This window comes from Zosterops lateralis (assembly GCF_965231275.1).
Source record: "Zosterops lateralis genome assembly, chromosome: 1".
Lineage (NCBI taxonomy): Eukaryota > Metazoa > Chordata > Aves > Passeriformes > Zosteropidae > Zosterops > Zosterops lateralis.
Window position 1 is genome coordinate 147,240,156 of NC_139762.1, and position 121,896 is coordinate 147,362,051.

The 121,896-nt window shown below is 40.9% G+C and overlaps 2 protein-coding genes across 2 annotated transcripts; one reads left to right on the plus strand and one right to left on the minus strand.

Annotated features, from left to right (window-relative positions):
- Nucleotides 1-8,487: 8,487 nt before the first annotated feature.
- Nucleotides 8,488-14,550, plus strand: CCN3 (cellular communication network factor 3; the record flags this gene model as incomplete). Its single annotated transcript, XM_083870852.1, has 4 exons — nt 8,488-8,875; nt 9,080-9,331; nt 11,192-11,400; nt 13,406-14,550. 4 exons carry the CDS (start codon nt 8,488-8,490, stop codon nt 13,700-13,702), a joined length of 1,146 nt encoding a protein of 381 aa, XP_083726978.1. The 3' UTR covers nt 13,703-14,550.
- A 36,359-nt stretch (nt 14,551-50,909) lies between these two features.
- ENPP2 (ectonucleotide pyrophosphatase/phosphodiesterase 2) lies at nt 50,910-107,365 on the minus strand. The gene is given in 26 exon segments (XM_083860613.1): nt 50,910-51,512; nt 56,051-56,207; nt 56,768-56,900; nt 59,337-59,414; nt 60,179-60,314; nt 60,786-60,922; nt 63,326-63,377; nt 63,662-63,834; nt 64,778-64,865; nt 65,000-65,087; nt 67,026-67,153; nt 67,872-67,903; nt 71,407-71,532; nt 72,867-72,978; nt 81,174-81,246; nt 81,998-82,063; nt 84,243-84,298; nt 92,810-92,929; nt 94,173-94,252; nt 95,242-95,339; nt 96,602-96,662; nt 98,692-98,817; nt 100,842-100,997; nt 106,656-106,758; nt 107,061-107,159; nt 107,161-107,365. Coding segments are annotated over 26 exon segments (2,742 nt in total). The 5' UTR covers nt 107,254-107,365; the 3' UTR covers nt 50,910-51,341.
- Between the last annotated feature and the right edge of the window lie 14,531 nt (nt 107,366-121,896).

The window sequence follows — 121,896 nt, forward strand, 5'->3', positions numbered from 1 at the left end:
AAACAAAACTGCCACAGGATGTCCAGTAAAGTACTAGTCATGGATCTAAGATCCTCAACCAAATCCTGCCTGTTATAGATACATGAAGACATCAATTTACTGTCTTGTTAATATTTATTTGGAGATTTCCTCCTTTCTTTGTCTTTCATATTAGATTTCATGACAATCTAGGCACTAAACAGCCTGTAACTGAAATTCACAGTGAATTTCAGATCCCTGTTCTGCAGGTTGTGAAGCATTGTTTGCACATCACCACAGAAGTTTTATATTTCTGTATCTTGCAGGACTAATCAAGATACCTCTACAATGTGGCAGAAGGATACAATCATATTACAAATGCCCATGAGTACAGATGTATATGAATATTAATGCAGGGTGCTTCAGAAGCAGGAGGTAATATTAATGTCAGTAATGAAGTCATTTACTACACAATCAGGAATGCTTTTCAATCTACTTCCTCAGTTGTGTGGACTCTCAGAAGATAATGGCTGATCACACTTCCAGTACATTACAAAGTTTACCTCTATATCTACTAATAATCTAGAAAACTTAACATTCTTACTTGCTTAGTATTTGCTTTAATTTATAGCTTTGTGCTAACTCATTAAACAAATGGGGTGATGCCTAAATTCAGAAGAATTTTACTGCATGTTCCTCTGCAAAAATTCTGAGGTTGTATTGTTCCAAATGAGATTGTTAGTCTGTTGGGATATCAATTTCTAGAAGAAATAGTTTAATTTCACAGACCCAGCATTATGCAGCAAATCAGGGGGCTACTGCCTCTCCAGTCTTTTCACCTCGGTAAATTCCCTCCAATGCTCTCTCCAGCTTTGCCAGAAACATCAATTGCAGGTTAGAAACACTGCCCTGGAGTTTCTTGTCACACCACCTCTACAACTGAACTAATAATACAAGCAGCTGGATTGATTTTTTTTCCCTGCTAGCCCCACCATCCTCTTTGCATCTGCTCCCCAGCTGAACAAGCTGCAGTGGTGTATGGTGCACATTGTCAGGTTGAGCCATGCCCAGGTATAGTCTCCTTTCCCAATGGGGCAGGACCACTTTTATTCCAGGACAACCTGCATCCCTCCTAAATCTCTTCTTTGAAAGAAGGCTAAAAATTAATCTCAAATTTTACCCACAGATTTCTCTACCTTCTTCCCATTCCTGGTAATCACAGAGCAAGCATGTGCCATGCTAAGTTCAGTGAAGAGTTGCACTGAGTTTATTTTTGATTTAGAAGTACATGTATCATTTGTTATCAAGGAAAAAGTATAAGGGGGGGGAGGGGGGGGAAGTTGGTAGAATTAATATCCATCTTTCATTTCCACATAAGAGAAAACAGAGGGAGTCTGCCCTGGAAGCTTGTTAGAAGGACCAAAACAGGAACATGGGAAGAAGGAATGAACTGTGTTAAAGCATTCTCCCCTGAATTTGATTTAGAAAAAAATTATATGCTGTTCTTAAATAGACATTTTCTCCTATAGGGATATCAGTAGGAAAACCTGGATAGAATTTAGAGAAACACAGAAAAAGGCCTGAAGATAATTTACAAGGATTATTGAAAGTATTAAATTATTTGACCTTGGCTAAACAACGACACAATAATATTTTCAGTTCACAAGTATTTTTAAACTTTATTTTTAAATGCTGTTTTCATGATGAAGTGAAGCTAATATGTGGACCACTCCTTTTAATACAGTATCTCCCTGGCAACCAGACCAGCAAAAACAGAAAAAGAGATTAAATGGCCAATCATTCCTTCCATCTCTCATGTCTTCGATTTCTTTGCTGGATGGCTGATAAAGTGCTCGGACTCTGTGACTCCTGTGGGTGAAGCCCAGTGCAGTGTTTCCTTTGGCAAGACTCAGTGTGTGCAGCTAGATGTTATGCTGTGCTGGTATCACATGGCTGTCTGTAGGAGAGAAAACCTCTTTGGAGTGCCAGCAATAAAGGCTTGGCTATCACAGAGCCAAAATTGCAATATTTCCCTAGGAGTATTTTTAAGGCCTAACTTGCAGAAACATCAAGGAGATTGTGGGAAGATCAGACAACTGGTCCAGGAGCTATGGAAGGGAACAGTTCCCTAGAAGGGCATCTAGCTTGCCAGCCCAAAATAAGTTACTCAAAGCAATGCAGGAACTCAGATTATGGAGAAAACACAAGTGTGTTACTGACTGAGAAAAATGATAGAGCCTCAAAATCATGTATCTGAACTGAAATGTGTGGTCTTCAAAATTATTCCAGCTAAAAGAAGGAACACCTTCCGCCAGGCAGGTCCCTGATGCAACCCTCTTTGTGTGTACTCAGTGTCCCTGCCCTTCTCAGTCTGAGATGGGAGGTTGTCACTTCCAGATCCATCCCAGTGTGCAGCTGCCTCTGTAGGGAACCTTACACTTCTCTGTCTCTTCTGGCTACTCACTTGCTCTGTGAGCAGAAGCTAGTTTTAACCTTAAAAACTTAAATTATAGGAATTACTTCTGAGTCTGCCTCTACTCCTGCAGTGCAAAGGAACAACAGAGACCATAAAAAGTGCTCAATCTAAGAGGGTCCAGTTTATTTCTGTTTCATTTGTTTCCCTCATCTTGTGTTCTCAGAAGTTTAGAGTTTCTAATTCAGAGCTCTCCTAACTCAAAACCTCTGGAGCTGTTCATTCCCAGGACAAGTTCTTTCTTACTCAGTTATGACCCAAAAAAAAAATATGACTAAAGCATACTGTAAAATGAAATGAAAACTATAAAATACATTCTCAGTACTTATGGCCAGATTATTTCAGCAGTTGGCAGAGACCAATGAGGATATGAGAAACAGGCACAAAGAGCACCCCTTGGTTTGGTAACAATACTTACTTGAAAATGTTTGGAACTCTCAATTAGCTGAATTAGGATCTCATTAGCCATATTCCTTTATGTAACACATGCTCTGAAAAATGGCTGTTCTTTAGTGAAGGAACAAAAGACAGGGAAATCCCACTCAGCTGAACTAATTTTCTGATTGCAGAACACCCATTTTAGTACCATTAAGCTCTTGAGTTCACCAGCATTTTTTCCTGCCTGTGGTCACACAGATAAATCTTATTCTCAAAAGCAATCTGTGAGGGAACTCTTTTTAGCTGTTTCATCCAGGAAACCCCACACATGTATCTCTCTTACTGAGACTCTTGAAGGAGAAATTAGGTGACACATTCCTCAAGGACCTTGTTGGCCCTCTGAGATTAGTTTCACTTGATGAATAAAAAAAGGAAAACTTCACTGATTCTGTTTATTCAGTATGATCTCATGTGGTAAAATGGGCCCATCTTAGATTTCTCAGTAATGTTAATCTGGTAATCTGAGATAAAAATGTAATTATATGTTTAGGATAAATAAATTTTCAAATCAAAATAAATAAACAAAGACTATTTCATTTATTTTACGAGCAAGTATTAATGACCTTTTTCTGGCACAAATGTCATCCCTTTGGTTCCCAACAGAGTAGAAATTGTCACTACGGAAAGCAAGTACTTGTTCCTGAATATAAACACCTGCTGCCATGCTGAACAGGAGCAGGCATTCATACCAAAGCAGCACCTACTCTCAGGTTCCTTGTCTAAAAACACAGTTTTGGAGGGCTGCAGCACAGCCCTTATGTGACTTCAAGCACTTTGTTCAGTCATCCCACTCCGACTCAAATAATAATGGTTTCTGCTCCTTGTCTTCTAAAAATCTCAGCCTGCACAAAATCACAGCACTTGCCATCTGACTAAAAGGAGGAAAATTTCTTGCCATGGACCATAGCATTTTGACATTAGGACAAATTATAAATGAGCAAATAATAATATTTTAAAAAAAAAATCTACATCTCCTCATATATTCCCCAAAATAACAAAGCCATAACAAAGCCATGTGTAATAACTTCACTTGCTGACTATAAGTATTGTGCTATATATTGTGACTATAAGTATTATAAGTGCTATAAGTATTCCTGGCAGCCTTTATATGAAATAGGTGTGGAGGAAAGAAACTTTTTTGGTGGAACATGCATTTTAGAAGAAACAGGAACTTGTGAATTCCTTTTGAGCACATAGAATTGTCTGACTCAGTGATGCAACTCCCCATCCTCACACAAGTAACTCTGACATTTTCAAAATAACGTTTTGATTTTTAAATTCAATGTTATTTTATTCCAAAATTTTCTTCAACTGAATGTAAAATATTTAAAAATAATGCTCTGAAGTATTTTACTTTCAACATGTTTTTCCCCAAATTTCTTATTTGCTAAAGCTGTTCTTTCTTTTATGGATGACACAGAAGGCATAGCTCAAAAAAGTAAAATCCAAGTCACTGTCATTTGCGCAACTCTTACTTATTGCAAAACTCCCAGCACCATAGCATAATTTCAGTGGAATTGTAGACCACCACACAAAATACCTTAAAAAATAAAAACTAGTAGAATTCTTCCATTGGCAAAAGGATAATACATTTTTAATCTCAAAAGCACAACCACGATTAAGTCTGTGGGATTAATTTTATATAATAGAATAATTAGAACTTAAATCCTACTTAAAATAATGGTAGAGTTAGTAGAGGTAATCACTGAATAAACCAGAATATCTGTCTCTCAGCTGAAGCAGGATGTCTTTTGAAGAGGGAAGACACTGAGTTCAGCACATGCACTATGGGGAAAGTTCAGCACCTGGTTTACTCAGCAGGAACCTCCGTGCCCATACTGATCCCCAGTGCCAGCAGTAACTTTGCTGTCCCAGTACACACGACAGGATTACCAGTCTCTGCTTTTCCCAGGGCCGTGTCTGGGGCCCATCGCTGCTGTCCTTCAGCACCAGGAATTGGAGCCACAGCTCCAAGGAGGAGCAGAAGGACCGCTGGTGGTGGTGGGAGTGGGGCTGATCCCAACATCTTCCTGCAGGAAGGATGGGCAGGCCAGGTGCAGCAATTCCCGATCTTATCCTTGGCTTTTCCTGCCAAAGCACACCCCCACAATGACGGGAATGGTGTGGAATAAACAACTCAGTCACACCCACACACAGTGATAAAACTCGACTCCCTTTCTCTGTAACAAGGGCAGTTCCACACGTAGCTCATGTGCCATATTAATAACCCCAACAGATGTCAGGAATTTGGAGCCATTGGCTAGGCTGGAAAGGGAGAGCTAAAAATCAAAACCTGCAATATTTTCTAGAAAAATACTGCCATTTTTGAGGTAGACTACCAGAGAGGCCATTATTTATGAGACAGTGCAGGACAAATGCTGGATTATCCACCTTATATTTGTATCAGTGAAACATGGTAGGACAAAAGAGCAGAAGGAGAAAGAGAAGGAGATGATGTTCATGACAGTTTTACTTTAAAAATAGCATTGCTTGCCAGACATGAAGAATGGAATACAATTTTGTTGAGCTACATGTTGTGAAGCAGTGACTTTCACAGGCAGCTGGCTTTAAAAAGAGGGATAGCAACTATGAATGCTTGAATTTTTGTAATGCTTGATTTATATCTTGACACCTATGGGTAGTTATAGAACAACCACCAGAAACCCTCTAATAGTTGAGCAAGTTTTATTTGTAACTCTGTTTCCAGTCTTTCAGATACAGCTTTTTTCAGCATTTTGGTAGTGCAGAAAAACCTTTAAGTTTATATTCTTAATCCTGAGATTTTGCTGCTGGGCTCTGTTCCTGAACTTACACCTCTCAACACTGTTTTCCAACTGTGTTTCCCTGCAGAGCAAAGAACAGAGGTTAATTTCTTCACATCTTAGGAGGGATTACTCTTTGCAACAGCTACAGCCAAGGTGACAACCCAAATATTAACTCACTTAAGTATAGTTCTTTTAAAAAAGCAAACACGGAGAAACTAAAATATTTATTTGTACTTACTAATTTTGTACCATGAATAAATGTTATTCACTGCCAGCTGAGACAGCATGAAACCCCTCCACTGATCATTATTTTACTCTATGAGAAGTAATAAAGGCTTCTTTCATATGATAAGAACTGTATGACACACTTTAAAAAGTTGTAAGACAGGTACAAACAAAAAGATTCACAGTTAGGAAAATGAACAGCATCCAAGAACTGGTAGTTCAATGGACTCCAAATTATGTGTGGATTAACTGAAACATCCAGGAAAGGATATTTGGTCATATTGTACTAAAAAGTAGCATAATCTTATTTTCACAGCTGGTATTTCATTAAAAAATTGAGTTTTCATAAACAAATAGAGCCTTAATAAATTATTAAACACATGTAAATGAGGGAGTTTTTTTCCAAATTAAGTATGCTGGCAATTGTTTTTTTCATTTCTTTGACTTTTTCTGCATTTTTACGTGGTGAAACCTTTTTTTAGACACCAGAAGATATTTAAGAGTGATGTGAAGTAATCTCATTGAAAGGTAAGGAAACGTTCAGTGACTGTGAATGGTTATTGGCACTGAAAACCTCTGCAGATTCACAAACAAAGAGAGATGGGCAAAAACAAGTCTTGTGTGTGCCCTCTGGCTTACAGGCTTATTTCTGGGAAAACTACAGAAACAGCCTTTCTTCTTTTCAGTAAATCCTCATGCCTGGCCAAGAACACTGGTTATTATGTTCACCAGCAAGGTGCTGTACAAAGTGGGTGCACTGGCTGCCTAAGTCAGAGATGAAGAAAAGAAGCAAGGGGAGAAAAAAAGGAGACAAGGAAAGCAAAATGACCTGTTAGGCAGTGGGTGACTAAAATAACCTCAAACTCATACCCAAGCTAACAATAATGTCTGAATAATCCAATATTCCCCTTGGCTGGTCATGCTGTTTGTGACTGAGAAAAAGAAGGGCCAGTACATGTCCAGAGATTACACGTTCCTGCACCAATGAAGTCTGCTTTCCCCAGAATGCCAGGCTTTTCCAAAACCCTGCTGTTGCCACTCAGCCTCAAGAAAGGAATGGTCACTCTCGTCCAAACCAAAACTTCTGTCTTGCCATTTCTGGTGTTGTGTTGATTTTTGCTTTGATACAGAGCTACAGTAGCCTTGTAAATTCATGAGTACCACTGGTGTCATGTCTTAAACTTAAAAGACATCTTGTTTTCACTAGTCTGTCAACAAGTCTTATTTTTTCAAATATTTTCTCTTTAACAAGCCATAACAGAACCCAATGCATATTATCTGCCTCAGACAACTAAGGATAAATAATATCTGTATCTAGCAAGACCCAAGAAGGCCCTGCCTTAGGCAGAAGGCAATTCCTGATGAGTAAAACCCATTAACAGATTTAGTCTCCCTTACGCTTGGCCTTAAATCTGTCCTGCACATGCTAAAATAATAGCACGGAGCAGTGCAGTTCCTTCTACAAAGCATTCCTGAGGCCAGGCCTGCTGGCTCTGTATTCCCTGTGGTTGCACACACCATGTAGGCACTGAATAATCCGTGACCACTCCAACGTTGCACAGAGCAGGGAGGACTCTCTCTATGCAACATCTGTTTCCCATCAGCTGATACACCTGCACCTCTCTAGTAAAGAACAGCGCGCACAACTTAATATTGAAGAGTTTAGTGTCTGCCAAGCCCAAAATGCTTCACGGCTGGGCCCAGGAGCAGTATAGCAGTATAGCAGTATAGCAGTAGAGCCGTATAGCAGTATAGCAGTATAGCAGTATAGCAGTATAGCAGTATAGCAGTAGAGCAGCACAGCAGTAGAGCAGTATAGCCCCGTTTGGCAGGGCAGGGCAGGGCAGGGCAGGGCAGGGCAGGGCAGGGCAGAGGGCAGGGCAGGGCAGAGCAGGGCAGGGCAGGGCAGGGCAGGGCAGGGCAGGGCAGAGCCGGGCAGGGCAGGGCAGGGCAGGGCAGGGCAGGGCAGGGAAGGGCAGGGAAGGGCAGGGCAGGGCACAGGGCAGGGCAGGGCACAGGGCAGGGCAGGGCAGGGCAGGGAAGGGCAGGGCAGGGCACAGGGCAGGGCAGGGCACAGGGCAGGGCAGGGCAGGGCAGGGAAGGGCAGGGCAGGGCACAGGGCAGGGCAGGGCACAGGGCAGGGCAGGGCAGAGCAGGGCAGGGCACAGGGCAGGGCAGGGCAGAGCAGGGCAGGGCAGAGCCGGGCACAGGGCAGGGCAGGGCAGGGCACAGGGCAGGGCACAGGGCAGGGCAGGGCAGGGCACAGGGCAGGGCAGGGTAGGGTAGGGCAGGGCACAGGGCAGGGCAGGGCAGGGCAGGGCAGGGCTGGGCAGAGCCGAGCAGGGCAGGGCAGGGCAGGGCACAGGGCAGGGCACAGGGCAGGGCACAGGGCAGGGCAGGGCTCAGGGCAGGGCACAGGGCAGGGCAGGGCAGGGCAGGGCTCGGCGCCGCCGGGGCAGGTGGCGCAGGGAGCGGGGAGAGCGGGGGCCAGGCCCGGCTCCAGGTCCCCGCCCCCGGCCCGCGCTGCCCGCCGTGCGGGGGTGGCGGCGGAGGGGGCTCCCCGGGCGCCTCTATAAAAGCGGCTGCAATGGCTCTGCCGGCAGAGCCCAGCGGGCGGCGGGCAGGACCATGGCCATGGGCGGCGGGCACCACCTGCCCGCCCTGTTCCTGCTGCTGCTGCTCCTCCTCCGGCCGTGCGAGGGAAGCGGGGGGCCGGCGGCGGCCGGGGGGAACCGGCGGTCAGTCCGAGCCCGTGACGCGGCCCCCGAGGCCGCCGTGTCCCCGCAGGAGAGCGGCCGGGAGCCGCCGTGTCCCCGATCGTGCGACGGGCGCTGCCCGGCCGAGCCGCCCCGCTGCGCCCCGGGCGTGCCCGCCGTGCTGGACGGCTGCTCCTGCTGCCCCGTGTGCGCCCGGCAGCGCGGGGAGAGCTGCTCCGCCCTCCTGCCCTGCGACCACAGCAGCGGCCTCTACTGCCACCGCGGGCCCGGGGACAGCGCCGCCGCCGGCATCTGCATGGGTGAGTGACCACATCTGCATGGGTGAGTGACCACATCTGCATGGGTGAGTGACCACATCTGCACGGGGAGGTGGCCGCATCTGCATGGGGAGCCGCATCTGCATGGGGAGCCGCATCTCAGCACCCCCGGGGCCGCCCCTGGTGCCAGTGCGGCCGGGGAGTGTCCGAGTGCCCTGTGCGAAATGCCTCCCCTTTTCCCACCAGCGCCGGAGGGAGACAACTGCGTGTTCGACGGGATGATTTACCGCAGCGGGGAGACGTTCCAGCCCAGCTGCAGGTACCAGTGCACCTGCCGCGACGGCCAGATCGGCTGCCTGCCCCGCTGCAACCTGGACCTGCTGCTGCCCGGCCCCGACTGCCCCTTCCCCAGGAAAGTCCAAGTCCCCGGAGAGTGCTGTGAGAAGTGGGTCTGCGAGCCTGACGATGAAGTGATTTTGGGAGGTTTTGCTCTGGCTGGTGAGGAAACTAAAATTAGTTATTACAGTCGTTGTGAGCAGGAGGTGATATCATCGTGAAAATATCCACAGGATTGCCAGATCTAAGGCACACTGCTTGCATGGTCGGGGTTTTTTCTGGTCTTTTTTCTGACCTAGAGTGACTGCTATACCAGGGATTATGAATATGGGCAGAGCTCAACAGGTAGAAGAAAGATTCAGAGGGTGAATATGCATAGCAGCTTTAAAAGTTAATTTACTTCCCAGTTTTAAAATTTCTGTTTATCTGGTACACATTAGTGACCAGAAGAAAACAAGAGCAAGATCCTAATCCTCCAAACATTCCCACACCAAGAAAAAAAAAAAAAAATAAAAGAAGCTGCCCTCTTGCTAGTTGCTCTGCAAGAATAAGTTAAAACATATATACTATTATAACAGCTTAGTCTACAAGAGACTTTTTCCCCCCTGAATTCCACAGCTCTTACAAGTGGTCAGTGCGGTAGCTAAAATGTCAATGAATTCCAGCTTGTCTGTGCTAGAGTGCTCATGTTTATGATGGCATTAAAAACATTACAGAATACTTGTAGAGGCAGTGGTTATAAACACAGTGAATGGATTTGTGAGAAAACCCAACCCATTCCAAAGTACAGAACTCAGACTTTTAAAAAAGCTAGATAATATTTTCCCCTTTTTCAGTTTTTCCCTATTTTCATTTTTTTCTACTGAATTATATCTCCATCCCCTTTAAATTACACTATGAGTTCAACATGAATTTTCATAACTTTCTACTGAGAGTGGAGGGCACTGCATTCTCTTCCAGTCACTGCTCTCTGTGATCTTGGGCAGTTAGTTATGCCAAAACTCAGCTAATCCATTTAAAAACAAGTGAGAAAGGATTGAGGAGGAAAAGCTCGATTAGCTTTTCAGTGTGCTGTGAAGTGTTAGGTGCAAAGCACATAAGATAAAACCAGAAAGTTTGATACTTTTCTATTACCTTTCCTTTTCTTCCATTTGTCTGCAGCCGACAGGCTGATCTGTAAGACGCCTACAGATGAATTGTCTGCATTCTTTTAGCAATGACCATCCCTCTTGGGAGGCCACCTTATTTGGATCTTTGCAATTCAAAAGGCAGGAAGGCTCTTGTGGAGGAGTTTAACAGCAAGAGCTGTGACTGGTGGCTCAGTTGTGTTGTCTCCTGTTTGCTCCTGTGCTAACCAGTGAACCAAACCGTGCCTTAGCAATATTTGCAGAGTGCAGCTTCAGGAGGGCAGGACAGTGGTCAGACTTGACCATGGCTTTAAGTACCTGTGATAGCTCCTGGAAATGGCTTCCCTCCTGCCTCCACACATCTTCCTGGCTGTATTCTGTCAATAATTGACAAGATGGGATGACTTTATGACTCTCAGGTGTAAAAAGACTTTAGCTGTTTATTAGTGTAGATAAAAAATTCAGCCTCTCTCAAGACATACCAAATGTAAATATAAATATGAATATAAATATAAATACATAGCTTTAGAACAGATTTGTGACATTTTTTCCATTAGAAAGAGTGAAGAATAAAAATCTGTTAGTGTTTTAAACTGGTTTAAAAGTTGGCAGTAATTCTTCCAGTTGTGGACTTGAGTGAACAGAATCTAAATGCTTTGCTGATTGCACTAATATGCACCTTTCTAGTTTGGGGCTTTTCTTTTAGGTACAGGAAGTGGCTTCTCAGGATTCCTAAAAAGACAGCTTTTAAAATTTTTGAATCCTGTTAAAAGCATGGATTTTGAACCTTCTTCGATCTGACATGAACCTTCCCAGATATGATAGAGCTCAATTAGATATTGAGGTTTCATGTGAGTTTTTCTTGTAATAAAGTTCTGTGGTGTTTTATCTCCAGCCTACAGGCAAGAGGCCACGCTTGGGATTGATGTGTCAGATTCAAGTGCCAATTGTATTGAGCAGACAACAGAATGGAGCGCTTGTTCCAAGAGCTGTGGAATGGGCTTTTCCACCCGCGTCACCAACAGGAATCAACAGTGTGAAATGGTGAAGCAGACACGGCTTTGCATGATAAGACCTTGTGAAAATGAAGAGTCATCTGATAAGGTATGCTGTAGAGAGTGAGGCAAGGCAGCAGAATCTCTTCAGCTCTAATTTCAAGGTTGCAATATCACAGTCTACCGTGGTCCAGATGCAACTGTACATAAATACACCTTTTAGCACAAGTGCAGCAAGCTGAGTGTTTTTGGTAAAGCATTAGACTTGCTGTGTTTGCTCAGTAGCTTTGTGCTGCACCTCCCTTTGGAGGTGATTCTGCCTCTGCTCCCCCCTGGAGCACAGCTGATTCTGCTCCCTCTGCTGAGACCTCCCCAGAGCACTGTGTCCAGCTCTGGGGCCCTCAGGAAAGACATGGGTTTATTGGAGTCAATCCAGAGGAGGGCCACGAAGGACTGGAGCACCTCCTCTGTGAGGTAAAGCTGAGAGAGTTGTTCAGTTTGGAGGAGAGGAGGCTTTGGGGAGCCCCTGCAGCGCCTTCCAGTGCTTAAAGGATGCCTACAAGAAGGATGGGAACAGACTTCTAGTAGGGCCTGTTATGGCAGGACAAGGACTAATGGTTTTAAGCTAAAAGAGGTAGATTCAGATTAGATATAAGGAAGAAATTTTGTACCAAGAGGGTGGTGAGACATTGGAATACGTTGCCCAGGGAGGTGATTGATGCCCCATTCCAAAAAATGTTCAAGGTCAGACTGGACAATGTTCTCAACAACCTGAAGCAGTGGAAAGTATCCCTACTCATTGCAATGGGGGTTGGACTGGATAACCTTTAAAGGTCCTTTTCAACCCAAACTGGTCTATGATTCTATGATAATTTAAGTCATCCCAGAGAGATCACACATACTGCCTGTGCAGGTTGACAGTTCGCACAGTCTAACTTCTCCCACAAATGCAACTGTACCACCTGTACCCTGTACATCAGAGTTGCTTCAGTGATACAGAATGGATATATCAGATTTCTAGTCTGTTGAGCATCTGGAGTAGCAGAGAAATGTGTGAAATGTCTGCACAATAAATTAAACCTTATCTTAATCCTTAAGATGTTTGTTTGTTTGTTTGTTTTTCCAAAAGCAAACCCAACAGTGACATTTCTGATTCTAAAAAATTGCATCTAAAGGAGAAGACTTTCTTTACTTCTATATATTATGCAAGTGTTTCTATGAGAGAGAATAACAGGTAGCTAGGTAAGAGGCCCATCAATTTAGGTGATGTTCTTGAGTGTTGGAAAACATTTCTAAGGCCTTTCTAAGGCTGAACAGTCTCTGCAGTTTTAAATACCATGCTTTGCAAAGGAGAAGAAATGTGTGAGGAGTTGAGGAGATTAACAAGAATGATCAGAGGTCTAGAAAACATAGTCATCTAGGAAAAAAACAGATGGAACTGAACTTCATCTGAATGCAAAGGAAGAGAGATGTGTTCTCATAACTGTATTCAGATATTGCAGCCTGTTTTGAGTCCATGGAGGATATAACAAGAAATGGTGAGTTTAGACAGCATAAAAATTAAGACGTGAGTGAAAATGTTTCAGGCAGTAAGAACAGTGAACTCTTGGGGTTGTCTGGGGCAGATGTGGAGTCTCTATCATTGAAGGCTTCCAAGGACAGGTTAGTCAATCATTTGTTAAAAATAACATGGCTAGAGCTGGTTGTGCCTTGAGTCACAGGAATGGGTGATGACTTTTGTGGTTCATTTTACCCCCCTTTTTCCCCCCTGAATCTAGTCTTGTAACTTGCTCATTTGACTTGCTGATCCTCTGATGGAACTACACTAGCCTAAGAAGTTTTTCAGTAGACTGTAGTTTCTTAATGAGCATAAACTGGGCTTGTCTCAGATGGCAAGTATTTGTCTTTCATTACTGGTCCAGTATCACGCTGGTGCCAAAGAGCAGATCTTGCAGGTGTCACCTACAGGTAACTACTGGAACCATTTCAGAGTCGTCTTGCTGTTGAATAAATGAAGACAACAAACTTAAATTTTCAGAGTAGACCCATATCTTTGCATGTCAGTTGTTAAATGCTGTCTTATGCAATCTATGGCCTCTTCATGTTTCTCCTAGAAAGGGAAGAAGTGTATCCGGACTAAGAAGTCAGTGAGAGCCGTTCGCTACGAGTACAAGAACTGCACAAGCGTGCAGATGTACAGACCGCGGTACTGCGGCCTCTGCAGCGACGGGCGCTGCTGCACCCCACACAGCACCAAAACCATACAGGTCGAGTTCCGCTGCCCCCAGGGAAAAGCCCTGAAAAAGCCAATGATGCTCATCAACACCTGTGTCTGTCACAGCAACTGTCCTCAGAGTAACGTCGTTTTCTTCCAGCCCTCAGATCCCGCGTCTAGTGAAGCAAAAATATGAAAAGCATGAATTAGGTAGGGAGAAAAGTATAAGCAGTTAATACAAAACTTGACCCACAATCAGGTGAATGTAACAACTGCATATATGAAACTTCTAAAATATTTTTCAGAATGGCCTTTCAAACTAGGTGCTTTTTTCACCCCCCATAGTTTATTAAATACCTCATTTTACATTTGCCCCCTCCAAATGTCTTTATTCACTTGAAGGAAATTTTGAACCTTGGTCAGAACCCTTTTTTTCCTTGATGGTGGCATAAAGATTACAAAGCCAATAGCTAGACTTTCCCCTTGAGTTAAGGGGAGCATGCTGCAGTTTTCAGTGGGTGTAAGAATGGGCTTCTTGAGAGTAAATGTATTTCCTGAGGAATACATGATACTGCATTGCATCAGCTTCCAGGCTCTTAGCGTCTCTTTCCATACCACATATAAACACTCTGGCAGTGTTCTTTTTTTTCTTTTTAATGAAACTTTGTTTTTTGATGATGGTAAAAATCTTACTGATGGAAGTGTTATTACATTCTGTGGCTTATAAAGTACCTTCTGTCAATATCTCTGACTCTGAGGACTAAGATTGCACGTAGACCCTGAAATGACATAGGTAAGATCTCTTATCCTGAAGCACAGCAGCTTGATAGCTGACAGCAATTAAATTTCTTTTTGGTAACTTCACTAGCAGTCTAATCCAAAACCAGCTGAAGTCAGTGTTGTATAAGAATTTGGTTCTAATCCATGTGTGTCTGTAGATACAACTGTTTGGATGCAAAAATAATATATCTGTAAATTCCTCTAAAATACTAACTGTATCATATGGTGCTTCATTTCTTAGAAAGGTGTATATGTAAATAGAAATTGTACATACTGTAATATATCTTTATTAAGTAAATAAACTTTATGTGATTCAAAATACTGTTTCCTAAAGTTCTTTTTCTAAACTACCAACTTTTAACAGCTAAAAGCAATGGCAATGAAAAGGGTCAGACTCCTAAAAACAAAAGATGATTTCTTGTGTTATTCTTAATGTACCTGATCCTAATCACTGCAGTAAAAGTCATGCAGTGCCTCGCTACAGGGAAGGATGAATAATTTGTGGGTTGCATATTAGAAAGGATGTTTCTTTCAAAGTAAGGTAGCCTGGGAGTTAGGATAATGTAACTAAAGTTAGTGTGCCCTGAAATATAGTGGTGTTGGTGAAGGATAATTGCACAGTTCAGAGTTCACATTTGGATCTGAACAACTAACAGAGTGTTTCATTGGGTCATGCAACACTTCAGCCTCACAAAATCAGCCTGTTACCATAGTTGTGTTAGATACTCTGTGGGCAATACCCTTAAGAAATAAGAGCCTGGGAGAGGCAGTTTCATGTATATTAAATCATGTATGTAGCGGGATTGTGCCAATGGGTCATAAGTACAGTCATGGAGACATTCAGCTGCTTTGACTGTGAGATCAATTTTAGCTCAGTGTGTGTCTGTTAGTGACAGCAGAGTTGTACTTATGCCACAACTGTTCTATAACCATGTGTAGGAAACAACTCTGTCTTGAGAAAAAAAGGCAGAAAGCCAAATCTTAACGTATTTGGCCTAGTGTTCTACTCCTCTAAAGGAGCTATCAAACTCTGGTTTGGCAATTCCTGAGACACAGGGTGGAATTCAATTGAAGATTAAGACTCCTCATTTTAGCCAATGAAGCCTCAGGTAAAGATAACTATGAGCAAGCATCAACAGCTGATAGGTTTTTAGTAACTTTTAGGTTATCCTTGAAATTATGAGGCCCTGGTGCTGATTCAGTTAAAGTTTAGATACATCAGATCCTCACCTGGGCTCTTACATGTCTTTCTCCACTAATTACACCAATGATGAATTTCTCTGTAGTCATTGCTATTCTCAACACATTCCTGCCTCTCTTATGCTTTCCAAACAGCTGGAACAAGACTATGTTTGTGCATACATGCAACACTCCCTGCCCTTGCAGAGTTTAATTCCTAATCATAGAATCATGGAATAGTTTGGGTTGGAGGGGACCTTTAAGGGTCATCTGGTTCAGCCCCTCTCAAAGTGAGCAGGGGCATCTTCCACTGCTTCAGGTTGCTCAGAGTCCTGTAAACTGACATTGAATGTTTCCTGGGATAGGGAGCTACCACCTCCCTTGGCAACCTGTTCCAGTGTCTCACTACCCTCATTAAACAAAATTTCTTCCTTGTATCTAGTCTGAATCTATCTCTTTTAGCTTAAAACTTCTCTTTCAGCCTTTCCTCAGAGGAGAAGTACTCCATCCTTCTGACCAGTTTTGTGGCTCTCCTCTGGACCTGGTCCGAAAGCTCCATATCTTCTAATGCAACACGTTCTGTGCTAGGAAATGCTAAGATCTAGATGGGACATGGCCAGGACTCCTCAAAGCAGCTGAGAAGTGATTAAGGACTATTTCAGAATCCAGGAGAGATGGAAAAAGGTTTTTTTAAAAAAACATTTTCACCCCACATTTCCTCCTGCTTTCCTCCTCCACCCAAGGATCAGGCTGTTTTGTGCAATGCTTCTCTAATAAAATGCAAGCTATCAGGTATTTCTCAGGGTCATCTTGCAAATTATAGGCACCTTGGGTTTGCAAGAGATGCATCAACTGCTGAACAATGCAGGAATATCTGGACAAATTTGAACAGTTTTTGGATTAATAAAACCCAGCTAGTCCTGAGCCAGATGTAATTAGAGAGGATTGCAGTCAACTACTGTCTTCCTATGAAGTAAAATTGTTCACTCTATTTTGACAGTTTCTCTATTCCATTCACACCCAGAGTAATTTATAGATGTGCATCAGCTTCTCCTCTACCCTTTTGTTTTCTCTTCATGTTATTCAGATTTTTATGTCATTCTTTAAGTTTTACTTTTATTGGATCGTACAAACAAAGCACAGGCACCAGGGAGAAGCAGTTCAATAAGTATCTTCCACTTTGCAGGCAAGTTAAAAAGCTCATCTGGGATATGAACCCACCACCCTTTGTACATTAAGGTCATCTGCTTCTCTTAAGGTTGTGGGTTTTCTCCCTCTACAAAGGCAGGAGTGTTATTTCTGATGTTTTTGAAGATACATAAATGCAGCTTCCTGCTGGAACTCTTCTTGTGTTGTGAATTGTCCATCAATTCTTTGGAGAGTGGAATATGTGCACTATGGCACATGAGTTCAAGAGCAACTTGAGTAATTCCTTTTACCTATACTGTTTTTCCAGCACTTTAAACTACAGTCTGCACTTCAGTAAACCAGTGTCAAAATGCCCCCAATAACCTTTCTTAGTGCTGCTGTACCTGGTTTCTGCGTCTTTAACCCATTTTGTGAAAAGGCAATTGCATTGTTATGAGCACTGCAACCTCCACAAAAGAGAAGTGTTCTGGTGTTCAAATCCTTGTTAGCCTTCTCTATAGAACTATAGAACTACAGCAGTCTCGATGTCTTCTTGTGTTACTATAGCAGTTCAGCAGGGAAAAATATCTTTTAGAAGGAACTACAAATGTTTCCTTTGGAAAAAAAGAGACAAATATCTGATCCAGTTTTAGCTCAGCTGATACAGCTTTTCATCTGCTCTGTTTGGTTATAGGCATTTAGATTTGTTTTACTTTACTTTACTTTACTTTACTTTACTTTAATATGGACAGTTACTACCTTAATCTGTGGGCTAATTTCAGCCTGTTCCTCCTGAAAAAGCTCTTTACACTGATTTAATTAAAACACAACAGTTGTGTGTCAAACCTGTGAAATTGATATAGGGAAACTCCAATGATAAAATTCTGGTGTAGAACTGTGATTTTCCTAAAGCAGTTAAATAACTCAGATTGAGAAAAATTAAATTACTCGAACATCAGCAACTCATTTTCATATCTCCAAGGATTCGTATCTGAGCATTTCAGGGAATATCACTCAATGTTCTAAGGATGAGTCCATACAAAAATGTGCACTGAGTATGTGTTGATGAAACAAGCACAAAATATGCTGGTTGACTTACCCATCTCATGTTCTCTGAACAATGTACCTTTCTTTTGCTACTACCAGGAAGGACTGTCCCCAAAATAAGTCAACAGTTTTTAGTGTTAACAACTAAGGCTAAGTACACCAGATGCTGATGATACCCAGTGTTACATCCCATAGCACATATAGCCTGAGATGTTTATAGCCACTTCCAGGACTTCATCAAAGCAGCATACTTCTTGCATTTAATCTGCTTGGAATTTTTTCTATGGCAGCAAAGACATTGAAAATATGTCCTTTTTTTTTTTTTTTTTTTTTTTTTTTTGCCTTCACTAACTGTGTGAAGAGACCAGCTGACAGCCTGCTCACTGATGCCTGACATTGGAGTGAAAACCTCAAACTGAGTAGAATTCTACAGTTGATTTCACTAAGATCGTGACCTAGCCCTTTCTTTTATATATAGTTTTCCAGTATAACTCCAGGAATAGGATAATGTATAATGAAATCTTCAGGAAAAATAGAATAACTATTTTTTTCTTTCTAGTCCAAGCTATACTTTTCTTCCCTGTTTTCAATAATTTCTCAGTGTACAGGAAGATGGATGGAAAAATTTATTTACTGTTTCTAGTCCTAGTATTTACATATTATGACAAATGTGAACTTCATTAAATGATATTTTATTTCTCTCCTCTGAGAACTACTACACTGGAATTTATTTTCCTTTTTTTTTTTTAATAAAAAAATTATTTTGTACCAAAGCTTTCTGCATTGACTCTTGCTTTAAAAAATCATTCTATTATGTCCACAATGCTAGATTTGGTAATATGAGCTGTCTATTGAGGGCACGAAATTTAGTGTGTAATGAGAGAAAATTGTGTTCTGATTTTCCCTTTCTCAATCTTAGTTTGTGCATTAAAAATGTTCTATGAGCAGAGATACTATGCTGATATCAGTCAAGAGACTTATCATGCAACTGCAACAGGAAGAGTTTGGTTGCACGTATCTAGTAAATATTTTTAATATTAGTTTAAATCCCTGATGTTAAAATTTTTATTTCTATAAATGTGTAAAGTTAGAGCTAGGTCTGTTTCTTTATCATTAAACATGTGTTTAAAATCTCATATTCTCCATCTGTAGAGGGAGCCCAGCAGACTGCCTGCCAGCGAGCTTGCTGGAGAACATGAAATTAATTTCTCACTAAGCCTCTCCAATGAGAGAAACAGTACTGAGTAGCCATTGCTGGTCAATTGACTTAATTGAATGATTTTTAGGTCAGCAATCAGGCAAAAAACCCCATCTTATTTATATCCCAAGATATAGATTTATTCTGCCTTGGACATGCAAATGGTCACACTAAAATAATGAAGAAGAGTACCCCACTGATGTAAAACTCCTCAGTGTTCATGGATGTTAATTTGGTTGTCATTATTCTCAACGTCAGAAAAAAGTATTTCCCCCAAAGTACATTTCAGTACAGGGTCACCTGCTTCTCTGGTCTCATGTCTCTCTTCTTCCGTAGCCTCTCATGCTATCACCATGTGCTGAGACTGCTTCCACCCTCTTCCATGTTTTTTTCTATGCTTTCCTTATCCTGCTCCTTATTATTCACTTCCACTGTGCCCTCAAGTGGTAAATGAAGCATGTACATGCATATCCCATTGCCAGAGGCCTTCCCCATGCACCCATGCATCCTGCCTTCTCCCTTTCTCCATAAGACTTGCAGCCTTCAGGATACAAGCTGTGTCCATTGCAGTCCATTTGCTTGGAGCTAATTAGAACCTTTTATTAAAGCATGTCAAATCTATTTTTTCTGCTGGTAAAAGATAAAGGATATTTAGAAGGATATAATAAATTATTTTCTAAAGAGAATAAAGTGTGTTAACCGAGGGAGATTTGCTCTGCTACACTACTGGCTCAGTTAAGACCCAGGCTTGGCACCTCTAGTTGCTTGATTCATTCAAGCAGAAATTCGAGAAGAATCCATCCATTTTTAGGCCAAACAGAGGCTACACACACCCAGGATTGTGCTCTGATCACCGGGACAGAAGAATAAGTATGTTAGACCCTGTGGGAGGGTTGCTAGTTTGGGTTATTTTGACTTCCCTCTCCGTTTTTAATTAAAGAATTGCATTTTAATATAAAGTTGGGAGTTTGTGCAAAGAGGCAAAACCTAGAAATCCTTACCTAGATTGAGGCAGAATTAAATTCTTTGAACCGCCTTTGTATACAAGTATGATAATTAAAATATTTGAAAAGTTGGACCCTCATCACTTTGAAAAAACTGTATTTTCAGACTGTAACATGTTAGACTGCCTAGTTGAGAAATAAAATGCACTTCTTTAGTGAAGAGAATCCGAATTTTAATATAATGAAAGTATTCTGCAGCTTATATTCTCAGTCTGTGGGCTGTGAGTTTGCAATTGCACGCAAAACACTGTCACTCTCATAACAGGACCGTGCTAAGGGCTGCCTTTGGCACCGCTGCATTGCTTAGAGGAGCGATAGAAGAGCCCATCACTTGGGGCTGGAATTACAAGCAATATCCCACTTGGAATTTACAATACAAGCTGTTTCAGTGCCTGGCTCCGTTCTCCTGCAGCCCATGGAGAAGTGGGACACCTGCTGGCTGCGGGTCTTCCGACCTGTGCGGGAGAGCCTTGGGGTCTGAGAGCAGGGATGCATCCGGGCAGGATGAGGCCAGCTGATGTTGCTAATGAAAACTGCCACTGGTGAGGGAGTCAACAACAGAGAGGGAGGCCAGAAGCTCAATTTTTAAATGTACCTAAATTTTTGTTAGCATTATGGCAGGGCCCAGCCTCCTCCAGGACCTTGTTTGCTTTGTGTAGATATAAAATGCAGAGGAAAGTTTCTCACCCCAGGCTTTCCAGTTAAGTGGGAAAGACACAAAGGATGAAGGGAAGGCTCTTTTCTCTAGTTATCACACAAGGCACTAAAAGCTCAGAATATATGAGCAGCTTCCCCTCCACCATACACAATTTGTGGTAAACCCAGGAAATGAACCATTTCTCTTAAGTCACCATCTACAACCTAACCACAAAGGCTCTCCTCCTGCTTCTCCTCCTGCTCCTCTTAGCTTTAGCCTTTCAAGTCCTCTCTGCACTTCAGAGGATTATGTTGCAGAGGAAATGAAGCAATTTGCTTTCTTTTCAGAGAACAGGAAAACAGGCTCCACAGCAGAGAGGCCTTTAGAGAATAGGACAATAAGCTCAGGTTATTGTCCTTCAAAATGATGGTCTCAGGAATGGTGATTATTTGCTCCACAGAGAAGAAGTTGAGAAGTTGCTCTCTGTGTGTGATGCAGATATACATGACAGTCCTGCTTCATCTGCTCCCTTGCTCTGGATTATAGAGTGCCTGGTGGAATATGGCTTTGCATCTCTTCGTTGGGATGCTTGTGAAGGAAATAGCCATCCCTGACCTGCACTAACCATTGTTCAGTGTGGCTGCCAAATCTCTCCTCTTCCAAGCTGTAGTGAACATTTTAGTTTCCATATCCGAGTGAAAAAACCCAGAAAGGGATCAGTATCTGATAAGTATCTGCAGCCCATCCAAAGTGACAGAATTCCAACTCCATCAAAAGACAAAGGAATACCAGGAGCCCCAGGGCTGGCAGTGAGTCCATGCCCTGCCTCCCAGGCACTTGGCACACACACACACAAAAAAAAAAAAAAAAAGAGAGAGAAGTTTTTGGTGCAACCTTCAGGTCTGTCAGAAGTGGAGGGTAGAGGGAAGGGCAAAGAAATTGTTTTGAGAAATAGGAAAAGCCTCAAGGCAGCTGCAGCTGTTACCTGAAGTTCTTTGAGGTTATCTGTGTTCTTCTATTTAGGCTTATTTGGGCTTTTGGTTCCTGGGAAGAATTGATATGTTTGTGCTTTAATTCACATTTTTTCAGTATTTTAAAGCCTCTCCCCAACCAAAAAAGAAAAAAAATCTCTTGAAATGCAAGCGCTGAACTTTACCCAGGTTTTCACCATTTCCATGAAAAGAGGTTTTTCAGAGGTTTTTCAGATTTACCACGAGGGGGAAGCAGCTGAAAAATTATGAGGCATCTGTTCTTAGAGTTCGTTTTTTTATGAAAAAACACTGGGACATCCACAAAAAAAGTTCAGGCAAATCTGTTTTCAGCGTTAAGGAAAACATTAATCTTTTTATGTCTATTATCAATTCATATACTTTCAAGTAAAGTTTGGGCTTTTTTTTTTTTAATCTTATTAACTGCAGTTAGGATAAAATTCAACATTTCCCAGAGGAAGGATATGTGCTAATGGAAATTATGCTTTTGCTTTTCTATAGAAAGTGACTTAAATGAACCCACCAAAAAAAAAAAAAAAAAAAAAAAAAAAAAAAAAAAAAAGCTGCATGATTAATATGAAGTAGATTAAAAACAGCCTTTCTAAAATTCACATCTTACACCTCATATTGAATTACACAGTTAATGGTTGTTCTGAAAAAGGAGCTGTTTTCTCTTTCTAATACAATATTCTTCACACTCCAAATCCTTTCCTCAAACTAATTAATGTTCTTGTCTTCAATAGGATTTTTAAGGACATATCTGTCAAAACCTAAGAAAACGAAAAGTCTTAAACTGATAACTAAGGTCATAAAAAGCCTTCCACTGCCCATAGCATGACCGGACAAGGCAGAGAAGAAAGCCAGATGAGGCAGAGGAAGGTCAGGTCTCCAGCAGATCAGTGGCAGATCCAAAATACAAGGGACTAGTAATGTCTCTTGGATGACTTTTCTTGTTGAAGTGATGAAAATAAAAGGAGGTTTCTCTCTCGGTTTCTCTGATGGCTGTACTTCAACAGTCATGAAGTATTTGAACTACAAGGTCAACGTGAGCAAAGAGCTATGAAAAGCAGCTGGGGAACCCTTTGGGAACACTAATTATGAGCCTTTGAGAAATGGGTCTTTTCCCCTCTGTGAGACATGAATCTATCAAAGATTGGTATTCAATAGCAAGCCTTCAGAATAGGCCACCTTTGAAAGCTATAATGAATACCCTCGAAAGAAGCCCTTATAAAATCTCAAGCATGCACAAGATACTAGCCAAGGGCTTAATAAAATACACAAGCCCTGCATGCAAAAAAACAGGCAAAACAAACAGAAAGCTATGGCAACTCCAAACATAACAAGATGGACCTCATAAGGAGGAATTAACAGCAAATCTCTCAATAACTTGCCTTTTGTGGCCAGAGGTCTGCTATCTCCCCAGGGCACAGGGCACAGAGAAACCAAATTAAACTGTGGTTATCTGATGTCTCTAGTGAGATTCACTCTGTCGCACGTCAGAGCTCAGTGGGCAGCTGAAGTCCAGGCCTGGGAGTCAGAAAGTCTGCGTTTGGTTCCCAGCTCTGCCACAGGCTTGCTGTGTAGCACTGCTCTACTTAACTCAGCCTTTGTTTGCCTCAGTTTCCATGGCATAAAGAGCCAGGGATTGCAACTGTGCTGCTGCACAGGGCAGTGCTGCAAAGCCCAGAGCTGCTCGCATACCACCACAGCAAGGGGGGTAACCACTGTCAAAATGCTCGTTTCTAGATGTTCAGCATCACATATTTTTGAGTTGCTAGGATTGCTGGCAAGGAAGGATGGCTTTCAGACCAGCCTCACTCTATGGACAGTGGATTAAGTGATTGCTGGAAGATGTGGCATTTTTTAATTGCAGTAGGGTAGTGTGCCCAGATGTCGAGCAGTGTGGTGAGAGGAGACCACACAGCAGTACCATGTCCCAGGAGCCCGAGGCCACATTGCACAGAACAGCACTAACAAGGCTGGAGAGGGGCTGTGGTCCCTCAGAACCCTGCTGAGCTGCTGGACTCTGTTTTTCCAGATATTAGTGACCGTGAGTTGCTCAAGCTGTAGCTGTAGGAGTAGTCTGCTGAGCCACAGAGAAGTGGGACCATATCATATGGCAGTGATGACAGGGAACAACTGTGCAACCTTTGTAAAATGTCAGCACTGAAAAGATGTCCTCATCCCCACATTTACATGACATCATCTGCAGCAGACCCAACCCCAGTCAATGCACATTTTTGGCCTCCTGTGATCCCTGCAGTTTACAGATGGTGTCTCATGGCCTGGGGCAAATTCAGTTTCATAGAAAATAAACCTTGGAAGAAATTCTGAGACCCTGGTGCAGATCTGTAGCATCTCTTGGCAAGGTGTCAGCCCATCATGTGCAGTCATTTTCCATATTAGCATGAAACAAGAATCCTGCATCCACCCTGGTTTCTGATGGAGTTGTACCTAACCACAGAGAGAGGAATTTGCAGGAAGCCTGTGGGAAAAGAGGGTTGCAGCCAAAAGCAATGGGAATGCACTTGACATGTGGAAACATGGGGTAACAGTGAGCTAGACCCTGGCACAACACTGGGATTTAGCCCCATGTATATTTGCTACATATGGAAGAAAGCCAACAGAGCCTCTCCAATGCCAAGAGATCAGGCAACCAGCCTACAAAAATGACTGCCACAAAAGGAAATATCTGAATTAAAAACTAAATCCATTCAAAAGAGAATAATTAACATTATTGCAAATTCAATCCTTCCCAGTCTAGAAATGTCACTAATAAAGCTGCCTGTGTGAGGCATGATCCAAACAGATTCCCTTATCAGACTCAGTCCTTATCTGCTTTAAGAGTTGAATCATTATCATCACAAAAAGATCTGTTTTAGAAGATGTCTTAAAGATCATCTGGTTCCAACAACCTTCCATTGGGAGGTGCCTTGATGTCATGAATTATGAATTATATTATTAATCTTGTTATTACAATCCCCATAGAAGAAAGTAACCAGGACATCACATCTTACCTGGGATCTGTGGTGAAAACAACAATTGTGTAACCCAAGAGCCCACCTCTGAAGAGGCTGGTGAAAGCAGCTGAAGGAGGCTCCATGATGGCAAACCAAAGTGACAGGGGCCAAGGCAGCAGGAGCTGATTTCCCCTTGCAGCAGACAGGAGACTGAAATATATGAGCCAAACAATCTACGCTTACTCTGAAATAAGATGAAATCAGCCAGGCAGGAGTGGAATGGCTGTAGTGGAGATGTGCTTCTTGACTTCAGACCAAATATGGAAAAGTCAGCTACATCCACCTTGGAGCATCATAGGAACACCAATCACTAGGCATTTCTCTCTGCCAGATCCACAGTTTGTACCTCTAATGTCTTGACTTCCTACCAACTTCCTTTAGAGGAAGGGTTAAAGGAAGTCAGTGAGCAACTAACTCATTTACAAAGTTCTCATCAGCCTCAACAGAACATCCTTGTACACAGACCTTACCTGGTTCAAAGCACTTCTAGTTTCTACAGCTCTCGTGGGAGTATAAATTAAGGCTTGAATTTGTCCCTTTAGGAAAAAAACGAATGAGTGAAGTAACTTCAGGCAGTTTTCGTGCATTTAAATAGCCAATATTATTTGCAGTTATTAATCATTAAAATAGGCAGTAGTTATATGGACTGTAATCCACCAAGGTGTCACAGGAACTGCTTTATTTTTACTTATATCATCAGCCACATCTTAGCCTCTTTTTACCCTCTTGCGTTTTTGACATGAGCTGTCATTGAAGCTGCCTGGGGCCTTTGCTTTCACAAAATAATTTTTAGCTCTTTCTGTATTTCAGATGAAAATGTCATTTACATTTCACTTCTAGGAACACAAGTATCAGAGTACAATAAGACAAGACAATACAATAAGACAATAGGAATACAACAATACAAGATAAGGAAACTGGGAAGCCAGAGTGACAGAAATTTATTAATAACTTATCTGGATCATGACCCAGCAGAAAAGGTCCCAATCACCATGGGAATCTTCATAAATTGTTCTGTATGCAATAATGGAGCTCTGCACAGGGGACAATTCTCATAAATTACTTTGGCAGCTGAGATACAGGCAGTGAGGGCCAGTCCTCCAGCCTCCAGGGCTTTCTCATTGTGTACCATTTGCAGGTCTCTTTTCCACTGTTTGATGTTTTTGAAGTTATTTGAAATTTGCATCCAGAAAATCATTACAAGAGAATTGTATCAAGATGTCTTTTAATAGACTTTATTTTTCCAGGCAGTCCTTCTATCCACCTCCCAAGTCCCAGAATTGTACTGAATACACAAATAAGAAACAGGGTTGTGAAATCACCTCCAGTGTGATGCAGCCCAGGCCAAGGCTCAAAAGACTGTGTTGTTTAGCCTGACCTACATCATAAGGAAATGTAAAACTTGACTCCTGATGCCCTCACTGTGTTGTGGCAGTGAGCCAGTCTGAGCACCACCCTGTCACTGCACCTTGCAATCTCTCTGCAGAATGGTACTGATTTTGATCTGCTTCTTGTAGGCCTTGAGAGCTCTGAATAAAAGCCAATTTTGCCAAAATTAATTTTTTCCATGTAAAAAGCTCAGTATTTTAATTGTGGTCTTGATAAAGACAACAGCATGAGGAAGAAAAATCCGTGTTCTCTTAAATTATACCTGTAATACATAGCCAAAAATGTTCCACAGCATATCACAGGCTGCAATGACATTGTCACCAGAAGAAAATTGCCCCTAGCATGACCACGTTGCAGATGCTTCTGAAGTTTGAACAATTTTGGCTCTGAGTTCTTCTCTTTCAGTTCTGAATTTTACTGCTTCAGATAGAGAGTCAAGGAGTATCAGATGGCACAGACAAAGCAGGTGCTTACCTAAAACAGAAATTGTAAGACTTAGAGCAAATGGTTCTGACCAAGAGAAAGGTTAAAATCTCAGCATAAACTTTCTCCAGGTGTTTATAAAATACTTACGTCACCACTTGGAAAGGAACCTAATTACATGTACCTAACATGGTGGTGCTTGTACTTATAGCTCTGGTGCAATATAGATCATGATGAAATATAATAATAATAGATCCAAATGTGGAATTAACCTCCAACAAACACCTAGCTCTCTTGTAACTGGGATAGCACTTGTGCCTAATAAACAGCAGCTGAGACTGTCCAGTGTCTGGGAGTTTGAAAGTTGCAAACCCATTCAGATCCATCAAGAAAACCACTGTGTTTGCCCAACCAAAGAGCATCCTGTTTTGGGACAAATTAAAACAAGATATTGATCTACATAGGAGTCCGTACAAAGTGGTTTTCATACAGCCTTTCTTTACTCTCCCTTAATTGCTAGGATATGCCACTGTTTTTCTTGCAGGAAGGTGCAGATGCTCAGTGAGCCTGGCCCTGACTTACAGGGAGAGCCCCAGACATACCAGTCCCGATGAGCCGACAGAGAGAGCAAAGCTGTACCAAGGGAGACTTGGATTGCCTGGGGACTGGAGGAGCAGAAACAGGCTGAAAGTTTATGGTATATGATGCAAAGCTATACATCTTGGGGATTAAGAATATTTGACAGAAACATGAAAATGTGATTTGAGAACAGAAGAAGAGAATGACTGATGTATTACAGCTGCCATGGTGAGCCAGCCAGGCATATACATGGTATACAGAAGGATAAACATTTTTGTGGATACAAAATAAAATTGGTTTTAATCAGTACAGGTAAAGGATTTTTGTTTGGGAGAGCAGGATTTTATATGCATTTTTGCTTACATATCCATTTTCACTAAGGTTGATTTTACAGCTAGAGGAGCTATGAAGGAAACAGGCAACAGGAATGCCTGCCTTACAAGACAATATTAGAAGCATCTGTCTTAGCCTGGAGCAAACAGTCATGGAGAAAAAACTATGATTACTCTCTATAAACACAAAGTAGAAAATCTCATTCGAGAGCCCATGGGCACAGGCTGGCAATGAAGTTTATGCTGGAAGTTTACAAGAGTTCCTAATGGAGAAAGCAATATATTGCAGTAGGAAGGGAAAAAGCGCCAAATCAAACATTTCTAGGACAGTGCTTGTTAAATACCTCTGAACCTTCTGTTTTACTGCAGTGGCAAAGGACTCGAATTTAAAGCTGGGTAACTTTACAGACCTGGGCATTAGAGACTCCTGGCTGTGCACAGTCTTATCAAAGGAAGCAGCTGGAGACTTCACTGACACCTAAAATTAACTGGGATGCCAAAATTGAGATTTGCACCTCCTAAACTATTTCAGAGATGCCAATTTTGATGTGGGACCACCAGACAGCAGATTCTGCTGCCTCTACACACATAGTAACAATTCTGCTTTCCTCCAGGTGACAAGGGCAGGGGTGCTGCTTTCTTGGTGTTTTATCTTGGCAATGAAAACATTTGTCTGGGGAGCACAATATCAGCACCTGTTGGGAACTCACCCTGTTCCATGTTCAGTGGGGAATAAGTAAAGTAAGAGGAAGTCAGAAGTCTCTGGGCAGACTGAACCATCCCTGATGTTCCTACTCCTGTCCCTGCTCTGCAGTGTTACCAGGCATTGGATACAATGAGAACAGCTCTGGAGGGAGAGAGGGAAGTCCAGGCGGCTTCTTTCCCAGCTAGGTGCCCTCTGCCCTGAACTAAAAGGTCATGTTTGTGTTCTTCCTCTCCTGCAAGGAATGCTGAATTTTTTCCTGCAGTTTTCCCAAGAACAATGCAGTTTGCACAGTCCAGAATAGTCTAGAGCTGGTCCCTAAAAAGCTGCTCTTTTAGGGGAGCCATGGTTTTGAATGACAGATGCTGTTGTAAGCAGCAAGGTATGGGAGGAGAACCAGCCCTATACCCTCCTCAACTCCCACTTAACTGAACAAAATGTGAAAAACATCCCTCTTGCTTTCATCCTAAAATATGACAGGTTTTTGGACAAATACTTCTGATGTAAATACAGTAGTGCATATGAACTTATGAGCTCAATAAATCATAAATTGGGAACACAAGACCACAAAGAAACATTTGTACTTCATAATACTCTTATTTTTAAAACTGACAAGCAGAGCAGGCAACACAGCTCCCAATACATGAAAAGAGGGGACATGCTGTAACATTTAACTTCAAACAACATAACACAAATAGACTGTTGATCTGCATAATTGTTTAAGCCAGTGTTTTCAAACTTTTAGAGTAATGGGACCACCATTAATGCTAAGACCCACTTGTGGACCACCATGTACCCTGTATTATCAAACTTTTAATTGAAAACACAACTGAAAGCTGTTCAGCACGGTTCTGCAGCCCATCTGTGGACCACTTACCAGAAGATTGTGGACCACCAATGGTCTGCAAACCACAATTTTGTAATTATCAGTCCAACTGACTTAAGACCAGACATGAACCAGAAAAAGCAATGAAGGGGTACTAATGTCATTACAAAGATATTGTGCATAACTAACCATATGGATACAGAGCTCTTTATACCACCCGCAGCTTTCCATGTGGGAACACTATTCCAGTTCCTGATTGTCTCCTTGTTAATGTCTCCCATACAGTGTCTTTTTTGCAGCATATCCTGGGACTTGTTTATATGTATGAGCTTTGTGCCACAGCCGGTAGCTACAATTAAGGCAAAATTATAAGTGGTAGGGAAGGGAGGAGAACTTGGCTACCAGCAAATTTCACAATCAATGGTTCTCCTGCTACTCATAAAAAAAAAAGTTTAATTGGTCCCCTTCTTATTTGCTTCATTGTTTAACTAGTTACAGGCCAGACTGATTTTTTAAAGTCTCTGAGTTTTGTGAGTCTGTATTTACAGTCCTGGTTCTCCTGCTCGCTTATAGGAGGTAGAGCAGTGCAAACCAGAGATCTCTAGCCACAAATGACTACTCCGAGTCTTGCCCAAATACAGTTTTCTTATATGTTTTGGGCATCCTTGAATTTTTGGTTTATGTTTTTAGGTTCATCCAAACTCTAATTACACACTGAATAGCAGATACTTGTTTAACCTGCTGTAATACATGTACACACACGTACTCACATACACAGAGGGTTTATCTGCAGGACACAGTGAGGTGCTGTGCAGAAATACCTTAACTATCTATAGATGACCTTGCTGAGGACTACACAGCGCTGCACAGAGCCATGCTCAGAAGCCCAGTGCACCTTTAAAGCCAACATTTTCATTCAGGGTGTAGGTGGATACCACAAGGTAAAGCCCAAGTTGTCTCTAAACAAGTTTATTCAGTTAGTACTAATAGTGTAGCCATGACCCCATGAAGCAGTGTAGGCATATTGTAAGGAACATATTATTTAATACCAACACACTTGAGGCTTCCGTGGTGCCTTTGCAAAGGAAAACTCTCATTCTGTCCTTACAGATAAATAAATGCCAGGAAAATCCACAAAGCAGCAACAGGCTTAGATCGTGAAAAGACCAAAGAGGCAAGAAAGCAGGATTCTAGTTGCCAGAAGGAGTAAGTGGGCCTCTTTTGGGCTTCTTAACCATCCTTAAGGTGAACCCTTTCAAATGCATTTAAAAGCTCAGAAGAAATTGTGTGTGAAATTCATCTTTGGCACTTTCCAGTTTGGACTAGGTAAGGCTCTTGGGGCAGCATTTGTAGCTGCTTGGGAAGCAAATGGCATGTTATCGTTTGGATACAGAAAGGTTGGGTCAGTTGCTTTAAATTGCACAGAAAATCAGTGGCAGGGCCAAAAACCAAGGCAAGGAATGATGATTACATGTTCTGTTCTCTTGACCTTATGCCTCCATCCCTGTACTGCAAAAGGCAGCTCACTTAGGCAAATGCAGAGAGGGATGGAGCAAGGAAGAGTAAGATTTAAAACTCTGGAAAAGAGATTGCATAGAGGAAGATGCTGCATACCACCCCTAAAAAACTGACAAATGGAAACAGCAGCAGTACTCCCAGGCCAAGCCTGTGGAGACAAATTTATCTCTTGTGCAACATTAGTGAAGGAAAAAGAGTAAGTTATTTCAATAATGGATTTGAGCCAATAAAGCAACGCAAATTTGCTGTGTTGTAGCAGAAATTTTTCTTATTCTTCTTTATCTTTGACTTTTTACTGGGAAAAAAAAATAGAGCTGAGCGAAGCTGTATTCTGGTAAGAAAAATATATCAGTAGCATGTGGCTTGATGAAATAGAAGAGGCATGGATGTGTTTTATTCAAGGAAGATCATGTAGATACACTTGGTTTACACAAACACTAAGCTGATGCTAATGCTTGCCCATGGTGCCCCACACAATGTTCCAACACTGCTCAGTCTCCATGTCTGAGAAATAAGTGTGACATCTAATTAAACAATCCTAAATCCCTCCAGGGGAAGAAAAAAAAAAATCTTTTCTTTTGTTTCCAGTGCTTCAAAGCATGTGTGAACCCAGTGATGCTCAGAGGCATTCCCAGCCTCGGGGCCAGCCTGCCGGAAGCTGCTGGTGCAGTCACTGAGCTTTGTTACACACTGTGCAGGGCACAGGAGTGTGTTCCTCACCACATACCAGCTCCCACAGCTGGGCTGGCACATCTCCACTGGGGTGCTGAAGGCAAGGCAGCTCAGCTTCCAGGGAGGCAATGGCTCCTTGTCCTCCTAAAGCCTTGCAGCTCTCTGAGAGGAGAGAGCCAGCTCTTACATTCTTGATGGGGCTGTGTGTGTGTGAACAAGCATTTCTACATTTTTTAAAAATCTTTTTCACAGATTGTTTTTAGAATCTGGGAGCTTATGGGTCTGAAATAACACAAAGTCTGATTTACTCATGATCTTTTACTCAGACTCTTTTACCTCAGGCCCTGCTTCGAGGAAGTACAGAAAGAAGACCAGACCCAATCTCATTTCATCTTGGAAACTCCTTGAAGAATTCAGAAAGCCTGTGAAAACCCAACAACACACAGAGAAAGAAAAGAGAAAAACCTGCAAACAAAGAAATACAGCTTTATTTGTGTTCCCCTAAACACATTTGTCAACTGCACAGCATTGTTCACTGATGATATTTCCTCAGGTATCTTATGACTCACTGAGCTACATAAACTGTTTGCCAGTCTCTAGGACTCTAACTGGCTCATATTTAGTTCACCTCTATCCTCTCACATTCTTCTCCTTATTTACTTTTTCCAACTTCCTTCCATCTCTCACTACGTCCATTGTGACCCCTTAGATAAGCAGACTTACAAACTAGTTTTTGTGCTGTTTCAGGGCAGGCTTTGGGTGCCTATTTCTTTCTTCCAACTTGTTCCAGCAGCTGATTTGGTGTACGGTGGGATCTCTCCACACTTTCTCCTCCACAAACAGCTCCTCTGAGGCCTGCCACAAATTTTCACAGTAGAAGCAATGGAACAAATTCCCAAGCTCCATTTAGTTTTCAGCCCACCAGAGATCTTAAAAGGAACTCTTATTTTAAAGTCCCTCTGTGGGACTTACTGTCCACATCAGTGTGCTCAGGATCTTCAGATACATCTCCTGTCCCTAACACTAGGAGGTTAAAACACTTTGCTGATGCATTGCCATGGTTACACTGAGCTCCTATTCTGTCTTATTTTGCATAAATATCCTTGAACCCATGTGTCTAAAACGTGCTGCAGCTGAAGGACCACTTTAGGGAGCCAACATCTCTTGGACTGAGCCCACCAAACAAAGCTGTGGGCAGCAGCCCCAGGACACTGGACCCCAGGCTGCCCCAATCCCCTTGTCTGTGGCATCCAAGGCAGCAGGGAGGACCTTGACCCAGCACTCCATGTCTTTCCCAGAAATAGCAATGGTGGCCTGGCAGAAAAGTTCAGCAACCCCTGACACTGCCAAGGTGGCTTGGTCAGCAGTCAGGGGCTCAAGAGCCACAATTCAACCCCTGCAGCTGCTGTGGTTAAACCATCTTCTTAATTACACAAGAAAATGTGCTTGAAATCATGAGTTTCATTGGTTCAGTTGATCCTGCCTGAAACCAGAGTAAACTGGGGAAAAGAAAATCATAGTTCAGAGCCAATTTTGCCTATCTGCACAGCCTTATCAGGATGTGGGGACATTTGGAGACTGGGGACCAAAGGTTTTTCCTGAAACAGAGAGAGTCGTAACTGAGATATTTCTTAAACCACACAGATTTTTTAAATGCAATTTGTTGTGGTTCATATTAGTTGTTGCTTTTTTACCCCACTCTCAAAGAAGCTGCTGCCACTAATACTTGTGTTTAGCAGGCATTGAAGGTTTCTCTATCATATGCACAGACGATTTTTTTTAATTGTCATACATAGCTACATCCAGAAATTTAGAACCAAGAACAAATTCCGAGACAGATCAACTTGCAACTCTAAAAACTTGCCCTTGCTGTGCAATGATGTTTAAACCATACAAAATAATCTTTGCAAATGTAAGATACATTGCTTCAGTAGCTGTGCTTTTGAAGATATTGTAGACTTCTTACTGCAAGAAGACTGAAAGTTACTTTCATCATACTGTTTGGAAAAAATAGACAAACCTCAGGGATTACTAATGATGTGTAAATAAACCAAAGTGAGCATTCTGGGGAAGGAGTAAACAGCAGCAGTGCTTGAGATCTGACATGGTGACCCAGGTAACCATACTGATCAATGCCCTCCCAGAGGAGGAAAAATTAGAGAGTGTATAACTAGAAACACCATACAGTTTAAAATTAAGAGAGCTTTAAGCTAAACAGACAAAAACAACTTCATAAGGTTGTAAGGGGGCTTTTTGCTCACCCTGTGCCATGCCTCCTTTCATTGTGCAAGGCTGTTATCAGCTTTCATTAGTGACTCTTTTGGCATGAAATTTTTCTCCCATGCAACATGCAGATTTATTATGGACAAAATTAAGATTATTAAATTAAAATCCTGGATGCTTGGCAATGAAATATGGCTGAGGAAACAAGTCTGAAAGCACACAAGAAACAATCAAGTCCCTTGGCAAAAAGAATAAGCAAATAAATACTTTGTAACTGAATAAACGTTATGTTCTGCTAGTTTTCAGGAACATCAGGGGCATAAACTCACCACAGACACAGGAGAGCAAATTATATTCTCTTCTAACTCAGAGGCAACCACATGGATCTCTAGATTTGGGTTTCATATTCTCTTTAAAAATATTTATTTTACAGAATTTATTTTACTGAAACTGCAATTTATTTTACTGCATCTGGAAGAGTGAACTGAATGTGGGTCTTGACATCTACATTTGTCTCCACCACCAATTCACAGGGACAGGCTCCCATTCTGACCCCTTTCCTGCCTCCTGTTGGGTCTGTCCTTCCAGACCACACCTCCTGCAGTTCTTCTTTGTCATGGATGATCAAAAGGGAGTAGGAAGAAAATCAAAATCAAACCAGGTTAATGCATTAAAGCATAATGATAACAATCACTTTGATGAGTCTCATGGCAGGCCCCACTTTCCTGCACCGAAAGGCTGTGTAAAGCTGGAGCTCTCCTATGGAAACAGTGCAGTTTCACAATTTTTCTTCTACTTTGTCCACAATTGGGCAAGGAGAAACATTAATTTGGCTTTTAACACACATGTTCCACTCTTCTCTCAGTAGTCCTTACTAGTAATGGAAAAAAGGCAGGCCACTAGATTATGGTGGAGAGCATTAGGAAACACCTTCAGCTTGAGAAGCAAGAAAGGGAATAACCACAGACAAGAAGTAAAATACTACATGGAGGGCTAGAGAGCACACAGCTCTTACAGGAACAGATATGTAACAACACCTGTAGAAACTCTTACATAAGAAATACAGACACAACTGGAGGCAGTCCCAGCACCGAGGTTGTCTTGACAGTTCCAAAGGAAGGAATTGGAGAAGCTGGTTTGCTTTAATTGCATGCAGACAGAATGAAATCCACACCAGCAATTCCATGTACTTAGTGCTTTCGAGAAGTCAAATTGCACAAAGCTGAAAACAATTATGAGCCAAATTATTGCAGAGAAAGAATTTAAACAGGAAAAATGTGAGTGATAATTGGGAACTATTTAAACACAATTTACTAAGTGCCCCAAAAGGCACATTCTCACATTGCACAAAAGATGTCAAGTGGAGTTAAAAACAAAAGCAAAGCAAAACAAAACAAAAGCACAAGCTGGCTTCGAGAGGAAATTAAACCAACTTTTGCAAAAAACTCCACAAACAATCCTACTTCACAATTCACCCAGAAACAAAATATTAAACAAACAAACCCCACATATATCATCATTAATAAGGAAGGAACTGCTGATAACCACTGTGTATCAGATACCAGCAAGGGCAGATGAAAGGAAACAATGGAATATGAAATGGGGGAGGGTTGGCCATTGAAATAATAACAGGGAGGATCTTTTTTTTCCCAAGCATATCAGAGGAAAAAGGCCTCCTAAGAGTTGTAATTATTCACTGTTAGATGGCAAAAGTGGAAGAATCATAGAACCATAGTTTTAGGAATTTTTGGCTTTGACAAAGGTCATATTTTTACTATGTTCTTAAATCCCCATAAGAAGATTTTGATTTAGAACTGAAGAAAAAAATGGGAGGAAAGTAATTCAACAGTAGAAATTCAATTTGTTGCATGCTAAACGTGTTTAGAAATGCTGACCCAAAGGAACACTGCAGTGCCTTTGAGGCAGGCAGCAGGGTCCAGGGGACAGTGCAGGTCAGGGAAAGGTGTTGAACTGGACCTTTCCTGGCTGCATGCACAGCCCTGTCCAAAACACAGATCCCAGGTCTATGCTCGCAGAGTCTCAAAGGATGCAGGTGAGGAGGAAAAGGCCACATTGTCAGCTGTGCAAGGTGATGGAGATGCTCTGTAGGAGATCCGTCTCCCATGTCACAGATCTGCCAGTCTGTGCACCACATTTGCACTCTATGCACCACACCCACAGCAGTGCAGACTTTGTTACAAAGCACCTCCGGGCACCTTGGGAGCCCAACAATCAACACAAATATGACCTAACCAAGGTCATATGTGTTGAACACTGAACTCAGGCCTCTGGACTGCATGCCAGTGCCTGGGTAGCAGTGGATCAGGCAGAGATGGACAGCAGACATGGGGCCAGCATGAAGTGGCTTTCACCCTTCATGTCTGTCTCCCCAGTTTGGCAGGACCTGGGACCTTACACAGCCACCCTTGGGTTTTGTAGGCCTTCTGCCAGTTCATTTAGCCTCTAATGCAGCCTGATAGCCCACCCTTGAAAGATTATTGCCCTCAGTGCTGGTGCCCTACAAGAGGCATCTTTAAAGTGACTCTGAAGCCCAGACTCCTATGGCAACTTGATCCATGGCAATTCTGATGATTTCCAAGAAGTCAGGCCATGAAAACAGTGGTTTTCAATTGCTGTGACAGATACTATGTGCTTGGCCCACAACTGGTTGAATATGAATATGTTACATCCTTTTGAAAGGATTTTGCTGAACAACAGGGAGAAATGCCACCAGTTTGCCTCATCCTGGCAAACATCCTGGCTGTGCTGTGGGTCAGGCAGAGTCATCTGTGGGGAAGGCAGATGGCAGGTGACATTTTCCCTGAAAATCCTGGAAAGGGGAGAAAACCGTAGGCAGGAGTATGTGGTGAGCAAAGGGAACATCCTCCTTGGGCATAGCAGGAGCCCTTTAACAGAGCAGAAGGTGGAACATGCAGCAAGGTTGTTGTGGTTTTAAAGCAAAATGAGTGAGAGGCTCCAAGTCAGAAATACAATTCAATAAGAAGAAAGGTAAAAAGGTAAAGTAAAATAAAATAAATGCAATAACACAAAGGACCACTGACAGAATCAGAATACAACCTGAGCAGGATGGTGGAAGCAGTCCAGGTGAGGTGCTCTTCCTGAAGCAGTGATCCCACAGAAAGGTCTGGTAGCTCTGGTCCTCTGGGAATCCAGTGGGTAAGGGCTGCTTGTACTGTCCCAAATCCCAGCTTAATATCCAGGTGGGAATGCTTGGCTCCTCCCCCTGGGCGGAGCATCTCACAATGGGATGATGAGTTGTGAAGTGGGTCCTTGATGGCCCATTAAACAGAGATAACTCCTGGAGAGAGTTACCTGTGAGTCATGGGCAAGGCATTGATGGGCCATTAACAGAAGACAGCCCAAAGGAAGGGGCCTGGGAAGAACACTGCCCCACCTGGTTCCAACAGCTCATGAAGATGGTGATAAAATAAATAATTTGTGTACATCCTACACTGCAACCCAGGACACAGGGGGACCCTTGGAAGGCAGTCAGGAAAACTACTCAGAGAGGATCTGAGTATGTAGCCCTATTTTAATAAATTTCTACACAGAAATAGAGACTGGAGAACAAGCTCACCGATCTTTTATTTGCAACCACTGTGTTGCCCAAGGACTTATGGTTCTGGTGGAGTCCCCAGCAGGGGCTTCCGTGGCCTCTTGGGATTTTCTTCCCTCCTTATGACTGGTCTCTTCTGTGAACTCTTTCATCTCAGCCTTGTAGTCTGCCAAGGTAGCTGGAACAATATGTCCCAGGGAAAGATGTGGTGGTGCTTAAATTCAATTCCAGTTGGGTTTTCACTGCTCCAGTTTGGTTTTATAATTTGTGTTTTATAATTTTGTAATTATTACTATTGTTTAAGATGGCCTCTCCTTCCCTCTCCTTCTCTCCTTCTCCCCTTCTCTCCTTCTCCCCTTCCCCCAGACTTTCCCGCCAAAACCTTGGTTGTCCTGGTAACCCTATCCCATAATAGTTGTTTACCACGTTTCTGTTAAGTGTCAATCTTTAAGTTATATAACTTCCCCACCCCCTCATCATGTATTCCTCCTCCCCAAGTTACTTCTTATTGGTTTAAAAGTTGTGCATCCCCTCATTATACGATGGCAAAAGGTTGTAATTGGTCCCACGCAATCCCACCCCTGTAACCCACTCAATAAAGAGCCGTGCCATTTCGAGGCCAGCGTCTCTCTCCGGAGCGCTGCCTTGGGACCACGCATCCCTTGGTTGCACACCCTGAGAGTCCCGCCTTTCTATTCTGCGCATTATCCGCACCGTGGTCGAGTTTGCCCACGCCTCTGGCAAAGTGGCCCCTGGATGTAGTGGCGGCAGGGCTGGCCGGAACTGCACCCATTGGAAAGCCGAACCACTGCAGAAAGACAAAGATGTGTAGGAGCAAAGTAGTTGGGCATCTTTTTGGAAATTGTTCAGACATGCTTCCAGATTTAAGTTCTATCTAATACAGTTATTTCTCACTCTAAGAATTATTTCAAGGAACATTACTAACGAAAACTTATTATTTTAAAATATACCTTGCATTGCTTAATAAAATTTTACCTGTTAGACTTTCTCTACTAAAAAGTTTAGAAAAAACTAGGGATTTTAATGTCCTCAATTAGTCTTCTAAGGTGAGAAACAAAAGAGAATTGATTTGAGCCTCTGCACTAAGAAAAAAACCCATTAGCTGCTACCTGATTTTTCATATTCTGAGGTCATCTTGTTTTCCCAGCACATTATGTTTACTGGTACATTTGAACACAACAGGTCAAAAATGGACTGATCTGTAGATGTGAAACAGATTAAGAGGTATATGAAAAGATGTCAGCTTAACATTTATATCTTTGGCCTAGATGCTACTTAACATTTTACAACTTTAATATCTCTTGCACATGTATTTTAACTTTTACCTCATTGAAAAGTGATTTTAATTCAACACTTAAAGATTATTTAAAAACTGTTTTAAGTGTTAAGTGCTTAAAAATCTTCCAAGGTTCAACATGTGAAATTTCATTTATACTAGAAATCAGTTGAGATGAAGGTACCACTTAAAATACAGGGTAAAAAACATATTTTGTAAAGCAGTTACCAGTTAACTGTGTGGGTTTAGAACAGATAAAGAGGTTCTTTAACAAGCTTTGAACCTTGTGAGTTAAACCAGCACCAGCAAAAACACTACATGGCAGTCAATGGCCCGTATGACGATAGGAATTAAAATGCCAAAATCTATTTTGCCCTTTTCTCCCCTCCCTCCCTCCCTCCCTCCCTCCCTCCTAACTTTGCAGAAACATTTTTCTCAACCTCTGGGACCTCAGACCAAGGCTATCTAACCAAAATAAAAGTCAATTTTTATATTGTTCAATAATTTGTAATATCAAACATCCCATCAAGAGACAAAGATTGCTGGCTTTGTTTGTTTCTTACTGGAAGTTCACTATCTGGTAGCTCATGAACTACCAAGCTCACTGAACATTAGTCACTAGTACTTTGCAGGCACTCTTAGAGATCCATCTTTGTTTTCTCTTTTCCTTTTATATGCTATTTTGGATAATCAGTGACTATAAGAATTTATTGCAGGTGAGCATACTTAAAGAGCAAAACAAACAAACAAGAAACACCCTAAACTCATGCATTTTGAAATAAACTTAAGCTAATGGAGCAAAGAATTACTATTCCAGCAAGCAGAGGTTATACAGAAATGCAACGAGCAAGTACCTTTATACATGTAATTCACAGATGACAGACATAATACTTACATACAAAGATCAAGGTTGTTTTCAACTATACATTACCATTCCTGGAAAATCAATCTATGTTGTTTTTAGCACAGGTTAGGAACTGGAGTAATGATCAAGTGATTTGCCAAGGACATTGTTAGACAGACTTGGAAAATAGGAAACAGTGATTTCTTTCCAAAGGGAACACATAGTTTATAGTCACAGCTGGTATTGCTATGTAGAAGAGTTCAGCCTTATAATCCATGGTGTAAGAGATCAAACATATTTTAATACAAAGCCTCCTATTACCAGAGTAACAGGAATTATCTTAGACTTCAGTCAGGTCTGGGATGTACTCTGAGGTTGCAGTAGGACATAGCATGCAACCCAAAAGATATGAAAGGATTCACAGTTTGTTAATACGTTTTCCTACACCTCAATGTACTTCTCCCCTCAAAAAAAACCCCAATGTTGAAAAGACTTTGCAGCTTTAAACACATGATCAAATGCCCTCAAAAGTCAGAGATCTTTAAGTATAGAGATGTCAGCTAAACACATATTTAAGTATCCTGTTGAATTTCACACACATACAAATTTGATATGACTGATTGAACCCACATTCCAGTTACTGGAATATGCTTAAAGCCAAGGCTGTTGGTACAACATATCCAATGTACAACACCCCAGTATTTTGCCAAGGAGTAGTTCTGTGAAGGGTTGTGTGTCTATAAAAAGGATTTAGGAAAGAGTAGAGATGATGATAAGGGTTTTCTCCTTTTCTAGCATCCAGCTTTACTAGAAAAACACTTTTTAATTTTACTATAATTAGAGCTACTTAAGGTCATGTTTCCTCCTCTATTTTCAGCTGAGAAATTTGTCCAGGCAGCTTCCATACTACACGCTTGTTCCCCTCAGTTCTGGCATTCAGAGGCTCTGGGGGCAGCTCAGGTCCCAGCAGATGTTGGATGTGCTGTGCTCCTCCTGCAACCTGCGATGTCCTGGGATGCTGCATTGATGGCTTCAGCATGTTCAGAGCATCCAAGAGTCACTGAGTATGCCACAGCCAGTCTGTCTCTCACTGCACCCATCTTCTCAAATGCCAGGCTAATTCCAGGAGACTTCTCTGGAAATTAACAGAATCAGATGAATAACGTTACTGGTTCTTCCTCTTGATTCAACCAGCCTTTGAGACTCCAGAGTTTTGAATAAGTGGCCAGGCCAGAAAGAACAAACTAATTTAATAATATTCAATCTGTTTTGCTGTCCCAGCCAGAGACCATCTATGCTTGCAAAAAAATTATACTGTGTGACATTAAATACTCATTTTTCCTAGAAAGGTCTGGAGCACTGAAATTCCTTTTGGTTTGAAAGGAACTTCTTGGGACTGTTTTACACTTATAAATGTATTAATTTGTGCAGCTTGGGTAATCAGGAAAATGCCAAGTTTAAAACACAAGCAGGACCCAGTGTAAAACTAATATTTCTCCCTCAATAAATTTATTTGTAAATGGGTTGACAATGTTCCAACTAGATAGAAAGAACAAAAAATAATTCACAGTGGAAAGTCATGATCTAGAGATGATGAAGTGTAAGACCAAGATGAAAGGCAGGAAGAGATTAAACACCTTTCAAAGGGAAATACTGCATTTTACATTGCAAATAGAGGGCATCAAAGAAAACACAGATGAATCAGATAATAGCAGGAGCTTTTTCATTCAAATGCTAAAAACATTTGGAAGAAGAGATTCTGCATACACTGACACTTGCAGTGAAGTGTTGCAAAAATGGCTTCTTCTGTTCTTTCAGCCTTTAAAATATGCCCATTGAAAAGGAGAAAAAAAATAAACAGAAAAAATGACATTGCCTAAAATGGGCTTGTGAGGATTCAGTGAGAGGCTCTTCAGCTGGAAGTGAGGGGTGAAGCAGCAAAGAAAATGTTTGATGAAGAAACAGAAGTTCCAAGAAGAGGCCTTCGGGAAAGGGGAAGAAACTGCCAGTGAAGTGGTTCTCAGTGCCACTGAGAACAGGGGACATTTGCAAAGGCAAGAATAAGATTATCTAACAAGGATTTTCCACTAAAAGTGTCAGGTGTGATGGAAGATGCAGAAACTGCATTTCTATCAGGCCCACATCTCCTCAAGGCTGGTTGGTTCCTTTCAGAAAAGTGGCATAGAGAGGACTTACAAAAGTGCATATATGTCAAAACATACACCCACCATTTGCATCTTCTGCTTTCTCCTGATTAGCAGGTCTATTGATGCATCTGTGAGGGTCCCCTCCAAAGAGAACACTTGGCAGACCATCACTTCTATTTATTGCACCTGTTGGGCCCAGATTTTTACCCAATGATTTTATTAGTTGAAATAAGTCTGTGAAGACAAAGATTATTGAAAGTAGGAAATCACACAAATGACACAATCACATCATCAGGTCAGAAATATGTGTCACTCCTGGGAAGAGTGTGTTTTTCACACACAGAGTATTCCCAGCAGTTGCATTAAACAGATACCTGGACTTAGGGAGCTGCTGAAATGCTTTGCTGAATAGAGCTGTGCAGTATCAAGACATTATTTTCAAGCCTATGAGCAAGTAAGGAATCTTATTGGAGTCCAGAGAAACAGTCAGCACCATTAAAAATCAAGTCATGGCTAATTGAGCAATTAGGTATTCAGACCAGTGCCTTAAAATGATTATTTCAACACATGCAAAGTCCTCATGCTTTGGACTGAAGCTCTGTTAAGCAAGAGAGAGTTGGAAACACAGAAACATAGAATCACAGAATGGTTTGGATTGGAAGGGAGCTTTAGAGATCATCCCCCTATAATGAGCAGGGACAGAGCTTGTTAGAAGAAAGCACAGCAAGACAGAAAGTTTCTTAGCTCTGGACAACAGCAACTGGTAACACAGATCTGCAGAGAAACCCTCTACAGACACCCTCATTTCTTCTTCTCATGAAAAAGAGGTTCATGTTGTTAACACCTGACAGCCCCTCAGCAGAGCCCCCCGTCACCACTTTTGGGAGCAGCCCCAGGATGAAGTGCCTGGGATGGGCTGAGGTGAGAGTGCCTAAGTGATAAAAATGTACTTTTGGGTGGCAATGCACTGTTTAACAGACTCAGCTGCCTCATAGCACAACAGGGCAAGCCTGCACCAATATGGGTAACCAGATCAGCTTGAAGCATTAGTAAAGGTGATCTGAAACAATCAGGCTTCTTTGTGACTTAAGCAGATAAGGGCTGTGAAGGATCATCTCACCTAATTTGATCTGTCTCAAATGAAGATATCTTTAGTCCCCACTAGATCTTCTCAGTCACTATCACTAATTACCACTTCTTTTTTTGTGGCATTCTGTGTTGCTTCCTAACCCATTTCCAAGTAAAAGGAGCCACGTAAGTGGAACTCTAGCTTTCCCTTTATTGAAATAAACTGTTCCTTCTCCTCCTGGAGCAGGTTAGAGGGAAGCAATTCTGCAGGCACTGAGGAAATAATAACCCTTGCCAGGAGAAGAGACAACTTCTTCAGCCAGCTCAGCGCAGCTGAGAGTGTGTGTCCAAACCCAGGAATATCGCATGATCTGCCTCTGCCACACCAAGAAATTTAACATTTGGCTGGAAGTGGTGGCTTGTTAACCCACTCTAGGAAGTCCCACAAGACTATATCCTTAGGCAAAAACTAATACTAAATTATGTGGGGATGGACTGAGTGGCTGCTGAGGATTCATTATTTTTGTGCAAGCTTTATTTGCTAGTGCACATTTAATTATGAGAGTAGAAAATACAGTCCTCTCTATGGCACCCATATTATGAAACTAGAATTAAGCATGGGTACCCAGGGCATAAATGTAGGCATGTGCTTACATAAATCTAAATCTGTAAGATAAATACAAATATTAAATGAGCCTCTCTTTCAGGAATCAGTTGCAACAGCTTTTCTTATTCAGAAGAGATGTGCTTGCAGATTAAACAAAAAAACCAAAACAACCCCAAAATAAAATTAAAAAAACCCAACCAACTAAAAAAATATTTTGGAAAGGAGTGGGTGGATTATTTAAATACCAGCGAGGAAGGCGAGCTTGTTAGGATAAGAATGATGTTGACACAAAAGGGATAAGAAGGATAAGGAGATATAATCTGACCATGAACTTAAGACTTGCCGTTTTTTATCATTACAGTTCTGGATTTAGCTTTCACTTAGAGCAGAGAGGCCAATAGTTTAACCTTAACCTCGTTGCAGTTCTTACTAGAGGTTTCCTAGGCCAGCTGCCTTCAGCATCCAGTTGGGATGCAGTGATCTCAAAAACTCAAAACTGAAAATATTTGTACACTCTTTTGAGGAAAATTCAGAAATGCAACCTCTAAGACTGTGGAGTTTGGGATACTTCTTCGCCAGATAATGCTTATGATATAAACAAAGTTCAAAAAGCCCCAGTCCTTCTGAGAATTACACAGGGCATACTTGATGCTGAAATTTTGGGTGGGATTTTCCATGAACCTCTAAATCTTTAAATGTTGTAAGAGTAGTGCAGCCTAGTAACTTCAAATCCTTTTCAAGCCCTTGTGGTATGTGCTGTATTATCTTACAAATGACAAGCCTTGAAGTATTTACCCTCATGAATACCCAACTGCCTTTACAAATTCCAGGGCAGAGAGGGAAGAGCTGAGGCTCTCAGTCCTTCTCTGCCAGTCACTCTGTGTAGCAAATCCAGCATCCCCAATGGACCCCAGTCACTCTGTGTAGCAAATCCAGCATCTCCAATGGACCCCAGTCACTCTGTGTAGCAAATCCAGCATCCCCAATGGACCCCAGTCACTCTGTGTAGCAAATCCAGCATCTCCAATGGACCCCAGTCACTCTGTGTAGCAAATCCAGCATCCCCAATGGACCCCAGTCACTCTGTGTAGCACAAGCCCATGTGAGATAGCACAGCTCAGAGGTGTTCTCCCCTTTAGTTATACAGCAGGAAAGAAACATTCAGTGTTAGCCCTACTACAGGCAAAAGCAAAGAGACTATTTCTCCTATTGCCCTCCCTCATAAACCTGCTCAAGATTGCTGACACTTCTACTTCACATGCACAATGAAATGCTGTTGAAAGGAAAGCAATTGCCTGTGTGGAAACAGAACCTGAGGAACCTGAGGGGTTCTACAAAGGCCACAAAATGAAGGAAATGTAAAACTTTTTCTATAACTACAGCACAAAGATAAAAATGAGCACACCAAAACTTCTCCAGTGAGGAAGACAGTATTCTTGGAATTTGTGTTCATGACATTATTTAATGCACAGCTGGAGGGTTCTGAGACAGACTGATGATGAGAGCCTGACTCGATCAGATCAGAAAAGGACAAAACCCACAAAGGACAGCAAATAGGGAGAAGGAGTATGGAGGGAAGAAAGATGAAGTAATGGGCAGATTGGTAGGCAATACCACAAATTTGGAAAAGACATGTGGACAGCATCAGATAATGGCAAAGGGGAGTGAGATGTAATGAGATTGACCCATGCAAAAGCTCAGGAAACTATCTAAACTTTTTTCTTCCTTAACTGACTGAACTTCAAGGATAAAGTTTAAAATGGAAATTTCAGGTTACAACCGGAAGAACAGCTCATGATTTTGACCACAGGAGGGCTCCAAGGCTTCAGGAATGCATATGGAAACCTTTTGAGAAAGGTCAGAATTAGATGATGAGGCACAGCAGGTGAAAGCCATGGAGGTGCACTCTTTAGTTCAATGTGGACGTCTACAAGCCCAGCTGAGCATGCTGCATACAATGGCTTTTTTCTTAAACAAAGAAGAGAAACAAAAAGAACTATTTTTTATGCAAACTTCTTTTTTCTCTACTGCCTGAAAAGGATCATCATAAAAATGTCAATTGTTAGATCCTCAAACAGCAGTGTTTCTTCTGGTGTTACCAGTAAGGAGAATCTTAGAATTACTTTTTTAAATTTTTTTTTTCAAACAAATTTGGGGATTCAATGTTCATCACATGGGAAAAGACTGTTCACATCTGCCCCAGCTGCAGCCCACACAGGTTAGATACAGCCCAGGAGAAGATAACACATCATCTGTGACCTGCTTCCTGCTGTCTTTTTCTCTAGACTCTGCAGAGCGTACAGTAATTGTACCACAATCCCGAGCCCAGCAAGAGGCCTGTGGCCATGGGGAGGCAGGGACAACTGTTAATGTGGCACTACAATAGAGGAGGAAGAGGAGGATGTAGTTCCTGTCAACCGCACCCAAAACACATCCCAAAGCCAAACAGAAACATGGAAACAACTACATGTACAAATAACAACATGCATCCAGCAGAGAGCAGATGAAAACTACAGCCATCAGCAATGGCCTAGATGTTTTGTTAGGTGAAAATGGGCCAATGAGCAGAGGTGATCTGTCACAGTCAGTGCTGAGCTAGAACCTGAACTCTGGCTCATCTGGATTGGGCTGAATTTTGTAGTCTCAGAAAAGAAAATACTGACATGAATAGCTAATTTCCTCTATTGTTAGTAATGGTCTAGTCTGTCATGGCCTGTGTGGAGAACTTCTGGTTGATCCATCAGAGCCTTGGCATTCTACCCTCAGTGACATTAAATGCCTTCAAAGACACATACCTGCATAAAGGCCACCAGATTAAATACTCTGAAGAGGGTTTTTATCTGCAAAACTGGCCCTGGGTTTTAACTGGAAAGGAAAAGAAAAAGGGGATATATCAGGAACTTCCACATCCTCTTTTCTTCAGAAGTGTGTAAGACCTGACAGAGCTAAGAGCTGGTAGGCTAACACTGAAGCTATTTGCAGATGATTAACAGATCAAAGCTGAAATAGAACAGGGAGGTCAGCAGAAAAAAAAAAATGCTGTGGAAAGAGATAAGAGAAGTTTCCCACTTCAGGAGACAGAAGAGGTTGAACAGGTTGAAGGTCCAGGGGATGCTGCCAGAAGGGGACTGGGGCTGGAGATTTATTTGGTGGGTGTACAAACTTCCTGTTCCTTCTTCATCCAGCCACTTCTGATATATCAGTCTACCACATAGAAAAGGTGAAATAATTCCCTACTTGCTGCACTCAGCCAGGAAAAAGAAAACTGAGGGAAACATCCCCTGAAAAGGATTTAATCCTTTTCTGTTGACCGTTTATGATGTCAAATAATCCCACCTCTTTTCTAGTAAATTCCAGTTTTAGGGTCAATCAGTTACAGCTGTGCTAATCCAGAGTTACTAACTTCTTTGCCTGCTGATCTCTCCATGGTGAAACCTGCAGATGAGACCTGAGTGACCTCCATCTGCCTTTCTCTACCATGTTTAGAAAACAACAGATAAGGTAATGCAGCAAGGCAAAGCTCCACAACAACTGCGCACATACCATGGATGCTGTAAGGGCAAGGATTTTCCTTTGTGAGGTCAGCTCTGAGTAAGTTACATCCCAAACTTTTGACTTGTAAAGGGAAAGAAAGCTGTGGGTTTTTTTACCACAGCTGACTGCAGCAATGCTGCTTTTTATGTCAACATACATTTTAGTAAATGTTAGTTTGTACTCTGTGGTGACAGGCTGTTTGCAGTAACCTTGGGAATACTGCTCTTATCTTGTATTTACACAACAAGTGCAAAGAAACGAGATTAGATATTTTTCCACAATGTTTAAAAAACCCATTTTTTCTCTTCTCTTGAACAAGGGCTGAACTTTAAACATTTCAAACACATTTCCCTCATTTGGAAGACATACAGTTAACGTGGTATTAATCATTTACTGACAGGTCTATCCTACTCAGGTTATACTTATATTTTCATGACTATACTGTGTCTCTTAGGTCAAGTGCAACAGTGGTCTGAAACTGCAGTAGGGGAAATTGAAACTAGTCAAAAACCAACGTGGACTAGGACCACAGATAGGATGGACAGACAAGTACTGTGGCATCCCTCTGGGATATAGAAGGACTCTGGTAAGGAACCAGGTCTACCAAAAGCATTTTGATGCATGGGATTGATAAAAAACCAATTCAGCATTATTTATTGCCCCCAAAGGAAGGGAGTTTTGCTTCTCTTACCCTGTATGCAAATTTTATTTCAGCCACATGATTCTGAAGTTCTTGCTTTTCAAAACTTACCTTGTGCTCTCCCATCAGTGATAGCACTACCAGAAATTATTTCAAAATGTCACATATTAAGCCCCGGACAGGAACATTTGACCACCTTTACAGGCCATACTATATGCATGCCCTTAAACAGACTATCCAACCTCTCCATACCACAGTTTCATCCATGCCTGTGGTAACAGCAGCCTCCCAGATGTGTTGTGAAATTTCATTTGTCTCTCTGTGCCAAACCAGCAGAATAAATCTGGCTGCTGTACGTGCCAAATTCATTGGAAGAGCACTGACTGGAGCAGAGAGGAAGTGGCAGCTCTGCAACACCCACACCCTTCCCTGCCCTGGGAAAGCCCAGTTGTATCCCTCTCTTACAAAGCAGAACAAGTGGATTTGCCCCTCTGTCAGTAGGGGCTTGCCAGTTTTTAAAAGAAAAGGTATAAAGGCAGAATTTTCTCAATCGCACTGCAAGCGGTATCTCCTCTGTTGCCTGCAGAAAGGAGCTAAGGTAATCTGCACAGAAGTGTAATACAAATTTAAAGGTAATTAAAGATGTTTGATGTGGATGTGAGACTGAAGGGAAGGATTGCTGGAACATCTGTTCCTGCTACTACAATTTTTTTTTCTTTCAGATCAGGTCCTGCACTGTGCCCTCACTGTCCAAGATGGACACTGCCTAAGTTCCTGCTCTCTCCTGTCACTAGCAACACCTTCAGAGGGAACTTCCTTCAGCTTTCCTGAAAAGGTTTTTGCTTCCTGGCTGTGTGCAGGAATTAGAGAGCTATTTCACCTGTTGTACCTGACAGACTGATGTATAGGACGAAACGAAATGCAAAGGAAACAGGGACTTCATAAACCTGCCAAGTGGGTGTATTTTCATTTGTGAAGTCTTAAAATCTTCACACATTTAGCTGACCAACTGTTTGCATATAAAGCACTAAGAAGCAAGGGATCATGGCAGGACTGCTTTGGAGCAACCTCCAGGGACACTGCAAGATTGGCCTAATCACACATGGGAACTAAATCCCTGCCCTGTGATCTCTGGAAAAACCTTCACAAGATGGCATAGACCTGACAATTAAATCTTTTCATTTTCTTGTTCATCTGGAGATGAAATTGTTTCATGGCACAATGCAAGCTGGTCATGCTGTTACCAAAACAGAACCACTGTTCAAAAAAAGGGAAGAACTGTTGAATATTGTACCTAACCCCAAAAAGAGGCTAAAGGTTGGACATGGAGAAGAGGGAAACAGCAAGTAGAAAGTCTCTATCTAATCAAGCTGTTAGCTGACCAGGACAGAACATAATCAAAAGTCATTTAGTACTCTGGTACTGTCAGAACAGGATGGGAACTTCTGCTGTAATTTCACCATCACAACCATTCTGTTGGTTAGGTTACTTGACCTGCTTTCAGTGCTTATCTATTAAGGATATATGACTGTGGAAAAGGGGTTAAAAAAAGTAACAGTTTCCTGTAGCAGGGTTATTCTAGTTGCATAACTACATATGAAGGATTTTTCCCAGAGCAAAAGGATTTTGCTAGGTGTGCAGGACACCACAGGTTTTGTTGTGGCAGTTGCTCAACTGAACTGCCTGTAACCCATTGAACATGCCTCAAGTTTGTATCACCAAGTGCAAACAGTAATTACCCAAATCCTCAAAAACAGTGTTTGCTCGACAGAAAAAAAAATCAGTGTCTGCTCTCCTCAATGGAACTCCTGCTGAAGCCAGAGAAATATCAAATATAACAGAAACAAGCGGTATTTCATCTTTTCAAAATGGTATAAACAGGATTGGAAGGCAGAATGGATCCTTCCCTCTGCCCTAAGCTAACATTCACCTTGAAGATTACCAAAGGCAAATTACAAGTTTCCTTTAAAATACCTGTTGTTCCTACAGAGCTCATGTTGCTCAGAGGGATTGACAAGCTTTGCCTTAGAGCTTTTGTGTTGATAAGGCATCTTTCAATGGGAAAAGCACCCCATGCCACCTGCAGAATATTTCTCAGCACAGTTATTTCTGCTAATGCAGTAAAATAAAATAGCAATACTATGCAAGAGCACGTAACCAAAGGCTCAAGAGAAGTAGGTAGAACAGAAGTAAATTACTAGTATTTACTGTCACAGTAAGAAACTCAGTCAAAAATATTATGCTTCCCTACACTCTTTAGTGAAACCAAGAGTTAAATTGTCTCTCCCAACCATTTTCAATCACTAATTACATTTCAGAAGCAAACTTCTCTGAACACAAGATTATTTTTCAGAGCTTAAATGTTCCTTTGGTATAATTTCATGCTATTTTGGGAGAAAATAAAAGAATTACATAATTCATTCAATTTGATTAAAAACCCAAACAAACAGACCAACAGATTAATGTCAAAGCAAAACAGCAGTGGTGGTCTTTAGTTTAGTTTATGAACTACCACATTAAATCATGACTAAAGTTCATGTTGAAGAAATTAGGTCTTAAGAGAAAGCTCTTTTAAATCCAAAGGAAATACCCTTTGTAGTACATGTAATAACATAAAGTTTATCATGGCAAGAAGCCCTGCTGAAACCTTACAGGAAAGTATTTCTGTGCTACCAGACAACCACAAGAGACAATTTTTAAGTTGCAAGAATAGGATGTTTCCCGTAGCTTTGCGCAGTTATTAGAATTTCCATCCTAACATTTTGGATGTATTATAAAGTATTCAAGTTTTGTGCTTTTCTAAATTAAACAGAATTTGGCACCTAGAATAATCGATTTTTGTCTGGTCACAAGAACTTTATTATCTATGTTAACATGATTAATTCAGTTTACTACTTTCTCTTAGATGGATGCTACAAGGATGCAAGCTGCTGTTGAGCTAGATTAATTTTACTTAGGAGACCCTGCCTGCTCGTCTGTGTACATGGCTGAGATGCTTTCCAGTCCCTCCCTCTTCCCTTCAGCAGTTGCCATCCTCAAGGAGAAAACAGACACAAAAAACTTTTGCAGAGAGAGGGAAATCTGTAAGCCCAAATGAAGGCTTTACAATAGTGTTGTTAGTAGGTTCAGCCTCAAAGGCATTCTAAACAATGATTTCTCTTTTACACCATCTAGATACACTAACACTAATGCTCCATAACATCTATCTTCTATAAAAACTGTACAAGCCAAATCAGGCCATTATCCAGAACAACAGTATCTATTCCACTACCTCAGGACTCTGCCCCCAGTGACCCTGGGAGGGGCTTGCCAGGATTATGAGACTGTTACTGCAGTGAAGTAGCAGAGACTTGACTCACCCAACCAAGTGGGTGATGATGGCTCTAAATCACATGCACTATATAGACTTCCCTGTACCACGAGTTATATGTGTGCAGTCAGACCTAGGGGTTTCCTCTGAGAACGAGGGCTGGCACTAAGCCTCAGACTCAGGGAACACGTCTCAGGCTCTGTCCACTAGAACAGGATGATAAAAATCAGATTTTCTCCTCCCAGCTAAAAACCCACTACTGCATGTTTAGCAGTGTCACCTCTTTCAACATCCGGCTTATTTCAGTTTTCCCCAAAGTCAAAGCAAAGGATCACGGAGCAGGAACCAGCCCAACTCAGCTGTGCTAAGCAGGGGTGTAACTCAGCCCTACCAATGATAACAGATGTTATCACCTTGAATTCTTTCCACAATTCTGGAGCAGGGCCAACCGGCCTCAGGCATGGGATACCCCCGCTGACTCATGACAGCAATTATCCTCCCCTCCCAGCTCTCCCCCCATAGCAAAACCTAACCAGTAATGACTGCTGTAGATGTCTGTTTTTTGGTCTCATTGCTGAGTACCAGGGCAGGGCAGCTGGCAGTCCTCTTACCAGCAAACCTAAGCTCTTGAGAAGGGCTCTATGCAGTAAGAGATCTGCCGGCACTCAGCTGCCCGAAAGCCCCTCTGAACATCCCTGTGAAAGGAAATCAAAACACATTAAAAAAACTGAATGTGTGGTTTATTATATTTAAGATGCTATTTGTCTATAGTGTTTAAATATGTCTGTCACACAGTTATCAGTAAATGAGTGTAATTTTACATGTTCAGTATTTTGATACACAGTACAGGACTACAAGTGTGGTAAAGGAGCATGAGAAATTAGTATTTCCTTGATGTACGCATCAAACCTTGCAGCACCACTTAAAAGCTCAGAGTAAGGACTCAAAAGGCAGTATTACAAGCACTACTAAATCAACCAAAAGACATACCTATATTAAACATTAGCGAAACAAAACAAATGACACAAAGGTTTAATGTTTAAGATTTGATACAGGATTAAAATACTAATATTTTTAATGTCCTGGCTTCAAATTAATAAATATAAAAACAATATAAAAATATACACCAGTTGATAAAAGGATGCACTGAGTAAGGTTAGAAAGCTAAATTTCACTTTCAAACGTATGCAGGTATGTCTTTAGGGAGAGGATTTCTGTGTAGCTGCGACTGGTCTTTCGGAAGAAGTCCAAGCTCGTGAGCTGTTCGATGTCACGGACACGTGCAGTGTGCATCTTAAGAAGATCTTCAACCCACTTTGATTCATCCTCTGAGCTCTGGGGGGGGAAAAAAGTTTTTATTACAAGTCTTGTAAAAAATCATTTCCAAAAGCAAATGCAGCTTGTCTACACATTTGTTGCAGATTCTTCAAAATCTCTGTGCCTTAATCAAGAATGAATAAAGTAAATGAGTTTCAAGAAAATAAATTTGACATTTAACATGCAAGGTGAATTGAGCAGTTCTATTTCAGTACTCATTTTAAGATGGGGTTAACACAAAGAAGATAGTAATGCAAAAAAGCTAGCCTCAAGTTGCAAGTGTTTCAGAAGAACAGTCACAGGTTTTTAGGAGATCCACTGGTCACTCCATGTTTTTTTATCTCACAGAAAGAACTCCATATTAATTACTTTTGAATTACTAAAGCCCAAACTCTGTTTGGCTTTGAATTCTAGACCTACACATTATTCTCAATTGACCATCACATCATCTAACACAGTAATATTTTAATTTTTCCATTTTATTTTCAAGGAAACTTTACAATTCATTACACAGTTGGGACAATGGTTTATGTAGGTACCTAAAAACTCTTGTGATTGAAACATATATATTATTCACTGTTAGAAAAAAGAATTTCACCAAGCACTTCCTGATACAAAGGAAATAATCAGGAAGGTTATGCTGCCAGAGTGATTGGGGTCAAGTTGTATTCTCTTAGGGGACAGCTTCTGCCTCATGCCTTGTGCCAGCACCAGCACATGTTGGAGTCATCCACAAACTAAGGTAACTCACAAACAAACCAGAAAACGAGACCTGCAAAACACTGCAGTGACTGGCTGTTTGTGTGCCCTAACCAGCACAGCAACATGTGCCACGAGCATTGCACCCAGGGCTGGGGACAGCACAGTGGGGAGCAGACGTGGGAAAAAGGACAAAGCAAACAGGACTTTTCCCCCTTTGGCCCCTCTGGCTGGTACCTCTACACCACTGCTAAGGATGAAAGGAACAGTGGGTTGTATCTCAGGTATTTAGACTTCATGTGTGTGACTTGGAAATTCTGCTGATAAAAATCTACTTCTAAATTCCTATTCTTGGAACTGAACCCTTTCCCGACTGTCTCAGCAATGTCCGCCTCCCAAATGATCCTCTCATGGATCAAGACTAAACTCCAGCAATGCCAGAGCCTGTCCAGTGCAGTAGCTGAGCCACAGAGCAGGAAGTGGGTCACCCAACAAAAGGCAGGAGGGTGAGTGTGCTCATTTGCACAGAGAGGACACAAAGTCCCAGACAGATCACAGCTGGCTGCTCTAAAACAAACGTCCATGACCCAGTCAGCACCTGTCTGGTTCAAAGCTCTCAGCCCCCAACTAGCTTTCCTTCCATACCACTAACAACCTGAGGATCAAAACCAGGTCTGGAACAAGAGAAGAAAGATGCAAATTAAGAGGGAAGACTCAGTGAGCCTGCTCACTCCCCTCTGCCCGCAGTGCCATGCTCCAGGGATGCCACCTGGCAGCATGAGACCAGGGGAATTGCTCAGCGTTCAGCCTGGCAATCAGGACTCTGCAAACAGACCTCAAATGGCTGTTAGTGCAAATGCAGCTACCGTAACATTTTTGCTTTCTTCAAGCCTTTCTTCTGAGTGAGAAATCTGCAGAGCTCAAAAGGAAGTTACAAGCAAGCTACAAAGCTGATTTTTTTTTTTTTTAATACAGGCAGTTTGCAAAAGATATGCAGCATGAATAATTCACAGGATGGGGAAGCTTGTTTAACCTAGTCCAGCATTTGCATGACTCCAGAAAAATCAATCAACTGATCTACATTTCATTTTTTTTCAGTCCACAACTGGCAGATGAAGCCTCAGGCCCAGCAGCAAGGATTTTAAATACAGTGATTGACTAACACAATATTATATTACTATGTAAAAATGAATGAATTGCATACATTTAAAATTACAGTTTTCTCCAGCTTTGGTGCTTTAGTTTCACCTCAAAAATAAGGAGACTTTTAGAAGGAAAAAGTACCAATTGAAAACATGGAGATAAATAGGAATAGGTGATCAATTAAGAGGTTAACCCAAAATCCAGTGGAAAAAATACCAGATATTCTGCACAAGAACCTCTCTGAATATCAGTTGGAAAGCTGAACATGATGCATGTGGACAGGTGGGTGAAGAAGTCACTTATGAAAAGAAATTTAAATGTTTTGCTGAAAGAGAAAACAGTGGCCTGGAGAAATTTTCTAGTGGTTTCTAGAGTTCCTTCAACTTTGGTTTTGAAAGGGTTTTTTGTAATGTTTTCACACTCGCTTCTTGTGCCAAGGTCATTAGTTGCTAGCAAAAACCCCAACAGTTGGGAACTCCTGTCAATGCAGAAAAAGACTGAAACAGCACAGTGGAGGATGCAGATGCAGGAGCTCCCAGGACAGCATGAAATGGGGCTATCCAAATTGACAGACAGAAGAGAAGATCCTCAGTGGAGCAGTTGTGAACAAATGTGAACCACCATTATAATACAGCTATGGAAAAAGCAAATTATAAGTGGTACCAGAGGAGTTGTGTCCAGTGGAAAGAAAACTATTTTCATTTTGAGATCTAAGCTGCAGTACTTAATCTCATGATTCAGGAAAAATAAAGATTGCACTGGATGAGATGCATAGGAAGTCTAGCAACCACTCATCCTCTCTTACAAGAGCAAAAAAGAGAGAAGTTATTTGCCTTGAGAATCACCATAAATCATCTCTAGGGTAAATCCCAGAGAAGTGCTATTTAAGACACAGAAAAATGTTGACACAAGAATAAATCGGCATAACCTCACCATGAATAAACACAGTTTAGAAAAGGAACAAATTCAGATGAGAAGAGTAGTGGTGTTCTTCAACAGCTGTGTGAAGAGAATGTGTGTACAGCTAGAGCAGAGCAGAGGGAAAGCTAATATTTCTTTAAATCTTAAAAGAAAACAGTGGAGAGGTTAAGGTAAAATTCCTGTATTATCCCATGCATTTCATCCATGAAAGATGGTGAGGTTTTACGCAATCACTTCTTTCAACAAATAAGATGGAACACCATGTGAAAAAGTAAGGTTGATGATGGATTTCAATGGCAAAAATTTACCTGTCTTTTCATTCAAGAACAACATTTAAATATTTTGGAGTGGTTCTTTGCTATATAAAAGGCATGGGTCAGTATCTGTATGTATTTACAAGTAGCATGACCTACAGAGAAAAGAAGCCTGGTTTGAAATGCAAGAAATCAAAGACTAAAAGAGACAGTTATTGTAAAGAGCTCATCAAAAAGATTTCAGCAGTTTAAGAGAACTATGACACACAATGTAAGGAGGAAAAAATAAATTACTTTGTCATAAAATTACATATGGGCAGAGTTACAAGGGCAGAGACACTAATAACTGCCAAAATAGTAATTTCCAGATCACTAACTGGATCTTGCTTCAGAGAAAAGCAGTCCAGGGAAAAGCCACAATGCAATATATGGAGGACTTTCTGAGACTTCTGACGGAAGACATCTCTGCCCAAAACAATTGAGATCCAAACAGGGGAAAGCCAGACCTGCTCAAGAGAGAGGGATACTGCTCCAAAAGCACGGGTTTTAAAAGTGGGCCCTGAAAGCAAGCAATGTTTGATGAATGAAAAAGAAACAGTGTTCAAGGTCAACTGTGCTCAGAGTTGGAATGACTATTTCTGCCTGTAGCTGGAATAGGACTCCTAAACTTCTTTTGCCAATACAAAATTTATAACATTAATGAGTTCATTCAGGAAACAGTCTCCTGGCAGCCTATAGTGAAGTGTCTGTGTGCAGGAATCCACACAGCTGTGTAATGGGAGAACAAGTTCAGGCGGAAGGACAAGTCTAAATACAGCTGCATGGGAGCTCTGCTGTCCTTGCAGAGTGCCAGAGCCCATGGGGGACCCAACACCCTCCTGCCACACAATCAGCTGCCAAAGGTGCACTTTCTGCAGTGCTGACCAGACCAAAGCCCTCACCAAGATTCTTATAGTAGAGGATCTTGCATCCTAATGGAAGATATAAAAGAAACCAGGAGGGTGTTTGGCCCTCTCTGTAATAAGAAGCCAAACTTCTTCCTTGAATCAAGGTGTTCTGGAAACAGCAAGAATTGGCATTCTACCCTTGGCAGGTTATAGCATATACTATTAATACTGCGTGGGTTGGATGTAGTCATGCTGACTGATGCACCCAGATTGCATTGTACCTGTAAATGGAAACTGACCTCCATAAAGACACCGGGCTGGCTGCCAGCATAATATGTCTATACATACAGCCTCCCCCCAATCTGCTCTGAAGTTACACTTACAAAATGTAGAATCCTACAGGCAAAAAACAATACTGCCATCCTACTCTATGTCAGTTCTTCCAGACAATTTTAGGTGTGGTAATAGTTTCATATTTTTGCTGCTATCGTGGAGGAGTGCTTTGGCTAATGAGCTAATGGCACTTAACTGAGGCACTACCCTCTGTTTCCAATTCAAGACATTAGTGAATGCTTGCTTCTAATAGTAATGGGTTTTCATATGTCCCAGGGACATGTTTACCACAGGACTGCAGAGGTGCAACCAAACTTACATTGCAGCTCTCCTCGTTGTCAGGCCGGTGGGGAAGGATGTATGAGAGAACGGAGAGTGGTCCGTCGCACTTGTCGGCTGGCTGAGTGAAATCTAAGCAGCTGGTGATGATGGCATAGTAATGCGTTGGAACAGGGATTGCACTGCCCTCCACAAACCTGGGGGAACAAAGCAAATATTTATCCACAAAGGATCAACTTGTTTGGAAGAACGCTGCACAAACAACATGGTATTTCCTCTTCTACGTGTGAGGACACACGCACATTGTGAGATGCGTCTGATTCCTGAACGCTATTGAAAGTGAGCATCACACTGTGCTACAGAAATACCTCATGCAGTGCTGAAAGGCTTCTTCAGTTCAGAGACATAAAGAGAATGCATTACTGAATTAACAAAAGACTTGAGCATGTAACTCAATAGCACAGCTCTCAAGTTCTGGAGAATTTTAGAGATAATAGACTATGTGGAACTGAATTCAACTTTGTCTCGAGGATGAAAACAATTTTAAAGTCAAGGTGAACAGTTAACTGCTGAACTGTCATTTCCTTTTTTTACCACTGTCCTACCTACATGGGCATTCAGTTCCAGTAATTTTAGAAAGGGCTAGAAAATTATGTCTCCTCCCAAAAAATTAAATAATGTGCAGGTAATTAATTGCTTAAGATAAAGTCATCATTAAGAGAAGCAACAGCAAACCAATTTAAAGACAAACTCTTACTGCTTTATTTTGTCGGGTGTGTCATGTAAACCATCATAGTCATAGTCAAAGATTGGTCCACTTATAACATTGACTCCATTTCGCTCAGTGGCATATCTCTTCACCAAAACCCTTTGGAAATAGTTCCATACCTCTGTGGGGGAAAAAAAGAAACCAAACTAAACCAACCAATCAACCAAAAGTAATAAATAAACCTAAAACAAACAGAAAAAACCCAAGCAAACAAAAACCCCATAACACACCAACGTTTTTCTTCAATAAAGCCTATTCAGACGTCTTTGTTCTCTGTTGATTTTCTTCCCCAACCAGTGATAAAGGAAATACCACTTATTAATAAATAAATGATACCACTCCCAGGGTGGCATTGCCATAGGCCTTGCACAGAAATTCTGCTGTTCCTTCACCAAGCTGTAGAAAGAGCTATTCACAGGTTTTTGATATCTCTTTAAACACTGCCTTTGTTATCTGCTTACAGGGACTTTGCTGGGGTGATGTGCTTTGGGGTTTTTTATTCATCTTAAAAAGGATACACTACTGTAAGTAAAAGATAAAACCAAACATTTTAAAAGAAAGAGAAATACAAAGGTCATATTCATTCAGTTAAATTCTCCTTCAATACAAAATGTTTGGCTTTTAAACTTAGGTATCATCAAGGATGACCAAAGTCATGTCATTACAGCAACCTTTGGGAAGAATATGATACACTTTCTCCCACTATGTCCTCAACAAGTTAGGATTCTCACAGAGATTGGAAACATGCTGGAATCTCCAGTGAAACCATTCTTTTAGTTCTTCTTTTCCATTTTATTTTCACTAACAGAAGTGTGGGTAAACAAAACTTCTCAGACTTGTAAGAGTTTAAGACTTGTCTTGCCAGCTCAGACCATTTAAGTCCATGGCTCCCAGGAGCTGGTGGCAATTACAGCCTTAGAAAGCCCCCTGGTACACCTTGTTCTAGGACTGCTCAGTGTCACATGCAGTCCCAGCTGGTCTAACCAGCTATGGTTTAACAAGAACCTCAGTCAAATCACTTGGCAATACCACTTCTCCAGCTGCTCACTCCTCCAGTGCATATGCCTTAACAACAAAAACAGTCCTAAAAGGAAAGATTCCCTCTTGCCCCATTGCCTAGAGTTTTATATCTAAATCAGATCCCAGCTGCACTTCCCACTGCAACCACATACAGAGCAATGCCAGGGCAGTGAGGGGCCAGCCTGGGGTTATCATTTTTGGAGCTCCAGCAAAGCAGGAGCTGCTTCAGCCAGTCTCACTATGGAAAAGGTGGACACAGAATGATTGCCAGTGGGGATGAGACAGTGAGAACACAAAGCAGAGGAGGGGGCCTCTGCAGCCAGCACTACCACCAAAGCCAGCACTGCATACCACTGCACCTCCTATTAAACCTGTTATGGAAAAAGATCCACATAATGAACTCTCAGCAGTGCAACCTGCCACACATGGAGTGGTTTGTAATTCCCCAGGAACAACATTAGTACCAGAATTTTTTGGTAAGGAATCCTTCATCCATATGTGATGCAGAAGGCCAGTAGACAAAATGAGCTGCTAGAGGTGGGTTGTTCTCCTGTGATTAGCATTTCAGCCAAATACTCAGATTAACATTAAGAGTATTTTTATGTAGTGATTCAGGAGTGGGAAATCCCCAGTAATTTTTCACTCTTTAATCAGTCATGTGCTTCTGCTCAAATTTCCAGCAAACATCACCACTTGGTTCTACACAGAGGTTTTTCAGTTAAAAACACTCTTTTCTGGTTAAAAAGAAAAAAGCTCCCATAGACTTTGATGTTTATCCAAACCTCTCTGGCCTAAAATCTGAACTGAAAATCTCACAACAGGCTCTTGAGATTCTTCCAAGGCTTGTCAATCCCTGCCAAGCCAAAAATGCCATCAGAAAAGCCTGATGGTTTTCCTACCTCTTGGCAAGACTAGAGAGAAAAGGGATGTGCAGACAAAAGAAATGTTAGTAATATAACCCTACAGCACTGAAAGTTTCAGACAGGTTTAAATCATCCCTCATTTTCCATACATTTGTTTTCTCTTCTTTTTTTCTTTATAGGTAATAAATATGTTCAATCTCTCTCTAAGGGTATGGAGAGTCAAGTAAAATAAAATCACTTGTCCCTGAACTACAAAATACCAAGGGCACACTCCCAGGCTTGTGCACACTCTCAGGCTCCAGTTGTTGCTTAAGTATGTTCTGCAGTAGCTTGGGCTACAGACAAGAGAATCTGAACGGTCTTACAGAAAGGGAATTACTGTGGCATAAAGCACAACTGTGGACCTACAGCATGGCTGTGCCTTTACCTTAACCCAGCACCAAGGAAAATAAACCTTTCTTAAAACTTAAGCCTTTTTTTGTGGTATTTTGCCTGCTCATACCTAGCATGATACAGGTGCCCATAGGTATTAGCTGCTGGCTACAGGTAACTGAATTTTATGTTCTAAACTTCTCCTATCAATTCATTCCATAATCCAACACAAAGTTTAAAAAAAAAAAAAAAAAAAAAAGCTTGCTGGTAAAGAGAAATGTAGTAATGGAAAGAGCACTTACTTTTGAAGGCAGGATACATTGGAATGATATTTGTTATTAGAAAAGCATCATATTTTGCTTCTGCAGAGGAACTTAATTCTGAAAACAGGGAAACAGAAAAATATTAATAAGATAAGAATTTCGGAGAATATAAAAATGTTTTGAAAATGGCTTCAGGGATTAACCAAAGGGAATACCATGATCTAAACAGCAATCTGAATACTATATTCAGAAGCACACACTACATACACAAATTTTGTCTTTTTAATGTGACAGCTAAACATGGAAAGGAAGAATTTTATCTTTTCTTCAACTGTCAATCAGTTCAAAATATTTTCATATAGTTTATCTATTTTCACTGTCTTAAAAGGCAAAGAGGTCTGCAGGTTTTTATAAAAGACATTGACAGTTTCTTGGGAGCAAACTGTGGGATTATCTCCTAGCTCTGAGTAAGCCTCTGCACCACTAATGAAATCCACTGTAAAATACTTCAGCCACTGAGTGAGGAAGGCAGAGCAATAAAGTTCACGACTGTAAAACAGTTGTGCCCCTTCAACATTTACTAATTGGATCATTGATCCAATACTGAAGGAAAGCAAGCACATCAGGAGAATCAAGGATGCTTGTTTACACAGGTTTTCTACCATCACTGTTTCTATAGGACAGTAGAAACTTTTACAGTATGCAAGAGTCTAATTTTAATTTATAAATTAAAAATATGTTTACCTTACTGGTGTTTGAAATCAAAATTAGTCTGTTTATATCTGATGGGATTTGCCTGGAGCATGTTCACATCAAAGGTTTTCCCCAACAAAAGAAGAAAATGACAAAATCCCTAGGCACTAAAAGCTATCTAAACTTACGAGGAGGGAAGAGGAATCCATAGGAGAGCTGTTTGTCGCCTCTGTAGGCAGCACAGCTCTGGCTGTTTCCTGGAGAGATGCGGAGGTCAGGCCTCACACAGCTGGCCAGGTGCTCCGGCACACCTGACACCTCTGCCTGCAGTGAGGAACATGGAGACAACAAATACATGTCATTTTGGCTTTTACAGATAAAAGGAAACCAGGTGATAAAGTTGACAGAATACACAGAAGACCTTGTGTGCAGTAACATAATCCGCTTGTAATGACGGTACAAGCAAATCCTGCTCCTGCATTGCTGCAGAGGGAGCAGAAATCCCCATGGGAGAGAATTCAAATTAAGTCATTCATAATAAAAAAGTTCCCACTGAAAAAAAACTTTAAAATAAAATTAAAACAGGAGAAGAAATAGACAACCCTTCTGCCTTAAAATTCTTCTCTCGTGAAGGAAATAGATGAATTTGGGCATTGCTTACAATGGTACTTGACTTAATTTCTGGTGAGAAAATCTCCCTGGGGAAGGGAAATCTCAGGACTTCAAGAACACAGATACCAAAGAAATTTCCCCAAGATTTTTTAAGCACATTTCGAGAGCAGAGAGAACACTAACCTGTTTGGAAATAGTGTAGGATGTCCAGAGAGGCATCAAGAACGTTTCACTGTAGCCACTTTCAAAGTCGTGGTGATGTAAGATATTGTATTTTGTGCGGTACAGTACTGCAGGGCGTCCGTATAAAAGATGCTTCTCTAAAGATCAAAAGAAATTGCATTTTCATGTATTACTGAAAATCTTAAAGATAAAAAAAAAAAAAAAAAGCGGGGGGAGGGGGGGAGGGAGGTTGGCTTTCCATCAGATGCTGATTTTTCAGTGATCATTAATATTCGAGGATACTGACCTCGAATAACTACTAAGGAAATCTTTTGACAGAGAGAGAAAAACAGCTCTTTGACTGTTTTGGCTGCAATCTCTATTCCAGGCTCACAAACACCCTTTAGGATTAAAAGCCCCTTCTACACTTGAAAGCTTGTTTATGTCACAGGGAGGAGAGAGGGTGTTTTTCCAAAAACTGGAGGCTCTCCAACAATCTTTGTGTCCACATCTCAGTCACACAGGAGGTGATAAGCACTTTCTTTCCATAGCTTCAAATCAGTCCCTAATCTATCAGTCCTGCCACTCTTCAGTGGACCTTCTCTCCTTCCTATATTTCCTGTAAAGAATGTCTCAAAAGGGAGGCAAAAGTGGTCACTCACTCAATGAGTAGTTTTTTTCCCACTTGGCTGATACAGACTTGTTCTGAAGACAATGTGCTATTTTTGTCAGTGATATCAAAGAAACAAAAATAAGAAAAAAACCTTTTCCTAACTTTGGCTACAAAAAGATGCCTCCAGCTCTGTAAAAACAGCCCTTCTTCTGTCTTGGTGGTATGTTATGGTTAAATGTCCTTAGATAACTCTGACAAGCTTGCTTATAAAAAGATAAAAACATTGAAAGAGATATAAAAAAATAAATTTCCTAGATAATCTTGTATTGTCCTGTGTAGTCCATTGAATTTGATAACCTTCTGGAAAACACACTTGGCTTGCTTTTGGAAATTTAAACACTGAAACAAGGAAAGTAGCCTAATACAGTTCCCAGATAGGCATTTAACCTGAAAGAAAAGGGCATGTTTTATTAGTGCTTAAGTACAAACAGAGGATGTTTTTATAGGGCACAATGAAAAAAGTAGGAAAGGCCTAATCTAAGGACAAAGATGATAAACTTGCTTTATTCAAGAGAAGCTGAAGTAATCTTTTTCTTCAGCCTGTGAATAACGATATGGTGCACCACGTTGTAAAGGGCACCATGAATTAAAACAAAACTTGCATGAAGCAGAACTGCTTCTTTAAATAAGGACACATCATGCCATTTAACAGAGAACTGACAAATGAGCAAGTGCAATTGGTTCACATGTTACATATTAAAATATACCAAAAATACTATTTTAATGTTACTACAGCGAAGAAGAATGAAAACTAGAAACCAAAATAAAGATGTTGAGCTTTGAATTGCAACAGTGAGCTCTTCAATAACTGGGAAAATCAGTTTAACAAGATGAAAGCTGCAGAAAGGCAATTTAACTCACAAAGAGGAAAAAGGTCTTAGAAACTAAAAGATAGGCTGCATTGCCTGTTCCCAACAGAGAAACTGGAAATATCTTCACAAGGGAATTAAAACAAATCTCCTTAATCATCTGAACAATGCAATTTGAGGTACCTCAAAAATCCATGTCTAAACTGAAAGCTTCAGAATTTGCTAATTTGGACAATTGTTATGGTAAGGGAAATGCTGTGAATTGTTATGCTGAACTCGATCACCACTGTGAGAAAAAAAATTCTGCTTTGGTGAGCCTTTCACTCAGTACTGCTGCTCAGAAAAGCAGTTCCCATCCCCTCTCCTCTGCTCCTATTGCTCCACTTTAACCTGGGCCACGGCCCTGATGAGACTGAGAGTGCAGCCACACAGAAGTCAGTGCTGACAGACAGCAGGAACTTGTGACCAGGAGAGCTGGGAACATTTTCTTATGGGAGTAACATTGACTTGAACACTGACGAGGAACAGAATTGCAGAGAGCAGCCTGAACTAGCAGAGCACTTGTTTCACTGTGTAACCTGCACCCTAAGAGTCAAGCATTAAGATGACTTAGTCAGAGATTATCAAAGCAGCTGCAGCATCCTTTCTAGGTGAAACCTAAGCCTGGATAACTATGGCAGAACCCAGCATGAAAATACAGTCTGGTTTCTTCCCCATTTACAGTCTGTAGATGAACAGAGTACTGCCTTGTGCACACTCTCCTCTCGTCTCTCCCTTCACATCTGAGTTTAAAACTTCTGGAGGTGATGGAATGGAAGAGTTAAAACGTACATCACATTGAACAATTCCTTAGTCTTGATTCAGCAAAAGGTACTGTCTGCTTTCTCAAGTGAGCAGCACTTCAGCTTGCCCACAAATCTCCTGTGTGTCTGTGGGCTACTTTGACAGTTACTCAAAAAAGACAGTTTACTACATGTTAACTAAACCACACCAGAAGTTGCTCTGGTATTAAATGATGCAAAGTAATTTACAAAAGAAAATGAAATCAGCTTTCATTAAGTGAGGCACCAGGCTCTTACCTTCTGTTCCCTTGACATGGAAGCGCTTGTTGAGTTCATCCAACTTGTTCTTCTCAAGAATAGAAAAAAAAGGAACAAGATTAGGATCACTGGAGCACTCTGACATCTTGTTTTACTAGCATCTAACAAAACAAAACTGTTGCTATAAGACAGTGAATATTTTCTTGTCTTCTCTTTTACAAAAAAATGTATTTTTTCCAAGGGGGCACAAAAACTTCACGAGAGGGACCTGGGGAATTCTTACATATCAAACCCTCTCGAAACAAATAAAATGGCTATAACTTTACAAAACTACTGCTTTAATAGTGGAGACTTCCACAGATCCTAAACACCTACCTTATCATCACATGTACATCCTATATCAAAATCTGATGCAGAAGGTAGAGCTACAGGATACAGTGGTTTAGCAACTTCGTCTGGCACAGTTGGTTTATAAACATTGGCTCTCAGCAGATGATTTAAACTTCCGTGGGTGCCATTATTGGGAGCAGGCTTTAATCCAAGCAGATCTATGAAACCACCAAAGAAAAATGAATGGTGGTTAGACTCTAAATGTGTATTCAAACAGCAACTCTACTGAGCCAACACATTTACTTGCAATAGTAAATTGCAAGTATTAGTGAAAGTTTTTAATGTAATAAAACCACTATTTTTTTGTCCAAATCATAGAATTGTAAATGCTGCATAAATAGTATCTTTGCCTTTATGATGTTAAATTAACAAAAATGTTAATTGTCATTAATCATCCAAAGACACTGGAAAAGTTTAAAAGTGGACAAAGTGTTATTATAATGATTCCTTCAGCTTCCAGTGCAAACCTAAAGTCAACGTGCTGACCTCACACCAAACATCTGCAACACAGTTATTTCTAAATAAGGGCTAACCACCTCTTAGGTACCACATGTTTGGAGGGAAAAAAGTGAATTACATCTTTGAAACACCTTAAAGTTTTATTGTGAATTACACCTTAAAAGTTTCATTGTTCTAGAAAATCAGTACTAAAGAAAGGACCATAATGAATATCGGTATACATCATCAGATTCTTCTTCATGGCTTTAGTTCAAATTTGGGAAACATAATCATACCAGGAAATGCCACAGAAAACTAAATGATCAGCCTGAACTGCTGCAGTGCCATGCAGTTGCAGAAGGAGTCTCTGAACAGAAATCTCCTTCCTAGACAGCTGAGATGTGGACACCACACATTATAGGGTGTCCATTTAATCTCTGTCAAGCTGCAAACATCAAAACTATAGTAACCCACTTTACTGGCCAACTCCAGAGCAAACTGAGATCTCTGAGAAGTGCCTTTAGCCCTCCTGGCAACTGCTTGGGAAAGGGGGACTAGGCAAAAGACACTGAGAGGAAGTCGGGGCATAAGCTCATGGGTACCTAAATGAAGCCCTGTTAAAGTAAGTTGATGCTTTTGCAATTTCTCAAGCAGGCAGCTTACCACACATGACGTTGTAAAGTTCAATGTTTTCAAAAGGAGGCACTTTGGTCTTGTACTTGAAGGTAGGACCATAACCTATGAAGACAGTCTTAAAAAAAAAAAAAAAAAAAAAAAAAAAAGAAAAAAGAACAATAAAAAAGAAGAGCATTAAAATTTAGGGGGTTTTCACTTAATATTTACATTTTAGAGACTTTCAATGACCCTCCCAGACACTGCTCATACCTGCATGCTGTTTATCTTGTTGTCATAGCCATGGTCTCCATGAAAGAAACATTTTCCTGTTGGTTTTTTGTAAACATCCATGGCTTTCCTAAATTAAAAGAAGTATTAGAAATTTTCCTCAAAGGTGGCTGACCTGGAAATATCCTTCAGGGCAGGAAGGATAAGGTTACAGGGCATTGTATTGCTTATCTTTCACGAGTAGCAGTAGTAGGGACTTGCAGGCTTATACAGCATCCCCAGGGTTTCTCCCTCTAATCCCACTCTAAGAAACAATTCTTATTATTGATAAAAATCTTACTATCTATTATTTTCTCAGACTCTCATATCACAATCTCCTGCAGACTGGAGGTGTTGGACCATACTCTTCCAATCCTCAGAAGGCCAACAGAGGCTGCTCAGAAAGCACTTTGGTGATGTTACAATGCTGCAAATGTCATACAATGCTATAAAGTGCTTTCACCTGTTTGCCTTCAGCTTAATAAACAAAAATAGATAGCAGAAAAAAAAGCTGAAGAAAGAAAGATTTTCATGAAGACAAAAAGCACCGATAAAAAGTGCTGTACCATAGGAATGCTAATTATCAGCTTGTTATTGAGATGGGTTTTTTTACAAAATATGTGGAAAAATAAGTATTGTGTCATAGGAATTATAATCACCAGTTTATTTCAGAGTACTTCTATACAGTTTTATTAAGCCATATGCAGGGAATATACGCAGAGGACCACATTATCCTTAATAAAATAATGCTCAAAGTTTGATTTTGGCCTTATAAATTACTAGTTACAGCAATTAGAGCTGTAACTACCATTCTCCTGTAAATACCAATTACAGTTACACTAATGAATGAATTACTGGTGATTGAGAGCTCTGAAAATATATAAATAAGCCAAAGAAAGACCGATGTAATTAATAAGAAACTACTAAATGTAAATCAACCTGGCAATCCCATCCATCCAGTAAAATTCTTAAAACTAAACATTTTATAGACCTAAAATTCGGAGTGTGACTCTTTGAAATACACACAACCCTAGCCACAGGGCAGCCTGCCAGCAGCCAGTGGAGTTATGCAAGAAAGCAAATGGGGTTTCTCATTCACTACTTCAGCAGAGTAATCCTTGCATAATTCATGGAAAGATAAGCACAGATGTCAAAAGACACTTACAACACACTGTGTGTTTGCCTGGCAGCTACATGGGCAAAAAATCCTACCATAATTTAAAGCTCACAACAGTCTACCATGAGCCAAAAGCTGTGTCATCTTCCAAGAAGCACTGAGTCAGATTCATGCAAAAAGACCCCACCATCCTCATACTGTAATACGCAACACGTGCCAAAGTATATTCAAATAGAAAACTGTGCATGATCCATAAACAAAGGCTACTCCTCTCCTCTTCACTCTGTATGTGTATGTGCCAACTGGTTTTTCCTCATTCATTTTTTAGCAAACTAATAAATGCTGCCCATATTCTATAACCAAAAATTCAGAGTCATATGGCTAAGAGCAACCCAAACCAGAGTTTTTGCCTAAGCTAAAGCATCCTGGCTTTCTGTGGATTTGTTCTGAAACAATACACTGCCAGTACAGCACTTTGATGGCCACCCTGTCACATCTTTCCACACGTTCTCAGACATTCACCCACTCTGCCAATATCTAAGTTTTCTTTCCATCCACCTATTACATCCACTCAAACTCTTGTTCTCTAACATCCTATCACCATGTAAGCCTGCCCCTTCCTCCCATATTCCCTGCTTCCCTGTTGGACTAAGCTTGCACCTCGTTAGAAAGATTTATCAGCTTCCACATTTGACCTTATCAGTCAAAACCACCAAGCTGCTTGAGCAAATTAGTTTCTACCTTTTATCCACAGACTGATTTTCCCGCACTTTAAAATATTTTGTGTTCTCAAAACTCCTCTTGCTCACAGGGTAGAGGAGTAGAAAGCTAACAGACAGGGCACTCCTAAGTGTCCCATTTCCTCAGGAGAAAAGACTGAAAATCAGGATGGAAGCAAAAGCAAGAGTTTACCTTGCCACGTGCCATTTGCGATCCACCAGCAAATGGACATCCTCAATCCTTCGGTTGTTAGCATAGTGCAAGCGTTTAGGCAGGTGCTGTTTCAGGTAAGGCTTGAAGTGCTGGTCAGGCTTTCTACACTGAAAAACAAATGGTTGCAAATAGCAAGCTGTCAATTAGCTTAAGATGCACATAAAATCTTTGACTATCAAGAAATCAAGTTGTTAAGGTTATCACTTATGGTGTCTGGAAAGCAAAGTGTACATCTAGAGTATGCAGTCCAGTCATTTCTGTGCAGTGTTACATGCAACCAAGGCCCAGGGAGCCATTCAAAGATATATATTTGGAAAGTTTCATTGACAGTCTTTAGGAAACCATCAAACAAAATATCATACGTACTTAACTCACAGATTATTCTAACTGAACCAAAGGTTAAGTTCCAGTGGAAACCTGAATGCTCAAAAATACTTCATCTGCAGATATATTTAAAACCATCTAGTTACAGAACTTGGGTTTGCAGGGTTTTTGTTTATTTGTTTTGTTGGGTTTTTTAATTTTAAGCACTTTTCTTCCATTAATGGCAAGGTTAGAGTTGAAGGTTATCAAATGCACTTTTGCAGTGTCTTCAAAGTGCTAGTAAAATGTTTACCCTAAAAGATTATTTTCCAATTCTGAAGCAATGAATAAATAGACTCAATTCAAGGAGTAAAGAGAGTCCAGGAGATTCTGTCTCTGCACTGCCCAAAAAGGTTATAAAAGCTACTAGAGTAGCAAACAGCCATAAACATGACAAACATTAATCTGTGCTCATGAAGGGCAACATTTAACATTCTTTATTAAAATAATGTAAATACTTACTGTAAGGTTGGCAACAATCACTTTAGGGTCATCTGTTAAGCAAAGGTAAAAAAAAAAAAAAAAAATTAAAAATTTGCAAAAGAAAACACAAGGTTTACATAAGCATATTTACTAATACTTCCCTGACCTTAACTGAAAGTGCTTTGTATGTATCAGAAAGTCATAGAATCATTTGGGTTGGAAAAGACCTTTAAGGTCAAGTCCAACCATTAATCCAGCACTTCCAATTCTATCACTAAACCACATCCCTAAGTGCCCCACATCTTTTACACCTCCAAGGATGGTGACTCTCCCACTTCCCTGCATGGCCTGTTCCAGTGCTTGACTACCCTTTTCATAAAGAAATTTTTCCTAATATCCAATCTGAACCTCCCCGGTACAATTTGAGGAGTCTTCCTCTTGTCCTGTCACTTGTTACCTGGGGGAAGAGACTGACTACGACCTGGCTACAGCTTCCTTTCAGGGAGATGTAGAGAGTGATAAGGTTTCCCCTGAGCCTCCTTTTCTCCAGGCTAAACGCCCCCAGCTCTCTCAGCTGCTCCTCATCAGACTTGTGCTCCAGACCCTTCCCCAGCTCTGTTGCCCTTCTCTGGACAAACCCCACCCCTCAATGTCCTTTTTTGAGAGGGGCCCAAACACAAACCCACGATTTGAGATGCAGCCCCACTACTGCCAAATACAGAGAGACGATCCCTGCCCTGGTCCTGCTGTGACCACACTGTTTCTGATCCAGGCCAGGATGCCTTTGGCCCTCCTGGCCATCTGGGCACACACTGGCTCATGCTTAGTCACTGTCAACCAGCACCCTAATCCCTTTTCCAAGGGCAGCTTTCAGCCGCTCTTCCCCAGCCTGCAGCTGCAGGGGGGTGCTGTGACCCAAGTGCAGGACCCAGGACCTGGCCTTGGGCCACTGATCCAGCGTGTCCAGATCCCTCTGTAGAGCTCTCCTACCCTCCAGCAGATCAGCACTCATGCCTAGCTTGGTGTTGTCTGCAAACAGATTCAGGGTGCCCTTGATCCCCTCGTTCAGATCATCAATAAAGATATTAAACAGAACTGGCCCTGATACTGAGCCCTGGGGAGCACTCTGGGCCCAAGTCATCATTTTTTACCCACTGAAGGGTGCACCTGTCCATGCCACAGGCTTCTATTTTCTCCAAGAGAATGATGTAGGAGACAATATCAAAGACTTTACAAAAGTCCAGGCAAACATTATCCACGTAAGTTTATCCACAGAAGCAGGTCACCTTATCATAGGAAATCATGTTGGTCAAGCAGGACCTGACTTTACTAAACCCATGCTGGATGGGCCTGATCCCCTGGCTGTCCTGCATTTGCTGTGTGATGGCTTGGTGATGTGTAGTTGTTTAGGTACTGATCTCACTGTTTTATAACCTGGGCCTTAACTTAATACCTATTTTGTTTTCTGAAAGCACATGCTTTCAAGACTTTTGGCTGCTTAACTTCAAAATAAAAAATTATTCCCAAACACAATGATTTTCCTTGAAAAATTTTAGAAGCACATTTGAATGCAAAAATGCACTCTGCTAAAAGGAGCAAGATAAATACATAGCATTTTTTTGTCACTTATAACATTTGACCAATTTCATAGGCTACTGCTGAATAAGTGAAAAGCCACAGTAAAAATATTCTGGATTTGTTTTTGGGCTATTAAAGGAACAGGCAAGATGCAGAAACTCCAAACCCTGTAAAGATCTAAACTAACTATGTTCTTCGTAGAACATGGGGGGGAGTGGGGTAATATTTTTCAGTCATGAGAGGAAAAACAGGCTAAAAGAACATTTTTGGGAAATGAAAACTTCTTGTTCAAATACTATTGTTTTGGTTGCTTAAGGCATGACCTTGCTGAGTTTGAAATGGGCTCTACTGCATCTCAAAACAAAGCTGCAGGCTTTTGCATTGCAAAGGTGTGTTTGAAGACAGTATTGTGTACGGAGTCAATATTCTGGAACAATGAAGAATAAAGAATTTGGTAATTTGCCATTTAAGGAGGTAAACACCAGTTCTAAAGGTAAGAAACATGCTTCTTTGTTCTACATTCAAATTGCTGATTTATAAGCAATTGCAAATATTCAAACTAGGAAGCTGCAGACAAATGCCGAAAGAGAAAAATGTTATTGTGGGAAAACAAGTGGTATGACTCAGAGGTCAGACAGACAAACTGATCTTTTTGAAACATATTGCCATTCATTCTCTAAGGAAAATTTAATTTTCTCAGCAATTTGGGAAGATAAGGATTGAAAGATCTTTAAAAAAAAAAAAAAAAGACTTCTCAGAACTGAAATTTGTTCTCAGTAGAGTGTAGGAACTCAGTCTCATGTTAGTCTACAAAATTTGAACATGTGCACTACTTTCAACAAATCTTTACACATCCATCATATATTCCTCAAGCATAAATACCCAGGTAAAAAAAAAGTTTATAGTAAAATAAATGCATACACAAATCTGTATTAAGGATTTTTTACCACATTCTTATGATTTTTGCTATTATTCTGGACGTATTTGATCTTCAAAGATGGATCTTCCTATGAAATTTGTTCTTGCCGAGACCGTATCTGAAGTACTGTGAGGAAACACTTGGCTATCCCAGCTATCTGATCCTCTCCTCTATCAAAAGTTGTCAACTCTTGGAAGCATATGGTGCAATAAACACAGCTACTTATTTGCATGGTAGTTTAAACTGCTGGCAAAGCCAGGTTTGCCCTCGTATGCTGAACCAGAGCAGTCAGGGTTGTAGCACAAGCCCTGTCCTGGTACTGCTGCCTTGGAGGCAAAAGGAGGGCAGCTGGTCTGTAATGCTTGAAAATTAAGAGAGTTAGTTTCACCAGAAGACTCCTTCCTGAGCCCTGAGAGCTATTGTCAAAGATGAGCTCATCTCAAACACTGTCAGGGTAAACTTCTAAAAGCATGATTCAAAACAGCAACAAGTTTTACTGACAACATTGGCGCTGGATGCATGTGCTAATTATAATATAATCCTTGTATCCTTCAACGTCTCTAATCTGTTGCTGTTTAGCAACCCACATGACTTCTCATCTATGCCAAAAGTATGATAAAACTACTGAATTCAAAATTACCAAGTCACTTTTTTTCCTATTAGCTTATAAAATGTACCAGATGCTCTTTTTTTATATCCAAGCTGCGTAGTGCTGAGATGGCCCAAATACAGGTTTTGTTGACAGAGGAAAAAAGTGCATGAATAAACTCACAATGACATGTAAACTGGCATGTGAAACTGGCTTGGAGTTCCCATTCCTCCTTGATATAAAAGAATGGCATTTAACCCAGAACATTTAAACGCTCCCCTTGACAGTTCTACCACTCTAGGGTCTGTGAAGAACACACTGGACAGGGACTGAGCAGCTGTTCTCAGTTGGAGTCCCTCTGAAATACTTGCCAACACCCTGCAAATTTACACCCAGCATCACTTGGATCATTGCTTGGACAACATCACTTCAAGGAAGGAATCGAGTCTAGTCCTCATGATATAAGAGGTACAATTAAATTAACTTACACTTTAGATTATTGCTAGACCTAGGGCGAATTCGCCCTAAAGATCCAGGGAGCAAAATGATATCATCCACATTAGTCAGATAGTTGCTTAAAAATTCAGTTCTTTCACAAGTTGTGTCTTCCATCCCTGCAGAAAGAAAATGCAAAATTGATCTACCCTGAAAATAAACACATTTTCCAGAACAGCAAAAAACAGGAGACCCCAAACACTCTGTGTATTATTTCCTTTTGGATGACTAATCTTGCTTTTTACAGCCATCTGATTCCAACAAAATACACTGGTAAGACTCAAACTAGGAGTGCCTATGTGATAGAAATACCAGCCTCAGCATCACACAAACAGTCATCACATACACCATGTGTGCACTGACTCATCTCCAACTTAAACTCATGGAAAAAAATCAAAGCCTGTTTCTAGTTTAATGTACTACTTTGGGGATTATTTCTTTTTAAACAAATGATTTTAAGAGGAGTAGCACACAAAAGGTATTGTCTGTTGGTGGTCTGTTCTAAGGCAGCCGCAGATAAACAATTTTCTCTTGCAGATATTTGTGGTGAGGAGGAATGTAGTGTCAGCCACAGGAGGTTCTCAGCAAAACTGCCACCCCTGGAAATCCTTCCTGACCCTTACCCTTCTCTACCCACTGCCAGAAAAGAGGCATATGCCATTTTATTGCTGATGTAGCAGACCATGTGAAACTGTCAGGAATAAAGATCTAAAAAGAAGAGGACCCTTGGTAGCATTGCTAAAAAAGTTATGCAAACCCAGGTTTTCCGTTAACAAAACTTTTTTTTTTCTTTTTATCTTTGCTACTATTTACTATATAGCAAAGTTTATTCTAATGTTTGAAAGATTAAGACCTACCAAATAATATTTGTGCTTTTAGGTGACTACATCTGATCATGAAATATTTTTACCTCCTTCCTCATTATTTTGACGACTTTTCCATCTAAGCAGGGCATAGTCTTATATTCCATAGATAGAAGAAAGATATCCCAGTCTTTCTTCTAATAGGATAACTTGACCTACAAATTGCCATGGAAATGCCTCAATCTAGAGTCCTATCCTTCTCGTGTAAAGGAGAACAAGGCTATTCAACGTTTTATTCCATAAAACCTGACAAGAAGATTACTCTAGGCAAATTATAGCCCTCCTACACATGCAAGAAAAACAACACTTGGACGTGATATCAGAAGCACCAAGATTTGAAAAGCTCTGAGTAAAGAAGTAAATATCCAGATCACTGTTACTAAAGAGAAGTGTCCCTCCATGACAATTAACAGGTGAGCTGAGTGGCCTTATCCACACCAACTGGCTTTTTTTTGGGAGAGTTAAACTACCAGAAAAAAGATCAGCACAAAAATATCTTAAATGAAACTTTGATTCAGGTTACCTATTATATTTACAGCTACACTGGTTAAGCATTTATCTTGTGATAAATATTATGGTTTAAAATTTACCATGATCGCCAACAAATATAACATTGACACATCGATGTAGTTTCAACTGTTTCAGTCCATCCATTAGTTGTCCTACTGTCTTGTCAATCTCTCTCAAGGGATTCACCATCATCTGTATAAATATTCAGAAAGAAAAAAAGTTAATTCTGTCATTGCAGAGTTTCTATTTCTACCAAGTGGGAGTCCTTTGGCAAAATGCTGATGGGAAAATCATCCAGGTCAAGAGGCAAAGCCTTGGCTGAGCTGTTACTCCTACAATTCTTGTACCATTTCCTTTTGTATATCCACACCATGATTTCACCATGAGAAAGCCCTGCTGAGATGCTGACATAAGACAGCAAAAGGTCTTTATGGCTGATCCTAGGCCCCCTATGAACATGTGTACAGTTGGTAAAACAATGTGTAGGTAGTAGAAAAACACATGGGACTTTGGGGTTCAGTTTGTTTCTTACAGATGGAAAGCAGTGCTTTTAAAAGAAAACAGTGTTTTATATGAATGGTTTAGTCAAAAAGTCACCATGAAATGAAGCTTCAGACTCGGGATTCATGTGCCAAGTCACTTAATGAAATTCACTTCAAAGGACATCTGATTCCAGGATGACAACATGCACATCACTTGAGTAGCACATGGGGCACAGAGGGAGCGTTCTTCAGCTTCAAAGCCAAGAGTTTCCAACAGCTCAAATGACAGTTCTGGCAAAACTGTTGGCAGGCCCCAGAGGGCACAGATACTGTGATTTTTTCATTTAAAAAGTTTCTTTTTCATTAACAAAACAAAAAAATGAAACAAAATGAAACAAAACAAAAAACACACACAAAAAAATCTCAAACATAAAAAAAAAAAAAAAAAAAAAAAAAAAAAAAAAAAAAAAAAACCACCCTGAAAGAAAGCAAGACATATGAATACGTTTTCAGCCTTAAGAAAATGAAACAATTTTTACCAGATGGTATACAGAGGGAAAAAGCAAGATTTTAGCCAGAGGGCTCATTCTGTTTTGATTTTGAGGAACATTTGTTGTCACTAGATGGTAACTTCTTCCTCACTTGTCTGTTTGATTTGGCTGGTTCAAGTACCCACAATAAAAAAATCCTCCCAATGACAAACAGAATGATAACAAATTCTAGATGAGAAAAAACCAGATTTTGGCAGAATTTTCTAAAGCAAACACCATGTTAGTGTGACCCAGAAAGAGATGGTTCAGAAATTCTCCCTCCGCCTGAGTCATTAAGGGATAGATGTTAAATGAATCTGCTAGGTTATGAGACAGGAAATGTCAACTCCCATGTGGCACTATAAATACGCAGAGAAAGGACTTGCAGGAGAAGGAATCATGGTGGGGAACAGGAGGAACAATTTCTGCAACATATGGAAGTGGTTCAGACAAAAGGTAACATTTTGAAACCTTTTAATTCAGGAAATCCTAAGTAGTCACTTAAGTTAAAACTTTGGAACCTTCAAGTTCAGAAAAAAAGAAAATTGTCTGTTTCAGTATTCTTTCACTCTTCAATACAAAGAGTTTCTTCTACAAATGGGAATTCCATTTTTATGAAAGTCTATTTATATTGTGTCAATCACATAAGGAAATACAACTTTTACTCAGAATCCAAAGCGGGTTCAAGGAAGCTGGAAATCCAGACAGATTTCCCATTCATGCTTACTTCTGTCAGCAAGCTTGAGTCTTCTTTTAAAAAATAATAATGATGATAAAGGGATAGAGCAACAATAATTGAAGGATTTCAAGAGATACTTCTGTTTAGCTACTCTCACTTCAGCAATCTGACCTCCTCTTACAGCTCCCCCCAGATATAACTCTCAAAGATTTATTGGCAAACAAATTAAGCTGTTGCATAAACCTTTCTTCACCTAACACCAAGACTTTGGAAGACTGTACAGAACCATTTTATCTCTTGAGATACTTGGATCTCTAGGATGGTGTTACAATAAAGAGTTTTGTAGCACTGTGAAAGTGTTGGGTGTGGGTTCTGAAACATACAAAAAACAGCTGGATTCTCTCACAAGTTTTCGCATAGAAGAAATCTGATTAGAAGGAAGGAAGAAAGAATCTTACTTTTAATTTTTTTAAAATAATTGGTTGGATCCATCCTGTACAGCATTTCATTGCTGTCAAACAGCATCAAAAGATTAACTTGCAGATATGATGGCAACTATTACTTAATAGCAGGGTTGGGTTTTTTTCTGAAACAATGGTGTCAAATTTTCACAGTTGACTCATCAGAAAAAGTTATTTAGGGGCAAGTTGGGATGACCTTTTCATTCAGAGAAAGAAAGGCAAAAAAAGAGCAACATATGTTCATGTCCCTAGGAATGTCATTTCTACTCTATTTCATGTCAGCTTGGAATGGCAAAATAGTGAGTAATAGCAGTATCATCCATAGCAGTTATTAGTTCTCCTCTCAGGTAAGTCTTAAAACTTTAGAAGTTCCTTGGAAAATTCCTGGGGTTCTATAAGTGATTTTTTTTTTTTTTTTTTGCATGTCCCTGTCTGCAATGTTTTTACACTTAAATGATGTGTCTCAAAATAACTCTTTAAAGTTGAATTGTGCAACAAGTCAAAAAACATCCCCACCAAGTATCTCTTGAGAATAATGTTTATAGCCTCTCGTAGGATACTGTGGAGTGTAAAGGCTTTTGTTTCTGGCTTAAAAGAGAAATATGTAAATTGTTAGTGCCAGGTGGATAAAGACAATACGCTAAGGAATACTCTTCATCCACTTGCACTTTTTCCCAATAAAGCAATTTCTATTTGATGTTTTCCTTATGTAACACTTCTTGCAAATACACCATTCAGAAATCCTGCAATAGAATTCCTTACCCTCCAAAGTCACAAAATTACTTTAAATTTTGTATTTTTAAAACAAATGTTTTTTCCCTTTTAGATTTGATTAGTCACATTTTCAGGATATTTCCACAACCATGATGACTAGACACAAAACCTCAAATAATCACCATGCTCCCATGAGCTGGGAGTTGCGAAGGCTACAACATATTGCAGAACTTGTAATAGTTCAGAAGGTTTAGCAGCAGTGGAAGGGTCTTCCCACAGATTTTTCTGACATTGCCTCCAGCTGATGGCTGGATTTTAAAAAATAAAGAGATTATAAAGATAACTTTCCCTAATGCAAACAGTCTGAAGCAAGAAAAACGCAGCTCCCAGAAGGCTTGGTCTGGTCTTGCTGCTCTCTTTTGGGTCCTTCAGTACATTTATAAAAGTTTTGGCTGCCAAATCCCAACCTAAAGCATGGAGTGAACTCCTAAAGTTGAAAAAAATAAAAAACAGCGTAGTGCCTAAAAAGTGGCACTTGCATCATAAATTTTTGGAACTTACTTTCTTCCGACGAGTTTCCGTAGAATATTGATCCACTCTATGTACTTTTCTTCTTTTCTTTGGAGCTGCAACTGGTCTTTCCTGTCTCCTTTTAGGAGGAAGCTTTCTCTTAGGTCTCTTAGGCGGAGTAAGAGGGGAGCCATAACTACTCTCCTGTACTGGCAGGGAGAGATGTCTGGACTCAGAAAAAAAGCCTGTCTCAACTCACATCAGATAGTAAAGCTACCTGTGCCAGATAATCCTGAAGCATTAATTCTATGGCCTTATCAAATATTTAGCCTTTTGGACAATTTAGGATCTACCCCTTTTTAAAGAGGAATTCACCAAATTGTACTGAAAGCGGAACAGCAGTTACAAGTGCAGACAGCATAAAAGCAAATTAAACTGGTGTTTCAAAAGATAGGTGGGGCTTCTGTGTTTGAAAATACATAGTTATATAGGGGGTATTAGTTATCAAATATTAATTCATTAATATCAAGATTTAAGTTAATTCCAATTACAGCAAAATTCATTGCCCACAAGTTAACGAGTGTCCAGGGTAGAGTACTGGTGGAAATGCAACATTTCACTTGAATGACATTTCAAGTATGAGCATTAGAGGCTGTCCAGTCTCAATGACTTCTGCGAGGCTCCCCATACCAATGTTTTGGCTGAATTAGTGACATGAAATAGCAGTGCCCATCCATAGCACTAGCAGGTACCACTATTGTGTGCCAGATCCTGCACCTCACTGAAATCATCAGAACCCTATTTGCCACTATTTGAGGGTCTGCAGATCAGAGCTATGCAGGTGAGACTCAGTTAACATGGAGCTCATATCCTTCAAATTAGTTGAGTAGGGCACATTAGTGGCAGTTCATGAGAAATTTGTGTTGCTACTTGCTTTATTACCAGCTTTATGGGCATTTTGAGAATTGAATTTCCTAGCAGCTTCAGTGTGGCATCTCACTGGGTAATGCTATTGTTCCTAAATGCACAATTACCTAGATAGACTTCTGGAAGGGAAAAAAAAAATAGAAGGAAAAACAACCCCCAAGATCTAGCTAGAATAAATTACTATCCCATTAATCAACTTGCTCATAATTTTAAACTGTCCCACTCTTGCTGAATTTAACACAACTTGCAGGCTCTTGGCACTGCTCGAGATGGCAAGAGAAGAAAAGAGCTGACAGGCGACACCTATCAGGAGATAAACCACAATCTGCAATGGAGCACACTGAGTGGGCTGGGGGAGAGTTGGAAATTTATGATGCTATTTGAGTTCTATGTACTTAGCTTCTCCCAGTTGCTGAGTTACAGAGCTCCACAAACAGGGAAGGGGAAGAAGGGGATGTTACCATCTGCCATGCTGTTTCATTGCTTCCAACGCAAGCAGCTGGAAAGAAGATTCTAGTCCAGTCTCATTCGTTCTTTCTCCAGAAAGGCATTTTAATAAAGCAGCACCAGAGGTTTCTGTTTTTAAAACGCTTCAAGCTTTGTGCAGTCCTGATGAGAGGAGCGGCAGGGAAAGGAAGGATTCTCATTTTACTGTCTGTGAATGGGCTCAGACAGAGCTCCACAATGCCAGAAACACACGAGCATGGGAGACCCAGGTCTGAATGCTGAAGTGACTGTCTCGAGACAGCATGTTAGAGGAGCAGCAGAAATGGCTTAGCACTGCTAGATTTCGATGTATTTTAGAGCTCTTAAGGTAGTATGTTTCTAGAATATTTTATATTTTAAAAAAAGTTAGCTAGGAAAAAAAAAAAAAAGCCAAGTTCTTATTAACCAGCCAGTTCTTAGTCTTGCTTGAGAAGAGTCAGAACAGAGTTATGGAGGAGGGAACCAAATCCCTCCTGTTTACAGAAGGAAACTGTAACATCACAAGGGTAACTAGCCAGCCAAAGCTTTGCTTCTTGACCTGGATGGACCAACCTACCAGAGTTCAACTGCAGAAGCACAGAGGGAAAGAAAAAGAAAAAAAAAAAAGGCAGAAGTAAATCAAAAGCAAGCATATAATTTATAACTCCCATAACTGCTCCTGGAAACATAATAGAACCCACTGAAATACCTCCTAAAATGTTTTTAAAGCAAAACAAAAAACCAAACAAAACCAAACACAAAATACCCCCACCCCAAAGCAAAAGAAACCCAAATAACCCCAAACAAACAAAACAAAGCAAAACACCCCCAAAACCTAGACAACCAACTCATTCACACTGAAATTCATGCTAGTGGATATGCAAAGTTACACTTACAGAGACTAGCTAAAATATAAATTCCATTTACACAAAAAACACTGGCGATTCACCAATAAATTTTAAGTGTATTTAAAGGGCAATTCACCAATAAAAAATCTAAGTGTATCCCTTTGTTTTAAGACACTCTGCACCTAGGCTACCGTGCATGTCCTGGGAAGATCTAAGAGCCATCTGGATGCTATTAGATCTCTAAGATAACACTTTTAAAATAAATTTAGAACATTATTTGGTATAATCAGCTCAAATAAATATTCACTTTATTCTAATAAAGATTTGGAAGTTTTCAAGGTAAAAAACTATTCCTCAAACTACTAACTCCAGTAAGAAAAATCAGCATGAAATAGTCACTCTTCAAAAGAAGAAATAAGAAGCCCATTGTAAATACAACTCAGAGTTGTTACAAGCTTGTTTTCAAACCTTATTATTTGGTTGATCTGCCTTTGCATGAAGAAAAATTGTCAGTAATACTCAAGATGTCTAACTGCTGCCAGCTGTATACAAGAAAAATGATTTCACAGGGAAGTCATGCTCTTCGTATCAAGCTAAAAGGGATTTTTTTGAGGACTTTCTTCCAGATTATGTAAATTTCATAGCTCCTAAAAAATTATACTGAAACCAGTGTCAAGAGAAACAATATAAAATACTTCCTCTAGCTTTTCTATCCCAAAACCAGGCCCCTAGCAAACCTCAACATCTGTGTACTTACACAGCTGTAATCGTTTACTTAGATTTCCATTCACAAAGTTTGGTCCACTGTTTGAACTGCAAAGCTGCATATGCTCTTCTGCTAACCCATCTGTTCTCAATTTGCTAAAAATTGATTTCATGGTCTTCTTGTGTTTAATACAAATGGTATAAAACTATCTATTTGCAAAACTCTCATAAGCTATTAATTCACACTTACAAAGAGCTGAAGCTTTGTGTTGCAATTAGAGATCATCCTTCAGATAACCATCCACGAGAACCCCCATTCAGGAAGAGCCTTTGGGGGCTTTTTGCTTTTATAATGGCTTTTCCTATTATGAACACTTTGTTACACTTCACTTCTTAGACTCTTATAATTAACCTGAAAATAGGTTGCCACATTAGATGCTAAGCAGGTTTGTTAAACACCACAATTTAAAGAACATTTTCAATGCCATCATCTTATTATTCCCCCTTTAAATTCATGGAAAAAAGCTCCACAACTCTGTTCAGAAGGAAATGGCTTTATCCAGATAAATAAAATTAGAGTTTTCAATCATAAGGCACATATAGTAAGTGTAACATTTCACTAAAAGGAACTATAAAGCATTATTAAGAAATACATCATTAAATCAGAGAGCTCTCATTACCAATACCTTGCCTGACTGAATCAGACACACTCCTGTTCTGAGCCAAATGACAACAAGGACACATATCCATGTCTGTCAATTTAGTGAGTACTGGCAGATTTTAACCCCTGCATATCCAGAAAACGGACAGCTTCTCTCCATCCAACATGGAGCTTCATTGCTGATTTGGAATAATTCCTCACACCCATTGCTCTAGGACCATGGCTCAAACTGCTCCACGGGGCTGCTACCCACAGCAACTTCATAACCACTGCAAACTGTTTAAAACCAGTCCAAATCACTCAACCATACTAAAAAATATTAATGCTGCTTCTCTTTGCTCTCTCCTCCTGTCAAGAACAGCCACCAGATGTAAACCAAACAAATAAGAAACTACTGCTGGGTACCTGGCTGCTCAAGGAGATTGGCATTTCCTTGCAGAGGGCAGGCATCTGATACACTGCTCACTCTTTGAAGACTGAAAACATTTCCTTACCCTTTGAAAATCTTACATAACCTGAAGTCTTGTAATGGGAATCTGCATGCATGCATGCCTTTGCACTGAAACTAGGGGACCTTTGCAAGATGTCAGACATCATTGGAAATGCCAGATCCCAGCCACTCAAAGCAGGATATTTGGGTACACCATTTACTTTCCCTTCCCACATATCCCAGGCAAGTGCATTATCTTTAAGTTCTTGTCACCTGGACAGTGTTGTCAGGGGAAACAATACCCATTAGTCCCAGCCAGCTACACAAAGTCAAACAAGGGGTTAAACTAACTGCAGCATGTTGCACATAATTCTTCATTAAAATGCCTTATGGTGCTTTAAAACTTTTTCCAAACTCAACAGTATGGTCCTGAGGGAACTGTATTGGAAAAGCTTTCTGAATCCCTGTAGAGCCCATATGAAACTAGAACTAGCAGCCTTTTACATTTCCTGGCAGACTGGAATTATTACTTTGGCTACTGCTGGCTGTCAGCTTTAAAGAAAGCTTTTTTCTTCTCTGCATTTTATCCCAATATTTTCTGTATTATATTTTAATTACTTTTCAGAAGGATCAACTGTTAGAGGAAAGTTAAATTATGTGGTTGCACACAAACATATTCCTGTCTTTGCCAAATAAATCTTTCCATTTGCATTATCCTATCACACTGAGAAACAGTCTCCTGAAAGGCACAGGCAGTTCCTTCTCCCAGAAATGAATTTTACACGATAAATCCTATAGAAGATAACTTTTTTTTTTTTTTTTTTCCCCTGGCAGAGGGGAAGCATACTGCAGAAACAGGTGAAAACAAAGTTGCTAAAAATGTTACTCATGAGAAGCATCAATATTTCAGGGGGAAAAAAAGTATTAAAGACACCTGGTTTTTCTGTAGGAAAAAAAAAATAAATCTGTGCTAACCTCTGAGTTGAAAGGACCATATCTGTGGCCAGCAGCATCTGGTTGCTCAGAGTAGAAGGCATAAACATAAGGCCTGAAAGAAAGAAAGGTTAGTTTTCCTTTGGCAACATCACAGAAACACAAGCTGGCCAGGTCAAGTCAAATTGAGTCAGCTCTCCAATGAGACTTAGCTCTACGGAAAAAGAACTGCTTCTCATTCATAGAATCCTACAATTATTTAATAGTTCTTGGTTTCCATGGTATGATTAGTTGTTTTGCAGCTTTATTAAACCCAAGAATTCAGGCAAGGAGGCACATAGGGTATCATCTGAGGATATATGCTCATTCTAAATCTTGTAGGACAAATCACAACAGCTGAGCCTTGCAGCAGCATGTGGGAACTTGTGTAATAAAACCCACTCATAATTAAAATCTTAACATTTTCCTAGTGCTCAGTGTTCGGTTCTACAACTGCCATTGCCTGTAAGGTTGTTAAACCATATTAGGCTCAGTAGGATAAGAACAATCCAAGTTAATCCATGTAACTACATGCTTTTTGGTAAGAAATAAATTCATACCATATATTTATTTGGAAGAATCAACCTACTGATGGTTAAAAGCTGGTATGAAAAAAGCCCAAAAAACCCAAACCAAACCAACAAACAAAAAAACCCAAATCCCAAAGAACTCACACTAAACACAAAATGCAAGCAAATCCTTAAATCAGTGATGGCTTGTAACAGACAAAAATAAATTTCAGAACTAAATTTTTGCTCACTCTTCCAGCTACTCATAAAGAGAAGACAAACTAGCAGTTATCCAACAGCAGATGACAGGTGAATTACCTTTCATTGTCTGGAAGGGTTAACCACTGAAGTATTGTTAATATTCTCCGCTCATGGGGGATGACACTGGACCACAAAATACAAAGATACACTTTGTTATCATAGAAAACAAAAAGCATCAACAAAATTCTTGCTATGATCTGAATTCAATATGAACAGAATGTATCATAATAGCATAATTTGCTTTCAGCATGCTGTATCTTCCTTGTTGCTTAATACTGATTCTTAATTTGCAAACAGAATCACATCAGATCTCCTGAATGTCTACATACTCCAAAACAAAGTTGATTAACAGTTCACAAATGTAGTCAGAACTCAAAGCAGTAAATCTACCTCTTCTAAGCAGCAGTGAATAAAAGATCCATTCTGGTGGCTTTAACCCAGATGAACCTTTTTGTATGCTGCCATTGTATAGCTGGCATGGGTAAAATCCACTATATTGCTCACATCAGTGCAGGTTTAAAAAACCACCCTGCTCTGGTAGTATTCCATTTTCCTGTTTCAAGACCCTGAAAAAATTTCCGTTGCCTTAACATTAGCCACTGAGGGCTAGGCTGGTGTGAATCACTGCAGAGCCATCTGAAACACCAGACCAGCAGCACAGGGAACCCTGAGAACTTCTCACTCTGCCGAACACACTCATCTCACTTTACTGTTTGTGCAGTGGTTGCCATTCTCGCCTGGCTGCTGAGGCCAAGTTCATGCTATGAGAATGACCAGCCTTAGAAACAGCTGTAAAGTTCCAAATATCTCATCAGAGAAAAGCTCTGCAGGTCAGTGACCACGCAGTCATTTTAATACAATAGCACAGACAGTCCAGAATCCATTAGATCAATAGCAGAATCCCAACACAGGAATCGGACACCACCATCAGTCACCATAATGAACTGAATTCAGCACTCTTTGTAAACCTCTGGCAGAGAAATAGAGATGGCAGCAGCCATCTGGAAATACCTTAGTTTTTAATGCCTTGTAGAAAAAAGTAGTCCTGAGTCTCCAACTACACAGAGAACTTAAACCATAAAGATGAGAATTTATACTAAAATTTGCAAATAAGGCAAAATTTTAAACTGGATTAGCAATTTTGGGAACTGTCTAATTTTTATATTTTTATTACTTGTGCAATATGGAAAAAAATCCATTATTTCAATAACTCATTTCTGACTAAAATCTTTTGAAAACTCTGTTTTCCCGAGTCTGCCTGAAAATTCTCCCAAAAATATTCTGTGTATCAAATGAAATAATGCAGTTTTAAGGCATATACGTTTCAATCATACATAAATTGGCTGCCTTGCTCCCTTACTAGTGCCATTCATACAACCTGTCCTTGGCTACCTTTTTTACATTCTATATCCCCAGGTATGCATTGGCCAGGGTGTTTATGTAGACTGTGTAGCTACAGAGCTTAGGAATCACATTCATTTTTTGGTTTCTAGAGCACCAGAGTGGAATGCTATCAGATTTCATCTTGCAAGCCTAAACCTATCATCAGCTTATGGTGTGTTCTGTAATTCTCTCCACTTGCTTTATGAAATTTAGAACAGTAAAATGTATTATTTCTAAAGGAATCACAAAAAAAAAAAATTGTCAAATCCCCTTATTACTTCAGTCTTGTAGCTTAAACATTTTCTTTGCTCCTGCAATCCTGCCAGAAGCTGTAATAAAAAGACTGATCAACATGAATTCCTCAAAAATTATCAAAATTCATTCGTTTTTGGCTGTAAAGACGCATTTCAGTGAGGACAAGGGAAAATAAGTTGGAATCATTAAACAAGAGAACAAACAACAAAGATCCTCAAGGCTGTCTCTTAGGAAAGGGAAACTGGATGTCTTGCTCAAAGGACAGACTATTGTAAAATGAACGAATCAGACTTTTAAGTCAATTAGACTGGTGATGTCAATTAACATAAAAGCACAGTAAGAGTCTTCCATACTCAGAGGACTAAGAAGCATTGCTTGCAATATTAAGGAAGCAAAAAACACACTTTGAAGTGAAAGTAATTTTTCACATAGTCACACATCTTTTCTTTAGACAACTGTTAAAAGTCAGTGCATGAATCTAAAGCAGCAAACTGTAGCATCAGCTTTACTTATCAGAAACTTTGCACAAATTAAACAATAGAGGGTTACAGGTAGGCTCCAACCTACCGAATGCTTAGAGAAAGGAAAATAACTTAGTCAACGCTTACATTGAATTAATTCTGAATTATTAGTTAAAAATCTCCAGAAAACATAAGGTACTTACATAGACCAGAAGAACGTGCCAGCTTTCACCCCTTGCTTGGCTGCAGTAATCCAAATCTAATGAGGAAAATATAAGAGGATTAGAATGTGTTCAGATCTCTTAATGACTCTCTGAAATCAAAAGAAAATGTTTTCGAGACACATTCTTCTACCCCGAGCCTAGAAGTGAAAATTGCAGTTTTCAGCCTCAGCTCTAATTTGGAAACACAGAGTGACAAACCTATGCAAACTCTGTAGCAGTGGGTCAGCTGCTGTGCTGTAGACTTTCACCCCTAAATCTCTATGTTGCTTTTAATTAAAAGCACTAAGTTTCACGGCCATGAAATCCTCCAGTATTTAATTTCATTTTCAAAACCCAGCTACTACTCACCTGACCCTTTTAGCATTGAGGTTTTGGAGGATACTCAGTTAGAAAGGAACATACCTTAACACTAATCAGTGTCTGCATAAATGTCCCTCTTCCAATTATCCTACTATCGGTAGCCATCAATAGAAAATGTGTTAGAAGAGAGCACATAAAAAAGACCACAGAGAGTGACGACAAGGTGTTAAGACTGGAGGGGGGACACATTCCTACACAGATGTTTAAGAACTTCTAAGGCTGACCTAATGGAGTGATTGATGGAAATCATGGAAAAATCTCCATGAAATTTTCAATCATTTTTTCAATCCTTCAAGTCCCTCTTATTTTTACAGCTATAAATCAGTTTGCAGCAGAAAGCTTTGCAATGTAGTCATGCATTCCATGAAGGTATCTTTAATTTTGCTTGGTTTAAAACCTGCTGGTTTTCACTGGGGCTAGGGTACTGTTCTCATACTTCAAAATAGGTTATTAATCCTTTCTCTTCCCACTTGTACACAACACTCATGATATTCCCCCCTATTACTTTTCAAACAGGAGTTTGTTAGATCTCTCTCGAATGAAAGTGATACCATACTCCTGGTTATCCTCATCACCCTCTTTCTCTTTTCTCTCTTTTGACTCTATACAAGGCAGGGGAATGACAACACTGGAACATCAGAAATGTTCCCAGTAAAGGAAAGCAAACAATGAGCTTAGTTTAGCTCGACAGAACTAAATTTCTCTTGCAAGGAACTATCCAAATTATCTCAAAATTCAGTTCAAAAGTCGCAATGGCTTAAAGGCTAGCACTGTGTATAGAGCTAGGTTATTTCCTCCCATTATTTATGCAGACTGCAATGTATATACTTCATAAGGAGTTAAGACAAAATGTAGCTGACTTACACAATAATTGCAGGTTTTTGTTTACTTTAGGCCAACTCTGAAAATACATTCAAAGTCCCTGTACCTTGCTCAAACAGGCACTTACAAATTGTCTTTTGGACACACATCATTCAAATGTCGTGCCTGACTAATTAACACATGAGTCTTAATTGAGATTGATTTGGTATAATAATGAAAGATCATTTGCACAATGAGGCTATAGTTAACAGCAATTACATTTGGATACTGTAATTTTATTTATGGGAAAATTGGTCATATTTGCCTTTCCACTGCCCTGAACACAACCCTTACCTCTCATCTTCCATTCCACCAAATCTGACTGGACACAGTCCAATTAAATTATACCACAGCTATAAAAGGTCATTTGTTTTCATTTTCTCCTCTAACTTTTTGATAATGTATCTTTTCCAGTGAAAACTACAACCAGAATAACACTATAGAAATTATGTTTTCCTAACTATGTGCAGCAAGATCAGGAGTAGAATGGCCATGGGTCTAGAGCCCACTTCATGTTTTCAGGTGCTTCTCCTCAAGAATCTGATTTCAGGCTTGGTTAACATTTACATACACTCAAACTACCACCCAACAGGGAGTCCCCCAAACATTTCCCCAGCCTGTGTGCAGCCCCGGCCTTCCACCAGAAACTCAGTTTGCATGGTGACAATGATCACAAGATGATGTTGCTACACAGTAACTGCCAAAAAAAAAAAAAAAAAAAAAGGAAATTGCTTTGAATTTATATAGGAATTTGCGGGTTGTAGTTGAATAACAGCAATACTCTTTTCAGTATCTCAAGACACTGAAATTTGAATTTCACAGGATACTAGCTCTGACAGGATGGGACAGAGGGATGCAAGTGAACAGGAAATAAGAGGAAGTGTGCCTATGACCCAGTGACCATGTCACTGCAGTCAGAAGTATGACAGCAATGCAAGGATGCTTGTTTGTGCTGCATAGGTAAGCACAGTCAGGGTATATAACCAGCCTAGATACTGTCTAATTAAGGCAGTTATTCATTACATATTCATTAGTGTATCACGGTATTCCAGGTGAAAAAGGGCCCACACTTAAAGCAATTACGTTTTCCTTTGCATTGCAGATTTATTCGTAGAGAAAAACCCAGTCACGGCAGAGGAAGGAGGTCAAAGACACATTCAGCATGAAATGCGTGTCAGCTCCCACTGTCGTAAAGCTCTGTCTCGCTCTACTTGGAAAACCATTGTCCCCCCAGGAGATTCACTTTTCTTTAAAAATGTCTGTGTTCCTGCAAATTCTAAATAATTTTGCAGCTATCTTTGGGAAGGTACCAACAAACTAAGTCCAGGGAATTCTGTGTTTGGCTTTTAATACCTGCAAACTCTAGTGCTTCCTTGTGCTTTGACCCACACAGGCCCAAACTGTCCAGTCTGCCTGGTTGTCTAAATGAGACCAGCCTCCTTCTATTTCTCAGCAGCTGAAGATGTCCCACACTGCTCCTGTCCTAGCACAGCTAAATTCACCTCTGACCCTGTCTATTTTAGGCAATGGTTTTAAACATGTGCCAAAAGACACTCTCCCTTCCAGCCAGGCAAGCAAAACACTTGTCATCCTGACAGATGAATAACTGGATCATTGGTACATTGCCAAGGCAGCCAGCACATCTGTGAGAAAGTGGTCGCTGTATTTTTATTCTAGTTGAGCACAGAGTATGGTTCATGAACATCACGTGAAAACAGCGTGCACACCTGTCTGCACTGGGGTAATGCACATAAGTGGAGATCACTCCCAGCCTGCAGTCCTAAGAGCGCAGCCTAAAGGCACCCAGACTTCAGAGAGGGAAAAGCTGCACCTGCCAGTATTTCACCTCAGGAATGCAGCCATTTACATTGGCATTAGCTATTTAGATGAGTACAGGTGTCTGCCGCACTTGAAATAAGATGAATACCTAAGACAAGGATCTGTTGAAGTCAAAAATCAGCAAATCAAAAGGCCCCTATCTGTCTACAACATCTGAGTGAGTCTGAATGACTCCATCCTGACTTTGGCAGGCAGAGCCTGATTCAACTCAAGCTTACAACAAGCCACTACTGGACTGCTGTTCTCCTTTGTTTTTTAAGGAGAAGGAAAAAAAACCCAAAACCAGCCAGGCCTTTGATTTATTTAAACCCAAACTAAGAAAATCCAACACTATCCACTATGATGTGCTACTCAGCAATACATTTGTGGATGTCTTTCAGCATGCACAGAAGCAGCCATATCAAGGTGGAAGAATTTCTATTTGCATTGATCAAGCTCTAAATAAAACACTCAGCATCTTTTAGAGTTGAGACAGTGTTGAGGAATCTGTTTCTATTAGAAATACCCTTTGTTACCCAGACTCCTTAGTGGATAGGCAAAATTAGACAACAGACAGGAGCAACTGATGGGAGTATACAAGTTTATTTACTACTTTGGCTATAGGATAATAACTCCAGTAGAAATGTTCGTAGCAAACTCTTACTGCAGCCTTATCACCAGTGAACACTTCTCACTGTATTTAAGTTAAATTCATTGTCTTTCAAGGTAGACTACAAGTTGTGCAGGAGGGCAGAATAGAAAAAAAAAAGTTACCAGATTGCCCTCTCAACCTTGTCCATTCAAACCAATTGAAATTAAGAAGTAAATAAAGGTTGTTGTTCTGCAAGGTCAGTACCATTTGTGAACTTATGCAATTTATTTGTGATACATGATTACATTGAGTTTAACTGTTAATATGTCAGAATTTTACAGTCAGCTGCTTAACCATGTCAAATCGCCACTCTTGGCTTGCATAGGGGACAAATTTAATTGTACTGCAAACTATATAAAGGCCATATTTCTGAATTAATTTGCCTAAGCAGAGAGAAGGGGAATAAATATTTAAAAAATAGTAGGAGATCAACCACTCTGTTTCATGCCATGCCATGGGATATCAACAATATCTAGCTTTTCCAATACAGGAAGACCTGATAAATTATGCAATCACAGATTCAAACCTAGTACATTGGCACATGTCCCAAGAAACAGTATACATGCCTTCCTAGATATATATGAAACATAACCTGTAAGTTGAATTAATTTTATTTTTATATCCTCTATGTTGAATGACTACAATTCTTTTCCTTTATTAATGGAGGAAATTAGACAAGGCTAAGCAATAGGTCAGTTGTGAATACCATATAGAACATATAGAAGGTTCTCCCTTCTTTTTACTGCTAGACACACTTGCACACAGGTGTGCAAGTACTTCATCCAGAGTTATTCAAGATAGCTGTGGAATGTTCTTTGAAAACCTGCACAGCAAGTGGGACACCTCCCTAGTTTTAATCCTCCATGAATAAACAACAGCCCACAACTTCACAAAGGCTGACACGTATTTGATGTGTCAGATGCATCAAAGGCTGATGAGGCAATTGGAAATCCCTTCCACATCCAGCCAAGGTGAGAAGGAGGAAATCACAGCATTTCCTACAATGTGTACAAGACTGGGGCAAGCATGTAGAATTAATACCACTCCTGCACTATTTGAATTTGTTCTGCCAACAAGGTAGAATGCAGAATGGCCCCTTCCACACTTCTCACGTGACACAAATGTTCTCCCAGACTTGGCAAATAAGCATTGCCTTCTTGCCCAGACAGAAGATTTTTGGTACAAGAAGTTCATTAAATAAATAGACAGAAGAGTGCTGTTGCTTGTTCAAGGCTCAAGCTGGATAAAAAGAAATACTTATAAAATAGAATTACAGACATCTCTCCTTCTGCTTCCCCTACCCCTAATCAACAAAGTGATTGCAAGACCTGTTCTGGATGGAAAGGCAGATGACAGCTTTCTGAAGCTCCTTCTTTCATTATTAGACACAAAATCAACAAAATTCCAATGATGTTTTTTATAAAACTGTGAATTTGGATGAATCGGTAATATCAAGTTGGGTGATGACACCTAATGTACACAGGCCCACCTTGAAGACCACAAAGACAGCTTCACAACATGCCGTCGGTTACCTAGGAATGTCATGGATATGTTTAAAAATTAACATCTCAAGATAGTCCTTTTTTGAAGGTTGTAGTCTTTAAAAGGTTGATAGTGGATTTAAAGCTACATACAAGGCATCCTAAACATCCATCAATACTTTCATAACTATGGTATTTTTGAAGTGAAGGACATCTTATGGGCCCAAGCTCAGATCCAAGCCAGGTTACCTTGTGAAGGAGCCTCAATGTCCCCATTAACCACCAACCAGCAGTTTTATACCTTACCTCTACTGACCTTAGAAAGGCTAATGGCTTATTTCTAAAGATCATGAAAGATAATTTTTAAAAAAAACAATGTATTGTCTGTAGTGTAAGCTTAAACTCACTACATCAAACCAAGACATGGAAAACTACTGTTCAACAGAAGCCAAAGACAGCTGGGGCCTAAATTTAGTGCCTAAAGTTACTTGGGATGAAAACAAGAATGTCAGTGTCATGAAAAACGAGCAGTAAACTTGGTTTCCCCCATGGGCCCTGATGCTCACCATTTCTGTGAGATTCTGTTGCAGTATGAGGAGTGGTTTTATGGCTGTTTCCTATGAAACGCTTTTGTTTTGAAAACAAGGTGGTTTTAAGCTTATATAATAAATCAACATTGTATACTAAATCAGGAAGTCCCATGACCAGCTACAGCACCCTGAAACACTTCCAGAGCTACTTTCTCCCCCCTTCTCTCCCTTTCCTAATGCTATTAAATTCTCATAATTCCTAGAGTAAAAGCATTCAGACACTCATCTGCCAAATCCCACTGATGTCCATGGTAATCTGGGAGTTTTCCAGCAAAAGGCTGAGTATAAGAACAATTAAAGACAGGAAAAATGAAAGACCACCAAACCCTCTCCCACATTTTCATAGAGACATATACAGAAGGCCAGTTTCCAGGAGCAAAAAAGTATTTCAAAGACTATCAACGTTAAACAACATTCTCTTCTAGGCAGTTTTAACCATAATACAAGGCTGGGAGTTTCAGACACTTTTTCTGCCTTCTTGCACAGAAAAATAGTAATTTCCAATCCTGTGCAAATCATATCCCACTCTGCAGGTTTTGAGTACATCAGTTTGGGACCCAGGACCTAAAAAGAGCCAGCTGAACTGACAGGATTCCTGTGATACACAGACCAGGTATCCCTTCCTACCCCCTTAGTGTATTATCTTTCAATACCCAGCTATTTTGGGCAGTCTATGTCAATGTCATATTTAAAGAAAATTATAAAAAGAAGTTAGAAACTGACTGTATCTAACCAATACATAGACAGAGATAACATCTTCTCTTATAAAAATCTGCAGTTCTCTTATCAAATCTGCAATTCTTGCACATGCAGAGGGAGTGTAATTTATATTTCTGCAAGAGATCTATCACCTCCTTATCCAGCTATTGTGGCCGCTCTATCAGGTTTGCTCAGCTTACGGGTTTCCCTCATATTATGTGTATGGGGACTGAATCACAGCCTCTGTGCATTTGCTTCCAATTTTCCAATGACATGTCCAGTTTGTTACATGATTTGTGTGTTTCCTTTTTAACAGTTCTTCAAAATAACTGGTTTATTTTATCATCCCTACTTGGATATGCAACATCCCCGTGCACACACACCCTATCCTCTGAGGATTTCATCCAGCAAAAGGTTGCCCACTGTTGTGTAACTTTCTTGAACTCTTCTCAGATGACATTTTTCATCCAGAAAATCTTTTATTCGCTGGAGTAGCATAGGTGTGGAAATTAACAATGTTTCCCACACAACACAGCAGGTGATGAAGTATTCATAGACTTGTACCATACTTCTAAAATATCATAGTTTAAAAGTAGAGACATTTGTACAAGCCCCAACAATTAGTTCTCTAACTCCTACCTAACCATAATTAAGGCAAGATGCAGAATTAAATTTGCAATGCATAATTAAATTCTAGCTGCTTGATGAGTTGCCCCACAGCAGTTGAGCCACAGGATTATCTATGAGATCAATTCCAGACTGGAGCACGTTTTAACTGTGTGGCTCAAGCTGTAGCTGAGATAAAGAGGTGACACACTGCTGCTCTTTCACTGCTCCTAGTTTTGATCCTGATTTTTTTGCTTCCATCTGGAAAGATAATAGGTATGTTCCTCATCCTCTCTTCTCCTCATCACCCATGCCAAAAGGTAACCCATGTCATAACTAGCCAAGAGAGTGCCTACACTCACTGACAGATTTTACAGCAGCACAAATACCTCATTCTGGCTCAGCTGCAGCCAGACACATCTGCCTCTCACATATCTGCCCGCACCTCTAAATTGCCTTTTCTCACATTTGTTGCAGACTAAACTGTATGCAGAGAACACACACACTTGCTAAGCCTACAGCTGTCTGAGTAACTCCCTTTAGCCTCTTGGGATATTTCTATCTTAAGAGATTTAGGGGATGATATGGATCAATTCAAGAAACAGAAATGACAGATTGTGGTGTTGTTATGCCCTTTCTGATTTCCTCACCTCTAGCATCTCACTCTTGTGAGGTTAATTAATCAGAAAGCATTTAAACCACAGTTCCCTAAGCAATCAGTGCAATGAAATGTGCATGCACCTTGGCTTCCTGCACTTAAAACTTACTGGTTTGACTTTTGTTTTGAAAGCAAGCCACCATAGCATGCACTAATAAGGGAAAGTGCAGCAGAAGCAAGGGGACTGTCTTAGCTGGAGTAACACAGAATACATGGAAGGACTCCATTTCCTTGCCCAGAATAAGGGTTCAGAGCTAGACAAACCAAGTCCAACAGTAATCTAAGAGACTGGACATAGTTCAGCCTCTGCTGCTGTGCTCAAGGCAGAAATTAATTCTCAAGTTTCCACAGCCTCTGCAGTAAATCAAGTAACAGTGATTACTTGTGGACTTAACTAATAATTACAAAATTATGCCGTGCTATGTTGACAAAATATTTATACTAAAACTGCTCAAGAACATTACTAGGACAAAAACCTGAGAAACCCATAAATGAAAAGGAAACATTATGCCATAGTAACAAAATTAGTGTTACACTGCTGCCTCAAGTGAGAGTTTTGTCCTAGCTGTGCCTAATTTATACTTATCAGTGCAAGCACCTTTCCATAGTCAATGGATTTATTATTCTGAAAAGCAAAAGCCAACTCAAAACATTACATTAAACTGATAGACGGAGGGCCAGCCAGTGGGGAGGGGGTAGGGATTAGGTACAAATTGTTCACATATGGTTTTTTTTAATTATTATTATTGGCTAGGTTCCACAGCACAGAGGGAGGGGAGAAGAGGGAGGAAGAAAGAAGTAGGAGGGAATTTGAAACTTACTGGTTGACCTCCCCACCATCTGTGATTGAATTTCTCTCGCCCTCGAAGACTGAAGCTGGCATCAAACACTGGGTCATACATCGAATTGCCAACAATCCCATGTGATTCAGGATAGAGTCCCTTTGTGCAGAAGTAGATTAATTAGTAAAACCCTAATGCACACAAATACAGTGCTTCATTGCTATCTGCAAATACCACTAAATTATTTTAAAATTAGTATCTTTGAAGCTGCATGCCAGAAAAGATTTTTACTTTCAGATCAGCACATTTCAGTCTGGCTGCAGTAATGCAAGCAGTAAGACATGACTGAATTGTGCTAAAAAGAATAAAAACTCCTGTTACTCAACACTTTCAAGTTTTTCACACTGTTTAAAACTTAGTTTGAGATCAAAGAAAAAGCACAAATATATGAAAAGAAGATCAATTTGTACTTTCAGTTCCTCTTCATGAATGCCCTTTCTGGACACAGTAATTTATTCTCTGGTTGCAAGACTAACACTTAGCATTTCCATTTTATCATATTTTATCTTCTGTTAGATAATTTATTTCCAAGAAAAAAAATTGATGCAGGTCACCCAAAGCCATGGCATTATATCACAATTTGTCCTGCTGCCCCTGCAGTAAAAACAATTCAGTGAGAAGAGCAGAAAATTCCTCTTTCTGGGCCTCTCCCCTCCCCAGCCTATTCTTTTTCCATATGCTCCTGCCTCATCCATTTAAACATTTGTGCAGTGGCTGCACAAAAAAACAAAAAAGGGAAGGGGAAAAAACTGCAACTGCAGGAGAGTCCCTTATGGCAGCTTTGGGATCACTGCCAGTGTCACCCAGGTGTGGGGACAGCCTGGCTGCCAGCCCTGCCAACACAGCACCGTGTAGCTTCTCTCACTGCAGGGCCAGCACCATGTCCAGACACACTCAGCAGCTGCACACTGCCCTACTGACTTCAGCTCCTCCAGCAGGGAAACAACTGCTGGTTGTATTCAGGGCAGCATTTCAGGGGTGGTTTTTTTTTTTTTCCCCTAGGAAAACTTTGACCTGTAATTACGCAGCAGTACAAATAACTGCAAAAGCAGGCATAAGAAAGCATACGAAAGCTGTGACAGTGTATAATAGTGGGATACAATCCATGTCACCACTTCAAAATAAAACAAAATAGTTAAATACTTTTTCTTCGAAATGAAGAAAATATTAAAATAAATAAATACCAAAAAGGATGGACAAGGAAGTAGTCATACATATAATATATATATATATAAAAACATATAACATATACATATATATATATATAAAACTTGCTTCCCATAACACACATTTCTACTCCAGTGCAACATTTTAGCATTAAAAAATCCTTCCTGGGACTTACAGTAGCAAGAGTGTACAAGTTGGGGAATGTTTTTGTAGGGTAAACAGGTCGCATGTAAGGAGAATGTGTTCCACAAGATCCTGAAAAATCAAATGCAAACATGAGGAGGCAAAGTCATTAAGACATGAAAAGGAAAACCAGAAAGGTTATTTCTGTGATTCAAAATTATGCAGAAACTAGTTAAATTTTAACTAATTTAAATGAACTTTCTGCTGCTTAAGAGCAGTCAGCAGTAAGGGCAGTAGCAAATGTACTCTTTGTACTTCACAACTAACAATTGAAATAATGCATCTAGATGACTACAGAACCGGCTATATTCCCATAAACTGATTTTTTTCCCTGAGCTAGTCTCCATCCAGAGTCATTAGAAGTCTCTTGTTAAGTAAAGCAACATGAGAAAACACAGGTTTATTTTAAGTAATAAATACACCAAAGCTGCAGTTTCACACTGAGCTTTGCAGCCTCAGCTCCCCCATCACAGAATTATTTAGGCTGGAAAAGACTTTCAAGACCACTGAACCCAACCATAGTTGGCTACACAAATATGAGGGCCAGCATACACAGAGGGGAAAAAAACCTCAACACATTTCAACACACAAACTACCATGCAATACAGAGTGGCTCAGATATGCAGTGCACCTGGTCCTGCACAAACCCAGAGGGACGTCTATGCCCAGGAAGGTGAGTGCAGGGCATGTTTTCAGGCATCCAAGTACAGATTCTGCAGCTACTTATCCATACCTCTGGCATTTCTGAATCAAGTGGAAAATTTCATGGGCACTTCCCAACTAGCCTATAAGCAGGCATGAGACTATGTATCATGTACTAAAGATGAACTTTGCTGACAAAACCAAGAGGTCACTGATTCTGAGCAGCATTTCCCAAAGCAGCAGCTGTGTGTTGCATTATTCAGGGATGCCTTCAAGTCACCAGTTGATATCACCCAATTTAAAGGGAACTTCTGCCAGTTCACCTCTATGCTGACCCTTCTGCTGCTCAACAAACAATGAAAGCAATTGGGCTGCAAGAGACTGTCTTTCATTTATTGACAGAAAATAGATGTACTCACTCAGTTTTTCAATATTGGGCATGACCTTGTTCCCTTTCTTCATATATGATGCACGGAAACCATCAACAGAAAAGATGATCAAAGGAGGACGAACAAAGCTGAAGGCAAAAGCAGCAGGAATATAAAGCAGCATTTCAAAATTTTAGTTTTTTTAAATTTCCACTTGCTCACTGAGCCTCCAGAAATCCAGAAGTTCAGTTACTGTTTAAACTATATACCTATAGTCTTTTACATACTTAACAGACCAAGAGAAACTGATAATCCTCACATTTAGTAACAGCCAGTGCTCACTGACAGTGCTCAAGGACTGATATCCAAGATAAAAGACATCCTCTCTGAGCAGCTAAAAACCCATAAAGGCAAATGCTTCAAGAAGATGATCGAGAAGGAAATTTGCCATGCTCAAATACCTAGCCCAGCACATAATCTCTAATTAAAAACCACAAGTCTCACGACAATTGGTCTTTCTCAAACAGAAGTCCACGAGGCATTTGGCATATGCTCTACGAGGCACAGTTCATTCTAACATACTAAAGATGACGGTATTTCACATTACTTTATTACTTTTTGAATTAACTACTGCTACAGAAAGTCAAGTCCAAGCAGGTAGATAACACATCATGGATGGACAACTCTGGGCTTTAAATGGCATCTGCTGCAGGGGTTAGCAGCTGTCACTGTCACCAGGAGAAGCATCTCCAAACTATGCCCCTAACAGCACAGGCTGAGCTGCAACCCAACACAGCACCCGAGCAGATGCTTACCTTTAGGGATAATAGTAAGGCAAATGGTTTCAAAAGTTACTTTCTACATGTTACTCATGTGCTCAAATTCCTCACTAAGTCAAGCCAGTACTCCCCTGAAGTCTAGAAATCCTTTCATTTAAGAACACAGTGCTAGAAGTACAAAATTCCATTCAAAAAAAGAAATGGCCAGACTTGTGTTCATGTATGGCTTAACCTCAATTTTACTGAAAGCAGAACACCCTAGGCCTTTCCACTGGCTTTTGAGGAGTCTGGCTACCTTCCCTATGCATGTAAGTGAAGCAGGCAAACCCAGCAGCATGTGACTAAAGACCAAGAGTTCAAACCCAAACATCATCCACCACTACTCACACAGCAGCTCAAAGGCAAATGCATGACAATATTACAAGCCTAAATAAAGGCAAATGCAGTACAGTATTATGAGCCCATGGTGAAGCCCATGAAAATGGTGAAGCCCAAGAAAAGCATCCAACCCACAGTCACTCAGCCTGCATGACAGAGCCAGTGCAGAAACGTGGTGGGCAGAGGTCCAAGGCAGAGCTGGGGACCACTGGCTTTGCCGCATTTACTTTTCCAGGTGCGAGCAAAACACTTACCCTGCTGGACATTCAGGAGCCTTTATCTCTTCACAGTCATCATCCACCCAGTGGGTTTCTCCTACCAGAAAAGTCACATTGGAGTTTAAAAAAATAAAAAATACAGAATCTGTGGATACAGCTACAGGTTTTACAGAAAATATGTATTAAAACAAGAAAGTCTAGCTCCAGTTAATGGACTGCCTTGTCATACTTCCCATGCATAATGAGAATACCTCTTCACAAAGCTGAAGAAGTGATCTGGTTATATTCTATTCAACAAAAATATCCAAACTGGCACTTTTTCACAAGCAGCTCTTAAAACTGGAGTTAAAAGTGTCCTTTTGACCGCAGGAGACAGTGGTCATGCTTTAGACACAGTGGTCATCTATTTTAATTTTTTTTTATTTTCGATCTGTCAAAAACAGGTAGTGCTGCTTCTGGCTGTGAATTCCCACCCTCCTCCCATCAGTTCTGATGGCTCCACGAGCTGATTCACCTGGCTAAAGGCCCAAAACAAAATTCATTCTGGGGAAGAAAAACAACTCTAAATAGTTTCCAGCTGGTTTAGAGGGGTGATCAGCTCATGGATCAGGTGAGACTCCAGCTAAAAAAAAAAACATTAAATACTCTTTCAGACTTAGATTAGTTAAAACTGCTTGGTGTAATCAACTATTTTCTTAAGGTTTTCACAGCTGAATGCTGTCTATATAGTGGCTCATGACTTGCACTTTTACAGGTCAATTGTAAAAAAGCCCAAATTATTAACTAACAAGCCTACTTCCTGAACCTGGCACTATTAAAAAAACTGCAATTCAATTAAAAGAACAAAACTAAAACCTTCATTGAAAAGACCTGCAGGAAATGTGTGCTGCAGCAATTCCAACTGACCATGACAGGAGGTGGAGGGACAATTTCCAAGGAAAAAGAAAAAACAAACACACTATCCTCAGATAGGCAAAGGCATGAATAAAGAGGAAACACTGTTCTCACATAAAGTGTAGTCCTGTCAGAGTTCCAGGGTCGTTGAGATAGTTTGTTGTTACCCAATTAACCAAAGATTATGTACATTAGAGCTGGAGATATACAAATTCCTCTGTCTTGACCCTTGTGACAGGAAGATCACAAAAAAAGGCAGGAACTGGAAACTATACCAGTATTTAAGTGGTCTCACCTTCTGCTTTCTTTGGGAAGTGGAAGGGCAATCTACAGGAATTTGTTGGAAAATACATATTTCATTTGGATTCCCAATAGCAAAATCCAAGTAAACAAAAAGGCCCATTTTCAGTGTATGGATGGATCTGGACTATCATAATTTTTTGAACATATGCATTTGTCCAAAATGGTGAAACAATTTCAAACTGTAACCCTTGCCCCAGTAAAGTTAACGAATGAAGAAAAAGAACTAGGTGAGACACAAAAGCAAAAATCTGTAGACCTCATTACCAAGGATCAGAAGACCTGCTGTGAATGGCAGACACACTAGACAGGCAGGATACGCTCTAAAAGAGCAGAGCAGAGCAGTGGATGAAAATAAAGTCTTCAAAACCCATCCACCACCAAGCAGTGCAGGCTGTTCTGCAGCCACGGTGTGTCACGGTCATCTGAAGACCAGGACACGCACCTGGAGTAACAGCCCTTGGACTCTTGCAACTCCTCTTCCACAAGAAACAAAGCCTACAGATATCAGGCCAAGTAGTTCGAGCAGAAGCTTTTGAGGTGGGGGTGGAGAGAGGTCTTTGGGACAGAGATAACCTATCTAGGAATGTTCCTCCTGAGATCATTAGATATCCCTGCACTCCCTCTGATGCAGACTAACGCATCTTGAACACTTCAGAGCTTTGCTTTAAACTCTTCTTCATTCACCTCCACCTCTTCTCTTTCTACCATTATCTCTACAGGCAAAGATAACGTCCTTCAACGTATTATTTACCTCTGCTAGTGCCCAGAAAATTGCAAACGCAATTCCCCACTTCCCCCACCACCTTTAAAGAAAAAAAAAAAAAAAAATCAAAGCAAAACAAGGAGAGTTTCCTCTTCTGGATCAAAACTCTTTACCTTGTCTTCTACTTAATTTGGAAAGAAAAGAGTTAGAAAGACCAAAGACGTACCTTTGCAAACGACTTGGTAATTAGTACAACAATCTCCTCTACTTAAGCAGTCTTCAGAGCAGTGACAAGCATTGTCATCATTCCTGGTTTCTCCACAGCGATCTTTGGTACACTCCCAGCCCCGAGCTAAAACATTCACAATATAAGCAAGAATGAGAGATTGTAATCAAAACAAAAAGTATTCCTTCACGCTATAATGAAAAAACCCACTCTAGTCTTTAAAATAGGTATGTCAACCAGAAACAAAAAGGACCCTTGTGGCTTGCAAGTGCGGGAGGGCTCCTCCACCAACACCGGTGTGAGTATTTCTGCTACCCTCATGTGTTGTATTCCAGGCTTTGTACAATCTGAATGCCAGAGAAAGTGTGGAAAGGAAAAGACAAAAAAGGATCTTCACAGATAAATGGTGGAACCTAAAGCGCAAACTAATAATTCTGCTGTTTCTTCAGTAATTTTGCTTTTCTTCACAACTTCTTCAGTCCCCTGTTCAATCCGTAGAAAATAAGAAAGCAGAATAGAGACTATGTCAATGCAAAGTGAAGCCTTACTCCCACCATCAGCTCCTCATCCATAGTGCAGATCCAGCATCAACCTCAAAGATATGAAGAAACGAGCTGTTCCTCAATGAAAAGCGTGGCACAGCTGCTGTGAAAATCTTTTCTCATCTTGCAAATTAATTTAAGATCTGGCCTGTCTAAATTAGGTGCTCTCTCGAGGATAGTGCATTGCTTTGGAACAGGGCTTATGTTTTTAAACATATGGCTCTCCACAATAAGCCCCACCCAAGAAACTATAAAAATCACTTTAGACAACATGCATCCAGTAAAAAAATCACACATCAAAGCAATGTCTTTTATCTCCTTTTCTGTTTCATTTGGAGTTTCTTTTGTAAGTATGTAATATTTACAGATCACACATGTGATAATTGCCTGAATAAATGCCTGTGGGAGTATATGACCATTAGCACAACAGTCCCAGGGGCTATACAGGTATCCATATGCATATGTGAACATATTGTGTCTGCTGTGGACAGGAGGGTGAGGAACGGAAATTCTGCCCTTTGGTAGCAGACATCATACTGGAAGTCTTCAAAAAAGAGCCTCTCATTCTGCAGCCATGTATAGCAGGGGAAGAACAGTGTCAGCCTAAAATTCAGAAGAAACTTCTGGCCTGGAACCAAACCTGTTTTTCATGGATTAGCTCACTCTTTTTTGATACCAAACTATAAAAACTATATAATCATAAAAAGAACAGAGGAAGTCAGGACTTTCAAGCATGGCACATCCATGGGCAATGATATTTTAAATCATTACGCTTTTATTCTGGCTGCTTAGTAAGTGTAATACTTCAACAAAGCAGGAAAAAGTTCAGTGGCAAAAATAAAAGGCACCTGTGTCAACCCTGACCACTGTGCAAACAATGAAGGAGATGGGTACAACTAATAATTTAAATTCACTATGCTAAGAAGTAAAATATTACTCATGTCCCTCTTTGAAGTTTTCCTTGCCTATGACTCATGGAAAAAAAAAGCCAAAAAAAGAAAGTGAATTTATTGCTATATTTCTGTCCCCCAGGGTCCAATGAATTGAAGTCAAATGTTTCTACCCCTGCAGTAATATGCATCCTAACACCTGGAAATCAGGGTCTGGGTAGCAAGCCCTGGCTGTCCCCTGCTCAAAGAGGACCTGCACCCCATCAATGATTCCAGCTTCCAAGGCACCCTCTCAAGTGAACCTGAATTGTTCCAATATTAAGTTACCAGTTAGGATGAAAAAGGATGGCCGACAAAAAATGGCCAATGTCCGGTTTCTACCATGGCTTTTAGATTGTAAACTAGAGGTCAGACTGGTGCCTGAACACTGATTATTGTTCTTCATTTAGTCTTGGCAGATCTGCCTTTCTATGTGGTATGGAGAGGACCCTGCTTTTCCTGCCCCCACAGTAAGAAGCGATAGGTGCACATTCCTACTGCTCCTTGCAAGGAAACACGGGCTGCATTTCGGGCTGAGCTGAGCCTGCCCAGCCAAGGCAAGGTGAGGAGGAGGTGCAGGTTATGCCAAAGAGTGCTGGTTTATCAAGCAGGTCCTGACCACTGGCAGAGCCCAGGTGTCAGCAGCACCTGGCAGTGCAGGACAGGAGACCCACCATACCTGTCTTTAAGCACAGCTCATCAAAGTCGAAGCAGCAGCTGTTGTAGCTCTTGCACAGGTTGTCACAGCGGCAGCCAGGAGGCTCTGCCTCTTGAAGTTCAAAGCATCTGTTTTTGCAGGAGCCAGAGGTATTGATCCAGGGGGAATCTGACAGGACTGTGTGGAACAAGAAACAGGGTAATATCTGTCAGGCCGGCAGTGATGGGACAGGCGGCTCAGCCCTGAGCCACTTGAATGAGCAAGACCTTGGATGTTTGCTCTGAGAAAGGGAAGGGAGCAAGGAGAGCAGAAGAATTGCTTGAAGAAATGAAACAAAGAAAAGAACAAATTCCAAAAAGTTGTTCTTTTTGGGGAAAAAAAAAAAAAAAAAAAGGAAGCAGCATGCTGTGATAACATCCTGCAAAGAAACAGCCCTGGCTTTACCTCTGTAACAATCAAGAGATCATTAGCAGAAATATATTGAAGTCTCCAAGGCCCCATTCTAGGAGCTGCAGCTATTCCACAGAAGCAGGTCTTTGTTTTCAGAAACCAAGTGACATTTTCATGGCTGGCTGGGCAGTTTACATAGGAAAGGACTCCAATTAATCTACATGCAGACAGCAGGACTTGGTTTGCTACACTGGAAGGTGTCAAATCAATGTGAAGCGTGAAAGAAAACTTTAAAATGCTCTATAAATTATAAGAGAAATAAAGCAAGGCTTTTTTGATGGGCTTCTGCACCAAATTATAAAAACTTTAAAAAGACATAAGTATTTAAGAAATCCATAATTATTATGTGTAAAAGTAAATGGAGGACTGCCAGTCTGCAAACCATGAATAATGTATTAGACTTCAATAATCTATTTATTAGTAAGGGCCCTTAATGTCAAAGATGATATATGTCGGCTCTTTTCTCAAAACTTACTATTGTATACACTTTATATATTTTAAAAGTTTTTCTTGTAGGAGAATCCTACATAGCAGCTCATATGAAGCAGGAAAACTGTGTGCTGTAGAGTTAATTGTATTTTATGAAATAAATTAAGGAATGTATGCTATCCTTTAAATGCAGAGGTGTTCCAAGGAAAATTTCACAATGCCTTTTGTTCCTTGAGAGACCTATAAAAATTAAGTACTCGAAATTGTCTTGTGTTTTGTTTTCTTGTAAGCTATGGTTTGGTTTTGGGTTTGGCAAACCTCCCCATGATTAGCAGTATGACTTTTAGAGGACTGACGCAATGGCACTTTTGGGAAATAGTTGCTCTGATATTTTCTTATGTACTTTTCCCCCTACACTTCTACATAGCTGAAAGTTTAGTTTCCACATAAACTGAAGGGAAATCTCTTCCCAAATAAGATGGCATTAACTGAACACTATGAGAATGGATGGAAAAGATGATGAAGGGGGAGTTTGGAGGTGACACTGTAGCAGCTGATGTCTCACCAGCTCTCATCCCAACCACTACTGCTCCACCACTTCCCTAGGAGTGGCACTGACTGGACACCAGCACAAACCACTTCAGGGAGTAAACCTGTCAAAAAATCAGTGCTACAGCAAGATCATAGGTGAGAAACCCAAATGTACTGTGGTTGTAGTCGTGGCTCACAGCAATGTCAAGGCACACTCATATAACTGCTGGAAAAGGTAGGAGCAGACAACTCCATCTTTCTGTTTTTGTGAGGTTGTATTTCAATCAGGCCAGCAGCACTCAGGGTGAGTAACACTATACACACAGTGAAGTTCACTCTGTAGGTATATACCCTGCAAGCATATTCTTAGTGAGCCATTAGTATTTTGGCCATCTGAAATTCCAAGGAGATAGACACTGTGCATCTATGCTGGCAATACACAGATCAGTATTTTCTTTGCTTACATGAGTAGGTCACAAAGCTGTATTAGAAATTAATCACATGAAAATTGTTTCAAATCATGTTAACACTCAAATTTTCAGAGTTATGAAGTTTGGTCTTTACTTTGGTGACAGCTGCTTCCTATCAAATGCTTCTGAAAATCTATTACCAAAACATATTTTCATGTTATTTAACCTCTTCCACTACTTTCTCTTTTGGAAGCTAGGTAATATATAATCACAGATCCAGTAAGCTGCAAATCAAAGGTATTAGAAGGTACTACATACCAGCATATAAACCTCACCCCGGGCATCACCTTTTTCATTTCAAAGGGCTGAGAGGGAGCTCTTGTCAGAAGGGCAGAAAAACCCAAAACCAACACATCAACACGTGTTTAGGAAAGAGAAGGTGTAAATCTGACTGCAGATTACTTGAGAGACAGTTAACTGCAGTTCAAGGAATGAGCTGTTGTAAAGAGCAGCTCATTTATACCACGAAACCACCCAAACAAACAGCCCACAGAAACTGTGCAATCTCAGAGCTTGAAGATTTTGAAGAAGGGCTAGACCAAGATCTGTCAGAAGCATTTCTGTAACAACTGACTAGGCCATGGGATATGAAGGTCTACACAGCTGTTCAACATCCCTTCTAGCCCACCTACCTTGTCTAATTTTTTGACATCTCTTGACAACCACCTCATTAGTGATGTAGCCAATTATCCCAAATTACTTAGCAAATTCAGGTGACACGCCCTCAGTCAATGTAGGACATTTTCCACAGCACAGCATAAAAGAAAACTTGCTGAATTTCTCCAACTACATTAAGATCACTCCTTTGTTTCTCATGCTTGACCTTGCCTTTGCAGCCAGACCATGCTGCAGGTCGTGCACAATGCCATGACACAGGTACTGGTGCATGCAAAATAGTTTGAAAATATATCATCAGGAGCTCTCTCCTTGGTGAGCACTTTCAAATTAGCAGAAATCCCTGTACAGAACAAACTTAGACAGTTTAAAATACTTTACAAAATTCCTCCACAGCTCCTGCAGTCAGATGGTGCAGCAGGCACAGGGACCTCAGCCTGAAGATCCTTCCCTATTTCATACATAAAGCCTTTCACATTGTTTTCCATACATTCCTTTTATTGCCACTAAGTTCAAAACAGCCATCTAATTGTCTTCCATGTCATAGGTTAGAGAGCAAAGCTAATAGGGCAATAGTGCCTTTGTGATTCAGTCCAAGGAAGTTGTTACATTTCTATTTTAAGGCTGTTATATTTATCTTAGAAAGTGCCATATCAAACTATTGATTCTGTCTGATTACAAGGTTTAAAAATAATAGAATCCATTTATTTGCAGTAGTGTTTAAAACAGGACTACACAATACAGGCATGCCTACAGAGTCTTTATAAGACAGAGACTACCCTAGTAAAAAATTTGCCATTTTGGATCCCATATGGAACAATCAAATACTTAAAACATCTGGAGCACTACTTCTGCTAGATGATACTCCTATTATGAACTTGCTTTCCATTTTTGCAATGAGATAAATCCAAATGAAAAGTCAGATAAAGGAAAAAATACAAGTATTTCAACAGCAGAAATGTGTGACTCCATTTTTAATGGCATGCTTAAAGCTACAGTGAGGATAGAAAAATCACAGCATTTCCCCTTCCAAAACAAGTTATCCTACTGCAACCAAGAACCATGCTTCTAGAGATTACTAAGGCCGTCTTCCCTGAAGGTGCTTAAAAAGATGGCTAAGAAATTCATAAAGCAAGTGATTTACAAAGGCAAAGTTAAGGAAAAGTGTGAGTTTTGGTTCTCTATTGTCTCTTAAAATATCAAGTAAAAATTTATTTCAATTAAATAATTTGTTGGGTACAAATATTCACCATCTCAAGTGTATAAAGACATAGATGTGTACACTGTAAAAATAAAACAAGAAGGGGTGTTTTAGCCATTGTGGTGGTACTTTGGCATGCATTTCCAAGGCACTAGGAAAAAACTGCAATGTTTTTGGCTCACAGCAGAGTTTTATGCTAAATGAAAACAAAAATTTGCTTACAATCATGGCATACCTCTGGAGAACTAATTGGTTTCTACAATAATGTTTGGTCAAGAAAGTGTTTTGTCAATATAAAATAATGAATTCTCAACATCAAGGCACTTGGGAGCAAATAAGCTAAAGAATACTGAAGTTGAAAAAGAATTTATACCAATCTTTTTTTCTGGATAATTTGTTGGACTGCTTTTCTAATGAAGTATAATTAGAAGTCATGCAATTAAGAGTGACTAAGTAGGTTCTTTGATCACAGTGCTTTCAGTTTGCTAAAAAACCTGCACACCTCCAGTGAAATATTTTACTATCTATACTTTACTGTAACTATCCTCCTTTATGCTTTACTATCATATTTTTTTCTCCTGCAATAAAAGTAACCAAGCTACATAAACCCAGAAATGTCTCTCATTATCACACCCTTGACTGGACTAGTTCAATGCCAGGTGCTGGGTCAATCCCACCTGCGAGCAAATTTTCAATAGATTTCCAAAAGTACCCCCCATCTCCTGCCCTTTTCGTGAAATCATGTGTTTCTTCCTACTTTTATGGAATGCTGAGCTAATCCTCTGGTTATTGGAAGGAGCACACAGCTACTATTCCCAGCCCTGGAGGTGTTGAACAGTACTGGCTGGCTCAGCAGAGTTGGGACTGATCAGCAGCAATGGGACACCAATATCAGAACTCTGAGTCTCCAGTAAAAACCAGCTGAGCCTTATCCTAGACAGTCACCAGCAAAAGCAACTGGCACTGAGGTGTTGAGCACTTGAAATGCAAATCCTTCCCACCCCTACTACACCCACTACACATCTGTTCTACAGTTAACATCCTAGAAGATTTTTAAAAAATAATTTTTCAAGCATTCTTTTTTACTGGTAAAAAGATCAAAAGCAACAGCCACTATCTTCTTCATTATCTAAAATGCCTCTACTCAGCGACCAGCAGCCCTGATAGTGGCTGTAATTAGACACCAATTCCTCAAGGAGAGAGGACAGGAGGACATAGATACACTACCAGGAACACAACAAACTCTGGCCACGGCAAACGATTTTATAATTAAAATTCACAGGCTATCATTACAGACAGGCATTGCAAATGAAACCCTTTCACTTCAGTTAACCAGCTTCTAAGTCAATGACCACAAGTTTCCTTTCTCCTGCCAAAGGAACAGAGACACAAGTCAAGCCTGCTTTTTCTTGAATAAAAAAAGGCTAGTTGTTGGGTTCATACATTTTTCCATCTGGACTATGCTTGAGCTCACAGAACCCTACACCGCCCCACAACACAAATTACAGTTCCTCCTGTGGCATGTTCTCGCTGTCTTTCAAAGACAAAACAGCAGAAGGCGTAAGAAAAGCAGAGGACTCGGTGACAGCACATCTGCAGGAACACCTGCTCTCCTCTCCCAGCCCTCTCCGCCGTCAGATGTCTGCCGTCTACTGTTCACAAACCAGCATGACCTCAGGAGCCGCAGAAATCCCAAAAGCTTTTCTCACCACTGCCTCTTGAAAGCATTAATCAAGTTTCTAGAAACCGCTTCAATGGCTACCAAAATAAACCCACCACCCTTAAAGCCATCGGGGGGTTTCTCTCAGCGCCAGGAGGAAGCCAGGCAGAGTACAAAACACTGCAAACACTCCAGGAGCTGATGAGACCGATCTCTGCGAGACTGACAGCGCTCAGTCCTAAAATAAGCTAAATTTTCCATAGTCACATGCACACAGAGCAAAAGTTTAAGTAAATAGGAGACCTATAGGTGAGTCCCAAAGGTCAACTGACTCGGGCTCAGTGAGTTATTTATTCTTCTCTATATCCTAGAGGGAAAAGGAACAAGCAAACTACTGTTACAGAGTAGGAATGGTTTCTAACCACAGTCCATAACATAAGGGTATATGGTATATGTACAATTTATGTCTGTTACTGTACCTGAGGCTGGGCCCTCATCCCATTCTTCAGATCTCCTAAATCGATTTGCCGTAAATCCCATGCAGACATTTACTCCAAAGGCAAAAGCAAATAAGGATATAACCTGCAAAAGCAAAACAGCAAAGTTAGCAAACCGTGCAAGCAGCAGAACTTTTGCACCAGGAGCATTGTGCACAAAGGGCAGGGATGGTCCCCAGTACATTGGAGCTCCCCGGCAGCGCAGTTCCCATCACTGGAGCACAGCTGACAGCGTCACCGCCGGAGAGGAACACAAACCAGAAAGGGCTTTATGAATAAAACATCTCTTGCTGAAGCTGAAACGCTCCTTTTTGTAGGACCTTATTCAGGAGAGACCGGCTACTCCGCCTCTAAAAACAACCAGGCTGCTCTCCTCTCCTCCCCTACCTGGTGCGAGTGGGCGCAGCCCCGCTTAGCCATACCAGGGGATTCTTGAACAGCCTGCGCCGCACCGCCGCCTTTTTGTATAGCGAGCGCGGAGCTCTGGTTTGCTCGGGGAGTTCGGGCTATTAGCTACGAGTAATCCCACCTGGTGAGGTTGACAGGCTCGTGTGATTTGTCCAGGGGGTGATTTCATCATGTTTCACTCACAAATCGCAGCTCCGAGTGCGAGAAGCTCCAGGCATCACCGCGGGCTGCGCCCTCCCCCCAAGCGCGCACCCGCCGCTTTTATGTGGTTTCCTCTGGCAGAGCGGGGCCGCCTTGTGCCAAGAGCTGCTCCTGCTCCTTTTATTCTCCTCGCTAAAGTAACGTGCTTAAAAGAGAAACCAAATGCGTCTCCATGTGGCCGGGAGAGGAGCGGGGGGCTGCGGGATGTCCCGGGCTCAGGTGTGGCGGCGCGGGGGGCTCGGCACCTTTGGGGTTTTTGGGGTTTTTGGGGAGTGCCCAAAGCCGGCTCCTTCCCCTCAGGCTCCCCGGGATCCCCGCTGGGCCACCGGGGCAGCTCCAAACTGGAGACACCGTCAGAGCGGGGGGCAGGGGCATTTCTGCCGAGCTGCCCTGGCCGGGCAGGGCTCCTATCGATGGGAACACGGGCAGTCTCCTCTGAATAGCTGGAAACCCCAGACTTCCAGAGAGGAAGGGAAGTGGCACGTTCCCTCTGCCCCGCATTTCCCCATTTTCATCAACAACAGAAAGCGTGGCTGTTTGGATAAGCGCTTTTATTTACAAAGCAAATGATAATGCTGAACAGAATTACCTTTCAGATCGGTGGCTTAAATATTATTTGCCAGGGCAAGTTATTTACCACTTTTTTTTTTTTTTTCTCTGATGAAAGCTTCTTTCATGAAACTGTTTACTAACAATTACATTTAAAGGGACAGAGTCAAGGTTTGTGAGCCCTCGGGTGGACTGAGCTTCCCTGGGGACCTGTCCCATATTCTATACTGGCATTGAAAGACACAGCACAGTTTTCTTTAAAATATTTTGCAGTATTAAATACATACAATTTTGAACTTTGTTTAGAGGTAACTTTTACGTGCTGAAATAACTCCCCCACCGTGTAGCTTTACAGGACAGAGTCTAAAAATCCCTTCTCTTTGCCTCCCAAGTGTCAGCCTGCCAGCCTTTGCTAGGACCTGATCCTTTTTTATGCAGTTTCTTAACAGAAAGTGGCTCCATTGTGCAGCTGCAACTTTGCATTGCAAGGCTCAAGGCAATGTAATTAGCTTGAAAATTCCTACACCAGGACATTGTGTTCCTTTTCCTTGCACAAATTGAGACACTGAATTCAAGACCCATCTTCTAATGTTCACTTTATCACTAGCTGAGCTGAAAAGAAAATAGGTTGCAATAGGCACTATTTTTCTAGCAAAAAGCTGTGCATAGAGGTCTAAATAAAAGTAATCATCAAAGGTTTTAATAGCTGTTCCTATAAAATTCTTCACCCTTAGTCTCTGGTATATCCTGTGGTTAAATGAGTCCATCCCCAAACAGTAGGTGAGTACAGCAGTGTGTGACTGCAGCAGAAGGCAAACCTAGTGTCGCAAATAAAATTGCTCAATGGTGTTGCCTATGTATCTTAACTAATGAAGTTCATTATTTCAGAGGCAAAATATGGGAGTCAGCAGCTCCAAGCTCTCCTCCAGGCTAGGACCTTCGGATCACCAAGGGACTCACAAAACACAACAGACTTTTCAAATCAGGTGGCCAGTTTTGTGTGCCCAAAGCAATACTTGAGGTCTCTGAGATGATCTGAATTTCTGGGCCTTTGCTGTTCCTGCTTATCTTCCTAACACGGGTCCTCAGGGTTTTTTTGAAAGAAAGTTCCTTCATGTGTTAAAAATAGCCATTCAGAAAAAAAACTCTCAACAAATTAAACCAAAAAATACAGCATTATGAATTACTTTTACCAATTTAAACATACATATTTCATTCTTCCATCCATGTAACATCTCTGGAGCTTGTAAACCTCACAATTTTACATGAATGGAAGAGCTCATTTTATGTTTCCTAGTCTATGTTACAAGTGCATTGAATTAACTAACCTCCTTTGTAATGTCCCTTAGAACTATAGATGATGACTCTGAAACTGCTAATCTTTTTCATCTGTGTTATGTAAGACACATTTTCCAGTAGCTCTGAACTGAACACAGTCAGATGCACAATGTTCTTTTTGTCACAAGGATTGTGCCTGAAGCTATCCCACAGATTCAAAAGGAACTTATTAGCATAAACAAGGTCTAATGATTTTGTTCAGGAAAAATTTCACTGTTGGGATCAGCGGCAACTAATTTTTTCAGCATCTAATTGCCATTTTAGTAATCAGAAAAGAAAGGACTGAAGCTGAAATAATGTATTCCTGGCCCAACGAATTCAGCAATTCACTGGAAATTTTAAGGCTTAAATGAAACACATTAAAAAGGAATTTTAACAAAATGGTCAGAATATGAAATGCCTCTTCCTCAGTTTTTGTGCATAAAAATTGGCCTCTCAGACTTGGATGATTATTTAACACGGGATGCAAAGCTTACAACGAGGCAGCAGATGGCGCCTCACAGGAGACGTTGGTGCTGTGACATTTCTAGTTATAAACATTCACAGAATCGTTTAGGTTGGAAAAATGCATTAAGATCACTGAGTCCAACCCCATGTCCACCACTAAACCACGTCCCTAAGTGCCACACCTAAACGTCTTTTAAATACCTCCAGGGATAGTGACTCCACCAGATTCCCTGGGCAGTTTGACAACATTTTCTGTGAAGAAATTTTTCCTAATATCCAGTCTAAACCTCCCAACCTGAGGCCATTTTGTCTCATCCTGTTATGCATTACTTGGAAGAAGAGACCAAACTCCACTTGGCTACAGCCTCCTTTCAGGCAGTTGTAAAGAGGGATAAGATCTTCCTTGAGCCTCGTTTTCTCCAGGCTGAGCATCCCCAGCTCTCTCAGTTTCTCCTCATCTGTGCTCCAGACCCTTCTCCAGCTTTGTTTCCCCCCTCTGGACATGCTCCAGACCCTCCTGTTTGAAGTGAGGGGCCCAAAACTGAACCCAGGATTCAAGGTGTGTGGCATTCAGCCCAAGTGCCAGGTCACTGCCCTGCTGGCCATGCTGTCTCTGATCCAGACCAGGATGCCACTGGCCACCTTGGCTACCTGGGCAAAAACTGGCTCGTGTTCAGCCACTCCCAGGTCCTTTTCTGCTGGGCCACAAACTGGCAGAGGGTCCCCTCAATGCCCTCATCCAGATCATCATTAAAGATATTAATGAAGAACTGATCCCGGTACTGAGCCCTGGGGACTGGACACCAACTGGGTTTAACTCTATCAGCACTCTCTGGGCCCAGCCAACCAGCCAGTTTTTTTAATCCAGTGAAGAGGGCACCCATCCAGCTCATGAATAGCCAATTTCTCCAGAAGAATGCTATGGGAAATGGTATCAAAGGCTCTTCCATAGAGTTAATATAAGCAAGGCAGTACTTAGAGTCTTATATAAAACTCATTTTTCTTGAGCAGTTTTTCTAATGAGAAAAGGAATGCAGAGAATTCAAGTATACTGGCTGAGTCAGTGGATGGAGCAGACTCCAATAAAATGAGCCTTTTTAGCTATTCCTGTCAGCTTTGCACTGGATGCATCAGGTGACTGGGGGACCAGAGTGAAAGCTTCCAGTAGAGTTGATAGCAACATGAAAGACAGAAAGGTGAAGGACTTCTCTGTAGTGTCTCAGAGCTCTCATCCTCCCAAACACAGCATCCACATATAGTTGTGGCCAAGAAAAACAGTCAGTTGAGTGCACAAAATAACAATTTTAAGGGAAAAAACCTTTTGACAAACTATAGAAATTCAAGTAGTATCCACATCAACCGTGGTTGTACTCAGGTACAAGACTGGGAAAACAAATGAACTTCCAGCAGCTAGAGCAAGCTTGGGAAGAGTTGAGTACCTTCCTGAACACACCCTGAATCTAAACAAAATCGAAGAGAACAACATATCAAGTAGGGCTGATTTCTGTGTATAAAAGATTTTAAAGCTCGTTTTCAGTACAGACTCAGAGAATGGTTAAAGTTGGAAGGAACCACTGGAGTTTATCTAGTCCAACCTCCCTGATCAAACAGGATTCCCTAAAGCACATTTCTAAGGACAGTGAGAGATATCCAGAGATATCTCTCTGAGAGATACCCAGGGAGGGAGACTCCACAGCCTCTGGGTACCTTGTTCCAGTGCTCAGTCACTCTCACAGTAAATGAGTTCTTCCTCACATTCAGGTGGAACTTCAGAAGGCATAAGACTGACAGCTGAGGAGCTGCACCACTATGCCCTCTGCTACCCCCTGAGCCTGGGGAGTCCCACAAACCAGGCTGTGCTGACATGAAAGTACACCCTCCTCACCGCAGTTTCTCAAAACACCACCAGTCTTCAATTATCTGTCTGCTCATCACTGCCCCGAGGGGAATGGTATGCAAATCATAGTGCCTGGTGCCCTGAAGGGCTGTGCTGAGGATGACTTTCTTGGACAGAAAGATCCATAAAGCAGTGCCAGACCCTCAGGGACAATCATGGACAAATTAAAGTCTTCAAAATTGCAGTTTGCTGCAGCCCAGTTTCTGAAGCACGAAGTGCCTTAGGCACATATAGGCCCATCAGCATTTTTGAGCACCCTATATAACCCTGCAGGGTTCACAGGGCTGCGGGGAGAGCACCCAGATACAGCCCAAACTCGCTGAGAACCACCAGCAAAGCACGTCGAGCAGCAGAGCATGTTGCTCCCCTCCCCTCCTCACCTCACCTCACCCTCATGTACGTGTCCTGCTCAAAACACAGCCAGAGTGGGTTCATGCCTGTCTGAAACTGAGTCCTGCCTACCCAGAGACACAAGAGAAACCACTGGCCAGGAGAGGACCCAAGTCCATTTTACTGATGTAAAACATTTGTATACTCACTGGGATAACGACTGATATGCTGCTGAGCAGCCTGGTGAGAAAAAGGAGGGCATAATGCAGTGGAGAAATAAACACTGCACATCAGGTACAACAGCATCAGCAGTTCAGTGAGGATTGTGGATTTGGTGACAGCACTGCAGCTCCAGAAGCTGCCTGTGATCCCTGTGGAGGGGTCTTAGCCCAAGTGCACCCCCCACACACAATCACCATTTGTGGTGGCATACAGGCAGAACAAGGTTTATAAGCAATGTTACGTCTTTTAGCAGGACAGCTGGAAAGAGGAGAGGAGTCTTCAGTGACCTGGAGAAAGCTTTGGGTGCCTGAATGCTCATCTCTCTCTGTCCCAGCAGTACCACAGCTAATACACCAGCCACTCCAGCACAGGGTATTACAGCTCTCACTGCAAACTCGCTTCTCACAGCAGCAGCGTTAACACCAGTCCAATATCTATGCCTTCCTCATCTTCAAAGAAACTAACATATACCCAATTCAGTTTCTGGACAACATGACTGTTATGAAACAGCCCAAGTACTTCACTAAAAAGCACTGAGAATCATATTTCTTAAGATAGTCATGTATGAAAATTCTAGTAACTGCAGAATAAAAACTGCTCTGTGATGAAAAGTCTTCAGGGAGAATATGAAGGAGTGAAACATGGACCTGCAGGACCCGTATGTGTTTTTAGCACAGCCCAAAAAAGGCTGTGTATTCAGGTCTTCCTCACTCTTGTTTTCCATTGCTTGGTATGAGTGTCACAGATGCCCATTTACAGGTTTGCATCGGTCTTTTTCAAAGAGCTGTGGATTTCAGTGGTGTGAAATCCACCCACCTACCCCTCCCAGACAGCAGTCTGGACGTTTCAAGGGCCTTGCATGGTACCTTGTATATGCCACACACAATCAGTGTTAATTTATTTGAATTTTACAAGTGATACAACCTATTACATCCGACAAAAAATCATAGCCCCTTTAAAATAATGAATTAAAGCTAAATGAGAAAAGAACCCAACCAAACCAAAAACTAACAAACAAAACAAACCAACAGCAAAAACAACAGCAAAAAGAAAAACAAACAAACAAACAAAAAATAAACACATAAAAAACCCAACAACAACAAAACCCCACAAGGATGGGAAAGCTGCTTAAAGATGTAAAAAGCAGGTTTTCTAAGCTTCAAATAATATTTCTAGTTTCTCTTTGTAGTTTCTATGTGCATCCTTTACCATGTTCAAACTTTCTCAGTAGAATATTAGCTTTGAATCTCCTGGGTATATAAAACTTCTTGTGAGGACTTCTACAATAGGCCTGTAACATATCTCTCTGACTTGATTACATTTACCCTCAGCTCAGACTCTATTTTGGCACATTTTCAAGGTCAAGGCTTGGATATGATTAAAAAATTTCTAAGTGCTAGTCTCTCCCCTACAAGTAAAATGTGGATATAATTAATACTGTTTACTTTGTTTTCTTTGCAAACAAGACTTTCTGTTTGTTTGAAATACTTTTTTTTTTTTTTTCATGTTTTCAGCACTTGGATCAAAAAAGAAATATTTTAATTAATATCTTTCTCCTAGTTAATCTAAAAAAACCTCAGTGATATTTTCAAAACAGCAAAATCCTATTTGATTTCAGTTTAAAGTGATACGTCCCTAGGAATATTGTTCTCAACTTGCCTGCAGCTGAGGCTTTGGACGTGCTTTGCAGCATCAATACTTCTGCAGAAAGATCAAAGCAGGGTCAGGCTGGAAACAAAGGATTCCCACACAAGTAGGCATATGCCTTCAGGTGGGCACATTTTCCTCCTTGTTCTATGTATAAGAGTCATCTAAGGCTGAAAAATTGACTGCTGTTATAGTGATGTGAGTTTCCACCTATGAAAGCTTTTGTTTTTTGGCATGGTAAATAAATGCATGAACATAGAAGAGACCTTGGCAGTGTTGCAGTTATAAAAACAAAAAACAAAAACAAAACAAAAAGATATCTGAGGGCCTTCTGGGGCTTGAACAGACTTCACAGGAGCATGAGCCTGACTCAATCAGATCTGTTTTATTTGCATAAGGACTGCAGGTCTACATCACTAAATGCAATCAGGCCAGCACAAAGAGTAGGAAATTTTGAAGAAATTAGAACAGCTGATCAAGAAGAGATGTCTTCTTAAAGAGAAAAACAACCATTATTAAACACTGCTTAAACTGCCTGATGTGATTCACTGGCCACATGAACATTTATGTGGCAGAGGATACAACAGGAACTGTCCAGGCTTTTGTTCATAGAAAAATGGATAAAATGGGGACACAGCTCACATGTTAACAAACTTAATCCCATCTGCACCCCTTTTCTGGGTGTACTGATTTATCTCATATTTGAAAGACACATCTTTTTAAGCTATCCCTAGCTGTGGAGAGGGGTGAGATATTTCAATACCTTGGAAATAACCGGCTTTTCTGCCCTTTTCTTTCAGAACAGAAATAAACCCAGGAAATAGAATCCACATACCAAATGTCTACCAGCCCTGGCAGACTGGCAAGTCTTCGCTGTCTCTTCCATCCTCTCACCCAACCATTTTTAGAGATACACTGCAAATCAAAACAGGTTAAAAACTTCCCTTCCTTTGGCAAGTTTTACAGTTGGATGAGTTTCCTGCCCTGCAAACTGCTGCTGCTCCCAGCCCCAGCTGGACACTGTCACTGAGGAGCATCCATGGGCAGAGGAGCAGGGAGCAGGCAGGGACCAGCTCTGCTCTCCCCACACTCCCTCTGCTCCCAGGGGAGTGGTGTCACCGCAGCATTCCCTGAACACCCTGCTTTGCTTAATAGGCATCTGCTGCTGCCTGTTGGAATGGCAAAGCACAAAAGCGTAAAACAATCGCGTCCTGCTTTTTGGGTCATTTCGGACAGATGGGCCACTTTCCAAGCATCACAAATTTTCCTGAGTCGAAACATGTCACCACAAGTTCAGCCTAAGGTCACTTTTTTTTTTTTTTTCTGATTTCAGCTGAGTGCAAAGATAACAAATGTAAGTATAAAGGGAAAAACATCCTGTTGGAACAGTACTCCCTGTTTTCTACGGGGGAGCAAAGTATAAGCAACATTTCAACAACAAAACAATGTGATCCATTGCTGATTTTTTTTTTTAAACCCATATAATAATGTGTAACTGAATAAATTTCAAAGTCTACAGGAATGCAATATAAAAATAATGAAGAAAAAGGCTAGTAATCAAAAATATGCAACTGCATGGGTTTGCATAAGGATTATCAGGGGGTTTTAGGCAAATACTATTTCACTTTCTCAGCGTAAAACTTTGGAAAGGAATTAAGTGTTTTTTCTAATGGATTAAACAAGTAAACTGCAAGGGAACTCAGGTCACTTAAATATTAAGAGATTTCTTCATTAGTTTAAAGCAAATAATCTTACTGATTTAAGTTTTGATTAACTAATATTTTGTTTCTCTTTATTTAGCAAAACAAGACTTTCAGAAAGAAACAATTCATTGGTATAGTGATTGCTGACTGCTGTAGACCAGCAGCAGCTCTACTTTGCTCAGCCTTCAGAGAAGGATCCCCACCCTGGTAAATGTCCTTTTCACAGCAGACAGGACTGAAACCAGCTTAAAATTTTACTTGTTGAAGATTTCTGTGGCAGAGACAGATGTTCTTGGGCATCCACAGAGAGCCTGCAAAACTATTTAATTTATTATCTTTTCACTGTCCATGGCTAACCCTTCTCCAAGGCACTGAAACCAAACAACTTTGATGACAACTTCTGATCCAACCCATGTAAAAAACACGTCTGTAAACGGTTTCTCTCGTGAAGAGAGCAGGGACAACTCTTTTGCCAGCTGCAGGGAGGGCCTCCAGTGCCTGTGGTCCCTGCTCAGGTGTGCAGCTCAACATTTTAATCTTTAAGGAGAGGAGGAACACTATGATTAAACCACCTTTAGAAAAAAAACAAAACAACACACTTTGGGCAAAGAAGCCAGGATGGATGATGGAAAGAGCCAGGGAGCAGCAATATGTTCAGGTGACAGGTGAAGTCAGAGGAGGAGCACCCCCACCCCTGTGCAAACTGAGTTCCCTTTGCACCAAGACAGAGCAGGAGCACAAACTTCCTCTGTGGTAGCTTTAGCCATGAAAACTGGTTTGAAAATGGATGTGGGACTATAACCTCATGTCCATACTCCTATTTGCTGGGAGTCTAAGCCTGCTGAAGCATCTGCTTGATTCTGCAGATACTGCAGATAATTCCAGCATGGTTTTGGAAGGTCCTGAATTTAAAAAAAAAAAAAAAAAGCCACTAGGAAAAACTTTGTTGCTTCCTGCTGTGATACATTATGAATAAACAAACCAGCCAAACTCCAAACCCCGTTGTATAAGGGCAGGTGGAAGCACAGTCAGACTGCAGAACAGAAGGCACAGGAGAGAGACACGAGAAACTTCTGGAGAAGTGGCAGATTCAATACACAAACCAGGCTCAATGCTGCCAACAGCAACTGCCAGGACAGCACAGTAGATGGAGGGTACCCAATATCCCACAGCTGTCACAGCCATCTCCTGCCATTTGTGGGGAATGCTGGGCTGGCTTGGCAGAGCAACAGGAGGGCAGAAAAGGACATCTTAGTGTTGAGGGTTAAAAGAGACAAAATATATTAGGAGAACAGAGCTTTGGAGACTCCAAAAGGGAATCTCCTTTTCGTTCCTGCTGTTGTGGTGTTTGCAAGGAGGAAAACATGCTTGTGATCTCAGCCCTACTGCTAATGCTCTTTCAGTTGTATTCTGCTGCACAGGTCCATTATTTGTTAGGGAATGTCAAAACAGTAGAGTGTCTTTAGGTGCACTGAATTTATGTAGTCAAGCACAAATAACCCGAGCCAGTGCTTTTGGACTTGGCAGCCAGCTGAGATTGGGACCCTTCAGGTTGTTTCCTGTAAGCAAGGATTTAGATTCTCTGGTACAATCATGTCATTTACAAGGAATATACAAAGAAATGCTGTTCCCCTGAGCAGGGAAAGGAATCCTTTTATTCTGGATATCCAAAAGGCACTTAAGGGCTTCTCACATTCCTCCTGGATGAAGGGTCATCAGCTCCAAGGGAATTTTACCCCATCTTACTGCATTCCCTCTGTCCAAGCTGGAGGGGTGACCTTTTCTGGGCTTTGCCTATTGTCTTCACTGCCACCTTAGCTGCTCAGCCTCAGCATGGAAAGAAATAAAAACAAGCATTTGCAGGTGATGGCAACTTCATTATTTACAAAATATTGTTTAATCAGGATGTTTTCTCTTACCCTCATTAATGGCCATATTTTCATCCACTGGATGTTTATGATTGTCCCAGCCAAAATTCATTTTGGGTGTGCAAAGAGCCTTTGAGGAATGCCTGAAATGACTGAGGAAGCCATACCTCTCTTCTAGTGTCACCTGGTGCAGGCACCAGATTGCAGCCACAAACTCATACTCTTCTTTCTCCAAAGATAGCTGAACCAAGCCATATTTTCTCTTTATACAGCCTTTGAAGTGTTTAAGTATTGCACTGGCCATCCTTTACTGGTCCTGATACAGATGAGTGCCATTTCCCACCATCCCACTCAGATCTGAGGCCAATGCTGCACACCAAACCATGGGCTGGTGAAGCTGGAGGGGCACTGATATGTTACAGTCCTGACAGTTGCAATCAGAGTTTCCCTGTCCCCTTTGGTAGCTCCAACATTGATTTTGGTGCAGGGCTGGTCCCCCTTAGCTGCTGCCACAACACAGGTTCCTCACCACCATCCTGTCCCAGCTCCAATAGCCCTTGTCCCATTCCCCTGTTCTCCCATCACACTCTCCTGGCCAGAAAAGGTTTTCAAGTTGTCACATTCATCAATAGCGCTAGGGACATACAGCTGTATACTACTTAAGATATTTTTAACCAGGGTGAAATATACAGCAATAGGTTCAAATCCACAAATGTCCTGTGGATAGTAACTCCTGCCTTGGAATTTACTTCAGCATCTTTGCCCTTTTTACTGCTATTTGTCATCAGTGCTGGTGCATTCTGCTGCATCAAAATCTCCTGCCTCAAGGACTAGCACTTAAATTAGTCATTCTGGGACAATTCTGCAGAGCTCAGTTGCTGAAGTCAAGTAATTGAAAATTCAGGGTGTAAGATAAGATGTCCCTGGGCTGTATTCTTCCCCTCTGCTTTGTCAGCTGAGGAAAGTGTTCCAATCCTGTCCCAGATTAGCAAAGGGCTCTCTGCACAACCTGGAGTGATCCCCTGTGGAGCCCATTTCATAAGTCCTGCCTTTGCTGCCTCTAAGAGCTTTTGCTATTGCATGAACAGAGCAGTACAATCATCCTTTCTTCAGGTTAACATGTTTCCCCCTTGCAAATTATCCACTTCTGGCAAAAGAATGACCTGGGGGGATGGTTTGTGTGTAAACACAAGGGATCATGTGTCTGGGAACTAGATGATGGCTAAGTGCATGTGTAGCCTGGCAGCCTCAGCAGCTCATCCTGCTGTGTCCCAGCAGCCACCTCCACTGCCACATGTGCCAGTATAGAGCCAGATTCTTGAAATTTGGTATAGATCAAAAAGCCTGCATGAACAAAGCACTATTACCCAGGACAATCCATATATCCCAAGTTCTTTGAGCACCACAGGTATGAGGCAGGACCTCAGCTGAACATGCCATTAACAGCAGGCAGCAGGGAACAGAAATCTGTGAAGGGAATAAAACATTTGGAGACAGGAGGCAGGTGCTGCAGCAGGGAGGGCTTCAGGAGAAGAATGGCAGGGACAACTCTGGCTGTGTCCCATCAGTGGTGTTTCTGCAGGTATATACATCAGATGACATGGGAGGAAAAAATTAGGTTATGGACAAGGATAGGTTTCCAAGAACTTTTTCAAAATAAAAAAGGAAGATAAAAAACTGGAGAAGAGCTAAGCGACAGCAAAGCCTTCAAAACTAGAAGGCTTTCAGGTTAAAATTTTTTCCTAGCCAAAAAAATACATGGAAACAGATGAAGAGAGGGTGAGAATCCAGAAACACGTGCAGTAGTGCATTATATGAAGAGGCTGGGGCTGCCACAGACACAGAGCCAGACACAGCTGAGGCCCTCAGGAGCCCCTCATGAAGCTGAGATGGCCTCAGGTAGAACTAAACAGAAAAGGGTAAAAAGTGCTGTGCAAGTAGTGATGAGTGAGAGGGAAATTAAGAGAAGAAGCTCAGCAGACACCAAGGTCACCGAGGAAGGAGTGGAGGAGGTGCTCCAGAGCAGCCCTCAGAAAATACCTTAGAGGAGCAGGTTTGTCCTGCATGGCCCTGGCCCCTGAAAAGACCCCACAGCAGGGCAGGGAGATGTGTGAGCACAAGGGAGCACAAGAGAGGGGCTCTTATGGACTAGTCATCCCCTCAGTGCTGCCTGGGATGGTGGAGAGAGATGGAGGAACCAGGAAAGAAGAACTGGGAAAAGGGGAAAGAAAGGTGCTGTTTTGATTTTTTAAATTTGCTTCCCACTATTTACATCTATTTTAATAGCTACAAATTGAATTAATTTTTACCAAGCTGAGTCTGTTTTGCCCATGACACTAATTGGGTAAGTGATCTCCCTATTTTTATCTCTATCCATGAGCTTTTCCATTTTATCTTCTCCCCTTGCCCTGTTGAGGAGGGGGTATGAGAGAGTGGCCAGACAAGGCCAGACAAGGCCAACCCAACACAGATTTCTAGTAAAAATGTCTACAAGAAACGCTGAAGTTAGACAAACAAAGGAGGAAGCTTTCAGACAAGACCACTGAGTTACTTCACAAGAAAAACAGTATGGATGGAGGGCATGAAGCCCCACAAAGAAAGGAAAAGAAAACATCTGACTAGGAACTGTTTTAGAAGAGCAGGTGTCTGAAGACAGGGACTCCCAGTCATGGATATAATCCATCTGCAATAGGAGAAAAGTTCTGTCTGGCTTAGGGCAAGAGGACAGGAGCTGAGCATACCTGCTATTATCTTGTATTTTTAATCTTTTTTCATCCATTTTTTTCACATACAGCACTATCAACTAGAACTTCTAAGCAATTTGTCACTTCAGTGTTTTGAAACATGAAGCCTTCTAGGACAAAAGAGCATTGAATCTTTCTCATGGAATTTAAATAACTGCACACAATAGGAAAATAGTTCTCCAGTAGTGATGGAGCCAATACATATTTATTCCTACATTTATGTCTTTTTTGTGTACCAAAATGACAGTGACCCTGTTCTCTTTTATTCTAACTGTGTGGAGCACACACAGTTTCACGGGTTTTGAGACAAAGAAAGCCTGTGAGATCATTTGGTCTGGCTCCCTACAAAACACAGTTGTCATCTCACCCTGTGATGAGGGCAGGGGAGGGGGCAATCCCAGCTGGGCTGACGTGGGTGGCATGGGGACACCTGTGCTGGGAGACTCAAAACCCCTCATCCAGCAAGGTCAAGGATGCTGTCAGATTTGTAAGCACCTGAAAACCAATTTGTGTTACTGGTGTGTCAGCAGTATCAGGTTTTGATGTGCTTCTGTAAGAGGTCCATTAATGTGGAGAGGAGTGCCATAAATAAACACTTCCAATAGCACATGGGAATTTGGGAATTCTGACAACCAGTGCTGCCAAGGGCAGTCTCATGCAGCACTTCGTTCATCCCTTACAAATATCCATTACCTCCACTTCCAGTTCAGCTAATGTCAAAGGATTCATTTGGCATCCTTTGGTAAAGGCTGCAGTGCCGGCACAGCTATGAACAGCTCCAGCTTTCAAGAATGATGCTAACATATCTTTGGCTCTCAGGTATTCAAACTCAGCTGGCATCCTTGAGGAATAATTGGAAACCTCCTTGCTGCAGTGACATGAAACTCATAGTTTAACCTTCATATTACAACCTCTGAAATAAGCTAAGATTTTGTAGAATAAATATTACCACACAAATAGAGTACTATTTAGTTTTCTTAACATCTTATACAGGCCAGCCTCCTAGGATGAAACATTTCTTCAGCCTTGCACTTCCTGAGAACCTCTTAATCTAAAAATGTCTCTATTTGTCCCTGAACAGGTACAGCAGGTCCTCTGTGAGCAACCAATCTTAGGGGCACAAAGTCACCTTTGCTTTCTTTTAGGTACAGACAAACCCCCTATATCTCTCCCTATCTACCAGGCACAGCCACTGCTCTCTGCCAGCCCTCAGCCCACATCCAGTGGGGAAGGCTGGAGCACTCCTGTAAACTTTAGGCAGAACCCTGACACCCCTGAGATGCCCTATTTCCCTTTTTTGTTTTTTATTGGACAAGTCAGCGTCCCAATTCCACTTGCAGAGCTCAGTTTCCATCACAGACGTGGTGGCAATAAGAACAGTGTGCACAAGCACTCACTGACACATGCTGGCAGGAAGCATGCCTAGATCAGCAGAAATTAGAAGCAAATCGCAGTCAAAATCTAAGCAAATCAGAAGCAAAAGAAACTTGAAAGAAGGACCCAAGACTAATACTTCAAAATCAGAATAATCAAAATCATTATGAGTCCATTATGAGCAGGGGAACTATGAGGCATGCAGCGTTTCATTGCTCCTTATCAACTTACCTCTCTAATCAGCACTTTACAGTTGTGGCATAGGGAGTTATGGAAAAAATACAGATGCTTGAAGTGTTACTACTCTGATTAAAGAAATCCATGTATCTCCCCTGGAGAAAAAGGCTTAGGGAGAGATACCGGTAACAGGAACCTTATTGAGACAGATTGCCTTTCAGCCCAGGACATTACCAGTGAAGCTCCAGACACTGGAAATTTTAATATAAATCAAAAGCCAAGTGATGTAGGAGTTCTAAACTCATATTTATGTACTTG